Genomic DNA, 144,179 nt, shown 5'->3' on the forward strand with positions numbered 1-144,179 from the left:
TTCACAAAGCCATCTTCAGTTCAGTTCAGTTCAGTTCAAGTTCAGTTCAAGTTCAGTTCAGTTCAGTTCAGTTCAGTTCAGTTCAGTTCAGTTCAGTTCAGTTCAGTTCACCATACCTCCCCCAGAAGTCTCATTTATTTATATTTCTAAAGACTGCTAAAACGTAAATAAAAAGGGGAAGATTCCTGGTGACTTCATGGATGCATGTAGAGGGGTTGACAATAATATGGAAATGGCTTGCCACTACCTCCTTTCTGGGCTTCATTTGACTTCCTGGTCTAGTCTGTTTCTCAGGAATTTCTTCTGGTGGCCCCTGTTCAAATATTATCCAGGTCCAATCCATCTTAGCTTTTTGTGATCATCCAATGTCAGCCAGGAAGACAATGTTAACTAGACAAAGGACTTTGTAACATCCATTTGAATGCTAGCATTAGAACTTAAAACGAAATTTCATTCAAGTTGAGCTTATCTTTTAGTGATTTAAAGACACACCCACACCATTACCTTGGCAACAATATGGAAGTAGTTTGATGTTCCTTTCTTCTGGGAAATTAACTTCCCAGTCTAGGTTACAGCTCTGAGATTTCCTGGATATTTCCTAACTATGTTCTAGCAACACTCCTTTGCTTTTTAAAGATCAGCCAAGGTAGTTTATGTGCTTTAGATATATCCTCCCTCTTTCTCCCCCTCTCCCCCATGTTTTCATTGCTTCCATACTTCTGGAAACTTTACAACTCTTGCCCATCTCTAATTGCAACAGTGTGCTCTGAATCCCCTGCTCTTTTTCTCACCTGATACTGGCAAGGAAAGAAGATGTCTGTTGCAACTCTATGAGAAGTTTTGTTGAGTTTTAATGAAGGAAAAAAGAGAGATGCAAACATTCAGCAAGAGAGAAAGTTCACATCTTGGGAATAAAGCATTGCGATCTGCTGGAAATGGTGCCATCCCTGTTCATATGGAGAGCAACCTTATTTTATTATAAAAAGTACTGTTCATACTTATAACATTTGCTCATGTTCTTGATATCAGTAAACCCAATTATTTATGCAGGATTTCACTAATGCTTCTGCTACCAATTAACACCATTTGCAGTCATAATTGCTATTTCCTTATAAGTTGCTGTACTGAATTGCAAACCAGCAAGCAGGTTGAGTTAATTACACCCACCTGATGATCTTACTATTGTATTAGGGGCTTTAGAGTTTCTTAATATGAAATATGAATTGATTTTCTCTGCTCTGGACTGCTTTCTCAACCCAGAGCAAGGAAGCAGCATTGAGCTCAAGAACCTGGATAGGACCAAAACCAGATTTAAACAAGATAGCAAGCGGGTAATAAAACAGTACCTGAGCAATATTCTGCATGGTAAAGTATGTAAATATTTCTAACCTATTTGTACAAGTTTCTTCTTCTCTGGAGTATTAAGTATGTCAAGTCAAGCTCAACTCTTGGTAACTTACGGTCAATATCTGTATAATTTTCTTAGAAACAGTATGTAAATACTTTACAATTGCCATCTTCTGAGATGTTTTTTCAGCTTCCTAGTCCAGCCTATAACCCTGGAATTTTCCACTAATTTCCCATCCAAATGCTAACCAAGAATGATCCTACTTAGCTTTTCAAGATCAATCAAGGTTGGCTAAGTGCTGAGATACAGCTAGTGTTGAGAAGGCACTTCTCACCATATATGTACCTACTTAGCTTCAAACCATATATGTACCTACTTAAGCTTCAAACCATATATGTACCTACTTAGCAGTAAACTTAAGAGCATTGTATCCTTTATTATGATCACAATATAAATTGTCACAGTATGATTTTCATTGACTTAAGTCTGGATCTCAGCTATTGGAATTGGCTTTTGAAAAGACATGATTATGATTGTGTTCTCCATGAAGATATGCATGTCATGGTTTTACCTACATATCTTTCTCCTCCAACCTGCAATCTATTCTCTCTTCCATGGACAACTGTGGCTGGGGGGAGAGGGGACAAATAATATAATGTAACTCAAATGTTGACCCTTTTGTTCTTCCATTGCAGAATCATACACTTGTCTGTAAGGGACAGATGATGTCACATCACAATTATTTTTGTGACATCCTCTGTCCCTTACATGGTGGTGGTTGCCTGTGTTCCCTTCTGCTAAAAAAAAAAAATCTTGTTTTTTACTTAGGTGAGAAAGATGCCTGATGAACTTGGGTGGTCTGCTAGATAGGAAAACCCATAGTGGCCTTGCTTCTCATTCAAGGGAAATTTAAAAAGCAAAAGGGGAGACCTAGGTTGCAAACTAGAGTTCTACTTTTCCTAAAAGTTGGTGCAAGATGAACTAAACCCATTTTGATCAGGATTTTAAGTAAAGGAATGGATATCATGATGTTTACCGGGACAAATTCAGGACTGAAGGTACCTTACACTGGTCTCCTAAAAACTTGCAGCCTGGAAGACTGAGCACGGAAATAACAACAACACATGTCTGGCTTAGTAATTGCTAGCAGCCTCCCCTGCCCCCAAATGGTCTTTCAAGGACTTCTCTTATACACCACATAGTCCTGTCCTGTTCCATTTCCATGATTGCCTCAACTGTGACTAGAAGCTATTCCCTGTTTTAGCTGTGGAAACCGAAGGCGTTTCAAGGTTGCATTTTCAAGACACAACAGATAGATGCAAGTCGATGATGGCATTGCCTGGCTTCTATGCAGCTCCATGAAATGCACACCTCTTCCCTCAAGTCACGTGACACAATATAGCCTATCCCCTTCTGTTCTTTTCCTCACCTCCTGTCTGTATTAGGGCTGTGCAGGCTTCAGAGTCAAAGGGGAAAAGATGCTTTGGACACAGCGCCTGTCAGCTACTCCTTGAACCAAATGCATCTTTTCCCAGAATTTGCCAAGAGCAGCTGCCGTTCCAGGAAAATGTGGAGCAGACTGCCCCACCATGCTCCTATGCACCTTTTCCATTTGAATGCAAAGTACTCAAAGTCTTAGCATTTATGCAAAAGGCAGACTCTGAATTTAAGGCGCCTCCCTCCCTCCAGAAAGGGAAGAAAGGACAGAACTAAAGAAAAACATAGATAAAAATCTTGTTGAATGCCAAACTATAGTAAACAAAGTACAAACTACTAATTAACCTTAATTGCCTATACAAAAAAAGACTACTTTTTATCAACTTGATACCTATTTGCTTATGCCAACCATTCTCTCCCACACAAAGAAATATGCAAATAGACAGGTACCTGCTTGTCCTCTTTTTCCAGCATGAAGGAAGCTGGAGTAAAAGGAAGGGGAAAATACACTGGGAAAGGATGGATGCAGAAAGCAGGAGTTAAAATTCAAAAAACTCACAGTGGCATCTGCTCATAAAAAAGAGCGGGTTTCAATAGCGGGGATTCAGGCACCATCTTGTCTGTTTTGACAGCCAGCCCCCTCCCCCGTGGACATCCTTTCAAGTGGATCTTCCAAAGAAGGACTAATCTAAAGGATTTAGATTAATTTAGACTAAGGACTAAAGTCTCTCCTAAGCTTTTCTATAGTGCGGCCCTAACAACTACATGTGGTTCGTTACACTGGAAAGTGAGTTGAACTTGAAGGAGTTTTTACTCTTTTTTATTACAATTGCAAAATAGGGATGATTCATTTCTGTTTTAATAGATATTAACACGCAATGTAGTTTCCATGCAACGTGGACTTCCAGTTGCAGGCAAGCAGACATGTCTTTATGACTCTTCATTCCCCTTCCTGATCCTTGTAATGCCATCTCTCCTAAGCGTTTTCTTTTTCCTTTCCCTTAGAAACCTGCAAGGAGAACAGCTGAGCCAGAGACAGAAAGGTTTCCACAGTCTGAAAAAGTTTGAAAATCCATGTACTATAGCTCTCAATTTTAAACTCAAGACAGCTGCCTCACCCTCCTCCATGCATTACCTTGAAATGATCTAGTGTCTCTTACATAAATAGCTTATTATGTAATTGTTATGTAAATTGATCATATAAAAAGGAGAACTTGACAAGGCTGTTTTCTTGAAATGCTCTAGTGTATTTTTTTTCTTTCTATTTTTCTTTTACTTTTTTCACCCCCTTTCTTGCACTTTTAGCCTTCACTTTGATTTTTTTTCTTCCTTACTTTATTATTAGTTTGCATTAGTTTTTATCTTCCTTTTAAAAACTTTCAATAAAATAATAACAAAGAAATGTTCTAGTGTCTCATATAAATAACAATATTATATAAATATTATATAAATTTATTATATAAATGATTAAAGGAAAGAATGTAAAAAGTCTGATTTTTGTTTTTGTTTTGAAAAATGTTACATTTGTTATTATGCAACACTACAAAAAAGCTTCTGTTCTGTTCTGTTACTTCTGTTTTAGGAATGACCAAAGAATGCATAGACTTGGATCTTGGTGATTAGTCCAGTCTAGTGGCTGTAGGTATTAACCATGGCTGAGCTTCTTAGAAAACATTTGTACAGCAGACCCTTGTTACTCATCTCAATTGTAAAGACTGTAGGAATTGCTTGTAATGGATCATTGCACAAATCTCATTCTGGACTTTGCTGCTCACTAAAGCCACTGGAAACTGAGCAGCTGGATAGACATTGTAGGAGAGGCTCTGGTGTCAGCTCTAGGACCATCAGAACATAACTGTAAAGGTCAAGTAGCTATTTGTTTTTTCTTCTCAGAATTCTCTGGGAAAATACCACTTTTTTTTCCTAAATAAATAAATTACTTGCATTGTAAAAAATCAGTGCAACTGCTATGCAAATAAATACTAGCAGAATTAGAAGAAGAATTAGCAGTTGCTCCTCTTCCAGAGATACTTTGGCACAGAGCAGTAAGCTGACATGATTAAGTATGAAAGTCATCTGTAGAAGCAGGAAAAATAATTCAAATATGCACAGACAGTATTGCAAAGATTGTTGGCAGGCAACACAAGCAACACCTTGGGGACGATAGATTAATTTGAACCAAGGCCCAAAAGTCATGCAAAAACATTCAAAATGATCTACCAGCAGTTGTGCTTATTTTTTCCTTAACACTTGATCCAGCTCTTGTCCAAGGGACTGAAGTGAGCTATAACATGCTTAAAATCAAATGACAGTGAACAAAATAAACAAGGAAACCCCACATACAAGATCCCAGAAAGTCTCCCTCCCTATTCCCTTTCCCACAGGCTGCATCAGTTAACTTGGATTGCAAGGCCACCATTTTATGGCTGTTCCACCACTAAATCTCAGATGCCTTAGCCAATTTGTTTTATTAACTCCCCTTTCCCCACATAAGTCAACGTTCAGTAACACACAGATCCAGAAATGTTAGAACGAAGGGCAGTTCTTGCTTCCATAGCACAGGAAGCTATTTCTACCCAAATGTCCAAAGTCATCATTGTGATGGCTGTCAAATTCCAGCTCATGATACAGAGGTTTTCCCCCAAGTGCAGGGATAGATTGTCCTAAAGGGAATGAATTCTGTGTACGGCTGAATTAAAGTCAGCCATTGGCACACTACGTTTGATGTAAGTGCTGTGGGGAATTGTTGTCTCTATCATGAGAGCAACTTTGGCGTCAGAGGGTGGAAAAGTTCATCTTGAGGAATAAGGACTGGGAAGGGGATGCTAAATATAACAGGGTAGGAGATAAGCAAGCAAAAATTTAGATGGAAATATCAAGTCAATCCTATATTATAGAAGCAAAATGATCCTAGCCAATTGTGCAGAAGATAAAAGATCTGGATAGAAAAGGAAGAAATGTATGCAAATGGTCCAGGAGAAGCTGCAGTGCCACAGACCAGAACAGAGCAGCTGGTTGCTAACAGCATTTTTGTTCAGCCTTGGTACCTTTAGCACAAGCAAAGGAGTAATTTCGTTTTGCAGAATTACAATACATACATCTATGTTCAGTAAGCAAATTGGTCGAGAAAACAAGCAAACCTGAAAGTTTTGCAAAGTCTTAGAACCTTCAAAAATAAATACACCACAAAAAGGATGTTGGTTTACTCACTTTTCATTAGACAATCTCAAACAGCAAGATTGTAATGATGCAATGATGATGAAGAGACAATCTTGAGTTTATCCTATCAGAAATATCCTTTCAACTTTCTTTTGAACAGTGTTAGAATTGCTTTCTCTCTAGCAAATGAAAGCAAAATTGTTCAGTATTTATACCATGTAAGAAGATTTTAGGGAGAGGGAAGTGATTTAATATACATGTGATCTAGGAATTGCAAATACAAAGTCCAATGTACAGTGGGGCAAAAAAGTATTTAGTCAGCCACCAATTGTGCAAGTTCTCCCACTTAAAAAGATGAGAGAGGCCTGTAATTTTCATCATAGGTATACCTCAACTATGAGAGACAAAATGGGGGAAAAAATCCAGAAAATTGTCTGATTTTTAAAGAATTTATTTGCAAATCATGGTAGAAAATAAGTATTTGGTCAATATCAAAAGTTCATCTCAATACTTTGTTATATATCCTTTGTTGGCAATGACAGAGGTCAAACATTTTCTGTAAGTCTTCACAAGGTTTTCACACACTGTTGCTGGTATTTTGGCCCATTCCTCCATGCAGATCTCCTCTAGAGCAGTGATGTTTTGGGGCTGTCGCTAGGCAACACGGACTTTCAACTCCCTCCAAAGGTTTTCCATGGGGTTGAGATCTGGAGACTGGCTAGGCCACTCCAGGACCTTGAAATGCTTCTTACGAAGCCACTCCTTTGTTGCCCGGGCGGTGTGTTTGGGATCATTGTCATGCTGAAAGACCCAGCCACGTTTCATCTTCAGTGCCCTTGCTGATGGAAGGAGGTGTTCACTCAAAATCTCACGATACATGGCCCCATTCATTCTTTCCTTTACACGGATCAGTTGTCCTGGTCCCTTTGCAGAAAAACAGCCCCAAAGCATGATGTTTCCACCCCCATGCTTCACAGTAGGTATGGTGTTCTTTGGATGCAACTCAGCATTCTCTCTCCTCCAAACATGACGAGTTGAGTTTAGACCAAAACTTTCTACTTTGGTTTCATCTGACCATATGACATTCTCCCAATCCTCTTCTGGATCATCTAAATGCTCTCTAGCATACTTCAGACAGGCCCAGACATGTACTGGCTTAAGCAGGGGGACACATCTGGCACTGCAGGATTTGAGTCCCTGGCAGCATAGTGTGTTACTGATGTACTTTGTTACTTTGGTCCCAGCTCTCTGCAGGTCATTCACTAGGTCCCCCCGTGTGGTTCTGGGATTTTTGCTCACCATTCTTGTGATCATTTTGACCCCACGGGGTGAGATCTTGCATGGAGCCCCAGATCGAGGGAGATTATCAGTGGTCTTGTATGTCTTCCATTTTCTAATTATTGCTCCCACAGTTGATTTCTTCACACCAAGCTGCTTGCCTATTGCAGATTCAGTCTTCCCAGCCTGGTGCAGGTCTACAATTTTGTTTCTGATGTCCTTCAACAGCTCTTTGGTCTTGGCCATAGTGGAGTTTGAAGTGTGACTGTTTGAAGTTGTGGACAGGTGTGTTTTATACTGCTAACAAGGTCAAACAGGTGCCATTACTACAGGTAGCGAGTGGAGGACAGAGGAGCCTCTTAAAGAAGTAGTTACAGGTCTGTGAGAGCCAGACATCTTGCGTGTTTGTAGGTGACCAAATACTTATTTTTCACCATGATTTGCAAATAAATTCTTTAAAAATCAGACAATGTGATTTTCTGGATTTTCCCCCCCATTTTGTCTCTCATAGTTGAGGTATACCTATGATGAAAATTACAGGCCTCTCTCATCTTTTTAAGTGGGAGAACTTGCACAATTGGTTGCTGACTAAATACTTTTTTGCCCCACTGTTTGTGTGTCATGCCTGAGATTACTATGGACAATCCCATAGTAACTTTTTCTTTTGGTCCCTTTGAGTCAGTGTTGACAATTGGCAACTGCCTGGATGAGTCCCTGAAATTTTCCTAGCAAGATTTCAGAAGTGATTCCCACTGTCTCCTTCCTAGGGCTGAGAAACAGAGACTGGCCCAAGGTCACCCAGCTGGCCTTGTGCCTAAGGTGGGACTAGAACTCACGGTCTCCTGGTTTCTAGCCTGATGCCTTAACCACTACACCAAACTGGCTCTCATGGTCACCATGGAGGCCATGAAATCCCAAGCCTTCCTGGATTCCATCCTCTAGACATGCAGGGCTGAAGTCATCCAACACCAGAAGGAGTGGAAAATCCCAATATCAACCCTGAGATCAGCTCATGTAAGGATATCACTATGCAGAGGACAGCCAGTACACAAGTAGAACCCCCAGCTTGTTTTTGTGGACCACTATAACACAAAGCACTCATATCCTAGCAGCTCCGTAGCAGCATCCTAGTCACAAGCCTGATGTCTCTGCAGATTAATGCCATTTCCCCCACCTGCCTTGATGTTGACATTGCCATCCTCACAAAGATAGCTTTCCCTGTTCATCACACTACCAACCTATGGGTAAACAAGGTGGATCTGGGGTTTACTATCAGCAATTTGAGACCAAGATCATTACCCAAGGTCATCTTTAGAACTAAGAATGCATCTTAATCCCCATTCTGATCCCACCCGTATAAAATCATAATGATAGGTGGATGCAGTCCGATACATTTAATATATATATATATTTACTTGCCTAAACAAATGGATAGGGAAACTGACATGGTAGAGAGCTTCTGTAAAGCAAAAGAGGACAGTTGAAAGCCATTTCACTAGTTTGCCTCTGTAAATATAGCCATTTTATGAGAATGCCATAATGTCCAACAAGTTGAAGGGCCCTAATGTAAAATAAGAAAGCTGGCACCATGGCAATCAGTCGGAGCCCTCTCGGCCTAGGACTGTGTTTTTTGAAAACTTGCACAGCCTTAGTCTTTCTCCTTATCTCCATTACTATAATTATATGGCTTACCTCAAAGGATTAATTGAAGGATTACCAAGATAAGATTCCAGAGGACTGCATTTAGATTATTCTACTCTTTAAAAAAAGCCAAGATTTTGTGATATTTTCAAAACAATTTACTGGGTCCCTGCCACCTCTAAAGGTTGCTCACCTCTGCCATATATTTATTTTGAGGTCTTTCTACTATAACACATGATTTAATCCATAACTCTGCTTTTACAGGAAGCTAAAGCATTGCTGTAAGAGTAACTTTAGACCTCTTAAAGTAGATTAAAAGTCATTGTTAGACTTTTATGTGAATTAGCTACATATTTGGAGTTATTATAGCTACACAGGGGGCGAGTGATGAAATATACGCCTCTGATGTACCTCTAAAAGCACAGTGAGAAAAAAAAAGTCACAAGTATAATTTTGACCCAGTTCCCAGGAAAAGCTTACAATACGGGAGAATTACAGTTTTAAAATACTTAATAAATAATACACCTCTTTTAATTTTACTATTTTGGAAAAACTCCATTCTGAAGAAACAATTTTTAAAACTGGCAATTTTTTTTTAAAGTTTGATTCACCTTAAATTAGTTTGACCTTAAATCAAACTATTGTTACTTAATTTATTTGGATCAGATACTGTTGAAGGCCTTGTATGGATGAACTTTACCAGTAACCCTTCTTATAACTAGTTTGTTCTCTCTCTCTCTCTCTCTCTCTCTCCCCCTCCCTCCCTCCCCCTCTCCCTTTCCCTCTCCCTCTCTCCCTCTTTCTCTGAAAAGATGTGTAAGCCACAACTCTGGGTAGCTATAACAATCCAATAAAAACAACACATACATAAAACAATCAATATAAAAATACAAAAATCAATATTAAAAGATAAATATGATAAAAAACAAATATATAAACCCTAGGCAAGAGAGAGTAAGGATAGCTAACTCAGCAATGGAGCCATCTAAGCATGTCTCTGGTTCCCTGGAAGCCCCAAGCCTGGTGACCTAGCCAGGCCTTGAGGGACCTCCGGAAGGTCAAAAGGGATGGAACTAATTTAATATCAGGAGGAAGAATGTTCCACAAGGTGGGCACCATAGTAGAGAAGGCCCGACACCTGGGACCCACCAAATATACATCCCTAGTTGATGGTACCCTCAACAAGCCTTCTCTGCTAGATCTGATGGGGTGGGCTGATGTAGTTGGGAAAATGTCAGGGAGAACTAGCTGAAGGAAACTGACAGAACTATTTCATCTTGAAAAAAATGTCTCTTTATTCACATCTACAGCATTAGAAACCTAGGTTTCATGCTCCATAAACCTTTTTACATTTTTGGAGGGAAAAAAATAAATATCTCTACTTCTGGACTGAGGACCGTGCAGGTTGTCTTCTTACTTTGACTCTTAAATATACATTTGCTTATAACACATTTACAGCATAACCCATCTCTCTAACAAATGTAAGTCTAACTTTCTGTTCCAGTGGCTGATCAGATGCATGTACCTCACATCTATCCAGCCACCTAACCCTGTTTGAGAAGCACACACCTAATTACATTTCAGTTAAAAAATATACCATCAAGTTATTCTTTGGTGCTGTCCAGCTGCTATGTTGGAAGAGAGATATGGAAATCAGGGTTATCAAAAATTAAGGGTCGTCTTGGTGGCATTGCTTCCTTATCAGCTTTATGCAGCAGCTTGAAAAGTCCTGTTCCAATGTTCATTGGAATACCCATAATAATGCATTCAGAAACACCTGTAGAAGATCAAGAAAAGAACAACAGTAACAATGTTTCACACCTCCCACCTTTTCTCATTCTCCACCTGCATTAAACATGGAGAAAACCCAGCTATTTAAGAAACTGTGTGCATCATAGTTCAATGTAGTGATTTATCTGCAGGTCAACTCCACAATCAAGAAATCACAGGGAAGAGCTAGGGGGATGTCACAATTACATATTAGAGCCCTGGAAGAGATTCATCTAGCTTAATTCAGCAAATGTTCTGAACGTGCAGTCAAGAATTTAATGTTCACACACAGGAACATATGAAGCTTTTCAGCCTACTGTTTCCTGATTGGTGCTGACTGCACAAGAATAAAACATCAATAAAAAAAATCCATATATGGATTGTTTTTCTTTTTTAAAAACCCACTACCTTGTTGTACCATGTTTGAAAAATCAAGAGAAAGAACATAATATATCTGGGGGGCTGAGTAGAAAAGGCCCTCATTCAAATATATATATATATATATTCACTGTACAGTAGGACTTCAATTGATTTTACATAAATAATATACCTGATTTATAGAAATGTATTTAATGGCAAGTAGTCATCTTGAGTGGGCTATAAATTAACCTAAACTACTTACCACACACTGAATCTTTCTGCCCAAAGTATGCAGCATCAAACAGATGATCTGCAGTCTTTTCAAATGAAGCAAGCATCAATACACTCTCCTTCATTTTTGCCAGGCCAAATCTAGTAATTCCCAGAACTTCACCCTAGTCCCAAAAGGAAAAATAGTGGGAAAGCAAAAGCTGTTAACATTAGTGGAGAGCTGCCAAATGGGTAGACAGAAAAAATGGCAAGACATGCAATGCTCCATTCCAAACTTCATATTACAGTGGCCATCTTTTTCATTTTGGGATGAAAACCAGATAAATAGAATCAACAGGAGATTACTTCATTTCTCATCAGTCGAAAGAAGGATTACCAATACAATCTCCCTCTCTGAAAAGAGCACCCTCCCAGTTGCAGGACTTGACTCACTGTGAAATTAGCTACCAAAGCTCTTTGACAAAGCAAAATTGAAACAGGCCCATTTTACCAAAAGCAATGAAGAATAAAGGATGGGAAAAGGAACGTATAGGAGAGATTCTCCTAAGATATCCTAAATCAGATATAGTGAATCTACAGTCCTTCAGATGTTAATGAACCTTAGCCAAATGGCTAATAGTGAAGTTGCAGATCAGCAACGTCTGAAGGGCTTATGAAAGCTAAAGAAAGGAACTGTATAACTGGAAACACATCCTTGACACATGGCCAGTCTTCATCAGCAGGAGGAAAACAACCAAGGGATCTTCAGCAGGAATAACAGCTTCCTGGGGCTGGGAAGGAAAGGGCATGAATATCTACAAGACAAATTCCAAAGCTTATTACTAGCATCTCCTTTGGGTAGGATGTGAATGTATCAATTCCACGACAAATATTTCAGAAAGGCTGGAATGGTTATGCTATAAATCAGCTCAGCTGGGGGGAAAACAATCCTTGGTCTTGTAAAAAGGTAAAGGTGCCCCCAAATTCAAACCTGACTCTTGTTAAGTCAATTGGTAGCAGTTTGCTTACAAAAGTGATTTTCTAGGATGTTTTTTCAACTTCTGAATCTAGCCTACAGCCTGGATTTCCACCTAAGTACAAAATGGGGCTGTCCCTGCTTTAGTTTCAGCTAGATTCTGCTAGCAGTTATAGCAGGTTATTAGTTTATCGCAGTCTTTGGCAAACTTGGATCTGGATAGCTTATCCATCACATGAGTTGTAAAAGAGGTTGTCTGAATATCTGCTCTAAAGAGCAGTGCAAAGACATGACAAAATTGAATATATAAGAGTTTCTGCCATAGCTTCTCCAGACAGGCCTGGGGTGAGAGATGTGGCTGAGTAAGAATAATTCCCTGATCTCTAGAAGATAGAGTTAACTTTGGGAATGATTATTTGGTAGATACTTAGAACTACCTGGTGGCTGGGGGCCACTATGGGGAGGGCCATCAAACTAGTGGACACAGGGCAAAGACTTATAAATTCTCTACCAATGATACTAATCCCCAAACAAAAATAACAGAAATCTTTCATGCCATTTCATCTAAATCATATTTAGAAATCCGTTAAATTGTTCCTAGGTGGCCTAGAAAACTTCTTCATCCCTTTGGGCAATCTCACCATATAAGATTACCTACTGTGGAAGCAACTCAACTACCAAATCCACTTGGAATGCAACTCCACCAGGTGTGCAAAGGAACAACTGCTCTACTCTCAAACATGGATAAAAAGAAAACAATTGTGTGATCTTTGTAGATTGGTTACTGTAAGAAGGAGGACAGGAGCTGGGTACAGAACCTTCCTGAGTGCCCTAACTAGAAATGGTAGGCATAAGAAGAATGGAGGAAAAAAAGAAGAGAAAAGAACAGCAGGGAAGAGACCGATGTACAACAAAAGGCATATTGATGGCTGGTGGAAAGGGACTGAGATCCTTCCTCTTTGGGGAGAATGTTTTCCCCCCTCTGTGTTATATTGAAAGAGAATTTAACTGCTGGTAGTTACTCTTCTGTCCTTCTGCACAAAGCCATGTTGCCTTCCCTGCAGAAGGGACCACGAAGTGATTTCAAAAGCTGAGCAGGAAACTTATAAGAATGTGAGATTATCCTCATTCATTTCAAATATACAGACAAGCTTTGGATATAGTCAGTGGGCTGTTTGAATAAGAGTTCATTACTAGCACATGAACCAAAGAGGAATTCTATTTTTGCTTGCTATGACTTTTCTTTTTCTTTTTGTCTTAATTTAGGTGTGAGAGTGCAGTAACCAGCTTTCCTTTTGGGACACTGATTCTTCAAGGTAAAGTCTCCTTCAATACAAGCTCACTTTTGGTGACTACAGTGGGGCAAAAAAGTATTTAGTCAGCCACCAATTGTGCAGGTTCTCCCACTTAAAAAGATTAGAGAGGCCTGTAATTTTCATCATAGGTATACCTCAACTATGAGAGACAAAATGAGAAAAAAAATCCAGAAAATCACATTGTCTGATTTTTAAAGAATTTATTTGCAAATCATGGTGGAAAATAAGTATTTGGTCAATATCAAAAGTTCATCTCAATACTTTGTTATATATCCTTTGTTGGCAATGACAGAGGTCAAACGTTTTCTGTAAGTCTTCACAAGGTTTTCACACACTGTTGCTGGTATTTTGGCCCATTCCTCCGTGCAGATCTCCTCTAGAGCAGTGATGTTTTGGGGCTGTCACTGGGCAACACGGACTTTCAACTCCCTCCAAAGGTTTTCCATGGGGTTGAGATCTGGAGACTGGCTAGGCCATCCCAGGACCTTGAAATGCTTCTTACAAAGCCACTCCTTCATTGCCCGGGCAGTGTGTTTGGGATCATTGTCATGCTGAAAGACCCAGCCACATTTCATCTTCAATGCCCTTGCTGATGGAAGGAGGTGTTCACTCAAAATCTCACGATACATGGCCCCATTCATTCTTTCCTTTACACAGATCAGTCGTCCTGGTCCCTTTGCAGAAAAACAGCCCCAAAGCATGATGTTTCCAGCCCCATGCTTCACAGTAGGTATGGTGTTCTTTGGATGCAACTCAGCATTCTCTCTCCTCCAAACATGACGAGTTGAGTTTAGACCAAAACATTCTACTTTGGTTTCATCTGACCATATGACATTCTCCCAATCCTCTTCTGGATCATCCAAATGCTCTCTAGCAAACTTCAGATGGGCCCAGACATGTACTGGCTTAAGCAGGGGGACACGTCTGGCACTGCAGGATTTGAGTCCCTGGCAGCATAATGTGTTACTGATGGCAGCCTTTGTTACTTTGGTCCCAGCTCTCTGCAGGTCATTCACTAGGTCCCCCGTGTGGTTCTGGGATTTTTGCTCACCATTCTTGTGATCATTTTGACCCCACAGGGTGAGATCTTGCACGGAGCCCCAGATCGAGGGAGATTATCAGTGGTCTTGTATGTCTTCCATTTTCTAATTCTTGCTCCCACAGTTGATTTCTTCACACCAAGCTGCTTGCCTATTGCAGATTCAGTCTTCCCAGCCTGGTACAGGTCTACAATTTTGTTTCTGGTGTCCTTCGACAGCTCTTTGGTCTTGGCCATAGTGGAGTTTGGAGTGTGACTGTTTGAGGTTGTGGACAGGTGTGTTTTATACTGCTAACAAGGTCAAACAGGTGCCATTACTACAGGTAACGAGTGGAGGACAGAGGAGCCTCTTAAAGAAGTAGTTACAGGTCTGTGAGAGCCAGACATCTTGCTTGTTTGTAGGTGACCAAATACTTATTTTCCACCATGATTTGCAAATAAATTCTTTAAAAATCAGACAATGTGATTTTCTGGATTTTTTTTCTCATTTTGTCTCTCATAGCTGAGGTATATCTATGATGGAAATTACAGGCCTCTCTCATCTTTTTAAGTGGGAGAACTTGCACAATTGGTGGCTGACTAAATACTTTTTTGCCCCACTGTATCTGGACTCATCCATGTGGTTTTCTTGACAGCAGTACAGAAGTAATTTGCCATTGCCTTCTTCTGGGGCCTTCTTTTTCAAGTTCCCCATCTAGTCTACAATCCTAGGAATACTAGTTGTAGTATTCCCTCTGATTTCTCACCTAAGTACTAACCAGAACTGGCCTTCTTAATTTCTGAATGGACACTAATACAAATATAAAGGAGACCAGCCCCTGCCCAAATCCATGCTCATGCTGATATTATTGTTAAACTTTTCTTAGTATTTTTTTCATCCATATTTTTTGGGGGGAGAGAGAGATGAAAGAATGAGTAATTCTATACAATAATGGGGGGAAAAAAACAAACAAACCTTGTATGTCATCAGGTCTGACAACAACATGACATGTCTCCGATCAATACTCATTCCATGGTTTACCATAGTATACTGAATTTCACTGATAATGGTAGTTCGTGCAGCCTCAATGCCCAAAGTTTTCTCAACCTGGAAGATTAAGTTATGCTGCCTTAATGAAATGGCAAAATGCTTATTCTATTTACTTTATTCTCCAACCCCATTCTACCTACTTCCTTACACATTTCCATGGCTTACATCTGAACTGGTTATGCCTTCATACAAAAAACTGAAGTCTTGCTTACCTCCAGCATTATGTTCAGAGTCTTTCACTGTACTATCTTACTATAATCCTTGCAAAGACCCTACAAAATATGTATTAGCCCTATATTGCAGACAAGACACCAAGCTTGAATGAAGGCCTTACTTTGGTACTTCATGGCAGAGTTAAGATCTGAACCAAGGAATAATGTCACATGCCTAGAAACCCTCTCTTAATTGCTACGGTGCACCAATTTATCGTCTCTGGATGGTTACCTCATAAGTGTTGTTTGATGTCGTTCTTGTTCCTTTAACCCCATGAGTGGCCATGACAGCTCTCAAGTTGTCACCTTCTACCAACAATTTATATCTTTCCTTCCCACTCTGTTCATCAATATGAATGACAGCACGAGATACTTCTGGGATACCTTGTACTACTACCTAGAGATGTGAAAGGGAAACAGAAGCAGAAACATTTGATTTTTCTCAGGAAAAATAAGGCAAAAGTATAAAAATATAACTAAAAGCCTCCTTTGCTTTTTTAAACTGTTAGCAAGAATTCATTTGAATGATCTCCTTGAAGAAAAATGGGCAGAATATGAATGAATAAGAGTCTCAGAAAGTTAGGAATCTCATTTCTTTGGTGATTAAGCAGCTGGGGGAAAATCACACCGTTACCATTTATTATTGTTTATGATTATTTAAATATGATATTGTTGGAGTGAGACGCTTTATAAATTTTGCAAATAAATACATTCTGCATTATCAAAATTTGCTTTTTAATCAGGGCAGAGTGTATGATGTTCCAATGGAGCTATAATGATCCATGATTTGGTAAACCCTGGCCTGAATGACTATAAAGTTGGGGCTGTCTTTGAGAAGGACCAAGAACACCTCCAGGTTGCAACCACTGTTTTAAGAAAGTTCAGCTTGTACCAACTTTACAATCTTTTTCACACCAGGCTAATAAAATTTTATTGTCCAGGCATTTTAGAACAGTTTTTCTTGCCTTTATTCTGTTCTAATTTATGACATTTTATGATAGTTATACTGTTTTCAGTCTTTATTAGACCATTCTTTCATCATTTGCTATTGGCCTGGAATCTTTGGGATGGGGTAAGAAATTAAATTTATACTTCATGTTAGTCCTCACTGATTTCACTTATTTGTTGGGAAGGAACTTCATTTGGCTTTCACAGAAAATGGGCTATGAAATGACAGGGCACTTTCAATAAAGTTCCTGGAGGGATAAGCAACCTCCCTCCATGCTCCTCCTTCCGGTTTATGGTTTCTTCTCTCAGCTTCTCCATTCCAATGCCCCCACCTCTTTTCTTGACTTGCTTTTCCTCTGCCTATCTTCCCCAGTATCCTGTATTTCCTTCTCCCTTTCATGCTATCTACCCATCCTATGAAATCCCTGTTTGTTAGTCAGCTGCTTTCCCCTTCTCCCCAGAAAATTCAGTTCTGAGAGTCTTCCTGTTGCTCAGTTTGAGACATCATCACTACCCAGCTAACCAGTGTCAAAAGCTTCCCTTTCCAAGGAAGGAGCCAGACCTAGTTGGCCTTTGGGTAGACCCACTGAAATCAGTGAAAGTTCAATTGGCTTTAAACATTAAATCTCACTGAACTGAATGATTCTATCTGGATTATAAGAAAGTGTTGTCACACTTAGCAACAAGAAGAAAAGTTGAAGAAACTTGGAAACGCCTGCCTCAGAAAAAAAGGAGAAAGTTTAACACATTCAAGCTGAATAGATCAACATGATCGACATAAAAACCCTGCAAGTGTAAGAACAAGAAGATCTATCTTTGTAAGTATAGTAAGGAAATGTCTTGAACTGCAAGATCTTCTGGGGAAAAATGTATACCAAAACAAGGCAAGCAAACAGGAAGAAATAATAATAGTAACAATAACAATAATAATAATAGCGGCAGCGGCAGCAATAGACTCTTAAGAATTCTTTTCCTGTTCAGAAGACTTTGAAGACTATCCTTTTCAGAAAGAACTTGAACAGTTCGATGACAACAAAGTCCAGAATCCTCACCTTTGGTAGTTCTTCTTTCAGGGATTGCAACACATAATACATTGAGCTCTTGCTATTCTCTCGGGGAGTAACACAGACAATCGCTTCACCATGGACAACCACGTCCCCAGGCTTCACTCTGAGCTTTGAGATGCAAATAGAATATCTCACAGTCTCTGCATTAACCTGTGTGGGGAAATGTCATTTTATTATCCGCATCATTTTTTGGCATCAGGTTCAGTTCTACAAGCATATAATTGCTATTAGACAAGATGCTCTAAATACTAGTTTGGCCAAATGCTTATGATGGGATGACTTGACACCAACACAAAGCATCATTCTATTCAGCTATGGAATATATGCTTTGAACCTAGAATCTTAGAAATACTCAGTTACGTGCCAGGTGAGGTGTACAGCTACTAAGACTTTGTATCAACAAGGACTGAAAGAAATGTCAGGCATGAGAACCTGACAGCTTCTTACATTTCCAGTTTAACATCTAAAGCACCAATTATCAAAATCCCATTTGATCCTTCAAGTCAAGCATATGGGAAGATACCATCCAATTTAATGTTTTAGGATTCTATTACATATGTGGATTCTGCCTGATTTATAATATTATAATTTATAATTTGCTAACACTGTAAGTGCTTACAGTGTTAGCAAATTATAAATTATAATATTATAAATCAGGTAGTTATCAGCAGATAACTGATTTACAACCCCCAAGTTTAAATTCACTCAGTGCCGTGACATTCCAAGATCATCCTTGGCCAATCATTTTGGGGAAGATAAAAGGGATGAAGGCAGTAGGCTGATTTGAGATTCTTTGGGGGAGAAAGGGTGAAACATTGATTCATGCATATTTGTATCCTGAAGTAGAATTCAGAAATCCTACCTTCTTTTTCTGCAATAATATACAGGATGGTTCTTGGCATGAATCATGAATCCGCTACTGAAAATTTACAGGTATTTGTAGCTGCATGTTTCTTACTGAGCAAAAACATGCAACTGGAACAATGGAAAAGGACACAAAAGGCATATTCATCTTCCTGAAATACAATAATCTTCAGAACCTCATCTTATACTAAGTTACAGGCTACTCCTTCAAGCAAATACTCACTTCCAGCCTCAGCAGCCTAATTCGCTCTAAAGAAAGCTTGACAAGAATAAAACAATCATCAGGAAGGAAAACTTCCTCAATGTACTCTGAAATCTGCAAGTCAAAAAAAAAAAGTCCCAGTTTATTTTTGAATATTCATTACCCAACAGCATAGTACATAAATTGAAATATTATCCGTTAAGGAACACATTGTACCTCTCCCAAAAGTGTCTTCTCTATTCTTCCTTTGACCAAACGGGCAAAATCGGGATCATCATCTATGTCAAGATGTGCTGTGATAATTGGGGTGCTACATATAAGCAAGAAAAGCATAACTGAAAAACTGACTTAGTTTTTTTTTTCTAATATAGTTATAAGCAGATGTTTTATAATTCACACAGCACAAATACAAAACAATATATGCCCTTCACATATTCAAATATTAATGTTATATAAAAATTATATGTAACTTTAATTAGATGCTCCACTATCACCTAGCACAGTACTAAAAATGACAACTTTTGGCAAGTATCCTCTAAGACCAACCCATCACTGAGTTTTTAAAATTAGTGATTCTTTTCAGCCTCATTTGAAATTGGCATGAACTAGCATAAAAGACGGGCAGAAAATACTGCAACAGCTTGAAGGTTGCTCCATTTTAGTATTATGTCATAGCCTGTGGAGTCAGACAAGGCAGCCATCAACAGACACATAGAGATAAACAGCATCTACACACTATTCAAAAGAGACAATAGAAAGGAAACAGAAGACCAGAACATCTCCTCATCAGCAATCATCACCCAGATAAGCAGAGATTAACACCAAGATTACCACCAGACATACAATCAAGCAGTAAACAATACCCTAATCAAGGAACTACCAGAGGAAAAAAATAAAACAAAACAAAACCCCCACCCCCACCCCCACCAGCACTGGCAGGGCATGCCACAGTATATAAACAGACAGCAAGCCCCATTCCATTCTAGCACTGAAGACGTTACCTAGCCGGGTAACAAAATGTTTGCAAGAAAACAACCAAACTCAGAGAACCTCAAGTTCAACCCTGAGCTACACATATTCTCTTCTACTGATGTCATAGCCTTCCAAACTAGGTCAAATGTGAGAAGTGAGCAAACAGAAAGATAAATTATATAGCACTATAAGGAATGTACCTACATGCTTTATAGTGTACTATAATCATATACATGCAATCCCACTAAATTCAAAAATTTGTCTAGGATTACTACCTTTATTAATAGATAGGAGCTTATCATCTTTAATACAAGGATTGTTCAGAAAAGAGTAATGAAATAGAAGTTTGTTCTTGCAAACCAATTTTTTTTATCTTTTTGGGACAACCACTAGTGAAGCTTGGAACTAATCATTATAATTCAATCAAGTATTTCCTTTCATCTTCCAGAGTTAGGCTGGAGGGGTAAACAGTACACTGGGACTTTTTGCATTTCTATCAAAACCTGGTTTGTTATCATCTCTACAAGTAATTCAAGAGGAGACTAAATCACCTTTAACTGACAGCCAAGGTATTAGCAGGCTAACTGAGAAAGGCACTACTGACCATGCATATGAAACATATGAAGTTTATCCTTCATAGATGTGAGTAATAATCAAATCTAGTTGATGGTTAATAACATTTATTTTGTTTCTTACTAAATTACCTGAAGCTTGGTGCAAAAGACATTTGTTAAAATATTTGGAGCCTAGGCATTTTTTGAAGCACCCAATTGAATTCATGTTTCTTCCACATTTTTATTCAGTCATTTAAATAAATGGTATATTTGTATACCACTTCCCACTAAAAATCTCAAAGTGGTCTCCATAAAATTCGACTCTAATTACTGTAAATTTTATTCTTTTTTTTAAAGGCAAAAATTGGAAGTGAGACACCCATTGCCAATCATCCAGAACTAACTTCTGACCACTTCTGAGTTAATGTACCTGATTGTTTTAGAAGCATTGATAATTTCTTTGATCCTTGGCACTCCTAAGGTAATGTTCATTGAGGCTACACCAGCAAAATGGAAAGTCTTCAGAGTCATCTGTGTGCCAGGCTCACCAATGCTTTGAGCACAAAGGGCTCCCACTGCAGACCCAGGCTCCATCTGTGCCCTAAGTTGTAAGATCAAAGTAACATTCGTTTTCAGTCATTTCTCAGCTATCAGTCCCCTTGATAGTTCATGGCTGCATTGAAAACACACCCGAGTTCTCTAAGGACCCAGATTCACATTCTCTGTATTAAATGAAAATTCTCAGTGTGGCATTCAAGACACATTATTTGCCTGAGGTTCAATTAAATGTAGACAAGGTTATGAATCTTTGGGGAAAGAAATCAAAACTAGGCACCCAAAGCAGCTTAATTCAGCAGCCTATGTAATTTTACAAGATACATTTGTAGTTTCCCATTCCTCATGGTGTAACCCATAACCTGTTCTCTTAAATCATTTTTATGCTTCCTATAATGTGGAATAATCAGCTGCATGGAATCTAGAAGTTCTGCCTCACAACCATGGTGTATACTTCTCCAGATTATTTTTATTTAGAGAATTCACAGACTTTGACAATACACTTTTATATGGACATACACAGGACAGAATCACCCCCCCCCAAATAAAAGCTGAGATTGTCAAGAAAAGGAATTCCCACATATTTAATGTGTGTCCTTCATGTGCTCACTTGATTTCACAAACAACACCATTGCACAGAGGACTCCGATATGGCTCAGAGTCAAGTTTCCCATCTCTGTGCTGTATTGGTATCACTGAATTAAAGTCATTACTTTTATATTTTAACTTTTTTGTTCAAATAAGTCAACACTACACACCCTTGCTTATGTGCATAAAAAGGGGACAAGACTCAGTGCTCCTATCAAGGAGTCTGGGTCAGGCTTAATGCAAATTTCTCATATGTATACAATACTCATCAGCAATCGCTGTTTATTATGCAAAGGCTAAATGATCTCAGTCAATGAAGTCAGTCTCAAACACCATTTCTTAACTAACCTATGTAACAGAGGGAAGCTAGTGACCCAGAATATCAACAGTATCTTTAGCAAGAGACCTTATGCAATCAGGAAAACAGAAGATCAGATGATAGCTGTCACCTTCCATTAAATCCCAATGAAACTACTCTAAAGAAAGATGGACCTTCTCTGAACCAAACCAAACCAAACCAAACCAAACCAAACCAAACCAAACCAAACCAAACCAAACCAAATCACAGAGCAGTAATAGCCCCAGGACTAGTACGATCCTCTTTAGGACAAACTTAGCATCTCACACATCAGGAAAAGAATCAGGAAACAATAATTTTTCATACCTCATATACTTCTCCCTACAGATCTCCAGAAACTTTTCCAGCTGGGTTGGAGTGATTCGGTCCAATTGGTATAAAACATATGGCTAAAGTGATGAATACCCAGAATGATTAGAAGTATATTCAATAGAGTAGTCAACAATTGGTTTTGTGTTTCTAACATATGGCTCAAAGGGGCACCAAACATTTATCTCCTTGCTTTGCTTCTACTCTTCATAAATATGATGGTGTCAAACTATGACCTGGAAAAACCATAGTTTCCTGCTATGGGAATGAACTACACTGAATCTTAAGGCCCCAGCTTCAGACATACTGTCTTTCCCAGTTATTTTGTAGCTGCAGAAACAGCTTTAAAACATTAAGACAGTTAGGTTATGATTGTAAAGTAAATGCAGGTTTCTGTGGCACCTGAACTTGGATCTCCTGAAGATCCAGAAGAGCCTTCCTGAATCCAGCTGTAACCCTAACCCTAAATTCCACATATGTAGAGGTCAGAAAATTGGGGAAGTCAGCTCTGAAAATATCCTAAGCAAATTCTCTGCCTTTACTAAATTTCCCTCTATTTTTCAGACACAGTCCCTATTTTATGGTACTTGCTGTTCTTGGAAGATCAATGGTTCAACCTATTTTCCTTTGCAAAATTACAGTTTTTTACCTTCTGGAAAAATGTTAAGAATTGCCTCTTTAAAATATTTGCATTCATATACAAGCACTAGAGGTTTTTCATTTCCTCCAGCTCTCTTCATGTTGAACCCCTGAAGGGCACATACGTACATTGTGTACATACAGAGAATTTAAGATGAAGAGAGAAATTCAGGAGCAAAAGTATATGAATTTATTCAAGTTGCAACTGTTTCATGGTAAGTACAACTGGAAGGCTAAATATGAGATTCTATACAACGTTCTTAACATTTTCAAACATATTCCGTTTTAAAATTGATCTGTTTCAGGAGGCCACTGCAGAGCAGATTGCTGCAGGTACAGAAAATCCATCAACAGTGTGAAAAGGACAGAGTCAGGGACTCTTAATATATTTTGTTGGAAGTCTATCCTGCCTTGCATTCAAAAGCTCAAGGCAGTGTACATAGCGTTTCCTCCTCCTCTCATGTTATCCCCACAAGAAGAATCTTGCAAAGTAGCTGTGCTGAGACAGGACTGGCCCAAGGTCACCCAGTGAGCTTCCATGGCAGCAGGTGGACTTGGACCTGGGTCTCCCTGCTGCTAGTCCAACACCTTAACCTCTACACCACAATGGCTTCCTCAATATATATGGAAGAAAGAGTCATGCAGAGGCAGTCCCCCTTTCCATTCCCCCAAACTATATGCCATTAGAAATCACCTATTATTCAGATTACCTCTGTTGTGCCATTGTCATTAATGCCATACTTGTCTCTGGTTTTCTTGATCTTTTCAGACATGCTTTGGATGAATTTTTTAATTTCCTGCAATAAAGAATTCATATGTTTCGCATTGTCTTTCATTTCTGCAAGTTAATGATGAAAAGTCACCAGCAGCTTCCACATTTAGCAGCACTTTATACTAAGGGAAAAAAAGTAGTTAGGAGGAAAAAAGACCAAAACAAAATGTAAGGTGTCCTTTAAGTCAAACTCAACCCCTTTTGACTTTCTAGGCACATGTAGTTTTCTTGCCAACAATGTGAAAGTGGTTTGCCATTGCCTTCTGACTTTGTATAGGGGTTTTTCCTACTTCCCAATTATGCCTACAGTCTTGAGAGATGGTAGTCTCCCATCCAAGTACTACCAGGGTTGACCCTGCTTAGCTTCTTAGCCCTGAGTCAAGACAGTGAAGTGCTGCCATGTACCGAGTCATACATAAAAAAAAAAAATTAAATTCTCTCAAAGACCACATTTTGTGCCACAACAGCCAATTTTTACATTGGTTTTGGAAAGCATCCGAGATGCAGGATTCAAAAACTACTTGGCAAGCAGAAATAAAAGTATTATAGTTGTCTTCTTCAGTTGTTTTGGATTTTCTATCTTTTTCCTACATTTTTCAAGTTGTGAGAGACTGAGAAAGGGGTTCTGGAATATTTCCCATATGCTAACACCTCTCCAACATTTTTGAGATTTGAGAATTTATATTAAGGAGGAAAGGAGTTTGTGCACAAAATTCAGTGGAACTACCAAAAAAAAAAAATTAAAAAAAAATTGAAGATATGGGGACACCCCCCTCCCCCTAAAACTATATTGATAGAATTGGGAAGCAGCCAATGAAATGGATGGAACAAAACCTTCCTAGTTTAATTTTGGACAAACAAAATTAAACTTCTAACCATGATTTGCTTGTTTACTTATTTATTTAATCAGTGTGTTTGCCCATTCAATCACAAAGGCATCTCTAGATAAATGGTAACAGTATTCCTTCAAATAGCATTTACTGGGGAACTCAAGGAAAGAGTGTCGTTTCCAATTATGCTTGTCAGAGGCATTTGGTAAATCACAGGGGAAGACAGACAACTTTTCCCAACCAGTTGCACTCCTGCTGTAAGGACTTCAGCGACCATACTGCCAGGCAACGTGGTCCAAACAGGAGATTAGGGCAGGTGAGGTCCAATCCATCTGGTGGATACCAGTTTGCTGCATCTTTCATACAATGCTCTCATGCTTTTATAGCCAAATTCAGCAGACCAATTCTACTTCCACTATTATTACGAACAATGCTCATTTCCATTTTTACTTTAAGTCTACAAAATGGGCATTAAAAAGGAAGGCCACTTGACTTTTATGTAATGCTTTCGTTTAAGTGCACAAAGAATTTCATGTGTTTTCTCCCAACATGTCATTCCAGGTAAATTAGGCTATTTGTCCTATGCCAAATTGCAGACAGTAAATAGTTTAGGCTTAAAGACAGGGCAAAAAGGTGGTCAAAAGTCAGTGAAAATTATTATGAATTATATGGATTTGCCCTTATTTTGTTCTGAACTAATATGCGATACAAATATTAATCACACCACTATGTGGGTAAAAATACTGAATTACTGGTGAGTTCATAACCCTGAAGGTTGCAGAGAAGTCTGCTATGAAAACGTAATGCTCGAGGAACATGTGAATATTTTCTGACATCTAGCAGAAGACCATCAACTTGCGTAAAGAAGCAAATCAAACTTTTTTTAATTCATTTTGCCTGTGACTTGAAAATAAGATGAGACAAAATACTGATCTTTGACACAAATCACTGTATTTTTATGGAAAAGGAAAAATGTAGAACTTCTGGTTATTCTTAAAGTGACTTTCCAAACTGCCCCAACGTCACTATGGGATAACTCAGTGAAGGTATTTAAATCTTTCAGTTTCATCCTAGTACATACAGTATTTTTTTTTCCAGAACCAGGATACATCTTTAATATGAATTTGAAACACATGGCCAACTAAATATTCTTTTACCACATTTAAGAGTTTTTTTCCCTCTTATCCTCCCTTCCATAGCCATCTTCCCATCAAAACAAGAGAATGAATTATACCAGTAGTGTTTGACCTGCCTTGGATCACCCAAATCATTAGCATTAACCCATTTCCAATATTAGCAATAGAATTCTTTGGAAAAGCCAACTAATGCCAAAATACAGGAATTCAAACTAAATTAATTCAAAATCTACACTTAATCAAAGCAAGGGTGTTATAACTTTTCTGCTTACTTAACTCTGTTTACCAAAAGGTGAAGAGCATTATATGACTCCAACAATCAGAGGGCCTGGATTAAATTAATTCATAACAAGCTACAGAAAAGTACAAAAACATGGAACAACTTGGACAGTATCTTTGGATTACATTCAAATATTCTATTAAAGGATGGGCCAGGCGCTGATAATGCCCAAACAACTGCTGAAGAATTTTAAATAAAATCTAATTCATATGCACTAATGCCATAAATGATTAAAAAAAAAAATCAGGTAAGAGTCTATGCAAGTAACCAGCTTAATAAGAATTGCCTCTAATCAACACAACAGGGATGCTGTCTAAAAATATTTGCAATATTTTCAACCAATTTAATCATATAGGGCAATGTTTCTCAACTTTGGCAACTTTAAAAGTGTGGACTTCAACTCCCAGAATTCCCCAACCAGCTTGCTAGGGAATATATATAGATTGGGCTAATAACTTCTATGGAGTTATTTGAAAGTCTACATTTGCAGCTGACAATTTTCAAATTCAAGAACTGCCAGGCACAAACATGGCTACAAGGAAGATGATTTTCTTCAGACAGTAACTTAGCTACAGCATCACAACTATCAAAACTAATCCTGCAGTGAGCCTTCAGTTTGACCTCTTCTTCCTTCATTCTTCCAGGGGTTTTGAACAGACCACAGTTCACTTATTATATCAGGAGGAGTCTGGTAGCACCTTTTCTGACTAACAAATGTTATTAAAAGTCTTAAGTTTTCATCTACATATGTACCTACATCAGTACAGCCACTCTATGCATCTGATGAAGTTTCTGCCTTTTAATAACATTTATTAGTTGGAAAAGATGTTACCAGATTCCTCTGGATGTTTTGCCACCATAAACTAACATGGCTCTTCTCCTACAATATCTATATCTGAATAACAGCAATTTCTGCATCTAGGGTTAATTCAATTATGAGGGTATCTGAACTGCGGCATGGAAAAAAGCTAGTATTACTTATTTGGATGCAAAAGGAAACTGTGGCTTGTTCAAAAAGCAATCAGCAGTTTTAATTTTCCTCCATTCACAATGGATAGCAGTACAAGAGCCTGAAGCTCATGCCTGCTTGTTACCGCAACATTAAACAGGGGTGATGTTACCTCCTTCTCTCTGTTCCAATCTCCCAGCTCAAAAGTAGACTGAGAAGATATCCCATATGGACACTTTGATTCCATTTACTTTCCTGGATTTTATACGGGCTCTGTTTGAGGAACAACACTGTACCTTTATACCCTTGTTAACACATTTGTTATTTTAGTTTGTTGAGAACGGGATGTACGCACTCTTCAGACAAGTTCCTGCTTTGACACGGGACACTTAGTGAACCAAACAATCAAATACTATTTAGAACAGAAAAAAAAAAAGATTTTATAAAGACAATACAGGAAAGGTTTTTAGGAAGGAGAGAATGATCTTTCTCTCTGCTAATGTAACATGAAGATTGCAGCCTGAAACAAACTGAATACAGTGCAAGTCTCACTAAATGTAACAGGACTTCCTTCTGAACAAACATGCATAGGATTGAAGTGTAGGATTCTGTAAACAGCAAAACAATCAGACACATTTTAAAGATTAAAAAAAATCCACATTCCAAGCAGTTAGACTTGACATTTCAGTTGAAAAAACAATGGTTATATATCTCAGCTTAGACTTCACACAAAAAACTGTTGCTATTGGAAAAACAGTTTTGTTGCTGAAAGGGGACACAGAGTGGAAAAGTATAAGAAGAGTCACAGAACTAAGCTGGCAGGTTATTGGTGCTCAATTTCTTTTTTCAGGAACATCATCAGCATGTACATAGCATTTAAGGTGTGATCCCATCAAAAAATTTTAAGGAAGGCATTACAATTAGAAGTTTCGGGGTTTCTTACTGATGTCCTAAATGTCCCCTGGATGAAATTTTTTTTCAAAGCAGTTGCACTAGCAGTTTATACCATAATTCCAAATCTTTTTTGATCCCTTCAGCTTATATATGAACTTAGAATTCCTTGTCTCCAATGAGACTCACATTACCTTTGATTACAGTGAACTTCAGGTGGTATTTAATATTCTTCTTAGAACTTTTTGGTGCTTTTCACTTGCTCTGTTTTGAGCTCCCCAAAAGGATTTGATATGGTGATCAAATCTGTCCAGCTCCCTGATCACTTCTAATTCCAGATGGACATAATCCATCTATAGAGGATTCCTTTTTTCCATGACTGTCAAATTTATGGTTCAAATTCAGAATTTTGGGGGATTCCTTCTTGAGTGGCATATTCTACAAATTACAGGAACAAGAACTAGAGGGGAGAATAGTGCCTGTAGGCATTTATGACTTTGGCTGCTCAAGGAATGCTTCTGATTCACAGCATCCCACCAACCCACTGATTATTTCTATAGACAGTAGTGTTTGAAACCTTTTGATAATTAACTAGCAGGCCTATTCCAAACTCAAACCTTGTTTGATGCACTTAATGGCTCAGAGAAGGTCTAGCTGGTAAAATTTCCCTTCTAAGAACAGGGTAAGGTTACATAAGCCTGAGGAACATCTAGCTGAGGTACTCCCTTGTAGTGATTATGTCTTTTGCCAAAATAAATCCAATAAATCTGTAATCCCTTTTGTGAATATGTTACATCATGATATATTACTTCAGACTTCTTTTGTATAGGAAGAAAGTGAACTCATGTCTGTTACTTTTCCTTCCTTTTAATAGAAGTGATTGGTGGAATATCTATGTGGTCTTGATTGTTTCAGTCTCTGAGCCAAGAACTGATGGAGGAATTAACAGTGCTTGATAGCACTTTGGAGTGCACTTCCAGCTGCACACAGTGGTGGATGAATACAATAATGCTTTTAGCACTTATATTCAGAGGGCAACTGCAATCTCAGTGTTGCATTCTGGTATCTTTGCATCTCAACTCTCCTCAAGGCCAAGCCGGAAGAGGAAGAAAAAAAGAAACCTAGGTAGTTGCCTGAAAGAATCAATGTACCAGGCAAACATGGATAGCAGAAATAGCAGAAAAACCAGCTGCTATTATTGCCACCCTTTTTTATTCTTGTATAAATGAAACCATCAAAGATAATCTCTGACTAAGGAAATAATGTCCCAAAAGGAAAGAAGAGAACTAATTAAAAGAAAATATAAAAACAAGAGTAGAAATTGCCGGTGTAGAGTCTGGTCTTAGTCTTCCTTCCACAAAAGTCTAAAGCTGGACCCAAGAACAGAAAATACTGAAGATTTTGAGACTGCCCATGGTACACTGGGAAAGAACAACATATTGTTGGGGGAACCCAGTTTATACAAAATATCATCTGTGTGGTAGAGAGGATGCACTTAAATCTCCACTATGCAAACAAAGCGACAGTACAACTCAACTGGGTAGGTTCCAGTATGATACTGATTTACTAGGTTTATATGCTGCTCCAATAGTCAACTGACTAATGCATTATGAGCCTCTGCATAATCTGTGCACACACCCAGCCACATACACACACAGACACACATGCTACAATTACCTTATTATAGGTCACATAGCCACTTTCAGTTAATACCTTCAAGAATGAACAGGAAAAACAAAGCAGTATTTTGCTGTTCTTGAAGTAACACCCCCAACTTTTACAAAAACAAACATGTTTTTACACCTTAGCTTATTTTTTGAAGCAAACCTCTGGTATTGGATATCAACACCATATCTGACAAAGAACACCAAAACAATCAAGTGCTAACTTGTCTTAAAATAATATGTGGCCTTAAAAGTGAAGATTTAGGAATCTTATCAGTTCCAAGCTTGACAATATAAGCAATCTCTGAGAAGCTAGGGCTTGGGGAGAGGAAGATCCCAAATACATTAACCCCAAGTCTATCTATTAAATGATCAAGATGGGACTAATCAGACAGAATACAGGAAATTTGTTTTGAGTTCTAAAGATGGCAGCTCCTTTTATAAAGAATAATCTTTGTGTGGAAAAGGAATCTAAATAAAACAATACCTGCAGGAAGCTGTCCTGGCAACAAAGGAATTCATTTTTCTTCATGATGGATTCAGCTGTTAGCACCAATTCATTTTTACTAAGAGCAGGCTCGCTTCGGCTTGGATACACGGCCTAAAGCAACAAACAGTATATAGATCAATTACAGCACCGTTTTATGCTTGGGTTCATCAGAAAATTCAACATGCATTCCCAATGAAGGTTGCTCAGGTTTCTTGTACAAATATAGCCATATGAAACAAAAATTCTTATCCAGGTCCTTCAAAGTTCTCTACTGCAGCTGTAGATGTGTCTTTCAAAGTAGTTTCACCAAATAATCCCAGATATAATCTTTCAAGATTAAGAATCCTGCAGGACATTTCATCTGCAGAAATTGGAAACTACGACCAGCAATTAAAGTCCAAGGCCTTCAAACTTGCTAGAGCAACCTGAAGATTACTTATTTTAAAAAGATACCCTGTACTAATACTTACTCTGACATTGTCCAGAACACGCTTGAACTCCAAAGGTTCATCCTTCCCTTCCATGGCTGCAGGATCTAAACCATCCCCACCGTAAATGAACTGTATAATGTCCCCTGTAGAACTCCTGACGGTCAAGTCATACTGTGAACATAGATCTTCAAGGGATTTCACCAATCGTCTCTGGGAGAAAGTGGAGAAATACCCTCTTTAAGGGAGATACACAGTCCCAGACACAAAATATTATTCAGGACAGGGGAGGTAACCAATTCCCACTAATACCATACCAATTGAGGTCTACTTCTTACTTTTGGATATCCAGGAGAAGGCTTATTCAGTTATCTAGCTGCATGGCAAAAGTAAGTATATACCTGGAAATACAGCTTGCATTTATGGTTTACAACAAGAAATGACAATCTTTTCACTCTACTACCCTGAAATGTAACTATAAAGATAGCCTTCTATTCAGGTCCCTTAAGGGACCAAAGTCATTAAAGAACAACCCAGGGTGCTGTTAATTAGCTTGGCTACATTCACAGTTAGTTATTTTTTTTATCAAAGTCTCAAGAAAAGTTTAATTAGCACACCATACCCTACATATAGCACGTACTGAGTCATTTATAGGTGCTTCAAGGAAAAATTGAGCATCCCCATCAAATAAAAAAACCCCCAAAGCTTAACTAGGTACATTTTCCTTGCAAATGACACAATAATCCCTAAACATGCTGTGGTGGCTGCTTCTTAGCTGAAAACTTGGAGGGAGGGGACAATAGACACAAGAGGTACTACTGTGTCTTTATAGGTCAGTCATGTTGCCTCAATCCTTCCAATGACAATATCTAGGAAGGATGAAAGAGGAACAGAAACAACTCTAAAGTATAATGATTGGAAGATAGAAAAAAATAATGATCTAGAGCAATTAGTATTTTGGATTTCTTTCCCAAGTGGGAGTTCTTTCCATATGAAACAATGATTAATGCATTTGGCCACTAAGCAAAAAAATAATCAATCAATCAATCAATCAATCAATCAATCAATCTGTTCTGAAAGAACTAGACAAAATGTTTTTTAAAACTTTAAAACAGAGTTCATTCTCTTCCTTGCTGTCTATCTATCTATACGTGTGTGTGTGTGTGTGTGTGTGTGTGTGTGTGTGTTTATGAGTGTATGTGCATCTCTCTGTTATTTATCATAGCAGAGATCTGCAGGCATAATGGTTCATTCTTTTGATACTTCTTTTCTTTCTTTATCCTCAGAACTGAAACCAAAAAGGAGACAGACTAGAAGTTGGCAGGGAAATAACTCTTGACCTAAAGGAGAATAAATACTTATAGTTGGCTACACTGATGGTCCTCCTATAGAAAAGTGCCTCCAATTACCTGCATATATCCTGTTTCAGCTGTTTTTACAGCTGTATCAACAAGACCTTCCCGACCAGCCATCGTGTGGAAGAAAAATTCAGTGGGTGTCAACCCAGAATAGAAGCTGTTGGCAACAAAACCTTTAGCGGCTGGAAGCTGGAAAAGAAAAATATTTCTGAAATATATTGCTCTAGAATTTACTTCTACAGTCAGAGTGGTTAATATATTGGAATAGTACTGGAAAGCCATAGATTCAAATCGCCAATGAAGCACACTGATCTAATTTGCTCCACATGACTGCCATGAGGGTCAAATCGGAAGCCATCTGATCACATATTCCTTGGAAGAAGGTAAAATATAATTAAAAGAGCACATGCTTGTTATCAGAACCAGTAAGCTATCCAATATCCTTGTGCAGCCTTATGAATTTTTCAAAAGCGTCACATGAACATGTGAACAATCTATAGAAAGCAACATGGGAGAAGACGTACCTTAGTAGAAGCAGTAAGGATAAGAAGCAGCAAACTAAGGGCCATTTTTGCACACCATAATATACTCCCTAGAAAAATACTCAAGATTATCCAATATTTCTCCTGGGCAACAATAGCAATTTAGTGTGACTTTAATTCTTTTTCAGAACCATAACCAGTTTGGGGCCATCTCCCAGTGCAAAAAGCCTTATACCAAGTTCTTCCAGCTTTATTCCATTTCAGCAGCATCTTCTACTTCCTGGTGGGCTCTGAGGGACTCCACCTCCTTGGCAGAACCAGAAGGCACAGTCCTCTCCATTTCCCATATGATGAGAACTGGGTAGGTTGCCCAACAGAAATGCCCTGTACTTAAAGAGTAGATTCACATTCTGTCCTATGTCTAAAATGAAGTGTTCTGGTTCTTTATTCAAGCAGCACGAATTAGCAGTCTGATAATGTTTTTGACTGTTCAGAATCCGTTTAACTCTAGGTGCCGACTGTTCAGAATGGTTACGTATTATAGTCCTTACAGCAACTTCATAGCATAGGTCAACAATGCTAAAATAATCTGAAAACTTTCATCCACAGAAAGACCGGAAAGACTTGAATTACTCTTAGCTGTCATTCTATGATAGCGGGTTTGGTATAGTGGTTAAAGATGCTGGATTAGGATTAAGTAATCCAAATTCTAACATTCCCTTAGGCATGCAAGGCAGCTGAATGACTTTGGGCCAGCACTGTTTCTCAGCCCTAGACTGGGAAGATCAAAAAAAAAAAAAATCCTCAAAGAAGATAGTGGCAAACCACTTCTGAAAATGTTGCCAAGAAAACTGCAGGGACTTGTAGTCTCCAGGAATCAAGACTGATTTCAAGGATCATAACAACAACAATAACGATCACCCTGGATTAAAAGGAACCTCCATTTTATTTTATATTCTCACTCACATTGCCTCGTTTCACAATATTGCCAAAGCCTTATCTCAATAACCGGCAACTTACCTTGGAATGCTTCTCAAAATGAGGCAAGGATCGATTTTCAAAGCCATCAGGCACTCGAGACCCACTGATAGCTTGTTGCCCTACACAAGCAATCATCTGGGATATATTAATAAAAGATCCTATTAGAAAAAAAAATAAACAACAACAAAAAAGGTCAGCAGCATCTCTCTCTCATGACTGAAAGCGACATGTTATCACAGTGTTTTTTTCCTATTCTACTTTCCTAGGATAAGTAACCTCTCAAAAGTCACTATAGAAAGTTTGTTCCACTACCCCACAATGTTGCACTTATTATGAATAAATGCTTCTTGTTATGAAGCTCTTTAGAACTTATTGTCTGCCTGATTGTGAAGCAAAACCCCCGCTGAGCTTGAAAAAACAAAATAAAGCAAGGTATCCCAGGGCTTTAGGGTGAACCGGGGACTGAAAATCATCCAGGAAGAGGGCAATGGCTAACCATTTCTGTATCCCTGCTGAAAAAGCTCACATGGCTGTATCCATGAAGCCCCCAGATTGATCCAAAACAGATTTTACCTTTCAACTAAAGTGAAAAAATCCTTCAAAGCAATTCTTAGTAAGATTGCACATGGAGAATATCTGGTTTAAGTGATCCATGATAAGGATGTACCAAACAGATCTGAAAAAAACAGTCTGCAAATTTGTATGCAGTCAAGCTGCCTACTTCATATATGCATAAATAGCATGAATTACATCCTGTGGACTTAGACTTAGATGGAGAGCAAACTGAACAGAGCTCAAATTAAAGTAAAACTAAGGTAGGGTTGTCTATTCTCTGAACAATGGTACTATATCTAAGGCACAGGAATAGCATTCATAATAATGTGCTCTGATATAAATGTATTGCTGATTATGCTGCTCTAGACCCAAAAACGTCTTTTTTTGTGGGGGGGGGGAGGCAGTAGAAGTCTATATAATATAATAAAACTTTGCTGTAGAAAACCTATATGATGTCCAGACTCCTAATAAAAAGGGAAGGATACTCAGTTATGTAGTCAGGGCAATTCAAGCCATGGGATATGGCCCACTGATCACCTTCCACCTTGTTAGATGTATCTCCCAGCTGAATTTCCATCTCTCCAGCAAAATGGTCCACACAACTCCTCCAGTGGGGATAAAGCAAAATGGTCCACATTACAGACCGTGGCTATGCCTAAGGCTTCAGATGACTTTGGAATGGAGCTGCAACTTCGACTGTATAACTAGGAAGAATTTCAATCAATAAAACACCCTCAGAGCTATCCAAGGTCCTACTTCCAGCCTAGACTAGACTGAGATACAGAGAACTATATAGAGAACAATATATAGAACTTTGCCTCTATATTGGACACCACTGACTCCTACTGCCGGGAATATACAATAATTGTACCTTAGCAGAACGCTGCTGCAAAGATCTATTTATTGGTCACAGAGATAGGTACCAATTTGAATGGTCAGTCCTACCTTTTGAACCACAAAGAGCCATGGTGAGGGGGCTGTTGCTCTTGTCCAATTCTCTAAGACAGGCGCTGCCAGCATGGTCTCGGATAACAGACAGCTCTTTCAGAATCAGTGCCTAGGAGAAGACTCAATTAACAAGCAATCCTTACAAGAATTTCCCTGTTTCCATTTCATCATAACCGATTCTAATCAGAAGCTGACGTTATTCCTAAGGAAGCAATCCAATACATATGGTTTGGAATAGAATAAAATGGCCCACAATAATGGACACAAGACTAATCGCTCTGAATTTCCCCAGTTGAAAAGACATTGTGATTACTAATTGCAAGAATTTGTCCTGCAGTGGTCCCTTCAGAACAGAAGAGGACATAGCTTCGGCAAGAGAACTCAAGTGAAGCTGTCTCATTCTTCAATTTCAGCTCATAATAAATCAGGAATTTGGATTTTAAATGGCTAAACAGTACCCACTGCAGACTTGTAATGCTGTTAAAGGTAAAGAGGTCAGAAGTGCTGGGTCAAATTTCTGAACTCGGCATGCACGTTACTCATTTGCAAATGGGATATAACTAACCTCCAGTGTCTCCTCTGCTGTGCAGCCAGGCTGCTGCTGTAGCTTACCAGTCTTCAGTGCTTCAATATATTCATCACATTTCTTGTAGCCAGCATTCAGAAGCTCATATTTTGCCTTCAGCAATCCTTGCCCAGGGGTGACATCACCAATTCCAATGGAAAACCCACGATTAGCTATGTAGTTGCAAAGAAAGATCAAGTGTATATCCATCAGCACACTCGAGCAAGAGAGAACATTTTACATGAGATGATCTTTTTGTTGGCTTTGGCTGCCAAGACTTTCAAATACTTTTCAGTATGGTGTTGGACTACCCCATTCTGACAAATAAATGGTTCAAGCTCTTAAAGAATATTGCCTATGTTTCTTATGCTCTTACTACGAGGGTAATTTAACGAAGTATTTTTTGTTCATGTTCACTGGACACCAAAAAGAAGGTGTCAAAAGGGTTGGCTCTCAACTACTCTATGCTGGAAGTGTACAATAGAGGAGACACTCACACACAGGGTAGTGGGGTTGTCCTACCACCACCACATTTTGGTTTAATATTTGTAAGTTTGTGCATACGATGTTGGGAAGAGTAAAATGGTTTAAAGAGCGAATGTGGTTCTGAACTACATACCAACAATTTGGAATGTATTGATATATGAAGAGCTATGGATTCTCCCATAGGGCACAGCAAAAACATCACTAAAAGATCACTGCATTATGCTTTCCTCACTCTCAGCATAAGATCCTTATTTTGCTGCTGAGCAAAGTCACAACAGCAGCTACTTTATTAGTACTAGGATACCATAACAGTTTGTGCCTATGTTCTTTAAAACTCAGTGGAGAGTATTGGGTCAATCAATCTCTCTCAAACTAACCTCTTTTACTGCATCACTGTGAAGGTAAAATAAGCAGTAGAAATAACAAAAGAAAATTAAAATGTAACATACATAAAGAATAAAGCATGGCTCAAGATACTTACAGAGGTAGACAGGAGCAAGCCTGGCTAGTCGTGACATAGCATCAGCTGCCTCAACTTGACCCCAGTCTCTCAGTAAAATGTAGAATATATTATTCTTAGATCCTGACCCCAAAGTTCCCTTGTCCATGCTGCCAGACATCAACTCACTGTTGTGGATTGTAACATCTGAAACACAAGTTGGCCATTCAGTTGGCCAATTAAACATTTGAGAGAAGGCAGCATTTATCCTTCTTTCCTTGGCTGTGCAGAGTTCTCAATGCAATTCCAAAAAGGCGCTTTGGAGCACATAAGAGCACAAGGAGAGCACCTGTCTGCAACTCTTTAAAGCAGCTGCATCTTTTTATGGTATTGTGCAGCAGCTGCATGATGCTGGGAGAAGAAATGGTTGTCTTAAAATGTTACCTACGTACAGGTAACCTACATGTAACTATGTCTGTAGTTTCTGATCTTGTGTCCTCCAAAGCACCTTTTGTTACAGACTCTGTAGCACATTTTTGGAATCAAATAAAAAAAGACTGTACAGCCTTTTCCCTTCATTTGCTTGTTTTATGCAAAGATTACTTAAGCATGTTAACTTACCTGGACCTCCCTACCTATCATATAAGGTCCTACAAAATGAGAAGTTCTCCATATAAACTGAAAACATCACCTTGGAAAACAGCTCAGCATAGAATGTAAACATGCTAATTTTTTATTCAAATGATTTTTTGAATGGAGGAACTTCTTACCTTGTGAACCACTTATAGCCTGATATGGTACATCATGGATACAGTTCTACAACCACATTAAAAACTAGGTCCAAATAACTACAAGGATATAGTTTAAGCATTTTTTTTTTAAATATTTTTTTATTTTTACAACAAACACAGAACATACATGAACAAACAAAAACATAAAAAGGCATAAAAAAAACATCTTCCATTTTATACCGTGTGTCAACCAGTTACCAACTCGTTGGTGCCCCTTTCATAATCTTAAATTCTCATATCATCTATTCAAAAATATACTTGTATACTTATCAATTAACAATTATTAATCATTAATAGCTAATCTATAGAATCATTTATTACAAGAAATTTTAACTTTCAATAGGATTAGTAATACATTTTCATCTATCGATTATATGTGTATATATATAATAATTAATATCAAATTTCTATTATAAAATTTCCTAATCCATTACATTACTATATTTTCTCAGTGTCATATAAAATTACTTATCTTCTTACTCTAATTTCAAATCTCAATTTAACTCATCTCTGCACATTCCATAATTTTCAATAACTTCCTCCTGCATAAGTACTTTTTAATTTTTCCAATTCTTAAAAGTTACAGTTCTAACCAGTATCAGTTACAATATCAGTTACAGTTCTAACCGGATTACAGTTCTAACCAGATTCTTCACTACATGTTTCAACAAAAATGTCTCTAGTTTAAAATCTATATGTTACTATATTCAACCATGTATAAATTTTAGTCTAATCTCTTGAAACATTTACAATCAAATACAATTTTTAACTATATATCTCAGATTTATACTTTATTCCAGCGCTTGCATAATTTTGAGTTCACCCTTTTCATTCAATATCCCAAAATATCTGTTTATTCCTTTTTCTATATTATTGGATAAAAGAAAGCAATAATAAATGTCCTTTCAAACATTCTGCTTTTTGAAGCTTCTGTCAGTTCCATCATTGTTGTATTCCCCTCGTTTTTTCTTTAAACATCTGAAGTAGTTTCTTTCAATATTGTTTTACTTCTTCTTTTTGTACATTCTCTTAGTACGATTTTCCATTATAATCTTGTATAATCTTTTTCTCACCCTCAGTGCCAAGAACAAGTCTGTCCCTCTTCATTTATCAGTTGATTAACCCTTTTAATTCTCAGTTTATAGGCCTCACAATAATTCTGTTTAATGTTTCTGATTTCTTGTACTATTTCTTCCTTTTCCATTGATCCCGTTTTATGTTTAATTAAGTCCATTTTAGCTTTAATATCTTTTTTTCTCTTTTTTTTTGCGGGAATTTCTGCAGCTCTTCTTCCAGTTTTTTATAGTCATCCTCAATAGTTTAAAGATCTTTTTCTGCATTGTGTTTCTCGTATAATTTATTATCTTGATAAACCTTTATTGAGTCAAAGGATTCTTTATCTTTGTTCTTGCCAAAAATAAGAAAAAAAAAAAAAAGCAAGAGGAGAAAAAAAAAAAAGAAGAGGAGGGAAAAGACTAAGTCTCTTTAAAAAAAATCCAACTGAGGGGGGAATGGAGAGCAAAGCAGAGCTTCTAGCAGAAAGAAGAGCTACTGCCACTAATCAGGGCTCTTGTGACTAGCTCAAACTTTCCATCTTGATATTTTCAAAATCGCTTTCAACTCCACTTTCTTGTTTATAGTTACGGATGGCACCTGTATAAACATGCACATCCCGCTATCTTTTTAGAAAGCACAGGGTCTTTGAGCATGCGTCACAATAGAAGAGAAAAAGCACTATGTCGAGCCTCTAGATGGCAGTGCAACTTTCTTTCATTTACTTTCTCTTAACTCCACTTTCCCCATTTCAAAATCAAAAAGTATAAATTTCTTACAACAATAAAGAAATCTTAGTCAAAAAAAAGGCTTAAGATAAAGAGTTATTGAGTATTAAAAAGAAAAAGCCAATCCAGTTAAAAATATATTTTTTTTTAAGAGAAAAACATCTTGCCAATTCCACTAAAAAGGGAAAGTTGAAAAGAAAAAAAATTTTCGCCCCTTTTTTTATAAGGCTCAATCTCGCCGCTTAATCCACTTTTCTTCACTTTTAAAAATCTCTTTAAGTTACTTAAGGTATTCTCTAAGAATAGTTGAATAGTAAAAGTCCATCTCACCCAGTTGACACCCTTCTCTTCCTTCTTCCTTTGGAGCTGTCCCGGCTTTCGCAGCCATTTTGGCTGCCTCTCCTCCGCCGGCTTCAAGAGCTTCTCCCGGGATCAATCTGGGACTTGCGGCGTCCCTGAGATCCGCGGGACGCGCCCTTTGCGATTGCCATCTCTACGGGACGGCTTAGGTCCATCGGGACCGTCCGGGGGAGGAGATATCGGCTGCGATCCTGGGAGCCCAGGATCGCCCGCCGTATCGCCGTGACGCCAGCTCCGCCCTCCCCAAGGATATAGTTTAAGCATTTTGAAAATAATATTAAATAAAAGATAACCACCTAGGAAAATGTTTTAATGCTGCAGTCTTTATAGAAATGATAAGTCATCTCTGGCCCAAATTTATAATACAATATCTACTTTAACTTTATTTTTCTTTCTTATTTTTCACAGCTTATAAAAAAAATAGCAAAGCTAATAGTAAAGTCCTGGCTCATTCATTCAAAATACTCTCAGAGAGCAATTACATCATGGTACAGTTACACACAGTTACACAGTGTACAGCTTATAAGTACAGCTTATAAAAAAAATAGCAAAACTAATAGTAAAGTCCTGGCTCATTCATTCAAAATACTCTCAGAGAGCAATTTACCTGATAGACAAAGAAATTATTAGAAGGGCAGGAGGAATCAAACAATTTATTTTTTGTGACAATTTAAACCAAATAGGACATATTCAAAGAAGTATGTTCATTAAAGTCCAAGAAAATTAAAAGCTAATTAAAAGTGCATCAAAAAATAAGCCAAGGATAGATAGAAACATAGCAGCACCTAGAGTGCCAGGCTTTGCAAGTTTTAAAGCTACAGTTCTCATGGAAGAAGAAAGTCATTTTCTTATTCAAACAAGTTAAGAACTGCAAAACCAAATTGGGCTTTGCTAATTTTTTGGAAACAGAAAGTGAACTGCTTCTCTGCTTGCAGCACAGCTATAATAATGATCCAAAAAATTAGGTAGGATTGGCATTGGTTAATACATGGGTAGGGATTTGGGAAGTCTGTGGATGCTGGCTAGACCAAACATTTTGGCAGAAGGCAATGGGAAATCACTTTTGTATCATGCCAAGAAAATTGCACGAATGTGTCCATGTATCACCTGACTTGAGTTTAATTGGAAGGTGATTTCATAAGACCCTTTAACATCCTTCCTTCCCTGAAGTTTCTGCTCCAGCAACTGCTTTGTATTGCAGGTGTGCGCACACCTTCCTTAGGAACATCCCCTTGGAATCATAATTTAGAATAATTTAGGGGCAGTTTAACATCCTGATTTGGACTGAATCTTCTGATTTGGACTGATAATGCTTCTGATTCATCTGCTACCATATCCAAAACTAAACTACTAAGCTCAGGATTGACTGAGCTTTCCCTGATGCCCAACATAATAAAGAAGTCAGAAATATTAGCGCGGTTACAAATCTCATTAGAACCAGTGGGTTTTAAGGAATGTATTTTCTGAATCAGGAAACTGTTAGAAACAATTGTTAGAGAACACAGGTCTGTGCAATTCAAAGTTCACTATGTGTGAGAGTCTACCAAGACTCAACATTCTCCTGCATTTGCTCTCTGTTTGCACTGCAAAACATGATGGCATTGTGTCAATGAAACCTTCTGCTTAACACTTTCCTTAACCTTCAGTAGAAGCAAAGGCTGAAGTATATTGTTACTGCCTACCTTGATTAGTCCTACCATGATTAAGCCTACTATGTTTGAACTATCAGGATTAAAGCCACTGACCGTACTAACCCGCAGGCCCTTTTTCTAAAAGCCTGCTAGACATCTGGAAAAGAGCCTTCACCACATCTTGCAAAAATGAATTCTACTAGAGGGTTATGCATGAGGAAGAGTGAAGTAGCTTCTTTTATCTGTCTTGAACCAACACATCTTCTGAAGAAAACATTATATCATAAAACATTTTACGAAAGCGTGTTAGCTCAGAAGTGTCTTTTCAATAAATCCTAGCAGCCAATGAGCGTGATAAAAAATCAGGGTGGCCACACTACTCACAGGAGTCGTTACTGCACAAGTCTTCTCCTCTGCCACAGTACTGTTTGCCTTTGGTTCTGAGGTTGGCCTTGACCGGACAACTGTCCCCAGGCTTCAGAATTATACTAAACACCTGTTTTCCTGTCCACAGGGTGACCGGCTAAAAAAAAAGGGAAAGAAGAAAGGGTTATGAATAAGGGTGTGAAGGATGAACTGCCCTGAAACAGAGAAATGTTACATGTGATTATCAAGGTTACAGTTTTTACTCTGCAGTGGTCTGAATGTCAGCTGCCCAACTTAGGTACGTAGGACCTTGCAGAGAAAGAGTGGGGGAAGATTTAAACTCCTTAGAAGCACCTGCAAGCTGGCATGTAGGGTTTTGTAAAAAAAGAGAAGCATAAAAGAAGCTAGAGCAGGTGGACAGGAGGCGGTTTTCTTCTAGGTTTGGAAGGAGATGCTGCCGGAGTGAGAGGCGACTAGACAAGGCGTGGAGCAGAGGGGGCAAGGGCTGGGAGAGCCAAGCACCAGAGGACCCAGGGCCAGGGAGAAGATCCAGGAAGGTGCCTGCAGAAGCTGAAACCAAAGAAGAGTGGGCAGAAAAGAGCCAGCAGAAAAAAGACACAGCCCTGGACACCAGATAGTAGCAGAGTGAACTCCAGGTGCTCCTGGATAACTGGCAAGAGAGAATTCAGGGGAGAAACCATTAGTGTTCCTAACCCTGAAGATAAGGTAGTATGGGAGGAGGAAGAAACTAGCAGCGAAGCAGTGTGTCCTTTAAACAAAGTATTAGAAATTTAAGTCATTTAGTTAAGTTCTAAGTATTAAGTAGGTATTAGAATATATATTTATGCTAGATATGCATATAAACAGACACTGATACCCATAAAGTCTCAAAATGTTTGTATAATATTAAACAGCACTGTCTTCACTCATTAGCTGTGGGGGGGGGGCTGGCTCCTTTCCTCTCCATTCCCACCCTCTGACAAGGGGTGTGCAAAACGCTGAAACTCGAAACCTGCCAATATGATTGTTTCAACCATATTGGAATGGTTCTAATGCTGTTTCAATCATCCCAATAGCATTCGAAACTCAAAGATTTCTGATTGGAGTAACAACAGGCATCTCCTCCCCCAACTAGTTGTTAAAATGAAGTTTCTCCCGTATTTCACTCTGCTTTATTTATTGCAATCTGATTTATTATAAAGAAGGAGCCTCAAACCGAAGAGCATCTTCCCCTTCAAAAATTCATTTTGATTCACGGCACAGCAGCCTCAATGAATCCTGCTGATCTATGCCTGTAAAAAAGCAATGAGCCCATTCCAGAAAACACTAGTGATCAGTTCCGGAACTCAAGCCTTCTCTCTCTCTGACAGCGATACCTTAAGAATTGCTGGAGGTGGGAGGCGAACTTTAATTTTTTCATCCTTGCCAACCAGAATAGAGGCAATCAGCTGACATGCTTTTGCTCGGTCAAAGAAAGTGTCCTTCAGTGTGAGGAGATAAGCACCTAAAATATAAAGTAAAAAATGAACGTTGTGCAATGGAAGAGAAAAAAAAGCATTAAGCGATGTGCATTTTACAGCTATCAAGTTTTCATACAACGACATTTTGCAGAATAGGCACAGATGCAAAAAAATAAAATAAAATAAAGAGTATATAGATTTATTTAACAAAGATAATGTATATGATAAGATAAAAAGGCAAAACAATTATTAAAAAGAAGAAAAATATTTTATTCCTTGGCACTTTCCTTCTTTATATATACAAATTTTCTTTCATCTTAATAAAGCTGTTAAGGCTGTGTCAAAAGCAGTCATTTTTAGGGAAAGATTTGCAGAAAAAGTTGATCAGTCCTGCAGTTTGTATATAACTATTTCAGACATACCTCAGTACCAGTCAATAGGAAAAAAAAAGTGACATTGTATTAATTTCTTAGTTTAGGAGGAAAAGTTATTTTAATCATGAGCAAAAAAAAAAAAAAAAAAAAAAAAAGCATTGATCTAACAGTAAGTCCCTAGAAGGCTCAGGTAGGGGAAAAAAAATTAAGAAAAAAGGAAAATTTGTTTCTATTTTTCCCCTCAAGCCATTTTTTTGCATTGTTTTCCAAAACACTGGAAAAAATGAGAACATTTGGAAAGACTAAAATAGCCTCTAATGAAGTATTTCCTTTTGGAATAATGACTGCAATAAGGGGGTCCTACATCGCTATCTTCATTCCCCAAAATGTTCTCTGTTAACTTGTAACTGAAAGGCTACAAGTATTGCAGCATCAGAGTTCCTGCACATAACAATCAGTTCAGTACAGATCTCTAATGCAGCAAGATGCATTCCCCTGTTCCTGCTACATCCCACATTTCTACAAAGACACATCCAAGACTCTTCTGAAGTTAATAAAATGCATTTACAATTGATAATACGACTTCAAATACACACCTGTTAGAAAATCCTGAATTGCAGCAATAAGGGGCTCTCCATTCCTCGGTGTTACCAAGTTTGCTTTGGTCTGAGAAAAGAAAATATTTTATTTCTATATTGGTCTTCCTCCCAGAAAAGAAATTAGATCACTTAATAGCATGTTGCATATCTTCACATTTGTAATTAATTATTTAACTTTCATGGTTCAAGTACATGCTGTAAGATAAAGTTGTTGTAATGTGTTTAAATACATGGTCATACATTTAAGCCATGACACTTTTTACATATCCTTCTTTTCGGTGCACATAAGAGCATCAAATCCTATTACACTGCTTTCCAGTACTGAAGATAAATAATTCAGATCAGTATTTCTCAACCTCTGCAGTTTTAAGACACATAGACTTTAATTCCCAGAATTTCCTAGCCAGCACGGGAGTTGAGGTTCACACTTCTTAAAGCTGCCAAGGCTGAGAAACACTGGTTTAGATTGTTGACAGCAAAACAGTATGTGAGTTTACTCAAAATTAATCCCAATGGGTATTTCTCTCTAATAAGTTTTATATTTCAAGCTTCTCCAAAATGAAAAAAATCAGTAATAAGGAAGTTGAAAGGGGGAGTTTGGAGTACATAGCCTTTACAGAAATCTCAGGCTTTCTTGAACCAACTGAAATCTTCCCCAAACAAGAGCAAAGAACCATAAACTTAGTTAAACAAAAATCAGCAAGTTGGACTGTTAGACAACAGGAGCATCAAATATATGCTAAAGAAGATTCAGGAAGGGGCAGGTGAGCTTAATGACGTGTTTGCCTCTATCGTCACTGCAGAGAATTTGGGGCAGGTATCAGTGTCTGAACTAGCTCTTTGACAAGGCAAATGTAAAGAAATGGATCCTGGAAAGGTTGAGAGAGGGGGCACTTAATGTTGGTTTTGAGTAGATGGTGGAAAGTATTACTGTAACAAATTAACACCAAGTGTACCCAAGAACAAGCCTTGCTAAAGAATGACCAATTAAGTCTTGCTTCACTAATTATTTAGATATGGAGAGCACTAAAAATATATAGATGGTAGTGAACTGCTAGAAACTGCATATTCAGGCTTCAAAAATAAAATAAAGCAAAAAGGGGAAAAAATAGTGACAAAATCCTTCACCTGAAGGAACAGCAGCCATGGGATAACAGGAAGGGCGCCTTCTTGGTTCAGAATCTGATTAATAGCAAGCACAGGCACCAACAAAGTGGACGGTTTTTCCAATGAACTAGCCAAATGAGCAAAATGCTTCTTGTGGTGAAATTCCCAGGCTAGAAAGCAGGAGACAGTGAGTCCTAGTCCCGCCTTAGGCATGAAAAACAGCTGGGTGACTTTGGGCCAGTCCCTCTCTCTCAGCCCAACCCACCTCACAGGGTTGTTGTTGTGGGGAAATTAGGAGGAGGAAGGAGTATTAGGTATGTTCGCCGTCTTGAGTTACTTATAAAAATAAGAAAGGTGGGATAGTATATCCATCAAGGACCTGCATTGGAACTGGTGGACTTAACTAGCTTAAAATTTAATTGGGGTTGGAGTGATCAGCAAGGTAGTTTCAGAGTGCATAATAAAAAGAATATTACAGAGCTCCAAAAAGATACTGCAAACAGTATCTCTAAGCAGGAAAAAAAAAAAAGCAATTAAAAACATGGCATAAAATTAAATAACAAAGTAAAACAATAACGTGTTCAAGATAGAATCATGGCCCTAACGCCCTCTAAAAGAGCTCAGCTTGAAAGTCAGTCAAGGTAGGAATCCACTGGATGTCCACCGGGAGACTGTTCCACAGAACCAGCATGGCCACTGAAAAGCAGTGCCCCCGAGCCTCTGTCCCCCTCACCTCCCTAATGCAGGGAATCACTACTAGTTTCTCCTGGGTAGATCAAAGTGGCTGGCCTGATTCCAGTGGGAGGATGCAATCCTGCAGATAACTTTGCACCACTGAAAAAAACTTCTGCTTATGAAGGCTGTAACTAACAAGGGGAATTCAACAGCAGCCTCTCAGTCAATCTCACCACACCCACCAGTGGGAATAGAGGTCTGCTTACCCCCATCAGGACAAGTGCTTCGGCTTTGGCTTCTTCGGTCTGAGGAAGATGGAGATTCATCTCATCGCCATCAAAATCAGCATTGTATGGTGTGCAAACACACTCATTGAACCTGAAAGTCCGGTGCGGCTTTACTCTAGCCTGAAACACATCATCAAACCAAAGTATGAAAGAGAACAAATACCCAAGGATTTCAAAATATGCCAGTGGTGATAATGGGAAATGTATGCCTGTTTTTGAATAGGTTTCTTTTAACAAAAAGAGATTGACATATTTGCTCTGGAACACAACTTTGCAGACAATGCTGTGGGCTTAAAACTAGCCATGTGTAAAGCCTACTATTCTGGAACAGAACGATCTGTTTCTCCTCTAGACTGCATCAATCCAGCCATTCCAGGGATGCTCTGATGGTTTTCTTAAACCAGAAGTGGAGTCCTTGGAGTTCTCTGAGCTTGGTTGTTAAGCTCAGAGAACCCCAAGGACTCCACAGTTCAACCCTGAGCTACACGTATTTGCTTCTATTGCTAAACCAGAAGTGCTTCATGATGTTCTGGATGTTCCCCATTTCACCCAGAAATCCAGAACACCACAAACCACTTCAGGTTCAGAACAGTAACACCTGGAAAACTACTGAAGCATGCATGGAACCGCCAGATCAACATGAACAGGAACAGAAGTGGAATGTTTCAGAGAAGGTTTTGCACATGCCTACTTAAAATGAAAACATAGTGTAGCTATTTAAAGTTCTTTAACTCTATAAGCCACAGCTTCACCCAAAAGCTCAACAGGATAGAGTATTATGTTAGAAGGCTACCTAGACTCATACACAATAAACTACCTTGGGGGGAAATTATAGAAAAACCTAGTTATTCCAAATACAGACTGGATTTATAGATAGCAGCAAAATGAGGAGCTGGAACATAAATGAGAAACCTACAGCCTATAGATGTTGCTGCTGAATCCCGTAGCAACTGTTGGCCTCCTGGAAGTGCTTTCTATCCCATCTGAACATTTTAGAATGTGAATAATCAATGGCATATTTGAAAGCTCCCCCTCATAAAAGAATCCCTGCAAGTTAAAACTGGGCTAGAAACCAATTTTGGACTTAAAAAAAACAAAACAGGCGGAATATTGTAAAATTAATTTCCTCTTCTGCAGTTTAAAGTTAAGTACACTGGCCTTTTGGTTTGTACCTGCAGCCGGACTCAAATGCTTGTTAGAATTTCAGCTTTTTCCTTGCCAGTTTAGGTTTGGCTCTTTTTTCTACAAAAACTATGGAATAGTTACCTATTTAGTACATTACTGGTATTAAAATATTTGTGTGCTACTTGGTTCCCAGAAGAGTCACAAAGCCAAATGCCCAGATTGTATTTGAAGTTTGACAGACAACGCTCATTCTCCCCCAGCCTTCTCATTCTCTTACTAAAACCTATTGTATCTTGCAGAGAAGTCCGAAGACCATGAAACAATGAGGAACCTAAGATATTTTTGTTCTTACTATATGTGCCATGATGCTGAGCTTGTGCAAAGAGGGCTGTCGGTTAAACAAGACTATGTCTCCATCTATAAGGTGTCTCTCTACAATGTCACCGTACTTCAGCTCCTGAGCCATCTTCTCACGGTTTCCGTATTTCAAAAACCTAAGTAGGGGCAGGGACAGAGAAAGAAAACACAGAAGTTGATTCACACTTGCACTTAAATATTTTGAAGGACAAAAATGCCTATCTGCTTTGGTTTTAGAAGCTGCCGGGTGTTACACGGAACCTCTCAGGAAAGATATTCCCTCCTGCGTAAGAACAGCATTTTGTAATAGCAGGAAAATTGCAATATAAGTAGAGCATTTTATTGAAATGAATACCTCTTCTAACCACCACCACCCAAAAAAACCTGGCCCTTATACCTTGGATTCCCCTAAAACTTGCTATTCATCTAACCAATTAAAGGTTGCAGTACAGGCATTACACTCCTCAATTGTTCAAGGAAAGAAAGAGTAATACACTTTGCTGATCAGCAATATTATCATTTTCAATTGTAAAATTAATTAAATTAAATTAAATTAGAATTGTACAAGCTTCTAGCAGCTGAAATGGAATCCACATTTCTAAAGTTTTTACACTTTCCATGACAAGTATGTTTAAAGGAGTTAATTTTGCCTACATTCAAAACAGAAGGACTTTAGCAAAAGTAAGTGAAATAAAACTGACAGGAAGAAACCATCCAGATCTTTCTGAGTTATGTTTGAGACTCTAGAGATATGTATGCTTGAAGCAAGAACTGAAATTGCAGGATCAAGGGAAGTAAAGTAGAAAAATGCCATTTATGATCAAAGACCGTACCGTTTCATTTGTGTATGCCTCTGCTGAATGAAGTTGGCACCAGGATGAACCTCTGGACCATTCCGAACAAGTTTCCTCATAAAGCCAATGTTGGCTTTGTTTACCTGTAGCAGGAAGAGCAGACTGAAAGGAAACACTCCTCCAAACGTCCAGAGTGTGGGGACTAGTCCAGAGTATAGAGACTACTGGAAAAGCAAACCTTTACAATGACTTAAATAACAGGATGTATGGAAAATGTACTGAGAGTTGGTAAAATATGATAAATATGTCAATATTACATCAAATTTAATACATATGTCAAGCTTAATATATCCTCCTCCTCCTCCTCATCGCCACACTCCTGGAACAGGAACTACCATAATGCTCCCCACCATTCCAAATATTACCATTCTGGCTTTTTTTTTTTTTTTTAGTCCTGTTGGGTTGCAGTTGAGTGAGCACTGTGAAGAATTTCCAGTCCATACAAAAAGTTACACAAGTGCCATGAAATACTGAAGAGCAATGAGAGCTCCTCTTGAGTTTTCTAGATGGAATGAGAGGCTTGACAGTAATGAGCCATTCCCCTGTAAGACTGTTCTCACCCCAAATCTCCATGTCTCCATCTCTCTTAGCTCCATGTGGATTTTACCCAACCAGATGATTTGAACTAAGTTTGAAATCTCTTGTTGAGGGCATCTTGGAGAGACAACCTGAGGGCTTCTATACGAAAGGGCCACACCACATAGGGAAAAAGAGAAGAACTCATCCTCGCTACCTTCTCAGGAAAGGTAAGAATCTTTGCCACATGAACAGGTACAGCCACTTCGTCAATTCGCAGGTTTGGGTCAGGAGAGATAACGGTTCTGCCTGAGAAATCGACTCGCTTTCCAGACAAGTTTCCCCTAAATCGACCTTAAAAAAAGGGGGGGGGGAGAGGGAGAGTAAGTTGAACTTGGTGAAATAAAACTGACTGATGTTTCATTTAAAAAACGAGAGAATGCTTGAAATTCTGTATTAGTGTACATATACCTTCCAGGGTTGCAAGCAAGATGCATCCTTGCCCCAAGATTACATGCTAAACATTCAAGTTAGCACAAGATTATGCAGCATGATCCACAGATGCTTACACTAAGGCTGCCATTAAAATGAAGCCTTCAAATTAGCTGTGTGATCCTTCCAATGGACACGGCTGCTTTTACGCTGGCAGGAAGGGATGCTTTGTTTGACCTAAGACACTTTGCAAAGCCTTCACCTTTATAAATTAAATAACTTAAGCTGACACAGGAAAAAGCAACAGCTGGGTAGAAGCCAGGATAAGAGAGGATGACTAAGTATTTATCCTTATTGTATAGATGAAAATATGATTAAAAAACGGGGGGTTTTGGCATACAGATGGGAGGTATCTGAAAGAAGAAAAAGTCCTGCACCCCCAGCTGGATGAAACATACTAATGGTACTACCAATTTTCTCATGGAAATAGACTTCTGATACAAATCCAGGCACTGAGGAAAGAGGGTAGTTTCCAATTTGCAAATCTTTGACTGGGCCTCTGAGGACAACTGCTGTTGGTTAAGAGAAGTCAGGGTACTGCTGAAACACAGTCCTTATTGTTTTCAATCCGGAAGGCCAATAATATGCACGGGCATCAGGGTAACCAGAGGGATGACAATGAGACTCCGTGTTTAGACAAAGTTTGCCTAATTTGCTTAAGGCAGCTGAATCCCTTACAGTGGGGCCACAATGATGGAGACAAATGAAACACAAACCTTGCTTTCCCTTGAGTCTTTGAACAAAGCCTCTTGTCCACTTCTTGGGGGCCATGTTGAGGGGAATGCCGGAAAGTTCACTGTTAATATATAGGGCACACTGTAGCTGCAGAAAATCCCAGTCTTCCATTATCATCTGAGTTTTGGCTCCTGATATTCTATGCTGAACAAACAAAAACCAACCGAAACAAAATAAAACGAAACAAACAAAAACCAGTTGGTTTGCAACACAAAGAACTTCACATTTTTAAAGAACGGGGCTCATGGAGTGCTTAAGAGAACGTATTTTATTGCTAAAGGTCATGGCCAAGCAATGATAAATTGTGGCTTGTTAAACAAATGCCTGCTCATTTCAAACACAGTACTTTCAAATATATCTGAAACGTTACAGCGTTGGATCCAAATTAAGACACAATGAAATCAATGGAAGAAGTTATCAGTGGAACTTCAGGAAATCATGGCTTTCAGTAGGAAGGAAATTCAACTTTCTTAGCCCCTATAGGGCCAAATAAGAGGCCCTTCTCCATTAATTGTAACCAGACCACTCACGTACAAGGAAACCAAAGTAATAAATTAGTATACATGCCAGGATATCCTAGGATGGTGTGGAATATCAGTCTGACCCCGATATAGTAAAATGAAGAATGAGTAGAAATTTAGCAATGGCTAAATTTAGCAAAGTAAGGTTAAAAAAAAAAGAAGCCAAGAATATCATCAGATACACAAAACAACACGGGACAGGTAGAATCAACAGATGGAAACACAATTAGTATTAGAATTGGGCAAAAACTGTGTATTTACACAAACACACACACACACACACAGAGTTAATAATACAGGAAAATAGCTTAAATCAATAAGGTATGTTTTGACTGAATATATTATGAGCAAAGAACAGTCTTGACAAGTTGTGAAAAAAGACAACATTTTTCAATTAATAGAACTCCAGATTCTTGCAATCCCAACAAGTCTTTAACAACAAACTGAGAAAACTTTCTTTCAGGAAACACTTACACAAAGACAAAGAATCTCACAAGGCCTTCAGGAGGAAACAAATATAATTTCAAAGATAGATAGATAGATAGATAGATAGATAGATAGATAGATAGATAGATAGATAGAGAGATATAATAGCAGAGACAGCTGGGGGGAGTTGACCAACCCAAGAAAAGACTCTAGGAGCAAACATGGGACAACTTCTGCACGTATTCTACCCCCTTTCATGCTTATTTGGGGATAAGTGTCCAAACTACATTAAATATGAACGTAAGATTATGAATGTAAAGAATTTAAGATTATAAGGAATTCTGCTTGTATTTCATATTTGTTGCCATCTGGTTCATTTCTTCATCCAGCTCTTTCTATTCTTTAACTACAGAAAGTGCTAAAAAAGTAAACAATAATATACTGTGGTCTTTTGCTTGGATTGCTCATTTCGCCCTATGTAGATTTAATTTCACTTGAAACAGTAAAATAGGTAAAGTTAAATTGCATATAACAAAATTTGCACTCTACAGTTAGCACATTCTGCACAATAACTGGAATGACCTGATACTTAAACAGCCTTAAATAAAAGCTTTCCTATTACAGTTTTTACAAATCATATTTTTAAGGGGGAAGGGTAAAATGTGTGTTGTAATATATGACCAACTTTCTTTATCATTTAGATATCATTTAGCAAGGAAACAAAATGGAGTGGGTTTTTTTTTCAAATTTTCAGGAAAAAAGAGAGATAAAAGCCAAAAAATTGAAAGGAAAAAAACACCTTTCCCCCATTTTCCTCCCCCTTCATCCCTCTGTAGCTAAAAGAAGCAAACAGCGAAGCTACCTTTTTGATCACATCATTAAGGAAAATGATTTCTGTCAGCTTCATCGTTAAATCGTCCTCGTTGGTGCCAGATTTCAAGTCGCTGACCACAGATGGCCGAATGCACAGTGGGGGAACTAAGAGGCGAGTCAGGATCAAGTCAGAAGGCTTCCCTGATTCGGGGTTCATCAGAAGGAGGGGAATGTCTTCTGCAGGAATTCTCTTTAAGATGTTTAAAACCACTAAGGGATTCAAGTTCTCCTGTAGGTTTCAAAACAGTAGGGTCACATGTTTTTACTGAATCACCCTATATGTTAGTAGCTACTGATCTGTCCCATAGCTTTAAAGCTACAAGGAAGAACGTATTGGATATAGTCTTAATAATATAACCTCCTTACTCCCCTGTTTCATTTGCACTCCAAGGTAACCATTCACAAGAGTTGTCTGTGTTAGCAACTGCCATTAGGGCACTACCCAGACTTTGAAGAACCCCAAGTGCTGATTATAGGCATATGAAGGCTTTACTTGATGGCCAGTTGCAAGAGTTTTCAGCACATGAAGCAGGCAGGCCGTGCAATCAACAGGGAGACATAAATTGGAGGCTTATGATGCTTTTCTTCAGTGAAACAACAGCTTTAAAGCAATTGCTCTTGTCTAATTTTTCAAAGAGCACCTACAGGGAAAATAAATGTTCAGCTCCTCAAGCTATGGTCCAGTTATATCAGGACATCTTATAACTGTTTCTAGAGATATATTATTGTTTCTTTTTTTCCCAAGAACACCATTAATATGTCACTTTCCCTCTCAAAAATAAGCATTGCCAGCTTTTTGTCAACACCCTGCTTATCATTATATAAACATGACAAAGATTTATGTGCAACAGAAATGCCCCAACAATTTAGACAAATTACTTTAGAAACAACTAACCACAAATTCTGAATCTAAAATCTCTGAAACTAAGCTCTTCTTATCCAAGTTTTCTAAAATGGAACAGCTTGTAACTTCGGGGTGAGTTTTCCACAGAGTCTCCTCATAATGTCATTATGTGGCTCTCAAGGAACACTGATCTGTTGAAATTTGATGCTGCATCTTGCCACTGAAATTCACAATACAGTTTTAAAGTTTGTAGTGTTATTCTTTAAAGTCTGTAATTCCCTTTTCTGAAGTTTCCATCCATTTTTTCTTGACTGCATTCCCTGACTTGTCACCCAAAAGGGAAACGGAGACGTTCTCCAGACGTAATTGCCCAACTTTAATCTAATACCACGCACACAATCCAAACATTCAATGAGAGTGAAACAGTCATTTTAAGTTGTGTAAGGATAAGATGCTACTCTGCCTAATCCTACCAAAAAAAAAAAAAAAAAGATTCGGATAATTTACTCTCAGTAATGCACAGACACATAAACATCCATGATAGTCTCACTCCAACAGAAACCTTGATTATTATAAAAGAAGACCACACTGAGCTAACATGTGGTTCAATATGTTTTTGACTCACCTGGGCTTTTCCCAGTAAGGACTCAATCTCTTTGTTATGTTCTATCGCAGTGTCAAAAGACTGAATGAAGTTAGACACAATGGGATCCACTATCTTTTTGGTGGTCTTATACTTCTCATGGATTATCTTTAGCAAGCCACACTTCTTTACAGTACCTACAAGATAACACAGTTGCAAACAAAGCTTATATTAATCGGCTCTTTAACAGCACTTGCTGCTTAGCACAAATAGTAACAAAAGGGTCTTCTGCCATAAGGAGTTCTGGAGAGATACCACCAAAAATATGTAAGTGATGATGCAGATACAGTGGTACCTTGGGTCACGAACTTAATTGACCTGAATTGGTCACGACCCAAATCAAATTTTCCCATAAGGTTCAATGTAAATACGGTTAATCCGTTCTGACCCCTCCAAATTTGGTCGCCAACCGATTTTGGTCATGTCCCGAATCAAATTTTCCCATAAGGTTCAATGTAAATACGGTTAATCCGTTCTGACCCCTCCAAATTTGGTCGCCAACCGATTTTGGTCATGTCCCGAATCAAATTTTCCCATAAGGTTCAATGTAATTATGGTTAATCCGTTCTGAACCATATGTATTTTTTTTTTAAAAAACCACAAAAATATGAAACAAAATACAGTGCAGTGCAGTGCAGTACGAAGAGAGAGAACGCTAACCTTGCTCGAGGCGACTTCTGGTGTGGAGGACAGGAAGGCGGGTGGGGAGGTGGTTATTGCTTGGAGGGAGAGTCCCCTCCCTACAGGAAGCCACGACCACGTGTCACGGCAGGGAAAATGGCCGCGGATCCTGTTCATCACCTGATGCGGAGTTCGCGGACGGAAGCAAAATTTTGCGAACGGTGCTGTTCGTGACCCGAATTGGTCGTGAACAGAAGCGTTCGTGACCCGAGGTACCATTGTACTCTGATTTCCAATATGAAAAGAATGAGCATGTTCAGTTCAAGTTTAGTTTTGCCGAGAATAAAAATATTAGACTTTTATTAGAATTGAACAGTCACAGTGGGAATGCTAATATTCAAGAGGACCATTACTCTGCAAGACAGCCAGTGTGGTGAGATGGTTAAGGACACTGCGGAAGCCAGCTGGGTGGCTTTGGGCCAGTCCCTCTCTCTCAGCCTTAGGAAGAAGGAGGCAAGGGCAAACCACTTCTGAACAATGTTGCCAAGAAAACTGCAGGGACTTATCAGGACTGACTCAAAGGTACCAAACAAACAACCTCGCAAATCCCCATACTGTTAAAAATGACCTCTTGCCTGAAGATGCAGAAGCATTTGAAGGGTAAGAAATAATAATATATGGACTTTAAAACAATTTCATGTACACCCACTTCCATTATAGCTTGCTTAAAATATATAAGCTTCCATCTGTGAACCATATATTCAACTATTACATTATGATCTCTTAATACATTGGACATACACCAGAACCACAAAGATTATCCTAGGTCAATCACAATCTCTCACCCGCCAAGGTCACCCAACTGCTAGAATGATAAAAGGAAAAGAGAGAAATAAAATTTACGGAATTGAGTTGCTTGAAAGGTTGATGTTAGCCAAAGGTAATGCAACTGTAAGCTTTCCCAGCTTTTCTTCCAAGGATGCTTTTGAAAGGTTCCCAGCCTGAATCTGACAAGCTTCCCTAGCTTTATCTTATTATATTTATTTATTTATATTTTCCCTAGGTTTATCTGCTGACCTCCACTGAGCAACACAAACTAAAAGACACACGTAAATTCCAATTGACTGGTCAAGGTGTCGAAGGGGTTTAGAACCAAACCTAGTTTGTTGCATTTACCATTGAAAGCACCACAATGTGGGCAGGTGTTCTTCTTCCTACACTTTTCAGAGACCTTTTTTTTCAAGCCTCTTTTCTGGAGATAGGTCAACCCGGGTCTCTTCAGATAATCCAAAAATTGTTTCTGTTCTTCAGAGGTTAGCAAGATACGGCAACAAGTCTTGCAAATCATCTAAAAAAGAAGTAGAAAATCTTAAAACTTCGCTTTCCAATAGCAAAAGATACAATTAACCTTTTGCCTTTGATAAACACATACAGATAACTTTGGGCAAAGCAAAAGGCTGAATTGAGTTCCTTGCCATTCATTTCTCAGGAAATGGCAAAAGCTCTAAACAAAACTTATTTCTAAATACCTACAAATATTTGGAGAAAACTCCAGACCTACTAAAGATTTCATTAATCTTAGTGAATATTAATAATTTACAAAATATTTTTATTTAATATAAAATTTTATTGATATGATACAGAACAGTAGTCTTGATATAGCATATCACTAAGAGATCTGAGCATGTGCATGTTTTATCCGATGTAATTTCCCCTAAGTTTCATAGGAATTTTTTCAAGCAAGTGTATGCAGGTCAGCAATCTGAAAGTATTCAAAGCAGTTCACAACCTTCCTTGCAACAAATATGAAATTTAATCTCAGTATTTCTCTTTCACATATTGAAGATGGATACAGAAAGAAACATTAGGGCTAAGAGAGAGAACCAGTTTGCTGCTCAAATGAAAAATGCTTCTGCTACAGTTTCTGACCTGACCTTACCTGGAGAATGCCTATCACAGCTTTGAAGTACCCCACATGAAAACAAGGTAGCTCCAGGTCAATGTAGCCATAATGCCCCAAACATTCTGCCAAATTTTTTCCACAGGTTTCACATGGACGATCCTTTTCACTTGTACCCTTGGGTGTAGAAATGGATAAAAGAATAAAAAGAGTGGATGAAGATGAATACTTTAATCTCAACAGCCACATGAGACAAATTTTACCCTTTCTCTCTATTTTGATTTCCCAGTTCCAATCAGCAGAGTAAGTTGTAGGTTTTAGTTTACCATGAACTGATTTATTCTGAAACTCTTCGGATATTTACTCCCTGGATGTAGCTTTTCATATGCTTAAATCAGACTGAGCACCTAAAAGGCTTACCATGCGGTGATCCAATACACCATACAGAAGAGGAGAGTGGTTGTTATCCTGGCTGTACAAATTTTTACTAACCACCTGGATGTGAGCCTGCTGCCGCATTTCTTCAGGAGACTTCATCCCAAAGCAGATGTGGCTTCTAGAACAGAAAGACACCACAGAATATCCTAAAATAGAGATACCTTGGTGACTATTTTCAAATCGCAGGTCATGCAGAATGGAGTGCTTCTACCAACAGGTAAAAAAATTCCAAAAACTCGGTGCAAACCTTTTATGTTATACCTGATAGCCTTCTAGGTATAATTTACAATCCTGCCCTTAATGTGTAAAGCTATGAATGCAACTAAAAGAAGATACTTAATTCTTCCATATGGTCTATTCCAATCTGTAATATCCACCAAAACTTTTCTGTTAAGCATATCCTGAAATCTTATTTGGCTGTTTTTAGTGAATAAGACTAAAAGCTCAAAAGTTGATTAAAAACAAGGTGAAACAAGTTTTTATTTTCCATTTTGAATCTCAAAATAAGTTATCTTTTATACACGCAATAAAATTCTTGAGTTAAAGCTTGCTCTTGGTGTCTTAATTTGTCAGATTTTGGGATGAGCAAGAATCATGCATAGATTAAGGGTGGGGGGAGTCTACTCATACATAACCTATGAAAAAAAGAGTTTTCTAAGGAGTGTACTTTGATTCCAGAAGCTCCTTCATTAGTGATCAATGGATACCATTTGCCATGCTATTAATAATCTATTATTAATACGGCACCTTTTATCAGTATGATAGAAAGCAGAGTACCACTGAATAGCTCTGACATCTACCACTGATTTTCTAGTACTATAATTCAGTTCACCCTTTCTAGAATTCAATTCACCTGGTGATACAATTGTTTTAATATACTGTATACATCCTTAAAGTTCCATTGCTTTCCGTGCAGGAACTTCCTAACAAACTTTTTTTTTTTGAGCATCTTCTGCCTTTAATATAGAGAACTCTCCAACTGAACTTCCAGACTGCTTGATCAGGCCTTGCATCCCTCCTTTGACTATTTGTTAGATGTAGAACCCATGTGTTTTCCAGGAGCAATATACATAGCACACCTGCCTCCAATTTTATTTCTACAGCAATAATCTTGTAAAGTAAGTGGGGATGAGAGAGAGTAGCCAGCCAAAGGGGAACTCAGTGAGTTTTCATGGCTGGTAGACTTGAATCTGGTCTCTTTATTTTCCTAAATCAGTGCAACTACCACCCCAAATTTCCTCTTCAGTCTTTCTCCATCAATTTGTTGTTCTACAGCAGGAGTCCCAGAACTCTTTAGCTCATTGACCCCTTCATGAAATTTCAGATTGTTCATCGACCCCCAAACACTTATTAGATGAAAATAATTTAATAAATACTACTTTAATAGTACTATGAATAATAACACTGACCCCTTGGGTAGTCCCATCAACCCTCGGGGGTTTAATATTGAGCACTCTGGAGAAATTTGTTCTATAGTAACACACATGAAATAAAACTAGCCTTAAAGCAAGTATAACCTTAACTAAAAGTCCCAGCTGTTAATTCAGTTGAAAACTTGCTAACCTGTTATTGAAAACATGCCACCCTTTTATAACCCAAAATGAATATCAACATTAATTTGTTGCGTCTTATGATATTCAAAAGGAAGAATTAAAAGCAGCCACAGAAATTTTACATGTCAGCAGTATTAAGGAAAAGTTCTCAAAAAGCAACATTTCTTTGTCAGACTGATAGCTTATGTGATTCTCGGCATCATGTGCTGAGCAGCCTCGATTAGCCTGGCACTGGCTCAGCAGGCAATTCAAAAAGACAAGACACTCAGACCCAAAACAGTATTCAAATGTTACAGGTGCACATTCTACAATGAGAGGTGTGAGGGAAATTAAACTCAGAAATCCACACAAATGTCAACATGTGTCTGAAGATTCACTAGACTGCTGAATCTGCTCCATGCCTCTTGGACCTGGCATGAAGCACCATTTTTTCCCACCTCTCTAAATTTGGTGATGCCTCTTTTAAAGAAATGCCTAGAAATGTTCTACATGCGCACAGTCTGCAGCAGGAGGTCACTGTCTGAAAGAAAATAAATTTAGAAATCATGTACACCCGGGCATACTTATGTTATACTTTGACTATGTGCCATCAAGTTGTTTTGACTCCGAGCGACCACATCGATAGGCTATACTGATTTATTTCTGACAGATTTACTGAGGCTGATGTGCCACGGCAATCCAGCACGAGATACGCCCGCCTGAACCTGTGGATTTCTGAATTTGCATCGCCCCTGCAGAACTCCCCCACGAAGCATAATTTCGCATATCTGGCGACGCCTTTTGGGGTGTTTTGGGGGGGGGGTGTCCAAAAAGGGAAGCATGCTTATAAACGCAAGGAGAAATGCTCTTCCAGAGAAGACAAAATCGAGGAGACTCTTGGCCTCAGCCATCGGACCTCTGGCTCACAGCTTCCCCAGCCTGGAAGGGCAAGTCTTCCCCCACGTGCGCACACAAACACCGCCGCCCCGCCCCAGACCGGCCTCCCCGGCCCTCACATCTTCTTCGCCACGTCCGTCTCGCGGAACTGCTGCTTCACCATGGCGCCGGCCAGCCCTCAGCGAGGAAGGCGAGCGGACGCGGCTGCGAATCGAGCCCAGCCGAGAAGAGGCGTCCGCGCCGGCTGGCGGCGCACCGGGGTGACGTCACCAAGCAGAGCTACCGCCGTCGCTTCCCCGGCAACGTCATGCGCAGGACGACGGGCAGCCCCGGGAAAGCCGGAAGTGCTGAGGGTGAGGGCGGGAGGAGTCTCTTGATAGACAGGCAGATCGATCGAAGGTGGCTAGATGGATAGATAGATGGATGACAGTTAAAAACTGATAGACTCTTGATAGATAAAGGAGTCTCTTGACTGATTGATTGACAGATAAAGAGAGAGAGAGAGATAGAAACTCTTGATAGATGGAAGCACAGATAGTCAATAGATAGAAGGTGGATAGAGGATGGATAGATAAATGATAATTAAAAAGTAATAGATAGATAGACTCTTAATAGATAAAGGAGTCTCTTGACTGATGGAGATATAGAGAAACAGAAAGTCTCTTGACAGAATGATGGATAGATAGAGAAGTCTATCCGATAGATAAATAGATAATATATATAATATATTATAATATATTATATATATATATAATATATATAATATATAATATAACATATAACTACACAACAATACAAAGGTAGGGAAGCTGTATAGAATTGGGTAAATAAACTGTATGTAGGGATGGAAGTCTATGCACAAAATAGCAAGGAAGATTGTGGGCGACCAGGCAAATGGTGACTGTCAGCAAGTGGCAGATCCTCGTCACCTCGAGAAATCAAGTAGGGGGTTGGACCTGGTTAGCATTTGGATAGGAAGCCACCGGGAGATGCCAGGGTAGAATGAACGAATGGATCTTTATTACAGCCAAAGGTCAGAAGTAAAAGGGGCAACTGAAAACAATGAAAAGTAGAGTGACCCGGTCAGTTGTGATCACTGGTATGAAGGGTAGGTCATGATGGTGGAAGACCTTTCAGTCATTGATGCTTGGTTTTCTGCACAATATTTGCATAGTTGTGGGCCAGACCAGGAAGAGTTTTGGCAAACCGTGTGCTTGGCAAGAAAAATGCCTGGATCTAGTCTGCGTTTCCAGCAGGAGCTTGGCTTCGCCTGAAGGAGATTTTACCTTCTGGGTACAATATGCAGGCATAGTAGTTGGGCTACACGGAGCTATCCGGCACATATGGAAATATACAGACTGTATAGAAGGTAACGCCTCAAGCGGAGCTCATCTCCTGGACCTGGCCGTGCAGCTCTTCTTAGCAAGAGCACGAAAGTGGAACGCTGTATACCGATGAGTGTTTTGAATTCCAGCTATGAAGTCGTGATTTACCAAAAAGCGCAGCACTTCATCCACCGTCCGGACCACAACCCATCCCTATCCAGTTGACGTGACTCCGCTGATGTCCGGAAATGCGGAGCTTCATTCGGCCGCTGCCGCAGATACTTCATTCATTACAGGCGGGTATGGGCCGCCAAAGCGATGGGTGGATTATGCCTTAAATTGCACTTCCCAGCATGGTCGTCTCCCAGTCGGAAGGCATATGCACCCCACAAGATCTCCCATAGGAATTCCTACTTCCATCTTTCTCCACGTAGGTTACGAAGGAGAGCTCCGTGATCCTTACGCAGTAGCCTACCTCCTGGAGGACTAATGCGTATGTCTCTCTTGCCGTCCTCTCGTTGGTTTCCCGGAAGGCGCCTTCGACGGCCAGCTCTCTTGACACCGAAATCCCTCCCCTTCCGTTAGGGCGCTTCCTTTTCCTTTGCTTACCGGCGTATGATTGGCTACCAAGCGTTCCTTCCTTCTTTTCTCCCTTTTCGGCAGCAGGAGAAGCCGCCAAGATGGTGAGTGGCGGCGCTGCGGATTTTCGGGGCCGAGGGGCTCCTTCAATCCGTCCGGCCCTGGCGCCATCCTCTGTCCTACGACCTCTGGGGCGCCTGTCTTCCCTTCCGCCCGCACTCCTGAGTATTTTAGGGGGATTATGGGCTGGAACTAAGGGGGCGAAGAAGCTGACCCCGGGGCTCCCCCGTGGGTCCCCCGTTCTCCCCATTTCTTTGCCACGGGCCAGCCTGCCCCCCGCCCAGCTATTGATCTGAGCTGCCTTCCAGCCTGAGGGGCACCGGGTTGGGGAAAAGCAGGTCCATGCCCTAAAATGGCTTTCTAAATTGCCCCTCTTTTTCAACTGCAGCAGTTCCACAGATTGATAGCTGTGGACGCCACCTGTTTTGGGGCCAGTTTGGAAAGGAGGAATTGTTGGGATTAGTCCTGGGGCAAATTAGATGAGTTCCTGAATAATAATAATAATAATAATAATAATAATAATATATTTTGCATTGTAGAATGATACAGTAACCATCAGAACGAGGAAGTTCATGACAAACCGGCTGCTTCAGCGTAAGCAGATGGTAAGATGCTGTTTTGATCCTTATTTTGTGGGCTAACTTCGATTCCAAGCTGAAGCTTCGTCGGTTTGCTTTCTTAGATGCAATTATTTATTATATTTGTATACCACCTGATCAGTACAGACTCGGGCATTTCACAGCACCATCGACAAAAACCGTTAAAATGTCGACTGTAAATATAGCTAGTTCTTAGAATGCTATCGTGTTGATCTTTTTTGTTGTGTGAGTGATAAGCAAGGCTGGCTAAAGAGGACGAGAAGAGGATTACAGTGATTTAAATGTAACACATTATACTGATAGATTCCTCCCCCCGTTAATGTGGCTTAATGATGGGACAATTGGGAGGCCATTCTATATGCTGTATTCCAGCAAAAGTTGCTGTATAGATGTACAAAAGAGGATGACTTCTCAATTGTAAATTCATTGATTTCACAGCATCACTGTCTGTCATAAGCTCATGACCTTCTAAATGTGATGCTTGTCACAAACCTATTTAATGGAAGATTGTAGTGGGTAGAGCTGCTGCTGCTGCTGTCTTTCTTCCAAAGACACCCCCCCCCCTCAAAAAGCCCACCCGCCCTTAATCTGAAAATACCCTTTGCATAAAGATTTAGTCATGGCATGTTTCTGGCCTATGTTTCAAGCATGATGCTGAGATTTTTTTAAAGAGTGTATGAGCCATCTCTGCTACTAAAATATTTTTTTCACAATACATAAAGAACCTTTCATTTTTTAATTTATTTATTTAATGTTTTGTCAACCCTGTATTTGTAGGTAATTGATGTTCTTCATCCTGGAAAAGCCACTGTACCCAAAACAGAAATCCGTGAAAAGTTGGCGAAAATGTATAAGACAACACCCGATGTCATTTTTGTCTTTGGCTTCAGGACCCACTTTGGTGGTGGGAAGACCACAGGCTTTGGCATGATCTATGACTCTCTAGACTATGCAAAGAAAAATGAACCAAAGCATAGGCTGGCCAGGGTAGGCTGTTTTATCTCTTTTCTTGGAATATGGACCGTGTTGTGCTAAAAGGAATGTTTGTTCTGGTTGCATAGCAGTTTATGAAGTTTGGAATTAAGATGCACTCTTTCTCTTGTAGTTCCATTTTCAGTGGTTGATTAAATATCGATTAAAATGTTGATTTCCTAGCATGTTTAAAGAGGCTTAATATTTCTACCACTGTGAGGCTGTGATCAACAATGTGCCTATGAACACTAACTTTCACATTTCTTTAACAAAAAACAACCTCTTTTCTGAGCTCCTAAATTAAGGTTGGATTTTCTTGTTTTGTTCCCCTTTCCTTGGATTTTTGATCTTTGCTTTTATGGCTCTGAAGCTGTTGGGATCTCGGTGCTACCAGTGATTTGTGAGAAATGGTTTATAACAGGAGAGTAAGTGGTATGCTGGAAAGCACTAGCTTGTATTATCTTTAATGTATCTCTTGAAAATACAAATGGTAGCTAGCTAGCTGCAGTCTAGTTCTTTGTTTAGAAGAATGTCACTTGCCCTCAAAAAGTAAGTTTTCTTGCATGAGTTGGCTGTTTGAATAGCGGCTCATTGTGGATTAGGAATTGGGGAGCCGGTTCGCATAAAAGTAATCTCTTTAAGGGATTGGCTCATCATTTCTGTAAATTGTAAAAATCCTGCATAAACCTTTAAATCTTGAAAAAGGAAGAATGGAATGTAGATGTGCAAGTTAAATGTACTATTAATTGGCAGCGCAAATGTATATATGGCATTGGCTAAATATGTCAGAGCAACACTGCCTGTTCTCAAAGAGGAATCCTTGGTGCTCAGGGATGAACTGTGGTAACCGTTCTCAAGATCGTAGAAATGTTGGTACGGTTCAGTTCATTTATTCTTGTTATCTTTACCAGCACGGCTTGTATGAAAAGAAAAAGACATCAAGGAAGCAGCGCAAAGAGCGTAAGAATAGGATGAAGAAGGTCAGAGGTACCGCAAAAGCAAATGTGGGGGCTGGCAAGAAGGTAAGGACAACCCATGAAAATGCTGATCAGATACAATAGTAGCTGCTTTATATATTTCATTGACAATATATTTATATATTTTTCCAATTTCCATCTCTCACCATTGGCTCGTAGAAGGTAATTCCGAATTCGTTCACTTTGTTTTGGTTTAGTAGCTAACAAAGTGAAATTGTAAAAGGGTATGATCTCTAGAATTTCCATAGAAACGTAGAATTTTTAGAGCATGTCTCCTCTTTCCTTCTCTTTTCCTTGCATTGCACCTGGTTCTCCATTAGCTTACTTTATTCTATCCTGCTTTATTTTCAGATTTTTTATTTGAGAAATAATTCCTTCTCTGCACCGGTTGACAGGTCAAAAGCAAAATGCTCATTAACTGGCATTTAATGAGATTGAAAATTTATGCTGAATATAATTTTGCTTAAATAGAGAAAGCGTTACACACAGGCAATAGCTTTTAACAGAATCTGGCTAAAATTGGCATTTAAGGAGGGATGTACAAATCTACCATTATGTATTATTATGCACCAATGACATAATGTTCAGATCCTGGAATAGCCTCTTTAGGATTAGAACATCCTGGGCCAGTATGTTTTGCACTCCCCTAATTTAAATGTGTTGAATTCCTTTCAAAGGCTGTGGTTTTCAAGCTTTTCATTCAGCTAGACTGGGGTGCTTTAAATAATAAATTCTTCCTTCTGGTTAGTAACTGTTTGCTTTCACTTCTCTTTCCTACTTTCTTGGATTTCTTCTTGATCAGAAATGAGGTGTTTGGTAGGTACAGAGAATCAGCATGGCTGTGATTGCATGAGCTGAATATCTCTCGCTTGTCTTTCTGATGCGGTCTTGCTCTGTTCGTGGGTTTTCGCTTTGAAGCAGAGTTCCTGTGTCTTGTGCACATTTAGTTCCAGGTACAAGTGCTACAGACTCAATATGGAGAACATAAGGCTTGTTCCTGTGTTCGTATTTATTTCATATTTAGGCTGAACTGTAATACCTGTGTTCGTATTTATTTCATATTTAGGCTGAACAGAGGTTCTGTAAAAATTACTTTGAGGATCCCTTTGAATTAGTTCATTATAATTAAAAGGGTTGGTAATTGATTCTCTAGATTTCTCTCCTTTTCATAGAATGAGAAAGATTTTTTTTTCCTTCTTTTTCCTTGTGAATTACTGGTAAAGACTTGAAATGCAATTTTTTGGGGAGCAGATTGTATCATTAAAAGATGAGAAGTGAGTGACGTCTGGTAAGCCTCTCACCCACTTCTGTTTCCTCAGTATTTTGTTCTAGGAACAACAGCCTTTCTTGCTCTATACATCAGAAGACAAGTAGGAGAGCATCCAATGTATTGTGGTATGCAGGCATTGTGTCCCTGCCTTATTTTGACTTACTTGCCTGAAATCGAAAGAAAAGAATGTGTTTGTTTATTATTTGATTTGTTATAGCCACCCAGAATCTTTTGGAGTGGGGTATATAAAAAATCAATCAATCAATGCAATACTATAGAACTAGCCATTAATCTGAGCCCAGGGCTAGGTTATAACAGCTCAGGCCCTCAAGCATACATCAAATTCTTGCTGCCTGTATTAGTCATTAGCCATTTGTGGCACTCTGCTTCAAATTGGCCATCACATATTCTAAATCTAATTTCTGATCCTTAACATACCACAAAACCCTTGATTTACGGGGCTTACGTTTAGCTGACTTTGACTGCAGTGGACAGAACCCATTCATAGCTTTATGCATGTGTAATGCCATTCTGCATGTATAAAATTCAATTTGTATTTAGCAAGTATCCCCTAGCAGTTGATTAAAATCAAAGTTTTACTCCACTTGAATGCTAAAACAAGCTTAGCAGAGCACCCTGACATCCCATCTTTTACAGTTGACTTGTACATTAAAAACCACCATATCTCCTTTTTTTTTCTGAGTTGTAAAAACAGCTTGGCCATGGGAATTTGTTTTTCAAACACTTCACTCAACCATTGCCAACTTCTAAGTTAGTTATGACTGCTTTTTGTTACCTTCAAAATTCTGCTGCCTTTTTTTTCCCATATAATTCTGTTCTACCACTTTTCTGTTGTCTGCTGTGCCACAAATGATGATCATCACTACAAATCGAACAAGGTTTAGGGGCTGGTTCTCTAATCCTCCAAAACAGCTAAAGTAAATTCTACAGCTTTGTAAACTGTTTCCTTTGGAAATGGGTAGTGACCAGTGGAAAGACAGCCATAAGATTGTGTGACCTGAAGCCGTGTTTTATGCCTTAAAAGTTAATATTGTCTGTTTAAAGATGTTTTGACCAAGGTTTTGTTTTTTCCTTCCTTTTCTTACAGTGAGCCAGTCAGGGAACAAAACAGGTACAGTAGTCTTGGACTATATTGCTCAGCAACCTTCTTACCACAGTCTGTTTTCTAGCTGCTTACCTTAATGGGGATTCCTTTTACAGTCTAATACATGGATCATTGCATTCTTTTAATTTGATTTTCTGCTTTCCCAAGCGTTTTGGATCTAGTAAATGTTATGGTTAGGATTGGTTTAGACCATTTGTTTAATGTGGAATTTAGCTAGTCCAGACCTTGGACCAAGGAGCTGTGTATCTCCCCCTCCTTTGTCTGGAGCAGACAAAGTTAGAAGGTTCCCCAGAGTCTCTCTACACACAGAGCACTTGGTTAGATCCGAAGTACAAACAACTCGGGGTTCCTTAGCAATCACATTTTGGGTGAGAGTATTCAGTTTGCAAAAGTCTTGCTGTGGTCAGGCAGGAAATGGGCAGGATTATTTTCATGCCATTCCTTAAGACGGGACTGAAATTACTGTGCCTCTGGGGCTGGTATTATTTTGAGCCATTGCAAGAAGAGGCGGCTTGGGAATCTTACAGATAATAATTAAATAAATACTTTCAGGGTGCATCCCAGTCCTCAGTTTGTTGTCATTAGTGGGAGGAGCTACATACATATTACTCAGATTTATAATGTTAAAACCTGACTTTATTTTCCTTTTTATTTACAGGGGAACTAAAATAACACAGCATATCTATGAAGGTTATACTGCTGAGTGCTATGAATAAATTTCTATAAAACTAAAATCCTGCTTTCTGAGTGTTCTCGTCCTCCCATTAGTTGGACTGTTCAGAATTGTGCACAGTATCAAAAAAAGAAAAACAAACTTGATTAAATCAGGTAATTGTTACTGGGGAGTGAGGAGATTATGTTTAAAATAGTGGTACTTTTTATTAAGTTTGTTTGTAAATGCTGGAAGCAAAGAGCAAGCATCATGACTCAAATCAGAATGTGAAATTCAAGCCTTAGATCAGGAAACAGGACCCTGTGGTACTTCTGGTGTTGCTGCACAACAATTCCAGGAGCGGCAACCAGCATGGGCAGGCATGGGTATTGTAGTTGAGCAATATTGTGAGTGCCTAAATTTCTCCCTACCTGGTTTATGCATGTTTCATTTCGGTCTTCATAGACCATCAGATGGAGAGATAGCAAAGCCGCAGCTAGAACTGCTGGAGTAAGGATTTTGTAGCTCTGTCTCCCCAGTGTTCCTGGGCTGCCAAAGATAGTTTGCTCCAATCCTCCATTTTGTTTTCATCTGTTCCATCATCACAGTGTGTACTGTAGTATATGCACTAATATCACATCCTTCATGTTGCCTTGTCTTGATAACCTTTCTAGCCTTTCCACCCTTATCTGCCAGGGGTAATGCTGTCCAGGTAGTTTAGACTCTCAAAAGTCTGAAGCAGCATTTGCAGTGGTGTCGTGTTATCAAAACCAACTGGAAGGCACCTCTGCTTTGAACCAAGTTCCCAGATAAATGCTGTAAGAATTAACTGTTCTTTCAGTTTCTTCTCAATTTGTCTCCAGGTTTCCAAGAATTCCCTGTGATGGTGGCTTCAAGCTACTTGAAAAACACTGAGGAGGTCAATGTAGGTAGAGAAACCTCATTGAAGAATACTTCTGCCACTTCTGAACTTCCTTCCCCATGAGAGAGACCAGTGTCTTGGGTTATTTAAGGTAGCAGGGACCATCTGGTGCTGACAGGAATTATGGAAAATAGTGTCACACCCTCTCCCCCCCAATTCTGCAACTTGGTTTCTTTGGTTGACTTAGGGGTTCTTGACAGGTCATTTATTGCAGATTTCAGATCCTTAAAAACCAGAAATGCTAAAACTAGGAACATGCAAGAATTCTGTATTCTTTAAATAAAAATGACAACGGCAATTTGAAACTTTCTTGGTGTTTTCAAAGCAGTCTTCAGTAGCTGCATAAGTCCTCACTTCTAGCATCTTTGGAAATTGCTTTTCAGTTGATAGTTCTGATCTGGTAATGATGCCTCTGGGGCCTAATTAACAGGGAAATGGCTTTGCAATGTGTTATCGCTGAAGTTCTCTCAATCACTTGTGTTAACAAATTAACTTTTGCATTGGGGTAGCTTTCTTGCGGAGAGAATGAAGGGAGAAAAGAGCTAAATTGCTACTTTTCTAAGAAACAATTTCTGTTTGACCTATTGGTCTCAGTGCTTATATATTAAATTTTGTTAAAGCTGACAAACCATTTTTGGAGGCAGACTGACAGAAATTGAGGCATTTAGTTCCTGATAACGATGAAATAGATCAAGCTGAGGTTTTTAATTTTCTCTTGTGTCCTTGTTTCATTATTCTGCGATGACCTATTTACTTCCCCCCCATTTTCTAGAGTGGTTTTGATCCATCAGACTTTGTAACAAACACGGTGAAGCTTTTGGCTACTTGCAGTATTTAGTGTGTAAAGGATTTCCCGTTCTCTTTGAGCAGAGAATCCAGTATCACAGGATTTCTACAATTAGATGCACTGTATCATAAGGCAATATCTTGAGATTCCAACAGAAAATGCACCTTTATACTCTGGTAACAAATTCATCGCAGGTCAGAATAACTAGGGAACAATTCAGTTTTATTGACTCCTGGCATGGAGAGGTAGCTCTTCCAAGGACATTTCAGTAATTTCTTTCACCCTACCTGTCCACCTCATCCATTGTCTGCTACCGGTTCTCTCAACCTAGTGAAGCACAGTTATGTAGGTCTGCAAATAAATGCCTATGTCAGAACACTGAATTATGAGTTCTGTAAAATTAAGCCCTTACTCAAAACTCACATGAAGGGCGATAGCTGAGAAGGTGCTCCAGTGATTGTGGTGGTCATTCCTCATGATTTACAAAGACAAAATGAAACAAAATATAATCAGATTTATTCAATTTGCATATATCATACTGGTAGGAAAACCTGGTTCTTACAGAAAATTTGGACTGTGTGGCTGCAGAATGTTACCAGAGAAAGGTGAATATAATCAGGGTGTTTCTGCTCCATGGAAGACCTGGAAAATTCCACAAATCCACTTCCTAGGAAACTAGGCATTTACCAAATATAATATTATGGTTCTGCAAATACCTTTGAAATTAGACTATGTTTGGAAAGGAATATGGCATGGTACATGGCTTAGAAGAGGCCTGGGATCATATTTGGAATTTTGAAACAATATTATTGGTCACTTACAAGTGTGCCAATACCAAAAGGCAAATCCATGAAAAGGTTGCCCTGGTCACCTTTTCTAACTTCCCTTGAATGTTCTCTGCCATCTCTGCAAAGGGCATAGTTGAGGTTGGTTCTTTGATTTGCAGCACATTCGCTTCCTGTGTATTTTTAATAGAGTTTTTTTTTTAAAAAAATCAGATGAACCAGGACACCATGATAACTTTCAGCATTGTCAACAGGCAAGCTATCAACTATGAATGCCATATTGGGACCTAGAGTCTAGCATACTAGTTGGTTGAGAACACCTAGAATATCTGCATAACATTTACAGTTCAGCTAGAACCAGGTATTGCACTCAGCCATGATTTCTTGAATAGGCCACAAAAGCTTGGTCCACAAATCACACTAACCCCAAACTATATTATGACTTAGCATGATGTACAAAACCAGTCATTTTCAAGTGTTCCAATTTACTTACATTATCTTGAGATCCTTACAAAGCATCATAAATGAGTCAGCATATTATCCTTATTAGTAAATGATGAAGAAGACGCATGAGGTATGGTAATTCTGAAACCCATGTAGGGAATTATTCATGGAATTTGCCTTTTTAGCAAATAGGTCACCCCAGTTGTGGATGGCACCTTGTCCTCCATGGAGATCAGCAGCTCTGTAAATAAGTCACAAGAGGAAAACTTGCATGATGAATTATGCAAAAAAAAAAAAAGGATGATGGAAGGTGTTTTTCATCATGGTCAGGATGCCAGCATGAGGAAAACCATTGTGTTATGGTGTCCTGTCACAAAATGCTAATTTTGTTCATGTCTTAATTCCTTGACTTCCATGATGTTATCAGAAAGAGCTATGGTACTCATATGGTTGCCAGTCAAAGTTCCCATTCTTTTCCAAAGTCATTTATATTTAAAAGGAGGAAGAATTATGATTTATTCCAATATAGCAAGAAAAAGGGTAGATGGGCCTCACAAGTTCATAAGGAATCTGGCTATCAAGGCCAAATTATCCACTGATAAATGTTTTTGCCACCTTACCCTTTTAGAGGTCATAAAGCACAGAGTGAAGGATCCAGAATTGCTTCTGTTCTAGCCAGCCCGTTGCAAAAGTTGAAAATAAAGTCTCTTCCATGCCCCGGTTGGCAGAAGTAGGCAGACGTGGAATTAATGGGCATAAATGAACAGAGACTAAATGAATGTTGGAATCAAATTAATAGTGTTGCAGGAAACTGGTTGTTCTAAGGGAATATACCATAATTTAGGCTCAGTGACACTTAAAAAGTAAAATAAATCCAACCCACGTGAACATGGCAACCTAATTGTCCTCATGCAGGATGTTAAGTATTTTTAAAACATAATTGTTTTTTTCTTTGTGCACCTTGTAGTCAGTCTTGACTCTGGGCAATTACATGGCCAGGTCCACAGTTTTCTTGGCAAGGCTTTCCAGAAGTGGTTTGCCCTTGCCTCCTTCCTGGGGCTAAGAGAGGGACTGGCCCAAGTTCACCCAGCTGGCTTTGTGCCTAAGGTGGGACTCATGGTCTCCCAGCCTGGTGCCCTCAACCACTACAACAAACTAACTCTATTGCAAAGTGATAGTCATCTTGAATGAAGCATTCCTGCTGCAACTGTTTGTCTAAAGTATGTTATTAATTAATTAATTAATTAATTACATTTTTCAACTGCCCATCTCCCCCCAGTGGGGGAATTCTGGGCGATTCACAACAAACATTAAAAACATAAAATATATAAATACATAAAACCTTAATTAAAAACATTACTAAAAAGGAGAAGGAGAGTCCAAGAGGATGAAAAATCTGGGGCTGAAGACAGGAGGCCTCTATGGGGCTAGCCATCCCCATGCTTGAGGTATTCCCTCCCCACCCCAGGCCAGGTGGCAGAACCAGGTCTTCAAAACCTTACGGAAGGCCAGGAGTGGGGGGGCCAATTGCACCTCCGGGGGCAGAATGTTCCAAAAAGCAGAGGCCACCGCAGAGAAGGCCTGCCTTCTGGGCCCCGCCAGTCGAAGTTCTTTCACCAAGGGGGTCCATAGCATGCCCTCTGTGTGATCGGGTGAGACGGGTTGAAATCATAGGGGAGAGGCGGTAATACTTTACAGGTGGTTCTCGTTTAATGACCATTTGTTCAACAACCATTCAAACTTATAATGGTGCTGAATGAGTGGTAGTTACAACCAATCCTCGTACTTAGTGGCCAGCACAGCATCCCACGGTCATGAGATCACAATTTGTGATCTTCCCTCCCAGCTTCCGACAAGCATTCAATGGGGAAGCCAGCAGGAAGTTGGAAGTTTGTGGTCATGTGAGGTCCTCGCTTAACGACAGCAACTGGGACTGCCAGAACTGCCTTCACTAAGCAGTGCAGTCCTGTGGCTTTTTGACTTATGACTGTATTGCTTAACGATGGAGTTTCCGGTCCCAAGTGTACTAACTTAACCACTAGACCAAATTGGCTCTCGGAATGCTTAATGAAACATTATATGGTTTAACCTCTTTTTTGGTAAATACAGCTTTCTGTAGATTCTAAATGTGAAGTTTTGTATCAATATAATAGAAAAGAAGGCAGCCAAGTTTTAAAAATGCACCATAAAATACAGACTCCACCTTTGTTACATCAAATCTCTATTAATGTACCTATCTGCAGCTATAGAGAGCATTGTCAAAATAGCAATTGTAGAAGTCGAAAGATGCCCGTTGCAGGCATGTTTGCACTACTAAAATAAATCTGGAAAAGACACATTCAGTTTGGTAATATAGTCTCACTTAACATTTTAAATAAAGGCTAGCTGTCTTTTGTTTAAAACTGAATGTTTCAGTATTTCACAGATACAAAGGAGCAACATTTTGAAAGCAGGAAAATACAGTATGCTAAAAAACTTAGAAAATTGTGTCTCTGCAGTCAGAAATGTGTGCCTGATGCCTGTCAAGGTAGATAACTATTTTAGTTACAACTATTTTAACAGCATATGAATGAGTGTAGCAGTATTGTCCTCTAATTAGCTTGGATTTAGCAGTGTGACTTCAGTGTGGAGATCAGAAGAAATGAAGAAGAAAAACAAGACAGGACCCAGGAAAAGAGAGAAATTCAGAGCAAATGTTATAGTAATGCCAGCAGGATCTTTCTGTTGTTATCAGTGTTCTTTTATTACTCTGCCCAAAGTGGGGGGGGGGGGGAGAGAGATTCAGTGATAGCCACTGAAATACCTGTTAGTAATTACGGGATGACGCTTCTGCCGAGAGGATAAATTCTGCTGATGTAGCTTTAGCTTCACTTCAGTGCTGTAAAGAAGGACCACCTCTCTCCTGTAGAAGGATTCATCTGTAGTTTTTCCTGGTTCCTCTAGTTAACAGGTGAGTTTGGCCTATGGTCAGATTTGAAAAAGAAGCTTTCTTCAATCTACCACAACACACATTCAAGACATTCATGATTCTTTCCATAAAATCGTAGAGTGGGAAGGCAACATTTAAGTCATTGCGTACGATGGCCGGCTCAGTTCAGGAATCCAAATTAAGGCGTCTGTAAAAGGTGGCTGACTAGCCTCTGTTGGAACAAATAGGGGAGTCTCACTGAATAATGGGTTTCCCCGTCAATCTGATCTTCCTGATAAAATTTTGTATTCTAACTTTCAGTCAGAATCTGTCTTGTAAAAGAACCTATAATTCTGTATCCTGCACCCTGGAAGAAAGGTGCATCAGGAGTTAATAAAATGATCTATATCAAGAGTTAATAAAATGATCTCACCATGGCAGGTTTACAGTTGAGCTTTTCCCCGTTTATAGAACCGGGAAAGAGGAGGCAGAATGAATGACAACTGGAAGTGGCAACTAAAAATGACTAGAGGCCATTGCTACGCCTGAAAAAGGGAATGCTGAATTCTAATCCTTAAGAAGGGAGCTTCATCTAATGCAAATTCTTCAACAGTAATTAAGCCTCTTGCAAAATCATTATCCTTGCATTATGTTTGTTTCTTTTCCAGTATGAAGATTCTTTGCAATCGGCCAAGATTCTTGTCTTATAGATCTTCCCACAATGACTCCAATGTATCTTGGGGCCTTTCTAGGAGAATATAGGAGTGTTAATTCAGGAGGCAAGCTATGAATCACTGAGATATTATTTGCCTTACTACAGCATGGCTAATTTTTTCCTCTATGTTCACATGTAATCAAATTCAATTTAATTTATTACATTTGGTATAGCCGACTCTATTAGACTCTGGGCGGCTTACAAAACCCAAAAGCAATAAAAAATTAACACACTACACAGAACTAAAACAACCAAAATGATGAATCATACAGATATGACAGGGACTCCACAGATAACCTCAGTAAATCCATTAATCCCAGATGTGGGAGCAAAGCCAGGTCTTAAGGGCCTTCCTGAACCCCAGTGGGTACAATCCGTACATCGGAGGGGGGGTGCTGTTCCAAACGGTGGGGACCACAACAGAGAACGCATGCTTCCTAGGTCCAACAAGATGGCAGTATCTAATTGGGGGGCCTGGCATATACCCATTCTGTGGGAACGGGCGGGCAGAGACAATTGAAGATAGGCGCTCCCTTGGATAGTCAGGCCCTGTGCCATGAAGGCCTTTAAAGGTGATGAGCAGCACCTTGTACTGCACCCACAAGCCTCCTGGCAACGAAGTCAGCTCATGTTGCAGTGGTGACCCATGAGCATACCGTGAAGTGCCCATTACTGCTTGCGCTGCTAAATTTTATACCAGCTGGTTGGTCTTCAAGGGCAGTCCCATGTAGAGCACCTTGCAATAGTCCAGGCATGAGGTGACCAGAGTGTGAGTGACCATCTGAAGGGCATCCTGGTCCAGGAAAGGGCACAACTGGTGCAAAGGCCCTCCTGGCCACATCTGCCACCTGCTCTTTGAGCAGGAGTTGCAAGTCCAGGAGGACCTCCAAGTTGTCTTCATTCTGAAGATAATCTAAGGACAGTGGATGAAAGGAAAGGGTGTATGGCTAGCATTGGCCAAGGACCAAGATCTGGTTATATCTGTACTTTGGAAATAATTTTGTAGCTGTAGATAGAGAATTGATATTGTACAATGGACAATGACATAAATTGTGGCCAAGATTAATTATTCCCATTGGCTTATCTTAGGCTGCGGTCGTCTAAGTATTTTGAACTTTTTAGAAAATATAGCTGGCTACAGCGGTAACTGCTCGGCATTACTTCCTCATCTTTTCAATCATCTGTGTTCTTTAGAAATACTGAGGCAACAGGCTATTTCTGTTTCTTAAGAAAGCTCACCTAAGCATCAGCCTTTTATAACCTGATTTTTTAAAAAAAATCATGCTGTGTTTTGCAAGCTTCGTGCTGTGAGGATACTGTGGGGAACCCCTTTTCCTGTGAGAGGTGAAGCAATTATATTGAAGGTATTGATGAATTGAAGGCTTTTAATATGATGCCTACAGCGTCCTGAAGATACTTCCACGTCTCCTGCTGACCTTGTTCCATCCATCATCAAGACAGGTTGCAATAGTAATTATGCTTCTGCTTTTCTTCCAAGGCCGGGGCTCTGTATTACCATATATGGTTGTTTTTCATGTTTAACTATTTTTATTTGACTGTCTTTGTTTAAACTATTACCTTTGGAGGAGGCTCCATCCAAAACAAGGAGGCTGTCAATATTCTTCTGACGGACTTACACCAATAGAATGCCGCTTCCTGGCTGGTTTCATATTTTCACACTTGGTTTTTTTGTTTTTTTCCCCCCTCTCCCATAAATTACATAGATTTTTCAAACCAGCATGTTGTATAAATGTCTGCTAAGGCAGACATTTCAAGGAGAAAAAAGATATCTCCAACCTGTGTTTCAGGTTAACTATTTTTGATAAACCTGAAACAACAACAGCAACAAATCTATCGAGCTCACTGTGATGCCAAAGCGCTAACAAAAGAAGAAGCTGTATATCTGTGCAAAGCCCAAACTGCTTTTCTGTTTTGCTTTGCTCCCGCCTTCTTAAAAGCAGTACAGTCACTGGCTCAGCGGTATTTCTGACACAGATAATATAAAAGAATATCTGCCTCAGCTCTATTTCTCTCTTTGCTCGAAGGGTGGCATGGGGAGAAAACGCAGCCTCCTTTGCTGTAGACAGTTGGCAGACTGGCCACCGGTGGGGCCACGGGAAGCCTTTTCCCTGGGCTAGGCTTCAAAGATGCAATTATATGAACCAGGGCAAAGAGATTTAGGAGAGCCAGTCTGGTGTAGTGGTTAAGGCGCCAGGCTAAAAACCGGGAGACAGTGAGTTCTAGTCCTGCCTTAGGCACAAAGCCAGCTGGGTGACCTTGGGCCAGTCCCTCTCTCTCAGCCCTAGGAAGCAGGCAAGGGCAAACCACTTCTGAAAAAATCTTCCAAGAAAACTGCAGGGACTGGTCCAGCCAGTTTCCAAGAGTCAAGACAGACTAGATAGATAGAGAGAGAGAGAGACAGAGACAGAGACAGAGACAGAGACAGAGACAGAGACAGAGAGAGACAGAGGGATTGTATTTCCCAACCTAATACCTAAATATACATCTGAATACCAGATCCATGGGGTAAACAGAGCAGGGATACAAAAGCCAAACTATAGGCTTGGCTTCTTGCTATGTATATTTGATGCCAGGGTGAAGCTGCTTCTGGATGTTAAGGAATGACTATGGGGCACTTGTCGTTAAGTTTACATCCAGATTAGAGCAAGCAGACATAATACTCAGGTCATCTTACCAAAAAATATCGCTTGGTGTTTATCCATGAAACATCTGCAGACAGCGTTCACTAACAAACATGAGATAAAAGGCAGGAAAAAGCAGGGAGGGACACGAGCAACAGGCAAGAACTTACAGTATCTATATATCTATCCATATCAAAAGAACTGATGGAACTTTTCAGAGCCTCTGGAAACAATAATGGGGGAATTAACATGGACAGTCAGCAAACAGAGGAAGTGGCTTTTGGTTATTTTTATGTATATTTTATATACCCAATAGAAGAGCAGAGATGAAAAGTGGAATACCACGTAACTTCTCCTATTCTGCATCATTAAAGTGCAGTTGAGAAACACTGGCCTATGGTGTCCCTCTTAGAGTTTAATAGAGTAAACCAATATAGAGGTCTCATCAATAGATGGATATATGTGGGTCTTGGTCTTGCTCTTTTTTTTGTTATGTGGCTTAGGGCATATATGTGTGTGTGTGTGTGTGTGTATGTGTATCACACACACACACACAAGTGAATCATACAAATGCAGCCGCGCAGGCAACCTTGGGTGCCCCAAAGTTTGTACATGTTACACCTTTGCTCCGTGAGCTGCGCTGGGTCCCAGTTTGCTTCCAGGTCCAATCAAGGTGTTGGTTATCACCTTTAAAGCCCTACATGGCATGGGGCTGGGTTACCTGAGGGACCGTCTCATCCCCATTACATCGGCCCATCCCACCTGGTCTGGCAGAGAAGGTATGCTACGGATACTGTTGTTGAAGGAATGTTGACTGGCGGGACCCAGAAGGAGAGCCTTCTGTGCCGTTGTCCCCTCCCTATGGAATATCCTCCCCCCAGAGGTGAGGGCCCCCCCCCACTCTCCTGGCCTTTCGGAAGGGGGTGAAGACCTGTCTCTGCCAACTCATGTGGTGCAAGAAGAGGGACAACCACCCTTGAAGATGCTCCTGTAGGTTAATAACCTTGTCTATCATCAGTACCTTGGAGGATATTATTTATGTATGAATATGGTTTTTATTGTATTTTCATTGTATTTTAATTAATATTTATTTCTGTTTTTACTGCAAACCACACAGAGTCACTCCTTAGTGACCAAATCTGAAATATAAATAAATATAAATAAATATGCATATCTTTAATAAGGGTGAGTCTTGAGGATTAGTGATCAGCTGCAAGCGTTGTTCAGGATTTTTGTCCATTTTTATTATTATTATCTTTTTCTTAAAGTGTATCCTTTAAGAGGGGATGCTCTTAAATTCTAGCCTGTCTTGGGGAATATCCTGTGTCCTTATAATTTTAATCAGCATCTCAGTTTTGATTTCCAAGAATGCAAAGCAAGCTTTTATCCAGTAGGGGGCTCTCTAATCCCACAACTGAACCGCTGAAACGCCCAATGGGAAGATGAATGTTTGTTTGGAGTGTTTAGCTGGAAGGATATACAAAAGGGTAACAGAATCCACTAATCCAGGATGAAATATTGCCAGTCTTCCTTTCCTTTCTTTCTTTTTCTAATTTTCTGATATGTTCATGAACACACGCTGAAGATTGTTGGGAATTTGGTTTACATTTTGTCAAGAGTACTTTATGTATGAAGTGCATGGAAGCTGTTTGGGGACGTGGTGGTGCTGTTGAAAAGGATGGTGCAATCCCTCAAGGAAAACAACCTTCATTTGCAATTAATATTACGTCTTCAGAAACTAATGGTAAAACTTCCTATTCAGTTTAGGCAGAACAAAACAGGCCATATGTTCCTGCTTTCAGAGTTCAAGACTTAAATGTGGTGAATGAATATTCAACTCCATTTGCCTTAAACTTGACGTTCATAAGACTCTTTCTTCTCTGTTCTCCCATCACCATGAGGTGTATCCTGTTTTGATGTCCTTCCTTGACCTGGAGTCCTCTAGACATGTTGATGAAGACATCTAGAAGACATAGATTCACTATGGCTGATAAAGAAGATTAAGCTATTAGAATCTGGACTTAATTTTTTTAATGAAAGATCAGTTTTCTCATTAAAACTTGAATTATTAAAATTCTAGAGCAGTTGAGAAAGTAAATACAATTAATGAGAGGTTTGTATGAGCTCTCTGTTTAGTTTTAGTTGGTTTTGATTTGAAATGAAGATTGAGAAGGTTTTTTGACATGGGAAATTCCATGTAAGGAAGATAAATGTTACTGGCATAGTCCCATTTACTATATCATGGATTTTAAATTTGCTAATCTAGTTTTTACTCTGGTTTTGTGTTTGTTAAAGTGGCAATTTCTGCTTTTGACCGCTGATAAAGAAACCTACATAGAAAAGGTCAGTCAGTCCTTAAAAGAAGTCAGGGAAGAAGGGAAGGAAGAATTCAGAATAATAAAATGTAGAATCAAATGACAGTATGTATCAAAATGCACCCCATATTATTACTTTTAATGGCTTAAAATGGCACTTTTTGTTTATTCACTGTCTGTATTGTTTTCCCTCTGCCTTGTAGTTTTTCCTCACCCTGATAAAGATAACCACAACCTCTGTTTCTGTTAGGAATTATTCTGCCAAATAATACAAGCTTAATTCAAGCCAGACTCCTTCCTTCTTCCAACAAGGAGAAGATTGTTGCTAGGGATCTGCAGCAGATCCTAAAAAGGCTCATATTTTTGCTTAACTGCCCTGCTGATACTATGCTATAATCTTCTCAGAGTGTACATGTATCCTGAATTCCATGTGCCACGTTACCTGTTCTCGTTGGGCTGTTTGCGTTGCATACCGGCACACAATTTACAAGCGAAGTTGGGACTAGAAGAGGACTTTGTCCCTTGACTTCAGTGCACATTCCTAGAGCGAGCTTCCTCCACACAGCCCAAGATCTCCAAGCCCTAGAATATACAGTTGCCACGTGAAGAGCTTCTGTTCAATGGTTATGCAAAGCAGACTTTTATTTTACATCTTTCCTTCTCCAATAATAATCAACAAGTAGACTAATGGCAGCAGAGCATCTTGGTCCTCATAGGCTGATTTTGGGTTTATCTGTTGTTTTTAGCAAAAAAGAAAAAGAAAAATCAGAGTACAGTCGGGTGAAAAAGAAAGCACACCCTCTTTGAGTTCAATGGTTTTACGTATCAGGACATAATAAAAATCATCTGGTCCTTAGCAGTTCTCAAAAGTAGGTAAATACAACCTCAGATGAACAACAACACATGATATATTACACCATGTCATCATTTATTTTACAAAAAGAAAGCCAAAATGGAGAAGCCATGTGTGAAAAACTAAGTACACCTTATGATTCAGTAGCTTGTAGAACCACTTTTAGCAACAATAACTTGAAGGAATCATTTTCTGTATGACTTTCTCAGTCTCTCATATCACTGTGCAGGAATTTTGGCCCATTCTTCTTTACAACATTGCTTCAGTTCATTGAGGTTTGTGGGCATTTGTTTATGCACAGCTCTCTTGAGGTCCCGCCACAGCATTTAAATCAGACTGGGCTGACTGGGCCATTGCAACACCTTGATTCTTTTCTTTTTCAGCCATTCTTTTGTAGATTTGCTGGTGTGCTTGAGATCGTTGTCCTGTTGCATGACCCAATGTCAGCCAAGCTTTAGCTGTCGGACAGATGGCCTCACATTTAACTCTAGAATACTTTGGTATACAGAGGAGTTCATGGTCGACTCAATGACTGCAAGGTGCCCAGGTCCTGTGGCTGCAAAACAAGCCCAAATCATCACCCCTCCACCACCGTGCTTGACGGTTGGTATGAGATGTTTGCACTGATGTGCTGTGTTTGGTTTTCGCCAAATGTGGCGCTGTGGATTATGGCCAAACATCTCCACTTTGGTCTCATCTGTCCAAAGGACGGTGTTCCAGAAGTCTTGTGATTTGTTCAGATGCAACTTTGCAAACCCAAGCCGTGCTGCCATGTTCTTTTTAGAGAGAAGAGGTTTTCTCCTGGCAACCCTTCCAAACAAACCATACTTGTTCAGTCTTTTTCTGATTGTACTGTCATGAACTTTAACATTTAACATGCTAACTGAGGCCTGTAGAGTCTGAGATGTAACTCTTGGATTTTTTGCAATTCCTCTGAGCATTGCACGGTCTGACCTTGGGGTGAATTTGCTGGGACATTCACTCCTGGGAAGATTGGCAACTGTCTTGAATGTTTTCCACTGGTGAATAATCTTCCTCACTGTAGAATGATGGACTTTAAATTGTTTGGAAATGGCCTTATAACCCTTCCCAGACTGATGGGCAGCAACAATTGCTTCTCTAAGATCATTGCTGATGTCTTTACTCTTTGGCATTGTGCTAACCCACACCTCAATGCTCAAGACCAGCCAACTCCTAAAACTTCGGCTTTTATCGAGGTAGTCATACTTGCTGATGATCAATTGATCAAGGGCATTTGATTAGCAGCACCTGGCTACTACTTAGCCTCTTCATACCTAAGGAAGCAGTAAAAAGAAAGGGTGTACTTTCTTTTTCACACGACTGTATATAACACCAAAGCTATGCAACATATCTCTTTCTCCTATCTAACTTCCTCCAACAAATTAAGTTAAGTGATGCAATTAAAGATAACTTCTCTGATGCTCAAATAGTTTGTAAGTGTCAGATAAAGGGGTGTACTTCAAGTTCAGCCGAATTTTGTACAACAAAGGAAAAATGTGAAGTGCACCAAACACACATGTGTTGTCTTCTCTGCATGATGTTTGAGGGTGTCAGGTCATGGACACAGATGGGAATCAGAGACTTGAAGTGTCTACTTAAAAAGCTAAGAAGCTTGTGCAATTTAAGTGTCATATGGAAAGCTGCCAATATTTGATGTTAGGCAGAGTAAGTGGATGAAGTCTACTTTGTGACTACAGGAAAGCATCATCAAGAATTCAAGAACAGGTATATTCTTTTGAAAGACATCAATTGTATATGATACAGTGGAGTCTTTGAATTGGCACTTTATGATTACAATGCTGGGGGATTCAACAAAATCAAAAGGCTTTAGAGGCCTCTTAATCTTGTGACCTGTTTCCATGGAATTTCACCAATATTCCAATCTTCAGAGTTTACAAAACAGTTTGGAAATGTTTGTTTAGTTTCTCTTCCTTAGTTTCTCTCTGCCTGGCCATTGAAACAACCCTACAAAGATACTGATACTTTGCCAACCGTACTTATATTTTCATACATTTGATTAAGAACATTCTCAGCTAGAAGGCTTCTAAGGCTTTATAGAACTGGAAGTTCTTGGATACAGATCATTTTCATAGCCTTCCTCCAGCGACATAGATGCTCCCAGAAGAGACCAACAAACAGAAAATGAATCTCTTCTTCATTCCATCTTGCATTAATTATGTTTACAATCATACACAGCCATGAGAGCTTCTAGAGATTGTTTTGAAAATGCCTTTAAAAAGCCAGTGTGGTATAATAGTGAATGTGGTGGACTAGAAATTGAGAGAGACAGGTAGACTACCTTCAGTCATGGGAGCTCACGGAGTGACTTGAGACAGACCTTCTGTTTCAGCCCATCGTCCCTCTCAGAGTGGTTGCTGTTGTTGTAGGGGGGAAAAAAAGTGGGAGGTGTGGTATGCATGCATGCCACATTGCACTCCTGGAGGAAAGGGATGTAAATATAAATAAATGGAATTAAAAGACCTGATCAGCATGAAATCTAATGGGTATCTCCACAATAATTAGGATTAGGAACTTTAATAATGTTGGGGAATAGAAGGTCTGCAGACACCTGGACAAAGACAACAGCTTTGATTTTAAATTCTGAACTAGCCGCACTTGAATTTCAATTCTCAGCAAGCTGTGTGTTGAGGGAGGTAATTGTCACATTTTTCAACTAGGTGGAGATGCAAATTTCCAGTATCCCCGAACAGAGATTACAAAGCTTAAACTTCACAGGGAGGTGGACTTTGAAAGGGGATTTGTTTGCCTTCTTTGCTTCCCTTAAAGGAATAAGGATGCTTTTTCCCCCCACCTTTCTTGGCCTCAGTGACACCAAACACATACAAGCTCAGGGAAGAAACAAATGCTTGATATGATAATCAAGCCCTTTGGAGACTTGGTGACATGAGTTGGAAGACAGATTGTTTTATGGCACGTTTAAAGAACCTACCATTCATGTCACACTTTCAGTGCTTCTGTTTTTTCTTCTCTCCAGATTTTTTTTTAAATTTTATTTTGTATCAATGCTAAAATGACTGTGATATCTTGCAGCACTTTTTTTACCCTGTGTAGGCATCATGAAAGAGGCTGGAGTAGCTGTGCAGGAGCCTTCAGAATAAAGATGTTGCTGGCAATAACCTGAAGGGGCCCTATTGACACCTGGATTAAAAAAGGAGGGAGCCAATGAGAAAAAGAGAAGAAAAGAAACACTTCCTGCTGCTTAGGAAACAGATATGGGTCCCCCCCCCCCCCGCCCAGCTTTGAGACAGACCATGATTCCACCTCCCATCCCACTAGAGATTTTCATGGAAATGGCATCCTGGTCCCTTGCTACTGTCAACAGCAATATTTCAAAGATGTTCTCCCCCTGTTGAAAACAATTGCTTGTTATTATGACTGTATGACTTTGTTGATGTTATTTCTGGATTGTTTCATCAAAATCATTGTGGCAAAGCTGGCTTCATTTCTTAGGGCTGGGAAGACAAGTTTAGCCTACAGAGAAGTGAATTCCAGGCAGGGATGAGAAAATGCAGTGGGTATGGTTGTAACAGTGCATTCACCTCCTTCCATTCTGGTGATCATGACAGCTAAAATATTGAAGAAGGACAGACAAGGAAACCAGATGAATTTTATACACTTGGTTGGAAAGGCCTGAGTGGTTAAGGGCATCCAAATGCCTTTACAGGGCTGCTGTTTGGAAGGGAGATTGATGGATGCTCTTTTTTCTGGCAGAGGAGAAGTTGGGGACTAAGTGTCTCATCCTGGGTGAAGCCACCAGCTTTGCCAACTTGAATTAATTGTCCATCGTGAGAAGGTTGATCCCTATAATACTGGAAGCAGATTTATGGTTGTGATGAGCCAGTGGCTTTACTGGGCCACTTGAGAAGCCAACTCCCAAGCTGTTCTAGTGTGAACTGCAGTCTTACAAAGGCAGTAAAAGTACAGGGAGAATGAAGGAGCAAGACACTGAGTAGCTTGATAACTTCCCGTCCATAGACAACCCCCAGTAGAAGCTATGATGGCATCTTGATTCAGGTGACGTCAATTGCCCATCATCCTGAGTGTGCCCATTTATAAAACTTGCAATTATTTTATTACCAGTTAATACAATTTAAAATCTGTTACAATTTTCTATTTTAATAGAATCAGATCCATTCCTGTATTGATCTTAAAATTATTATTATTTTTTTAGATTTTTATCCCGCCTTTTTTTATATATACAACTGAAGGCAGCAAACATATCTAATGCGCCTTCCTCCTCCTATTTTCCCTTCATATCTTATCAACCCTGTGGGGTGGGGTGGGCTGAGAAAGAGGGAACCCAGCTGGCTTTCATGCCTGAGGTGGGACTAGACCTCACCGTCTCCTGGTTTCTAGGCCAACACCTTAACCACTACACCAATTGAACAATCAAAGAAAAGACCAAGGAGAGAAGCAGAGAAGCCTTAGTTTTCTTCTACTTTAACCGTATCTTGTTCATACTTTTATAAAAAGCATTGCAACTTTAGGATAGCCATGTTTTATTGCCTCCAGAAAAAGGAAAGCCTTGATGATATACATCAGTCTCCATACAGCTATATGAAATGTGTGGTTATCTTTACTTTTATGGATTAATTGCCTTACTAGATATTGTAAAATACAGGATCCAAATTCCTCATTGTCTGTGGGAAGCTGGCCTTATAAAGGTAAACTCTTTAAGTGATTAACCTGGAGAAATTCTGCTTTAAATTCTGCTCCCCATCCTACCCCCTTGATCTGGTAAAGGTATGTTGAAAGAGGCACAGGAGTTTTGACTTTTCAAAATTGATTTTCAGGTCTGCTATGGAATGGCATTCATCTAATGTCTCTTTCAAACCTGGAAGGGCTTCTGCTGGCTTTGTTGCAGACAAGAAAATACCATCAGCAGAAAGGCTGATGGCATGAATTACATTATTGATTTTCATATCTAATATCAGTAGGTGAGCAAAAATAGTCAAGTCAAAGAAGGAAAAAGCAGCAATCAGGAAGAAATCTAATTTACTAGTGTGACTAATAGTTATAAATAATTGTTTTATCCAGGAAGTAAAATGATTATCATTTCATAATATCTCTACAATCCTATATTATAGATTGTTGTGCCTAATATTTCATATACTGTACATTCTCAACGACCAAAAGATTTTGTCTTAAAAAATCTTGTTTAGTTCAAAAGGGAAAACATTTCACTTTCCTAAAACTGCATTGTTTCCTTTATTGTAATAAATGAAGAACAACGTCTTCAAGATGGGAATAATGGAGAAACTATATGTGTTTTGTTTTATCGCTCCTTTATTTCCCACCATCACCACAAATTGGGGTCATGAAAAAGAATGCAAAGATACCTTATGGGCTTCTCTATCTGTCTATCTATCTTCATCCTTTGCCTCTTTTAAAAATATTTTTAAAAGTTGTAAGATGGACTGCAGGGAGTGATTTGAATCACTAAATCGGGCTGATTAGGAAAGTTAATTCAATTCAAAAGAAAAAAGCCAAATTTTCAAATTGCTTTAGAGACATCTGATTCCGTAGCTGCAGAAGATTTCCTGATGGTCATGAATCTGGATTTATGATATTAGCGATATATTATTATTTTATAGTAGTATTATATTTACTACTATCCCATTTTATTATTATAATATTTTATTGTATCATGGATTTTGTGTATTAGTTATTTGTTTCACCTTTGCTGATGTTTTTTATTCTTGCTGATATGGTTGTAAGACTAATCAATGAAGTTGAAAAGTTGAAAAGACTGCAGGGAGTGAAGAGAAGTGCTTATGTGGTAGCCCACTGGAACGGTTCTTACTTAGCTCATTTTTGTTGGCGATGCGGAGAACTGGCATTCTCGGGCCTCAGCTAGAAAGGCAATGGGAGACTCATACTGTTGTACATCTTGTTTTTAAGCTGTCGTTTTCCAAAAGTCGCATTTGCCTTCCCCCGAAAGCGAATAGCGTTCCTGAGACAAAGAGGCAACTTGACGCTTTTCCGCAATCGTGTTCCAAGCATCTTGTGCCTCACTGCCTGGTGGGAGAGGAAGCGCAAAGGAAGCCATCGCTGGTGGAGCACAAGCAATTGGCAGTCTTTCCTGATTTATTACTTCATTCATTAATCCATATATAAAATGCAATTTAGGATAAGACTCAGAAATCCTTGCTGTGACACGTTCTCGCATATTTGATAAATGATTCCTCTGGCAGGGGTTTGAAGGGCATCTGCAGTAAATTCTGCTGAGATCTATTTTTCAAAACATGTTTGCACTTTCCTATCAGATTAGAGTATCCCTTAGATGAGAGGAAGTGATGAGATTTCTGTTGCTCAGCTCAGGGTCTCTAAAGTCACTGAAAGCAAGCAACCTTCCCAATAAAAATCTTTGCTTTCTTTTCCTATAAGGACAGACTGGAAGAATGTCAGCCAGTCAAGCAAGGAGCAGAAAAGGCATAGAACAACTTCTCAACTGTCCCTGAAGACACACAGGCACACGCATATAATCGAATGCTACCGTTTTGTGGTCCCCACTTGCACAAGTGATTAAAGATCCAGTGGAAACTTCATACAGTTTTGTTGTGAGGTACGAGTGCTTGGAGATTGATGGTAGCTTTTGTAATAAAGTATTAAGAGTACTGCTTGAGCAAAGGGGAAAACAACATCTGTTCAGGAAAATGGAAACCCTTATTGTTTTCTCTATGCTTCCTTCCAGCCAGCTGTTAATACTCTTCTCACCTTTTAGAAGCTAAGTAGGATGAACTATGGTTAGGACTTGGATGGGAGACCATCTGCAGAAATGTAGGGCTGTAGGGAATTGCCCAATTTCCTAAATTGGGAATTAAAAATAAAACATGCTGAAAAAAGCCGGTGACTTTCATATCATGCCAAGAACTGCATGGCTGTGCCTATGTAAGTCATTTCACTGTAGGTTACATTGCTATCTTTTTGACAGCAAGTGTGGTGTATGTAGTGGTTAAGGTGTTGGATTAGGACTGTGGAGATCCTCAGAGTTACTAGGTGATATTCAGCCAATCATTCTGTCTTAGCTCAACATACTTCATAAGGTTGTTCCGTGAACAAAATGAAGGGAGATCTCTTCAAAGGTTGCCTACAATTCCTGGATGAAAGATGGGATATACATCTAACAAACAACCTTATCTGCTGTGGCACTAATCTGCTACTGAAATGCACACAGCATTCCTCCAATGTTGGATGAGTGGCTGGAAAGAAGGCTTGTTTGAACCAGCTAATACTCTATAGAGACAGCGAATAAGAGATCTCCATAACCAGGAAGTACCTGGCATTGCATCTTCAACTTATGCATTTCTTTCATGTCTAGGGCCATGAGGGGAAACAAGCTAGGAGTCCCACCAAAGAGAAGCTGTCCCATCCTGCAGCTTCAGAGAAGGCACTGCAAAACTGTCATTGCAGCATTTCCACTAGATTGAAAGCTGAGGCAATTAATTTCTCTACTTTACCAGCTCAGCTTTCACTGAATGTCAAAGCCTCTGTTGTTGTGGGGTAATCTCTGATAGGTAGCCTCTTTGCCCATAGAAGAGTCCAAGATCTCTCTCAAGCCCAACCTGCAATGTTCTTCCCTTCCCTTCCCTTCCCTTCCCTTCCCTTCCCTTCCCTTCCCTTCCCTTCCCTTCCCTTCCCTTCCCTTCCCTTCCCTTCCCTTCCCTTCCCTTCCCTAGCAAATAGGGTGTGTTACAACTTTTTGAAGCACCTTGTAAGACCATTCATTGCAACTCAATTGCTTATCCTCAGATGCCAGGCTATAGAGGAATGATATCCTTCTGCCATGTTGGCAAGACACAACATTACCTCTGCAGTTTAGTTAAGTATAAATGATCTTGGACTGTGAATTAAGAGCAATGCAGCTCAGCAGTTAGAATGTTAACTCATATGTTTTGGGCTTGTCCTACTGTTGCCATATTTGGAGCTAAAATTCAGAAGATTGTCAACAGGATTTTAGAACAGTAGCTGTTTGTCAGGGTACAGATTATTTTCTTAGGACATATCTGCATGTCCTGCTTAATCTGCTGCCAACATGGGCTACCCACTTCTTCTGGAGTACAGAAATGGGCCACATTATGCTCCTCCCACTCCTACTCCATTGCAAAACAGCTACAATTCAAAGTAATGTTTTTCTGCCCAAGTCACAGAACAGATCCTTCCAAGCACTCTGTTTTGATTTAGTTAACAGCCTCAGCAGTTGATACAAGGATACAAGTTGATAAATAGAGCAGTTGATGCAAGGATGGCTTGATGGTCTGCGATTTCCATAGCTCTGTAAAAGCTCCTGCTGCTTTCCATTCTTGTTATTCCCAGTTAACATCCTTTCCATTTCTCCCCAGACTATGTGAAGCTGGCTTCCCTTCCCCTCCCACCCCCTGCCAACTTAGTTCTGTGACTCATAAAGAAAATCTCTAGATAAGAGCATGACATCAGGTTGTTACACAAAGAGCCACTAGTTGTAAGGGGGTTGAAAAGAAGGAACACTCTGGCAAATATATTATATTATGGAATGATGGATCGGTGCGTAGCCACAGTTTGTCAGGCAGCATTGGTACAATGTTAATATATAAAATGAGAAATAAGGGGATTGTACAAACTTAAAGTGGCAGAAGGCAGGCAGGTGGGGGGGGAGATGTCCCTGAGAGAAAGCCAATACAGGGGGCTAAGGGGCACGACCAATCCCCCAAAAGAAAAGGCAGAGATAGGGAGACCTACATACACCATAACCATTCAATACTGTTGACTTCCTTGCACAAATGGGAAGGACAAAAAGCAGGGGTGCAACCAATCCTGTCCTACCTTGGCCCTAGTCTGAACCGAACACCATCCTGATCCCATTGCCAAATTACTACAATCTGGACTAATATTTCTGAAGTCGGTTTGAAAAAAGCTGGAAGCAGTGCAGGAGACGATCAGTTCAGGCTGCCGTGCAGAAATACCTTTAGTGATTGCTCCAGCATTTGGAATTTATTAAGGCATAAAGAATTGTGGATCTTTTGTCCATGGGCGATGGCTGAAATAATTATTATACATTTGCAACTGCTGATATATTGTTTATCAACTTTTGAATAAGGGTGTTGTGTTGTTTGTTTTTTGACTGAAGGGCAAGAAGGATGACTTTCAATTAATCCATTTACATTTTCGCCAGTTGCTTCTTTCTGATAAAAAATTTCAGACTTTCTACTCCATTTTTTAAATGATAAATTTACATCACATTGTTCTCATTACTATTATATATAATTTTATTGTTGTTTAATAACACATACACACAGAGAAAAACATAAATATTTAAAAAGTATTTCCCTTTAAAGTGATAGGAGTCATTCTGCACACCAAAACTTACAACAATATTCTCTCTTTGTGAGACCTTCCCCTCTGAAAAAAAGTTTGTGGTTTAAAATGTAGTAGAAAAGCCCCAATCTTGTTTCAGGGACTTAATTGTAGAGGGCCTTGCATGGTTACAATTGAATTAAAATGTCCTGAGCATGGCTGGTTTCAGGAAATATTAATTATATCTCAGTAAAAGGAAATGAAAACCCCATCAATTTAGAGTTCATCTCTTTAGTCTCAGACAAATAATATTAAGGTAACGTTAAGAGTTCAGACTGTATCATTTAAACAGTGTCATGTGATGGGACCCAGGAAGAACGTCTTCTCTGTCACGGTGACTGCCTCTGGAGTGACATCTCCCAAAAGATTTGTAAAACCTGGTTCTTCCCCCAGGCCTGGGGCAAGAGTGGCTGATGGACCCCTGTGGGGTATTTGATTTGTGAGATTCTGTTGTTACTTTTCCTGGACTTTTCCTTTTGTAGTTTTTGGACTGTGTTGTTTTGAATTTTTATTTTACTATACTGCCCAGAATCACGATGGAATTGGGCAGCCTATACATTTTATCACACAGTAAGTTAATAAATATGTCTAACTGACGTGTAAAAAAATTGTTGCTAAAATCGTTCTTGCTTTAGACACAATGTGTGAGCTGCATGGATGTACCAGTGGGGCTAAAGGGGGAGGTATCTGTCTTCTGCCATTTGGCCCCTAAAAATGCCATTTTCCTGAAAGCAACTTTTCTTTCAGAATGAAAACATCTCAGGTCTTTTACACACATTCGCCCATAATGTACTTCCCAAATCTAATAAAATAAAACCTGGGTCTTCTTTGAGTTGAGTGCAGCTCCGAGTTACTTTGTGGTCATGATGAAGCAAACTTTTTTTGTCTTTGTTTTATTTTTCCTTCCTCTGCAATGGCTTTCTACAGCCCTGCAGGGTCTCCAGTCCAAGGTACTAACAGAACTGACCCTATTTGCTTTTTGAGGTCAGCAAAGTTTGGCTAAGTACTGTTACCTTGCTAAGCTTGATTCCCAGTGACTTCCTTGACATTTATGTAGTCCTCTTGGCATGAAGTCTTTTGTGATGTGCTTCTAAACTTCCTAGCCTCACCTACCCCCTGGGATTCCCTATTGTTCAGCCATCCTCCTACTAACCAAACCTAGCTCTTTGAGATCAACCAAAGCCATCTCTCTTAAAATTAAAGAGTCCATCCTTTTGGATAGCAACACAAAGGTCCAGTGTATTGCTGAATATTAGAGGAGAGTTTCAAAAGTTCCTAGTTGAATCCCTGGTGAAAGATTCATCTGAAAATGGAAAGATTTCTACCTGAAATTCTGCAGAAATGTTGTCAGTGTACTTAATATCAACCAAAATTCATTAAGGGTTTGAGTTTGAATAAGATGTTCTCGGGAAGAGCAAGGAACAGCATTTCTTGGATGCATATTCCAACCGTCTATGTGAACTTCAGTTAGTAGCCCAAAGATCTTGGCTAAAGGCCAACTAAAAGAAGAGTGACACAGAAGTTGGAATATTCATTCCTGTTCCTTCAGGCTGCCATTTTTTAAGGTTTGGTTCAAGAAGGCATGCTGGTTAATCTGGATCTGTTGCAAGTCCTGACAGATGGCATTGGAAGACCTTTTTTAGAGTGGATGAGAAGAATAAGACACAGAAAGAAGGTGGCCATGGAACCATAGAAACACTTTCTGCAATTAATGGAAAGGTCTTCTGCAGAAGATCGCCCGTCTACATCACAGCCAATGAATCATTCTAATCTAGCTAATTAAAACCTTCAACTTTTAGAGTTAGAAATGAAACCAAAAAAAAACAAAAACCAAAAAAACCCAAAAACTATTTTCTTCATAGCTCCAGCTAACATTTTTGTTCCCCTTTCTTTCTGTTAAGGGGCATTGCACAAATCCAACAGTTTCCCTCTCTCTCCTTCTCTGCTTGCCTGACTTCTTTCCTTAAAATCATCCTAATTTAGCAGCTGCTTCAAAATTCCTCCCTAGAAAATGAAGAGTAATGACCAAAATCATTTTATTGTTAATGCCAAGCATGATCTTGGCACAGAGATGGCATATCTATTGCCAGTGCATAAAGAATAGTGTAATTCACACCTTTTAATAGGTTTACACAATTGTGAACCAGTAAATGAAACCTAGTAAGTTTAACACTGATATTCAGCAGCCGAAGAAGGAGGAGGAGGAGGAGGAGGAGGATTCCTGTTTACTTGGAAATACAAGGTTGTTGAATACTTAACATCTGCATGCCTTTGTTTTAGTGGCTGCAGGTAGCATGGAAGTAGAATGAAAATGAATTACTTTCATAAACTAAGGGGAAAGAAACACATGACTAATATTTCCAACTTTTTTTTTAACTTTACGGTCTAACAACTTGATATTGTCAAAACAATGGGATGCCCTGAGTACTAAAAACCATTGCAAATATCAAATTCTATGGTTGCCTAAGGATTAGACAGACAGTGCTTCTTAAAAATTAGCTGTACATGGATGGAAACATTTTGGGAGACTTCATCCTCCATGTTTATGTGCTCTATTAACCAAGATATTTCTTGTTACTCCAAGAAGTTTTAATGCTTTGACTATGCAAGGTTGTCTTTAATGTTGGGCAATGTATTAACTGCTTGATATAAAGTGCATAGCAGATAGGTAGTGTTCAACTCTGATATCTAATGTTCTGTGTCTGGGCTCCAACCATTATACTACAATATTTTCATTACTAGTTTTCAGTTATTTGAAGACAATGGTCCCATTAGCTGAGACTGAAGATGGATTTTTTTTTCTTCTGTTTTTCCTATAGTCACCGTGAGTTCATTGAGATGCAACTCCCCCAAGGCAATGAATTTCTGCATCTGTTTTCAGGGTAGATACTCTGCCTGAAAATGCAGATTCCTGAGTTTCAGCAACTGTAATGAAGGGTTAAGTTTTCAGTTTTGTGCTCAAGCCAGGGAAAAGAGTGAGATAAACCAAACCTAAATTGCAAACTCAGCCAGACCAGAGTTTCAGTATAGCCAATCCTGCAATGCAGATTCGCACAAAACATAGTTACACAAGCAAGGCAATGATGGTTAAAACCAGGGAAACTGGAGATTGGCAAAGCATAAATAAACAATAAAACAATAGCATCATGTTTTCATCCTGATATAAGGTTGTATTCTGCACTTGTCTTCTTTGCTTTTCCACAATTCTCCATCAATGCTCCTGAGGAGTTGGAGAGAGGAGCGTTCTGAGTCAGGCAAAGATAAGTTTAAAAGTTGGGTTTTGGTTGCAGAAACTCAGAAAGCCTTATCTGCAGTCTGGCCAGAAGTGGAAGCTTCTTACCCATTATTTTTAGCAGTCTAAGACAGCAACATTTCCAGAGAGGCCTCTTTTCAGCATCTGATAGATCTGTGATCTACGTGATGCATGCGGATAAATCCCAAATCATTTGTTTTGTATAAATTATTCCAGATTAGTAAACTGGAATAGAAGATTTATATGTGTTCCAGAGCTTTATTTCCGAGCAGGTGCATAAAATTCTAAAACTTAATCAAGTTTTAGGTAACTCCAGAGTGGATTAATAGTTACATTACATGCAGGATTATTGCCTCAGCCACTGAATGGAGAATGGCACTATCATATTGTCTGAAATTCCTTGTGCATTTCAGGAGCAGGAACTTTTCAAATCAAAGAATCACAGAATCATGAGATTTGGAAGGAACCATTCAGGCAATGGAATCCTATCCCCTGCTGAGTGCAAAAAGCTGAAGTAAAGCATCTCATGCAGATGGATTTCATGTGAACACATATGATGAATGGGTAGCCAGTCACCTCTCTGGGAAATTGGTTGCAATAATGAGCTGTTCTTATTGTGTTTTCCAACATTCCATATCTAACATTCAATTCGCTTTTCTTATCCGTTATTCCATGTCCCACATTGTGGAATGAAAAGTCCTAGGTCTTCACCTTCTGTGTCACATCCTTTCAGATATTTGAAGAGTGAGTGCTATCAAATTCACACTCAGCTGTCTTTTCTCAAGGCTCATCATACACTTCAAATTAAGCATTTCCAATTTTGATTATCTGTACAGAGTCTATTGCTGCTTCTGAAGTTTATCTATTTATCACGTCAGAAATTTATGGGGCCGCTCAACTGGCACACAAGCAACTTTGGGTGACGTATGTACATCAAGGTGAAACAAATATTCAAGTACAATTAACTGCAATAACAATAATTAATATACAATTAGGACTCTTTGACACGGCCTCCACTTCACCATCTCTTATCATCTCTTTTCATCCTGACCCCAACACCTGGGGGAAGAACCAAGTTTTTAATGCCTTTCTAAAAGTCATCAGGGTTGAGTCCAGCCATATATTGGGGAAGGGGGGGGGGGGATTATTCCAGAGGTCAGGCCCTGCAATGCAAAGGAAGGGACTTGAAGTATGCCTATCCTATTAGTGTATATGGGATGGGCAGGAATCATAGAGAGAGGTGGTCCCGCAGGTAATCTGATCCTGTGCTGTAGGGCTTTATAGGTGATAACCAATAGCTTGAATTGCACTCGAAGCCTATTGGGAGCAACTTCTATTCATACAAAATAAAATTACATTTGCCTTTTTGTAGCCACATTGCACTACCAGAAGAGGGTGCCTATGTGTGTGTGTGTGTGTGTCAAAAAGTCCATATGGTGGGTGTGACTGCTCCATTGAATCCCCACCTCTTTTTAGTATTTATGTGATGTGCATCATGCACGTTAAAAAGGGGTGGGGCTTTAACTGCATGGTTATGCCCACCATTTGGACTTTTTTAACACACACACACAACACGAATGTCCTTGGCTGGCCGATATTCAGCTTGCAGTCAAGTACTGTGGGGGACACTGGCCATATTCTCAGCAGAAACTGATGTATTTGCTAGCATCATAAGAGAAGGGCTGCACTTCTCTGGAATGTCAGAGTTTATACAGATGATTAGAAAATGGCAAGAAAGTGTGAAATCTTCTTGAGAAATTTTACTAATATAACTAATACCTTGAAACATGAAATCCCTTTCAAGTTTCACTCAAGCAGAAGACTTTCAACTTGTTTCAGTGTGTATGACATTCATGGCCAGTTTTAGAAGTACTCTAGGTGAATGGGCTCTTTTCTAAGTTCTGTTTTGGGAACTGCATTCTGTCCATCTTTCTATGCGTGATTCATAGCCTCAGAACATTGAAAAGGACTTAAAGGGCTCTCAAATCTAACTTTTTGCTCATGCAGGAAATCCACTAGCCATCCAGCCTCTGCTTCATAATCTCTAATGATGGAGAGACATTCTGAAGCAATCTTTGCACCAACAGTTGGTACCATCTGGAAGTTCTTCCAAATACGTATCAAATCGATTTCTAGATTACTTAGTTGGTAGAGACATCTGTCTATATGAACTGAAGCAGTGTACAATCTTTCAGAATATTGTACCTATCTCATAAAGGGCTTGATCTTAGTGACAAGGCAGAATGCCCTTCAAATCAGTATTGCACTGCACTGAGACCTCAGGTGGATACACTTGATAGAGATCAATTACTCCCAGATGTTCCATATACGACTTCTGAACCTAGAAGTTCCATTTAGACTTTTCCATTTTGAAATCCTCCAGATTTTGTTCTACAATTGCGTGCATTAATGGGACTGGGGGAGGGTGCATTTAGGTTTTGTGATTAATATTTTGGTTAAATCTATCCTCTGTTGTTTTGTTTAATTAAAGATGGCCATCTACATATCACATGCTTGATCAGTGATCCAGACATATGCATAAAGAGAAACTGAACCAGTGCATATAACAGTATTTTTGTGCTATTTTTCTTTCTCTTAATCTGGGATTCATGTAATATGTAAATACTTTAATTCCTATATGTTTTGAATCCCCACCTCAGCATAACTTGGCATCTTATCCTGGAGGTTCAGATGCTGATAGAATAATTTCTGATCTCTACCACTCCATCAGTACATATCCACATAAATTCAGTGGTAGTTTAGAGCCAATTAAAATTTATAAGCCACAAGGAGTGAGTGAAATTCTGAGGATTAATTTACTCACTGGAGTATTAATCTGTGTAATGTACTAGGTTATCCTCGAGTAATCTTGGCTATACAGAGATTGGAAGATACATTTCCTTGCATGTTTTACTGTAAATGCAGTAATTAGTCCCACTGGGCCAGCTACACACACACAGCTACAGTGGGTGTTACCAGCACAGCCTCAGTGTGAACTCTGGGGAAGAAGAAGGAGAAGAAGAAGGAGAAGAAGGAAAAGAAGAGAAGGCAGCAGCAGAAAAAATAAGTGAAATCAGCATCTTGAAACAGATCCTTATTTCGGTAGATGATGCCATTCAGTCTCGATTCCCTGCTGTGAGTGTAAGATTAGGTGAGAGGAAAAGCTCAGAAATGCTCTGATGATTAGAAGCGATGGGTTCCCTTCTGCTGTTTTTGCCCCCCTGTTATTCCTCACTTCCTTTAGGCAAAGAGGAGTGTCAAAACAATGCTACTGCACAGTTCTAACAATTGGAATTTGTTACTGCTCAGGACTTCCTAATCAATGTGCTCTAAGAATGGAATATCAAACCAATCAACAACAAAGCTTGAGCCCAATACTTAGACATCAGGCCCAGCAAGGAGAGGAGAGGCCAAGTCAAGGCATTACTTCTCTACTGTATTCTTGGAAGGACTTTTCTTCTGGATGATTCTGCTTGTTCTACCTTGCTGGATCTCTTGTGCTTGGAACCTCCTCAGCAGATATGCATCACTAGAAGAACACATTCTCATTGGACTTTGGCTTCATTCAGAGTCTTGCTCCTGCATTCTTTTGATTCATCTCCATTGGGCTGCTAAGCCAATTTTCTTCCAGCTCAGCTGAATCACAGTGCAAATTGAAAATCTTATTTAGTTTTTGAGTTGCTAGAACATGGGCTAAGCAGTTCCTGATAGTAGAAACACTTCTCATCCTGCCTCCCAGATCCTTGTCTTTCCTCCCTCTCAGCTGCTTTTTGCAGATCAAAGAGGAGCTCACCCTGATATCTTATCACCAACTCATTGTGGGAAGTGTGAGGGTTTCTTAGAAGCCCCCAATTAGTTACTTTGTTGTATATTGAGGACAGTGCATTGATTCAACTGTTCTCAGTGCTCCAAGGCTGGCAGTCATAAGAAGATTCCACTTTAAAGCATTTCACAGGAATTGGGTCCTAGAAATGGCCTCAGTGTTCAGGTGTCCTCCCTACATCTCTCTCCCAAGCTTTTCTATGAAATCTTTTGGTTTGTGACACAATGTTGAGAATCATAGAATTGAAGGGACTTTGAAGGCTGTGTAGTCCAATCTTCAGTGCACAGTAGACACTTTTAGAGCTAAAGCATTGGCTGATTGCTAGCTAACTGGTTCCAGCGCTGAACTGCTTATATATATTTTGAAAGGTTAGTTGAAACCTATCTTCAATAACCTGAATGTGTTAAATTTAGGCTATTTTCTCACTAGTGATTTATAACATACTATAACATCACCCAGCCATCATTGCGGTGACATCAAGCCTTCTTCAATACTGATTTGTCTCTACTTTGCTTAAGTGATGCTATAAACCATTCATGAATAAATGGTCACAGTCCTGCCCTCCGAGACAAGTGTTTCTCTAACTGTGAGTAGTTTATTTGCTTAATATAATCCTTTTTGCACTTCTTCAATTTCTATTGCCAAATACTAGATTTTAAGCTTCTTGGGGGCAGGGTCCTAAAATAGGCTACACAGATATTGTAAAATATAATTTGATGGTTTCATGTAGAATTCCTTACCAAGCATTCTAACAGTGACCAGCCCTAATCACTGGTGTCCTTTCCTTATACTATGGCAAACAGATGTTGGCTCCTTGAGCCTTGTACACCAGTGATCAGTAATGAAGTTACTGATAGTGCTGTAGTAATGCCATCCATAAAATCATGATAAAAAGGCCCAGAAATCAGCTCTGCAGCATTCAATAGCCTCCTTTAGCTGGATTATTTATTTATCTATACCTCATATTTTCTCTAAGTTCTCCAGGGTTCTCTCCTATTTTATTCCCACCCCCTACTGAGATCAGTGGGCTGAGAGACAGTCTGTCCCAAAGCCATTTGGTGAGCTCCACGGTTTCCCTGGTCTAAATCCAGTATCTAATCATTAGGTTAGCTAGACTCCAATTGATGGACAAGTAAACATTGATGAGCATTCTTTGATATGGATGAGCTCATGCCAGGAGGCATTTTGTCAGATGCTCTGCTAAGAACAGGGTATTCCCCTAAGCTACTAAGAAAATTAAAAGAAAAGAAGGGAGAGAAATAATGGTAGCAAGATTTTTTCTTAACAAACCCAAAGTGACTTCTAATGATCACATTATTGTGTTCAAGGCCATTATAGATCAATCTATTCTGGAATCCTGTCACATAGCAATATCAGAGTGACTTATCTGGGGTTCCTTAGGTGTTTCCTTCCCTTCTTGTTTTGAAAATGGAGATATTTTCTGTTCTTCAGTTCCATTCCTTGAGATTTCTCCAAATGAATGGATGAAAGTTCAACTGGATCATAGACAAGTGCCTTCAGTACCCATTCAAGATATATAGATTTGGACAAGATAGATAGATAGATAGATAGATAGATAGATAGATAGATAGATAGATAGATAGATAGATAGATAGATAGATAGATAGATAATTTGTTGACAGTATGCCTCCTGAGCTCCTGCCTCTTCAACTGACCAGAAGATCACTTCTGTTTTGTCTCTGTCTTGTCCAGCAACTATCTTCTCCCAACACATTTAACTAGACCCTTTACAAACATAGCAGATGCATTTCAACTTGGTTAATACTAACTTTGGTTGGTCTTGTGGTGGCTTACCATGCTGTAGGAAACCAACTTGTTTGTATAGGATTCAATTTATTGTGTGAACCCAGAAAATGGGATCTGTAACTAGTGTAAGAATGCAGCTAGTTTGTATAGAGATTGCTTTGCTGGAGATGAATGAGAAAAATAAGTGCTAAATAGTTCTGACTTTACCTGGCACCCATTACTGTTTTGCCATTTTAATGAGCTGCTGGAATTTTGTAGTTTTCTTCTGTAAGTTTTTCCTATATATAGATGCCTCCATTTTTTTTTTTCTCCTTGTGGTAGAAAATAAGCTTTTCAGAGTTGAAAGGGGAGGGGGAATTAGAGGAGCAAGGATGAATGACCTTTACATCCACTGTTCTTTTTTCGGTTGATTGTAAGCAGAAAATAAAAACCAGTGAGAGAGTATTTGATGAATTTTCTATATCATCCCAAGTTTGGCCCTGGGATAATACCTCAGAGACACCTGGCTGATAGAGTTTAGCAGTAGAAGGTTGCTACAGAATTTATTTTTGCCGTCTTTAATTTCAGCAACATGCCATTCATGTTTATATGCTCAAGGTGGCTCAAGAGAATACAAAGCATCTTGGGAATATGCTTTAGTTAAAGGAAAGCTTGATAATGGGATTTACAATCAAAGGAACTATTTTAGTGGTTCAAAAAACAAAACAAAACTGAAACAGGAAATGAAATAGGCATTTGGGGGAAGGGCTTGTTTTGGTTCTTTTCGCTCCCCCTTTTTGGGTGAGGGATATTTTAGGCTGATATTTCCAAGAAGTTTTAAAGTCATGGGTTCTTTATTTAGGTAACCATCCCCAAAACTCCAAAATCAAACATTCTCTGGCTCTGTTGGTAAAACATTTTGGTGCCCAGATAACCCTCCCTTTCTTGAGCAAACACTTGAAAATATCTTCTTGTGCTGCTTAGACCTTCATTTACTTCTTTCTGTTTTCCTGCCCTCCACTTAGTATATCCTCTAAAGTACGTGGCTTCATCGTGCTGCAAAACAGAGCTGGCAAAAATCATTTGAATATATTGATGCTTTTGACATGTGGAGCGAGTTTGGGGACCCTCGAGAGAAAAGTCAATGCAGGTCAAGGAACCAACCAGGATGAATAATAAAGCAACCTCCACAGCACACTGCTACAGAAACTCACTGCCCTCCATTTTACCATTAAAATAATATTATGTCATTCATGTGAGAGAGAATGTTAATCCAACTTTTGCCTCTTCCTTGTTAAAAACCATTGGTGGCCAAAGGTGGCAAAGGGGTTCCTGGGTTATTTTCTTGCTTTATTGCTGTTATCTATCATGTTCCCTGTGAGGGCGATGCGGTATATAGAGGGCAAAACCTGCAAAGTTGTTTTCATTATCTCGATGACATAAGCATTAGCCCTGTGGTCACCTTTCCTTATAGAGTTACAGTTGATACAGTGATACAGTTTCCCCTCTGTGGGTCTCATGCCATGGAACCATGCAGTGGCCTAGCGTATAACTGCAAATAATGAAAACATAGAAAAGCCCCCATCCTTAATATTAAGCAGGGGATTGCAGAGGAACGTTCAAGATGATACACCTTTGCAAATGTATGACCATCCTTGAACACCACAGGGGAGCCCCATCCAAGAGAAAAGTGGAATTTCTAAGGCTGGACTGCACCGTTTTGCACAAGAAATGGGAAGTACTGCACTGGAAGTTCATTGTTATAGTAACTATGACACCGCTCATGGTTTTCTATCTGTGGGTGCTGTTTTATGGGGGTTAGCACATTCCTTCATACTACTGTATACATGTACCATCTTCAGCCTAATGTCTGTAGGCTTTTAGTGGAGAGGCAAGTTGTAGCGATTTTTCCCAATCTCAAATCCTCCCTAGTTCTACTATTAAGAAAAACATTATTCCAAAGGTCAACTACAATTTTCCCTGAATCCAAATTAACACGCGTGCTTTGCCCACTGACATAGAACATACTGCATGCCCAACTATTTTTGCTCTTCTCATGAAACATCCTGCAATGTCATGTCATACCAGGGTCTCGACGAGAGAGAGAGAGAGAGAGAGAGAGAGAGAGAGAGAGAGGTCCATAATGTCTAAACCTGCATTTCAGGAGATGTAGCCACCCTGCCCACAATCAATAGAAATCACTAAACATGCAGTGCTACAAAATGGATTCATGGGTTAATAAAAGATGTCCGTTGCACATGTAATTATGGGAAGCATGGTGTCTTGGGAAGCAAGTGACCTCATGTACGCCATGACATGAGGTGCATCAATCATACATAGCATATCATTGGTGTGGTGGAAATGATGCAATTTACATGATTCTTGCCTTTGTGCAGCTAATATAATGTATGTGGCATCTTCATGGCTTTTAGTTCTGGTGGCTGGATAGTGTTATCTACAATTATTCCCTGATGATGTCACCCTTGCCTAGATGCCCGTGGGCACAGTAAGCGCATCTGAAGCAAGGGGACTTTTGGGACTACTGTTGTATGCACTCAGAATTCCTGTAATGACAGAGGACATACCATCTGGTATGAGACAGTATTAGTGAATCAAAAACAAATAACTTCCCAGGAAATAACTTTTGGTCTTAGAGGCTCAATGAAGTTCAGGAAAGGTTTTTGGCAAGAGGATGAAGGGAAACTTCAAACAAAAACCATCCTTCCAATCTTTCTTTGCTTGGTTACCTGATGGTGCCATGTCAGTGAATCCCCAAACTAGGAAGGACTATAAAGTGTAGGAAGTTTAAATTATGAATTCATGATACGTCTCTTAAATAGCAGACCTCTAGAAATGGATAGAGAGTAAAAATGAATGAATGAATGAATGAATGAATGAATGAATGAATGAATGAATGATTTGTCTAGAAAAAGTATACAAAAGACAGCTCATGTAAAAGCCAGTTATTTAAAAAGGATAGCTCATTTTCTCTCATATTTCTGCGAGGTTCAACTATGAGCACTTAGATAGGAATTCATTAATTAACAGGAGCCTACATGGATTTATGTCAAACAAGTCATGTCAGATTAACTTGATCTCCTTTTATAATAGAGTAACTAGCTGGGTTGATTGGGGAAATGCCATGGATATTGTATAATCTGGCTTCAGCAAAGTCTCTCATAGCATTCTTATTAACAAAATGGTCAAATATGGGTTTCATAACTCAACTGTGGATCCCCAGTTGGCTCAAGGATCATACTCGAAGGATAGTTATAAATGATGACAAATCTACCTGAAGAGACATTTTGAGTGGGGTGCCCTAGGCCTGGTGCTGTTCAATGTTTTTGTAAACAAGATGTATGAGGAAGTTGAGGGAATGTCTACCAAATTTGTAGATGATACAAAGCTAGGAGGGGTGGCTAATACTTGGAAGGAGAAGGAAAAAGTCCAAAAAGACTTAGGCTGGAACAGTGGGAAGAAACAAGTATAATGAAATTTAACAGGGAGAAATGTAAAGTCATGCATCTGTGAAAGGAAAATGAAAGAAATCAGTGCAAGATGGGGAAAATCTGGCTGAAGAACACCATATATTAGAAGGACTTGTGTATACTAGTGGATCACAAGCTCAACGTGTCCCAGCAGTGTAATGCGGCTGAAAAGGCCAGTGACATCTTGGAGAACATGAAGAAGAGCATAGAGTCCAGATCGCAGGAAATAATTATGCCACTCTACTGTGCCTTGGTCAGGAGTCACTTCAGTTCTGCACACCCCAGTTTAAAAAAGACATGGATAAAATGGAACAAGTCCAGAGAAAGGCTGCCAAGATGGTGAAAGGACTGGAAACCAAGTTCTATGGGAATGATTAAAAGACCTGGGTATGTTTAGTCTGCAGAAGAGAAGATTGAAAGGGGACATGATAGCTGTCTTCAAACATCTGAACGGCTGTCACAGTATAGAAGGTTTGGACTTATTCTCACTTGCTCCAGAGGGTAAGACTAGAACTAATGGGAGGAAACTTCAAGGAGGTAGATGCAGATTAGACATTAGGAGGAACTTCTTGACAGGAAAAGCTGTTAATTAGTGGAATAAGTTACCGCATGAAGCCGTTTCTTCCCCTTCACTGGAGATTTTCAAAGAGAGGCTGGATAATCATCTATCAGGGATGGTGTAGTGTATCCGGCGTATGCAGGGTTGATGACTTATTAGGTCCCTTTCAATTCTATCAAGACTAGTGTGAGAAGGCAGTCTTCCTCTCACCGTATTGTCTTCTTCCTCTCATTCACTTCTCCCGCTGTAGCCCTGGCAGAAGGTTAAAAATTACAATTAGAACGGGCTCAACACAAAGATTAAAATGCAGCAGGAAGTATCAACCTATTTGGTGAATATTGCCTTCAGGCTGATCTTAACCGGAGGTTCCCCCGGTTAAAAGAGAAAGGATCCTTTCCCGGAGGAGATTACCATTCCAGTCTGCAAGGCTAAACAGGCGGAAACCACCACTTAGCAAAGGGCCTGACTCCAGAGCGCCCCCTCTTGGAACACTGGCTAAGTGCATTTTCTCAGAATTCCTGAAGGGGGCGCTTGTGCGCTCTTTCGAAGAACAGTAACAAGGTTTCTCTATATAAAGGGCTTAGAGCAGTGTTTCTCAACCTTGGCAACTTTAAGACATGTGGATTTCAACTCCCAGAATTCCCCAGCCAGCATGCTGGCTGGGGAATTCTGGGAGTTGAAGTCCACATGTCTTAAAGTTGCCAAGGTTGAGAAACACTAGCTTAGAGAAAAAGGTTCACTGTGGCCACCCTGACAGCTGACTTGTACATTAGGCTCTTGGAGATAAACTTCATCTCTGTTTCAAGCAACTACCTGCTCATTTTTATTCCTGGCTCAGAAATGAACTTGGTAAGATTTCTTTCCAACACTAGTTTCCGTAGGTAGCTGTTTCTATAAAGCTAGATATAGAACCGTGTAATTCATACTTTTTAAGCCCTTGATACTATTTTAGCCTGTTTTAACCTTAAAAGCTTTGTAGCTTAGTAAAAAGGGAAAAAAAGTTCCTCTACTTTAGACAGTGATTTAAAGATAAATACTGTTCATCTAAGATCTCCAGGGGAAGATTGACAGTGTGCCTCAAGAACTCTAAATATTTCTGGTAACTAAAGGCTTATTGAAACACAATCGCAGTAGGAGATATTTTGAAATATTGGAAAGAGCTTGCAGTAAGCCTGTGCAAATCACTGAATCAATTTAATAAACTGGATCAGTTTAATTCAGATCACTGAAACTATTTGAAAGTCCAAATTGATTGAGTTATTGATCTGAATGTATCACTGTGTTGATTTCATTTGGAATTCTGATTTGATTCAGATTGGATCCCTATGTTGCATTTTAGGTCTCCTTTCAAAATAGCAGTGGCGATTGTGCTGATATTCAAGCTTGAAATGTAGAATTTGGGTCTATATACAGTACAGTGCGTTCGGAAAGTATTCAGACCTCCGACTGGGCCGAAGGTTCACCTTCCAACATGACAACGATCCTAAGCACACAGCCAAGAGAACACAGGAATGGCTTAGGGACAACTCTGTGAGTGTCCTAGAGTGGCCCAGCCAGAACCCTGACTTGAACCCTATTGAACATCTCTGGAGAGACCTGGAAATGGCTGTCCACCGACAGTCCCCATCCAACCCGATTGAGCTTGAGAGGATTTGCAAAGAAGAATGGCTGAAAATCCCCAAATCCAGGTGTACAAAGCTTGTCGCGTCATACCGAAAAAGACTCGAGGCTGTAATTGCTGCCAAAGGTGCTTCAACAAAGTAAAGGGTCTGAATACTTAAGTACATGTGATATTTCAGTTTTTTCTTTTTAATAAATTTACAGACATTTCTAAAATTCTGTTTTCACTTTGTCATTATGGGGTACTAAGTGTAGATTAATGAGGGAAAAAAATGATTTTGAATGATTGTAGTATCAGGCTGCAACATAACAAAATTGAAAAAAGTGAAGGGAGTCTGAATACTTTCCGAATGCACTGTTATTTCCATTTTTAATCCTACCTATCAGTATACAAGAGAGACCTCACGTTAACAGGCAGCAAAACTGGTGAAAATTGATCTAATATACTGTAGGCCACATGTGAGGCAATCCTGCTTCGGTCCATTTTTAATACTAAAGTGGGTCAGACATTTTATAAAGTTATCTACGAGATTCCAAACTTTGCCAGGAGAAGGACTGTGGCAGAACAAACAGCTATCAGTGGGTGTCACCAAAGACATTCAGACATCAAGGCAGGAAAGCAAACTGTTTACAAGTCAGGAAAATTAAGGGTGATCAGATAGCTGACAAACTTCTTTAGCTCTAACTTGCCCAGCTCATTGTTGTTCAATTCCCAGTAGTACTTTAAAACCAAGATGATCAGATAATAAGAGGTTGAGTGGGATGCATAACATCAAACTGATTAAATTTGTTTACTTGTAATTCTTTCAAGGTTCCCGGAATATTGTGTAATTTTCAGGGTTTATTTCCAACTGATTTTGTGTAATTTATTATTGACAACCTCCTTGTGGACCGTTGCGACAATGTCATTCAGGATAATTATTTCACAACAGATTTTTCAGAGCTCCCAATTCCTGTTGGGACTTGCTTTTGCATAAATTATGGTGCAGAATATTTAATCAGAGCCCTGTTAGGACCCCCGGAATGGTTGCTTTTTAGGAGAGAAAGGGGACAAAAGAATGGCTTTGAGCAATTTTACCCCAAATCTATTTCACTCTTTTGCTCTGTTTTCTAAAATAGAGGAGACAAAATGCTACCCTCTAGCATCTTTGCTTAACAAAATTAAAAAAGAAAGAAACACAGACATTAATCTTCAAGTGATGTTATATTAAATATTCATGTAAACGGATCACAAATTGCAAAGGGTTTTATAAGGCATTTTAAACCATGTTTTTAAAAAAACTGGTTCTACAAACATTAGCCTTCTTTCGCTAAGGAAAAGAGAATGTTGAAACTGGTAATTAAAAACTGTTTTTTTAAAAAAACTGGTCTGGAGAAATTCCGAGAAGTGTAATAATTGGAGTCCATGGTTGTTAGGTCTCAGATTGTGTTGATCTAATATATACAGGCTATATATTTGCCACATTTGGTGTATTTGAAGGGCCACCTCTTTGATCTTTCCCACATAAGCAGATTGTTCATCACCTTTCCCAGTAATCCATTCCTCAAAATTCTGCTCTGTTTACAAGGGATGATTAAACATGCAGATCAACAGCACTCTGGGTTGGATAGTACTAATGCATCAGTGATGAACCAATGTGGATTAGTTGTCTGAATTGAGGGAGGCTTGTTTGGTTCTTGAGTGAAAAACTGTAGTTGCAGAGGGCAATGGAATTGATGCATTGGACTTTGAATGTCTTTGAAGAAACAAGATTGAAATATATATTCAAAGAGCTCTGTTCACACCTGAGAGAGGTTTTGGAGTAGTAGTTGGATCTGCTCCTCCCAGTCATTTTGGGAGCTCTTGTGAAGGGATCCCATCTGTGTGCCAGTGTATGTGTTTCAAACAAAGTTAAGGGTGGGGGGGTGGGGGATCCTGGCCCCCCTCATTCACATGAGGGCCTATTGATCTAGGTTGCACACTCTTTCCCTCTCCTCTTTCTTGAAACCCACCTGTTGAAGTTAAATAAGGCACCAGTCTTCAGCAGGTGACATCACCTAGCCAATTTTGGTTGATCTCAGAAAAGCTAAGCAAGGATAGACCTGATTAATATTTGGGTGGAAGACCACCACAAGTCACTTATAATATAAACCTAACAGATCAAGGTTGGACTGAAAAAGGGGATAAAAGGAAAAAAAAATTAAAAATCCCAGCAAATTTCTTTGACTGTTTGCCAAGAAAACAGCATTGAATTTATCAGGAGTAGAACACAGCTCAGGGAAGACTTTTTAATAAGCACTTCAACCAGTCTTGAAAACTAAGAGAAAGTAGACGAAATTCTATTAGTTCTGAATTTTAATGATTTAATGATGAATATTATATATAGGAAAAATCATATAATCCTCAATTTAACTGGGAGAAGCATGGGATGTAAAAATATAAGGTGGCAGCTGGATGCTAATGTTGGTCAGCTGATGTGAGAACTGGTTCTCAGTTTGTTAAGAAGTCTAGTAGTTGTTTCCAAACTAGACAACAGGTGCAGACTTTTCCTTCTCAAAAGAGACAAGTGTCTTCCCCTCTTTCCAAAAGAGTATAACAAACAACAAAAACCTTTGCCATTCTGATTTGCCTATATGTATGCTTCCTACTGGAACTACAGTACTTGCTGGAATTCTTGTATTGAAACTATAACCTGGTGACCAGAACTACACACAATATTCCAGATGCAGTCACACCACTTATTTATATAAGGGCATTAGGATATAGGTACCTCTGTTTTCAATACCATTAATTATTCTCTTTAAAATGCTGTTGGTCTTTTTCACAGTAGATGCACACTCTGTTGACAGCTTCATTGAACTGCTTACCGTTCTTCCAAATCTCTTTCCTCATCAGTCACTGTTAGCTCTGATCCCATTAGTTTGTATGAGTAGTTAGGATTTTCGACACCAATACTGTATGCATCACTTTACACCTGCTCACGCTGAATAACACCTTCCATTTGGAAGACCGCTTCCCTAATGTGTAGAGTTTTGCCACTTTGAACTATTTAGCATCATCAGCCAACTTGGTTGTTCCACTAACCATGCCTGATTCCACAATATGTTAAAAAGCATCTGTCCTAGGACAGAACTCTGAGGGACCCTATTAGGTTTGTCCTTGGTTAGATTTCTTGTGGCTTTGCTAACCTAGACTGTTTGGTCATTTATGATTCTCTGTGTTGTACAGATCCTGTGAAGGGACTAATTCAGTAATTGGGTTTCATATGTTGTGTGAACAGAGTCTTTGTGTACTGGATTGAAAATATAGAATGTGGGTGTTCAAGGGTCCCACTGATGTGCAGCACATTCACCCACCCCCTGGCCTTGCAGGCTAATATGGAGGAAATTCCTGTCAATAATCAGCTTTTGAGAATTGCAACCAGATTCCCCACTCTGATTCTTGGTGAAGTTCATCGCAATGCATTTCTAATCCCCTGTTTGAGGTGCTTCACATCATCTGGCTGTGCTTTTATTCCACATCACCATGGTTCCAATCAAGCTTCAACATCCTTCTATTTTACTTCATTATTTTGTACCCTAAAGCAGCAACAGAAATGGCAATGCTGGGCTCACAAGGGTAGAACTGATTGACATGGCTGGTGACAAGGGATAACAAACTGAAATTACAATCAGGGAGTCATGGCTGATTTAAATACATAGGAGAGCATCAAAGCCAGCCCAACCTCTGTAAGAACTAAATCATTTGGTCAGCTGGTAAGTAATTGTATTGTGATGTCACTGCTGTGTTTGAACTACAGACCCAGGCACAGATACTTGGATAGAATGTCTTTTAGCCTCATTCCATACTGAATGACAACCATAGATACTTTCTTTGGCTGGGTAAAAGCCATCTTTGCCTTTCCCCCAGTCAATACTGTATCTGCCTTTCCCAGCATAAAGTCTGATCAGAAACTGCTATTTCCTTAGGAAACAGAAAGGAAATGATTCATTGTCCCTCTCTCTACTACATCCTGTGAATGTTCTCTTTCTGCTAGTGAAAAAAATTAAATATTGAGAATATACTCCAAATAGACAAGTTCCTTTATTTATTCATCAATTGGTGCTAAGCATACTGAAGCATAATTGCTGGTAGCCAGAGAATTTAGCAAGTGTGGTAGAACACTGATCTTCCCTCCTCTTAAAAATCATAAACTGCTTTTCAAAATCCACAGTTTCAAAAGTAGTTTTACATATGTATGTAAGTTTAAACTGGGAAATTGAGTTCCTGTAGAGGAGTATAGAAATGGCCTTGAAGAAAATATGTGTCAACCATTGATAAAATATGAGCTTAGCCTGGAAAAACAGGAAAGTGTGAGAAAGAAACTCAAGATTGTCCACCTTGACTCTCTTTGATATATAAGAGCAAGGGAAGGGAAAACATTGTTAGGTTTTCAAGATTCTGTTTGTTGTTCAGTTGTTAAGTCGTGTCTGACTGTTCATGACCCTATGAACCATATCATGCCAGGTCTTCTTGTCCTTCACTGCCTCCTGGAGTTGCTCAAATTCATGTTCATTGCTTCAGTGATGCTATCTAACATCTCAGCCTCTGCCGTCCCCTTCTCTTTTTGCCTTCCATCTTTCCCAGCATCAGGTTCTTTTCCAAAGAGTCCTCTGTTCGCATTAGATGGCCAAAATATCTGAGCTTGAGCTTCAGTATCAATCCTTCCAATAAGCAGTCAGGATTGATTTCCTTTAGGATTGACTGGTTTGACCTTCTAGCAGTCCAAGGGACTCCTAAGAGTCTTCTCCAGCACCACAATTCAAAGGCATCAAATCTTCTGTGCTCAACCTTCCTTATGGTCCAGCTCGCAGAACCATACATTGCTACTGGAAAAACCATAGTTTTGATTATGCGGATCTTTGTCGGCAAGGTGATGTCTGCTTTTTAATATGCTGTCTAGGTTTGCCATAGCTTTCCTCCCAAGGAGAAAGCGTCTTTTAATTTCATGGCTGCAGTCTCCATCTGCGGTGATCTTGGAGCCCAAATAAATGAAGTCTGTTACTGCTTCCATTTCTACCCCTTCTATTTGCCAGGAATTGATGGGTCCAGATGCCATGATCTTAGTTTTTTAATGTTGAGTTTCAAGCCAGCTTTTGCACTCTCCTCTTTCACCCTCACCAAGAAGCTTAGTTCTTCTTCACTTTCTGCCATGAGGGTGGTATTATCTGCATATCTGAGGTTGTTGATGTTTCTCCCTGCAATTTTAATTCCAGCTTGTGATTCTTCCAGCTCTGAATTTCTCATGATGTACTCTGCATATAGGTTAAATAAGCAGGGTGACAGTATACAGCCTTGTCATACTCCTTTCCCTATTTTGAACCAATTGGTTGTTCCATGATTGGTTCTAACTGTTGCTTCTTGGCCCGCATACAGATTTCTCAGGAGACAGGTAAGGTGGTCTGGTACCCCCATCTCTTTAAGAATTTGCCACAGTTTGTTGTGATCCACACAGTCAAAGGCTTTTGCATAGTCAATGAAGCAGAAGTAGATGTTTTTCTGGAACTCTCGTGCTTTCTCCATGATCCAGCGAATGTTGGCGATTTGATCTCTAGTTCCTCTGCCTCTTCGAAACCCAGCTTGTACATCCGGTAGTTCTCGGTTCACATACTGCTAAGCCTAGCTTATCTACTACTGTGGGCAAGAAACCCTTAGAAGAAATGGAGTTGCACTCATAGTCAATAAGAGAGTGGGAAAGGCAGTAATGGGGTACAACCTCAAAAACGACAGAATGATCTCAGTGCGTATCCAAGGCAAACCATTCAACATCACAGTCATCCAAGTCTATGCCCCAACCACTGATGCTGAAGAAGCTGAAGTTGACCGCTTCTATGAAGACCTACAACACCTTCTAGAACTAGCACCAAAAAAAGATGTCCTTTTCATCATAGGGGATTGGAATGCTAAAGTAGGAAGTCAAGGAGTAATCGGAATAACAGGCAAGTTTGGCCTTGGAGTACAAAATGAAGCAGGGCAAAGGCTAATAGAGTTCTGTCAAGAGAACAAGCTAGTCATAGCAAACACTCTTTTCCAACAACACAAGAGACGACTCTACACATGGACATCACCAGATGGTCAATACCGAAACCAGATTGATTATATACTTTGCAGCCAAAGATGGAGAAGCTCTATACAGACAGCAAAAACAAGACCAGGAGCTGACTGTGGCTCAGATCATGAGCTTCTTATTGCAAAATTTAGGCTTAAATTGAAGAATGTAGGGAAAACCACTAGACCACTCAGGTATGACTTAGATCATATTCCTTGTGAGTACACAGTGAAGGTGATGAATAGATTTAGAGGATTAGATTTGGTAGACAGAGTGCCTGAAGAACTATGGACGGAGGTCCGTAACATTGTACAGGAGGCAGCAACTAAAACCATCCCAAAGAAAAAGAAATGCAAGAAAGCAAAATGGCTGTCTGATGAGGCTTTACAAATAGCTGTGGAAAGAAGGAATGTGAAAAGCAAGGGTGAAAGGGAAAGATATAAGCAACTGAATGCAGATTTCCAGAGAATAGCAAGGAGAGATAAGAAGGCCTTCTTAAATGAACAATGCAAAGAAATCGAGGAAAACAATAGAATGGGGAAGACTAGAGATCTCTTCAAGAAAATTGGAGATATCAAAGGAACGTTTAGTGCAAAGATGGGCATGATAAAGGACAAAAAAGGCAGGGACCTAACAGAAGCAGAAGAGATTAAGAAGAGGTGGCAAGAATACACAGAAGAACTATACAAGAAAGATCTTAATGTCCCTGATGTCCACCCTGGTGTGATCACTGACCTTGAGCCAGACATCCTAGAGAGTGAAGTCAAGTGGGCCTTAGGAAGCATTGCTAACAACAAAGCTAGTGGAGATGACAGTATTCCAGCTGAGTTATTTAAAATACTAAAAGATGATGGTGTTAAAGTGCTGCACTCAATATGCCAGCAAGTTTGGAAAACGCAACAGTGGCCACGGGATTGGAAAAGGTCAGTTTATGTTCCAATTCCAAAGAAGGGCAATGCCAAAGAATGCTCAAACTATCGCACAATTGCACTCATTTCACATGCTAGCAAGGTTATGCTCAAAATCCTACAAGCTAGGCTTCAGCAATACATGAACCGAGAGCTACCGGATGTACAAGCTGGGTTTCGAAGAGGCAGAGGAACTAGAGATCAAATCGCCAACATTCGCTGGATCATGGAGAAAGCACGAGAGTTCCAGAAAAATATCTACTTCTGCTTCATTGACTATGCAAAAGCCTTTGATTGTGTGGATCACAACAAACTGTGGCAAGTGCTTAAAGAGATGGGAGTACCAGACCACCTTACCTGTCTCCTGAGAAATCTGTATGTGGGCCAAGAAGCAACAGTTAGAACCAGTCATGGAACAACCGATTGGTTCAAAATAGGGAAAGGTGTACGACAAGGCTGTATACTGTCACCCTGCTTATTTAACCTATATGCAGAGTACATCATGAGAAATGCCAGGTTGGAAGAATCACAAGCTGGAATTAAGATTGCAGGGAGAATCATCAACAACCTCAGATATGCAGACGATACCACCCTCATGGCAGAAAGTGAAGAAGAACTAAAGAGCCTCTTGATGAGGGTGAAAGAGGAGAGTGCAAAAGCTGGCTTGAAACTCAACATTAAAAAAACTAAGATCATGGCATCTGGACCCATCAATTCCTGGCAAATAGAAGGGGTAGAAATGGAAGCAGTAACAGACTTCATTTATTTGGGCTCCAAGATCACCGCAGACGGAGACTGCAGCCATGAAATTAAAAGACGCTTGCTCCTTGGGAGGAAAGCTATGGCAAGCCTAGATAGCATATTAAAAAGCAGAGACGTCACCTTGCCGACAAAGATCCGCATAGTCAAAGCTATGGTTTTTCCAGTAGTAATGTATGGCTGTGAGAGCTGGACCATAAAGAAGGCTGAGCGCCGAAGAATTGATGCCTTTGAACTGTGGTGCTGGAGAAGACTCTTAAGAGTCCCCTGGACTGCTAGGAGGTCAAACCAGTCAATCTTAAAGGAAATCAACCCTGACTGCTTATTGGAAGGATTGATAATGAAGCTCAAGCTCAGATACTTTGGTCACCTAATGCGAAGAGAGGAATCTTTGGAAAAGACCCTGATGCTGGGAAAGATTGAAGGCGAAAGGAGAAGAGGACGGCAGAGGATGAGATGGTTAGATAGCATCACTGAAGCAATGAGCATGAAACTGAGCAAACTCAGGGAGGCAGTGAAGGATAGGAAGGCCTGGCGCAATATGGTTCATGGGGTCACGAAGAGTCGGACACGACTTAACGACTAAACAACAACAACAACAAGCCTAGCTTGTAGGATTTTGAGCATAACGTTGCTAGCATGTGAAATGAGCGCAATTGTGTGGTCGTTTGAGCATTCTTTGGCATTGCCCTTCTTTGGAATTGGAACGTAAACTGACCTTTTCCAATTCCATGGCCACTGTTGAGTTTTCCAAATTTGTTGACATATTGAGTGCAGCACTTTAACAGCATCATCTTTTAGTATTTTAAATAGCTGTCATCTCCACTAGCTTTGTTGTTAGTAATGCTTCCTAAGGCCCACTTGACTTCGCTCTCTAGGATGTCCGGCTCAAGGTCAGTGACCACACCAGCATGGACATCAGGGACATTAAGATCTTTCTTGTATAGTTCTTCTGTGTATTCTTGCCACCTCTTCTTAATCTCTTCTGCTTCTGTTAGGTCCCTGCCCTTTTTGTCTTTTATCATGCCCATCTTTGTACAAAACATTCCCTTGATATTTCCAATTTTCCCTTGATATCTCTAGTCTTCCCCATTCTATTGTTTTACTCGATTTCTTTGCATTGTTCATTTAAGGAGGCCTTCTTATCTCTCCTTGCTATTCTCTGAAAATCTGCATTCAGTTGTTTATATCTTCCCCTTTCACCCTTGCTTTTCGCATTCCTTCTTTCCACAGCTATTTGTAAAGACTCATCAGACAGCCATTTTGCTTTCTTGCATTTCTTTTTCTTTGGGATGGTTTTAGTTGCTGCCTCCTGTACAATGTTATGAACCTCCATCCATAGTTCTTCAGGCACTCTGTCTACCATATCTAATCCTCTAAATCTATTCATCACCTTCACTGTGTACTCACAAGGAATATGATTTAAGTCATACCTGAGTGGTCTAGTGGTTTTCCCTACATTCTTCAATTTAAGCCTAAATTTTGCAATAAGAAGCTCATGATCTGAGCCACAGTCAGCTCCTGGTCTTGTTTTTGCTGTCTGTATAGAGCTTCTCCATCTTTGGCTGCAAAGTACATAATCAATCTGGTTTCGGTATTGACCATCTGGTGATGTCCATGTGTAGAGTCGTCTCTTGTGTTGTTGGAAAAGAGTGTTTGCTATAACCAGCTTGTTCTCTTGACAAAACTCTATTAGCCTTTGCCCTGCTTCATTTTGTACTCCAAGGCCAAACTTGCCTGTTATTCCGATTACTTCTTGACTTCCTACTTTAGCATTCCAATCCCCTATGATGAAAAGTACATCTTTTTTTGGTGTTAGTTCTAGAAGGTGTTGTCGGTCTTCCTAGAACCAGTCAACCTCAGCTTCTTTGGTATCAGTGGTTGGGGCATAGACTGATTACTGTGATGTTGAATGGTTTGCATTGGATTCTCACTGAGATCATTCTGTAGTTTTTGAGGTTGTACCCCATTACTGCCTTTCTCATGCTGTTATTGACTATGAGGGCTATTCCATTTCTTCTAAGGGTTTCTTGCCCACGGTAGTAGATGTAATGGTCACCTGAATTAAATTCACCCATTCCCGTCCATTTTAATTGGCTGATTCCCAAGATGTCGATGTTCAATCTTGTCATCTCATGTTTGACCACATCCAGCTTGCCTTGATTCAGAGATCTTACATTCCAGGTTCCTATGCAATATTGTTCTTTACAGCATCGACCCTTCTTTTCACTTCCTTTTTTAAACAAGATTCTGTTAGCATAGCCTATATCAGTAAAGTAGACTTTGAATATTTCTTGTGCTGTTTCCTAACCCATTCTACCTTGAAGAGCTACATAGCTACACAGCAAATGTAAGTCCAGAGCCCTTTCGTAAGCACAGCATGATTTGGTCATCAGCCAATGTTTATTTGCATTACATGCCAAACACACATTTTCTTATACAATTTCCTCTCTTTCCAGTCAAATTCTTAACACCCTGTTATGCTCTAGTCTGACCAAGGAATGGAACCTACAATAGATTCTACAGATGAAGAGTTGGACTTTACAGATTGATGGTATATGCTTATGGTCCCAGAGTAAAGAGATATAGATGTCATATTATGTCATGACCCCACTGGGGGTGGGGGGATTTCTCTATTTTTATACAGTATACATCCTGTATGGTATTTTCAGTTACTTTAGCCACTAGGAGGCACCAGGTGACCAGTTTCAATGAAGGTCTGTGGGTTTAATTCCTTGTAGAAGGTTTGAACCCCATAGAATATCTGGCTACTTGCATTTGAAGAGTCCCAATAAGGGATGAAACTGGTCAAGCAATGCCTCTTGGTGGTCATTGTACCTAGATATAAGTGGAATCTGGTTATGCACACTTATGGGAAAAAGTAGAACTTGTGGATGACAGTTACACAATAAGATGGAGGATTATGATTCCAGCTTTCTTCAGAATCCTGAAGGACAGGAGGAAGGAAAGAGGGTAACACACAGCTTTACAGGTAGTCCTTAACTTACAACCATTGTTTAGCGACTGTTCAAAGTTATGACAGTGCTGGAAAAAAGTGACTTACGACTTGTACTCCCACTTATGACCATCACAGCATCCCCATGGTCACATGATCAAAATTTGGGTGCTTGGCAACTGGCATGTATTTACAGTGGTTGCAGTGTCCCAGAGTCACGTGATTGCCATTTGCGATCTTCCCAGCCAGCTTCTGACAAGCAAAATCAGTGAGGAACTGTGTGATTCACTTAATGACTATGTGATTTGCTTAATGACATGTGAGTCACTTAACGACTGCCACAAAAAAATCTTACAATTGGGTGTGGTCACATGATGCCTCATTTAACGACTGCACCACTTAACAACAACTTTTCTGGTCCCTATTGTGGTTGTAAATTGAGGACTACCTGTAGTTCTCCTTCCTCCCACATACACTGAAGATATAGGGGAATATTTCTATTCTCTCTTTGAACTTGCAAGCTATGTTTGGTTTATGGAAAAAGAAATGCAGTTGGGCTTGGAAAAGCAAGCCCTATTCCATTTGAAGCCCAGGCTCACTTTTGGAGAAAATATGAAAAATTAGAAAGAAATGGGATAATCTATCTGGAAGAAAGCAAAGACACTTTCTACATCTCCCATCCTTCCAGCAGGTCAAACTTGCAAACATATATTATTATAACCCTCTTGATCTTTTGAAATCTATGGAATGGATTTGCTAGAGAGCAATGGAAATTTACTGTTTTGAGTAAGATGAAGACACAAGTGTTTGCCCTTGTTGGGTGATTTAATTGAGGCCTAGATAAATAAAAACACCTCACTGTCATAAGTCATCCCTCTATGAAAGCTGAGGAAATCAAGCATAGACAGTCTAATCAACCGACAATCAGCAGTTAACTCTGAGGCCTTGAGGTGAACAACTTCTGCAGTAGAAGTCAATGGCAGCTTTGCCACCACATTCAGTTGGGGCCAGGATTGACTGCAGACATTGCTTGCTCAGCTCCCATTCTTCCATGTCATCTCTTTGACACATTTAAGCAGGTCACCTGGGCCTGTGGTCAGACAGTGCCTGATGAGAACTGACCTCCAGTAGTAGAAGTGCAATCATCCAATTGCCTGAGATCGTGCCTGTGATGTGCAAAAGTTGCAACAACCCTCATGAAGTACACATAGCCAATTTTCTCTCCATACAACCCAAACATCATAGTTATGACCGAGGAAAATGACTGCATCTCCCATGTTTTGATAAACTCATGAACTATCCAGAAGTGATCAGAGAAAAGCAAAAGCTCATTGTGCCTTGCATAGGCAGTAAATTATAATAATAAACGTAAAAAAGCTTGATAATTCATGGCATCTTAAACCAAGGCGTCTTCTTCTTTTTCTAAATAATTATGTTCTGCATGCATTGAGGCTGAACCAGAGATTGGACAGAAATATCTTTGTCATATTTCTCCTGAGTTTCTTCCCCACCAGCCTTCTATCCATGGGGCCTCTTTCTGTTCCTTGCATTAATTCTATTCTTTGTAGTTTCTTAAGAGAGAGAGAGAGAGAGAGAGAGAGAGAGAGAGAGAGAGAGAGAGAGAGAGAGAGAACGCTGATCTTGTTTTTCTTAGAAAATTAGACTCAGGCCATTTACTTTCAATATAATTACTCTAGAGTTGCATTATCTGCAAGCAGGTTAAAAGGTATAAACATTATGGGTCTATGTATAATTTTATCTGTGGCATGTTATGTGATTCCTGTCCTTAAGGATCCAGTGTAGGACCAGTCCTTCTTGTCTTACCACCCAAAATTTCGTTTTGCTATCTTTGAAGTCTTGAAATTTAAGGAAACCATTGCCACAGGTAACTAATAACCCTTCATGGGGATTTCTTTAATTTTAGTCCCATAATCCCAACAATTGCACTACAGATAGAGACCTAAGAATTGTTGCCATAGTTGTTATAATCTTCTAAGAAATATACTTTCAAGCTTGCTGAGCAACAGCAGAAACTGATAATAATCCTTTGAAGCTGAAAAAATTATGATGTGTTACTGATTCCTCATGGACAGCTGATCTGGCTATTTAAGATCACTATCATTCTCTTTTCTTATCATTTTTGATGACCTCCTGGCCTTGTCCCCATCCTGGGTAGGTCTTTAGAGGTGTTCATTCTTTGAGGTGGGAAGAAGAATTCCTCCAACAATTATTACTTAGCACTGAACTCTTCCTGCTTTTTCTTGAGCAACTTGTAGGCTTCAGCAATCTTGCCTGGATACAATAGATCTTATGAGGAAGAGAAAATTACAGTCTATCCTTAGGTGAGAAATGTTTTGTACACTCCCATCTCTATGGACTGTGTTGGAAGAGTGGCTAGTCATTACGAGTAGAAGACAAAGAATAGCACCTGATAAGAAGAGAACAGCACTGTCATTGGAGAGGAAATTTGGAGATTGCTTTTCTTTCTGGAGAAGATTTGGAAACTCTAAATTGGAAAATATATGCTTTAACCCTTGTGGAAGTATAATACATAATCTTGCACTTTCTTGCTGAAAATTAAGTTAGGGAAATGGAACTGGATTGTTAAGAGGACTCTGGGTTACCATGTGTAAAGATTCATACAGCATGCTCTTCTTGGCTGTATCCTGAATCTATCAGGATGTTATGAATTGTGGAAATTTCAAGCATGGAGACTGGCTAAAAGAATTATTATACATAGGAGAAACCTATGCCTGATTTGCAGCAATGGATTGTCGATATATGTTGTTCATCAAAATTTGTTTTAGTACTTTCTTTTAACAAAGGGAGAAGAAAAAGTATTTTAAACAATCTGGCCAACTTGTTTTGGAGTTACTTTATTTATTTCATAAAAGTTAGGCCCTTCCCCTTCTTCTCCTTTCCCCCTCTTATTTACTATTATCATGATTATTAATTTTAAGATTATATTACATTGTAATAGCATGGTAAGGATGCATTCTTTTTCTTCTGTTAATTAGTTTAATATAAAAATTAGTTTAATATAAAACATTGATCATGGTATCCTTCTGGAAGTGAGGGGTTGGAAGTAGGGACCATGATTCTTCAGTGGTTCTCCATCTTCCTCTGAGATACGTTCCAGTCAATATTGGTAGGAAGGCAAAGATCCAACCCTTGGCCTCAACTTTGTGGAGACCTACAGGACATGACTCTCTATCTACTCTTATTTAACATTAACATCTAACAATGCTGGACAAGGTCATCCATTGACCTCCTATCCCAGTACCTGGATGCTGGTTCAGGATGGGGAAGAACCAGCTTTGGCTCAACCCTGACAAGACTGAGTGGCTGTTGTTTTTAGGCCCCCGGCATTTAGTGATCTTCCATTATTAAGTATGGATGGAATAACACTTTCCCAAGCAGAGCTGGTGTGCAATTTGGAGCTGCTTCTGGACTCCAAGACCCTGCTCAAAGAACAAGTGGCAGCCATGGGCAGGAAAGCCTTCATACAGTTGCATCTTCTGCACCAGTTGCACCTTTTCCTAGACCAGGAAGTCACAGTCAGACATGTTTTAGTCACCTCCTGATTAGGACTACTGCAATGTATCCTACATGGGGCTGCCCTTGAAGAACATTTGGAAGCTTCAGCTAGTCCAGAACAGCAGCAACATTTACAGTATTGGGTACTTCCTGGTATGCCTACGTAATCTCACAACTTCATGAGGTGCATTGGCTCCCAGTAGGCTTCTGGGTGCAACTCAAGGTGCTGCCTGTCACCTTTAAAGCTCTACATGGCTTGGGGCCAAGTTCTTGTGGGACTGCCCCTCTGGAGTGGACATGCTCTGGGACCCATCAGTGAAGTAGCATCACTTGGCAGGCCCTAGGAAGCATGCCTTCTTTGTCATGGAGTCCTGTCCTGTCCATCCCCCAAGATACAGACAACCCCAACTCCGCTGGCCTTCTGGAAAGCCATGAAGACCAGACTTTTCCCCCAGGCGGTGAGGCCAGCCTGGAAGTTAATGGAGCTCTGATGGGTGTGTGATATGCTGCAATGAATTTTTTTAAGGTCCTCAACTTAGTTTTTCTTTAATTGATTTGTTTGATGTTATTATTTCTGTTTGCTACCCAGAGTTCCTTGGGTAGATGGGTGGCCATATGAATTTGTTAAATCAATGAATCAATCAAATAATACTAAATGTTATATTGTGTAGATTTTCACAACTGCTATTTATTGGTGAAATGATATGTGGGTAATGCCATGTGAGACAATGAATAGCTGCTAAGGAACCAAGGCTAGCAAAAGTCAGCACATATTCAGTGTCTCACATGATATGACCCAGAGTTCGTTTGAGTTCACCAATGATAAAAATGTCTCCCTAAAAAGTTACATGGGTATTCAATAGAGAGAAAATCATTTTTGTTGAATCAATTGCACTTTTAGATTTATAGAAATATAGCATATAGATCCCAGAAGGACCTTTCATTGATGTTTGTATATAGGAAATTCAAGTTCCTTATTCCATGCCTCTTTATATTCTTGAATATCTCATTTGGTCTATGCTCATTCAGGCCATTGTCTCATTTCAGACAGATGACAGCAATCTACTCTACATGGGGCTACCTTTGGTGACTACTTAGAAGGGGTAGTTGGTGCAAAATGTAGCAGCCAACCTGTTGGTGGGCGGCAGCCATTATTTGCAGGTGTAGTGCAGGGAATAGTCTGGAAGACATTGTATTAGTTAGTGATGAGGTATATATCATTTTGGATTAAAAGTTCATCTAAAAGTCATCCTAAATCCCATCATTGATGGGGGGAATGTCTGATTCTGGGATATTTGAAAGGAAACTGTTTACATCTCTAATAGAAAAACTAATGAGCCATCACCAAATCTGCATGAGTCAGATGAGCCGTGAAGTCCTGTAAGCAGTGAGATTTTGAGTCCTGTGCACTTTGCATCATGAACCTATAAAATCCTTTGTTAATGTTTGGGACTTTGGAATTCCACCTGAATCCATCTAGGCCCAGGAGCAGTCCTCGCTGCAAGATAATTCAGGTTCCTCCGTGCACTGATGAGAAGAAATCCTCTCTCTTCCTAATATAGGTGGCTGTAATCTTGGCATTCTCTTGAACAAGGGAGGGGTTGGGGGGAAAATCATCTTGGGCAGCAGAAATAATTTTGTCTCTTTTCTCTGTCAAGCACAGAGCAGAGAACAAGAGAACCATTTTATGCACTGAACACGTTTTCCCATTGAGTGCTATGCTGAGTGAACAATTTCCTTTCCTTCTTTTCCTTTCACTGGTATAATAAAGCATATAGAAATCTCCGCATTGGCTGGTTTTGACCTATCCAGCCTTACATTCTTGTATATTTCATCTTGAATACAATATTTTGTATATCATTGTTTCATTTTAAATTGTGAGAATTGATAGGTGTCTACTTGGTGAGCTGCCCAGAGTTCCCTATTGGGGGGATATGGGTGGACAAATGTATAAATAAATAAATCTAATGAAATAAAAATAAATAAGTATGGCTTGGCGCCAAAGTTCTTGCTGGATTATCTTCTTAATATAGAACCTACCTGTTCAGTTCTCACGTCCTATATGGGGAAGGAGAGGGTCCCCCCCCCCCATAAGGGGAGGGTCTAGCAGTCAGTGCTTCTCAGTTATGGCCCCATCCCCTGGAACAGCCCTTTCTCAGAGTCCATATGGCACCCTCCTTCTCAGTATTGAAAGGGGGTATAAAAATGGAACTGTTCAAGAGACCCTTTAATTGTTTGAAACCATTGTCAGTTGGGAGATTCCTCCTCCTCCTCCTCTTCTGTTTTATATGCTTATAAAGTAATAAAGTAGTCCTTTGGGACAGTGGTGGGATAAAAGCAAATCAGATAAATAAACAACCATTTGTAAATTGTAATTGCCAGCTTATTATTTTATAAAGAACCTATTAAATCCTTTGATTCTAGAGAGAACTGTGAAGCATTTCAGACTGTAAGTCCTTAACTAGACATCAAATGCTGTTTTAATTGAAGACATTGCCTTTCTGAGTTTTTGGCAAATAATACATATATTGCAGCTCCTCAACTAACAATAATTCATGGCCTGATCTCATCAATTGATCTGAATTATACAGTCTTCTCACCACCTATGTTCTCCAGAAAGAAAGGAAAAAAAGGCACACGATTTTCAAGTTTACATTCCCTCATAGTGTTAAGTTTAGTAGGGTCAGAAAGATCAGACTGATCTGGCATGCCAAGCCCTAGTAGTTAGTATAAAGGGGTGGGTGAGAATTCCATACTTTTCAAGTAATTGAATCCTATCTTGTAAAGAGTATCTATATAGCAACTGTTTCTAAAGTTTATGCTTATAAATACTGTATATCAGCTGGAGTACAAAGAAAAGGGAAATCAGCAAGCAAATGCTTATCTATACTATTTTAATAGGGTTTTTTTTTCTCTACTTAATTTTTCTTTCTTTTTTCTTTTCTTTTTTTAGCACTTATAAATAACAATACAGTGAGGATTTTGGCATTAAGTCCAAGTTTGTATTCTTTTTCATACCACAAAATAACTCAATGTACTTTGGTATGGTCAATCTTTTATTAATGTTATACTGAACATTTATTTAGTAATTTGCTTTGTGCACTGAGTGATATGTCTTTTGAAATTTATACATTTATATAAGAGATGGTTTCTTGTGGGCCAAACTTCATTAATCTGAGAAAGAAGATATGCATTGTAGTATAATCTTTAATCTGGGAAAATAAAAACTCCTCTCACTGACAGCTGAAGCTTCCTGAATGAAAAACCAGGGTGTGAGGGCAAATTTACCCCAATAAACCTCCAAAGCAGTGTTTAAATGATAGATTTAGGAAAATATGAAGCTATTTATTATGTTCCATATTGTATTCATGTAGAACTATCCAAATAATGATAAAGCAGAACCTTGTATGTCAAGAGTTTGCAGGTGCAGAATTGCCTGCAATTTCCTTCATAAGAAACACAGATGGAGACTGTCAAAACCTCATCCATAAATTATTCCAAAATGTTTATCTTAGGAAAAAATTGGTAATAGTACCTAAGGGACCTTGGCTGTTTTTGAAAAAACTAAGCAGGATTGAGGTTATCCCTTGGATGGGAGACCATCAGAACATTTGAACTGGGAAGACTAGCCTGAAAGTTAAAAATATACATATGGAAAAACCCACTTCCATAATATTGCCAAGAAAACTACATATGGTGTCCCCAAAGTCACAAAGAGTCAAGCTCAAATGGAAGAACAGTTTTAACCTTTGTAGTTTGAGAGAGAAGATGCATTTCTACTCAATGTGGTTGTGAGTTTTTCATCTTATGTCCCCCTGCACTCCAAATATTCCCTATATATTTCCCTAAAATGTGAGAGTCTTGTTGGCTAAAGAAGAAGCTGTTATTAAAACTAACCAATCAGTAAAAATGATAGGTTTGGCAAATTAATAAAGAGATAACAGCTAGTGGTATCTGCAATATTTTCTAGGAGCAGATTTGTATCTTACAATAGAAATATGGGATTTCCAACACTTGTCTTGGATTCATAGTACTCATAGAGACTTGGGAGAACATGTGTAGAAGAAATGGGCTGGGTTTCTCACTCACTGTCTAGGTTCCCACAACATGCTAAAGCCCATAACCTGGTTAACAAAAAACAAAACCTATGTCCCCATATAGTACTCCCCCAAATAAAATGTGGTATGGCTTAATATGATGACCTAGTTTATAGAACATATTGGCTGTGTTCCAATTAAACTTCCCTTGAGCCTTGTCTGGTATGGACTCACGTGGACTTGTCTAGTGTCTGGACAAACCCAGGTGATGAGTGGGGAAAATCCATAGGTCTTTAACCTTTGCTAACCCACCAATTGTCCCAAGGGGATCTTCATGCAAGACAGGAGAACACAGAGGAGAGAAGTAACAAATATGAAAGGGGAAGCCCTAAGCCAAATTTATCTGGGTTCAGAAACTAAAGAGAGTCAGGCTTGGTTAATACTTGGATGGGAGATCTCAGAAATGCTAGAATCATGGGCTAGACAGGGAGGTTGAAAAAATGTTGGCAAACCTCCTCTAGATTATTGCTGAGAAAACTATATAGACATGTCCATGAATTGGCAGGATTCTACCTTGTCTTGAAGAAAGCTTTTAAAAAGCCCAATTATTCCTTATAAATATTTCTACCTACTTCAGCAACTTGCTTATCAAATTAGCTTGCTAATATGTGCCTCCCAAAGTATAATGGATTCCTAGTGTTTTCCCCCATCCCAAGCAAAGAAGATCCCACTCAAATTATATTGGGGTTTGGATTTTCCTGGAAATGAAAATGGGATAAAGATATGTATATTTATCAGTGGGAATAAGGATTTAGCAGAAGCTTTCAGGCAGTGAAAGACACCTTTCTATATCAAGTTCAAAAGAAAAACACAAATGTGTTTATGGAAGTCCTCAGGAGTTGAACTGAATTTGAAGGAAATATTACCTTTTCCCCCCCTTTTTTTCAGGGTAACTTTAGATATGATGGAATTACAAGTGGCAATATCACAGCATTGTTTTATTGGCAATTAAGTTTCAAATTGGCATGGCTGTATGAAAATAAACCCTAGTTATAGGCTATGGTATTTCAGTGCCATCTGTCAACAGTTTGCTCCTTATGCCTCAACATGGATCTCTTTGGAAAGGAAAAACGATTTAGTACACAACTGAAGAGGTGAAGCACGCCAAAGCGTATTTCCGCTTTTACAGGAAAAGGTTTCTTCTATGATGTTTTGATGTGGCCCAAAAGAAATGTAATTTTTGTCATGATGCTTAGATTCACCAAGTATCCACATCTTCCAAAGAGGATAGACGGGGTTTTCATACTTCTGGTGAAGTTAGCAATCTGACGCCCTGCTCTTTGTGGGAGACATTGTGGCCAATGGATCCAGACTGCTGCTAATTCTCTCTGGACAAAACAGAGATCTTGAGATTACTCTCATGCATTCCAGACAGCTGTTTTTTGGGGGTTATTTGGTGAGTCAGCAGTAGAAACTGATGTTTTTGCAGCCACTTGCAATCAGCTGGGAGTCTCAGGTTTCACCATGCGAGCCATTAACATAGCATTTTAAGGACTTAATTTGTCTAAACCTCATCTTTTTAATCACTTGGAGTTTAATTTTTTTCTTACTGCTTCTTTAAGATTAAAAAACCTTCGGAACCACAAGTTGGGCATTTGCTGGGTGAGTGTCTCCTCAGTCTGTTTAAAAAGAAAGAAAATTGTGTGCTTCCAGCTTTGTAAAATTTTTATTTTTTGCAATACATAACAAAAGGGGGACTATAGGGTTGCTTTCTGGAAATTTTTTGAACGCTAGGGATTTGGATGAAATTGATTTAAAGAAAGACTTTGAAGTTAATTAAAAATATCCTCTTGTGTGGGAAAAAAAGATCATGTTTATATTTCACCCTGATAACAAAGCTTTGAAGGTTAATCACTAGAGAGCACCAGATGGCTAACTTTAAAGGAAACGTTTTATAAGCTGGCTCAAGAAATGCTTGGACTATTTAACCTGATATTGGAACCAAAGTTGCTATTAAAGAGAACCAAGTTCTTTGGAAGATAACTGAAATGGATTTTAAGGTGGATTTAAAAATTATAACCTACAAGAAAGAGATGGGAATATTGGATTTACAAATGGAATTGGATGATCATTTGAAAATTTTAAAAAAAGGTATACCAGGAGGAGAGACATGGATAATAGCAGATGTTAGAATTTTATCTATGGGATTCAAGGATTGATGGAAGGAAGATGAAAAAATACAAAACTGGTTTATTTGATTATGGTTAAGTAACGAGTTGTTATTTTTGGTGATGTTTAACAGTTACTTTGACTGGATAACTCTTTTTTGGGAATGTCCAGTTGGATGCAATGGATTAGTCTGTAATATCTATGTTACTATTTTTGGTATAGAAATAAGGGATTAGTATTTCTGGTAATGTTTAAAAGTTTTTATTTTTCTGTAATGTTTAATTGTTAATTGGGATTAATAATGGGTTGCTATCTCTGGTGATGATTAATGGTTAATTATTTATCTTTTTGGCATATTTAATTGTTAATTGAGATTAGATTTTGATTATTGGGGGATTAGGTTTAAATGGAAAGGGGGACTACATGCTGTTGTTATTAGTTATGATTGTAAATCTTTACATCTTTTGTTGATTAGTAAGGAGATCTGAGGATTTAGAGATGGTCTATAGAAAATGGGGTGAAGTATGGAATGAAGATGTATTTGGTAGTATTTTAAGAGACAGTGATAAGTTGTTAATGTTGTATATACTTGCTGGGGATGAAGGGGGAAGTTTCTTCTTTTTATTTTTATTTTTGGGGGGAATTTTTTTCTTTTCTCTGCACTTTATTTTTTTAATGTAATTTTATATTAGGTTTTTGTATTAGTTTTATTTGTTCTATATGCTCTTTAATAAAAATATTGAAAAAACAAAGAATAGACTGGTAGTTCCTTGATTAGGGTCCTGTTTTCTGCTTGATTGTTTAATAAAGGTTTGATAAAGTGTTAATCCCTGCTTATTTGGGCGTTGGCTACTGAAGAGGATGTGTTCTAGTCTTTTTGTTTCCTTTTTAGCTTTTTGTTGTCTCTTTTGAATAGTGTGTAAATATGTTTTATTTCTATGTGTCTATAGATGGCTGATTTGTCTGAATGCCAAGCTTCCAGGAATTCCCTAGCGCTTTTGGATTTCGCTTGGTCTAGGAAGCTCACAGTTTCCCCACTGAAACTATGGTTATGTCTATCCATGTGTTATGAGATTAAGGAGTTTTCATCATGTCTTCTGACTGCTAGTTGGTGTTCATGGATGTGCTCTGCTAGTCTTCTGCCGTCTGTCCTACACAGTGGCTGTTACGGTCCTTACACTGTGTGTTGCAGATGACTCCTGAGTTTTTGGCTACTGGATCTTTTGGTTTACGGAAGATGTTTTGGAGGGCTTTAGTTGGTTTATGTGGTACAGTGATGCTGTGGGGTTGTAATAGTCTGTTGGTTGTTTCTGAGATATTTTTGATGTATGATAGTGTTATCCTTTTCATAGCTTGTATTGGTTGTGCTGTGATGGGTTGAGTGGTCAGGCACTTTTTGATAAAGTTGTGTGGATATCCATTTTGTTGGAAGATGTTGTTTAGGCAGTCTGTTTCCTTTTTCTGGTGTTCCATGTTGCTTCAGTGTGTTTGTGCTCATCTGAATAATGTTCTTACACAGCTCCTTTTGTGGAAAATGGTGAGCATCCTAGACCAAGCCACAGGCTCCATTTTTGTGGAGCTGACAGCCACGGTGGTTCAGAGGAGCTGACAAAGTATCCGGCTCTTCGGAACCATCTCTGAAGGAGATGATTAGATTACCTACAAGTACTCCTTATGGAGGCTCCTTGTGAAGAGATTGCAAATTAGCGATCTCCAGCAGGTTGAGCACTCTGGGAATTGCAGGAAACATTGAGCCCAAGCCATGGCTAGGAGCCTTCAAAAGGACACTAGTTTTGCATACTCTTCCTCTTTTAATTAACAAAGGAAACTACTTATTAACAGTTTATTTGGAACTGAAAATCTTCTGAAAGGTAAGTTGCCACATATGGGGAGAATTTCCTTCTATCCTTGAAGAAAGAATATTTAAGTAAGTTTAAAGATTAAAAAGGAAAAATAAAACTTTAATTTTTGAAACAACAAAAGGGAGTTTAGAATGTTGCCTATAGACAGTCAAGGGGCCAGACGGATTTGAAAGAATAGCTTTTATAGACTGTTTTAAATTTTATAAAAATACAGCTGAAGATTTTGGAATTAACTGTAAGAAATCATAATGTGGGAAAGTTTTGATTCTGAAAAGAAACAAAAAATAAGACTGGGTTTGAAGGTTAACTAGAAGGAACTAGAGAGCAGTCAATGGAGAAGATACTTAATAACATAATGGAGGAACATTATCTTACTATAGAAGACTTTAAGTTGGTTCCCACTTTGAAATGTAGACTTATGCCCTGACATAATGTTTCTTGTTTGTTTGTTTGTTGTTGTTGTTGTTGTTGTTGTTATATCTAGAGAGAGGGAGAGGGAGATGGAAAGTGAGCAATTTTGCTATAAAGAATCCAAAAGGAAAATGCCAGAATTAAAAAAAAAGTAGTTTTGTTTACAAACACACTCTTAGTTTAGTCTTATTTACTTAGTCTGATGTCATATTCACATGGTGCATAGATCATAAACTAACCACATGAGCTGCATTTACAAAAATATGCTTGGTTTCCTATGGTGTGAATTTGTTGTGAATACAGCCAGTAGTGAAATCTCCCAGGCCTTTACAGGAACAGAAACGGACATCAGGCCAGTTAAGAGAGGCTATTTATCAGTAGAATTCTTAACCTAAATAATAAGTAGATCTTAACCTAAATAAACTTACTGGTTAGCAAATGTTAGGTACAGATCTTGACCTTGGCAAAAAGGGGTTGAGGGCTAATATCATGTGGCATTAGTTTCCCAGATACAAAACCACATCCTGGCTCCATCACCTTTAAGAGTTTTGTGGAAGAGGAACTTTCAAGAGGTACACCACCTTCCTTCCAGCCAGTCTGTGTCCCCCCTCCCCCTTTAATCTACACATGGCTTAGCGGCTGCGAAGAAGAGATAATAATAGGAAAGAAGGAGATAGAACCCAAAAGGAAGGAAAAGATACTCCTAGTACTTGGTGAAATGTAGATTTAAGGTTGTTCTTTTCTGCCAGTCTCTGATATAGCAAATATTACTTACCAAATACATGGATGTTCCTGCTCAATGAGGCTGAAAGTCCAAAGAACAACTATCTAAATATGTCCGAACGATCTCAAGCTGGCCCAGAGACCCTCCGCTCTCATTTATGGCCACTTCTGACATGGATTGTGGCATATCAATGTGTATATAAATTGCCTTGCAGTTTCTTGGCACTCTCTTTTCTTATCATAGTGCCTTCACACCAGGTTTAAGGTGCCTGGTCAGCCACTGAGTGTGCTTTTCTATTCTTTGCTTGCGGCAAAAGATCCGCATGGCAAGACAAAGGCAGTGGTGGAGGGTCACTAGCAGGAAACTCACTTGGGAGCATTTTCATTGGCCAGATCGAGGGGGCACTGGTTGGCTTGGTTGAAGGGTTGTAATAGTGGCAATGGGAATATACCAAAGAGAAGTATCACCCCAAGGCCATCACGGATGAGGGAGGATCAGAAGCTAGCTCTCCCTAATCTTTCAGCTGGCAGAGTTGAAGTGCTCTCTATCCATCCATGTCTGAAGATGATACCTGCATGACATTTCTTGGGAAAAGGCCCTTAACTGGGTTCTGTGACCCCCTCACCATGCATTCATTCTTTGGATCTTAGTCTTCTCTAGGCTTCCAGACCTGACTTCAGAGATTATAACCACCACTTTATGGCAGTAAAGAGTTCACCATATGCTGTGGCTGCCCTCCAAAGATCCTCTGTATTTCTGTAGCTCTGCTCTCCCCAGCCCAGTCCAGAGGCATTTCAACACCTATTAGAATGAGAGAAGTTGAAGTCAAACTCTCCTGGGGAGCCCCAAATTTGGAAAAGTTGGGTTAAAGATTAACAGCTCTTAATAGGCTTCCCTGTGGATTTTCCAACTCTTAAAAAAGCCATCTAGTCAATGCCTGGCGATTCGTTCCCAACAACCTGCAATGCCTTGTGATTTTTTGCTGATTTTTTTCCTTTTTCTTTTTTACCATACAATGCATAGCTGGAATGGTTTTGTCTGCTGCAGGTAGAAAACAAAGAGAAAGAGAGAGAGAGAGAAATCAAAGCCGATCCTGGCAGATGGTTCTAGAAAATGAACCTCCTTTGGGCCTGATGAATGCTCTCTCAGAGGTTTTTCATTCTCCCTCCATAACTTCTTTTTCATTCCCCCGTGTCCCCCCCCCCCGCAACTTGATCCTTGCCACTTCCTTTCATTTGCTGCAATTTAAAGGAGAGCATTAAAAGGCACGCTTTGTTGGCAATAGGTCAAGAGGTAGCTAATGCCTTGGTTTTCAAGCAGCCTTTTGCCACGCAGGGCGAATTAAAAGGAAGAAGGCCGGAGAAGCTGCATCCGGGTTATCTTTCCTTTTTTTAATGGCCACAGCAGTGTCGCTTGGCTGCTATCAAAGATTCGCAGAGTGAGAGGAAGAGATGTGTGCCTGCATGGGGGACAGGAGGCAAAGATAAGTTGCCATTTTGCAGACAAAAATAACAGATGGTAGTTTGTGTTTGTTTCACTTCAGGGGCCTTATAACCACATGGAAGGTCTGAGAGAATTTAAATAACACGTTTTTTTTAAAGTGCGTCCATGCGTCCATTATAGTTTAACAGACTCTCCCCATCTCTTTTAAGATGACTTTTTCAAACCTAGCTATTGAATTTAACCATGCCCATAGATTTCCTGAGATGCTTGGAGAACATGTTTGTTTTCTAAAGCAAGTTTTAATTAATTTGTCTGCCATTCATCCACCCATTTAACACTCTTCTGTTGCAAAACACGCAGCTTGCCACAGGTAATGGAATGCAGACGAGACTTTGAAACGTCATTCCCTGCTGCCAGCTTATATAAACATGTTTCTTTATGGAAAAAGCTACCTAGAATTCAACTCTCATCCTGCTTCTGCAGAACTGCCTAGTGTGAAAAACAGAATCAATTTATCTGCCAGTGTAAAAGGTTAGAAAGGTGGCTGCATTGCATAATTTTGAATAATGTGGGATACGGAGACAAGAAATGTACTATGAATGCAAAAGATCAAATCTGTATTCTGCATTTTGCAGGTATAGCCTCATGAGCAGTAAGCCTGCAGCTAAAATCACAATAGTATTATCGATAGCAAAACCAGACAGCCTGGAATAAGAGTGTAGCAGTAGTTATATTTGATGATAAAAGCGGGGACTAGAAAGTTGTTTAAATTTTACATCACAATTAGAGAAACTTTCCATTCTTCACTTTTGTGCCCTATTTATAACATCAGAGGCCCGCATAGAGAAGTTCTCTAGAGGGATGGAACTTAACTTTCTTCATCTGTGTATACATTGCATTGTAAAAGAAGAAGAAGAAAAAAAGATGTCCCCTCTTTTAGATGTGCATTTAACAGAGATCTGAATATCAGTTTGTGACCACTGAGTTCTACATAATTAAGTTCTTAAGAAGTATGGGATATGCACAAGAATTTTTGCATAGATTTGGGATAGATTTGGGCTCTTTTCAGACTCCAGTACAATGCTCCATCTCTTTGGCATTTTGATGTGCCAGAGCTAACCCAAGACCTGTGTATCTTTCACTCCATATTTTTTCTACCAAATAGAACGAAGCATTTCATAAACTTGTCTGCTGAATCAGGGCAGGAGAGAAAGTCCTATGGAGGTCATTTTGTATGCAGTCCCTGGGTGGGTTGATGGTTTTCTATGAGTTTTTATCCTTTTAATGTATCCGTTTTGGTAATACATTGATTTGATCTTGTGAACTGATGGAAGTCTTTTTTGAGTATGGTGGAAGGCAGGCAGGCAGGCAGGCAGGCAGGCAGGCAGGCAGGCAGGCAGGCAGGCAGGAAGGAAGGAAGGAAGGAAGGAAGGAAGGAAGGAAGGAAGGAAGGAAGGAAGGAAAAAGTGGGGTCCATTCAGAAAATTTGTGGTGACAGAGGACATACTTTCTCTGCATTAAATTCCCTGAAGACATCTGGGAATGAAGTATATGAACATATCTGTCTTTTTCAATGGTGCTGTAGGTTGAACTGGAAGACAAAACAGCTAAGTCAGAAGAAGCATAGAGGAGAACCATTTATTCTGCACATCTGTGGTAAAGAGAAGAGGACAAGTGCATTTCCTTTAATTTTCTTCTGCTTCTACCTAGGTCATTTATATGAGAAAGAGAGATGGGGTTTATATAAATTCAGGGGTGAGAGTGGAATAATCCCCAAACTGAAACAACAGCTCAGAACAGTAAAACACTTTGCAAGTACTTCCAAGCAATGCATTTCATAAGGCTAAAATCAAGAGTTTTGCAGATTCACAAAAAAGAGAAAAAACCCTGTGATCTTAGATTTTTCATGGAAAGAGAAGAGGAATAATGTTTAACCAGGATGCTAGCTCCTTCCCTTCCAAATTTGTTTATCTCATTTACATGGTCACTGGAGACATCTGTGGAAGATAACCAGATGTTCAAGCATCTTTGTCTTTTCAAAAACTGCATTCAAAGGACCGGCATCTTAGCAACAACAGGCAATGTTTAGAAAACTCTTTGTTAGCCTCAATAAAGGCATAACATTTATATGCAGAAACAAATTCAAAATCCTCGTACAAGTTCCTCTGGTTTATGGCAACGTGGAAGCAGAGCACACCAAGTGCTTTTTCCTTTTCAAGTCCCTGCAGTCCTTTCTTGCCAAAAAGGAGTCTTTAGTAAAGCGTTCTTTGATGACACAAGGCAGCATCTGAATTATGTAAATGAGAAATCGGTGCCAAACTTAGGAAACGGCTCCATCAAATGAGAAGGGAGTTCCAGTAAATATTTTCCCTTCTTCTCTTGGTCAAAATAACACAACCACGGGGTTGTCTCAATGGTTTTAAAAGCCTTATAACTAACTCTCTGAGGATTTTCTTCATGGAGAACAGAATCCCCAGTAGAGAAGCAAGAGTAAAAATACATTTAGGAAAAAGCCCTGATTTTGCTTAATGAAAATGACAGCATTCAGTATAAATCTTAAGCCCTTTTGCTTCTTATGGAGAATGGCTTCTTGCTAAAAGGATCGCAGTGGATGGCATGATTGAGTATGATGAATCCCGATGCATCTCAAGCGTGTGCATATACTACCACAAATCACAGCTCCCTCAAATAATGTTTTCTTGCATTAGATGATCTAGGAGTCTGCATGCTCTCAAGTGGGCATTGCCAGTATTTGTTGCTGTTGTTTCACACAAAGAGAACTAGCCTTTGGTGGCATGTTGAAATTCCTTACGAGTGTCTCTTACATCCCCAAAGATTCAAGGGTTCATTGCCAAGCGACCCTTCTTCTCTTAGGCATTATAGTTTGTTAAGAACCCTGTTGTTCAAATGTTTCCCTGGTGATGGAATCTCAGAAGTTCACCCAAACAACCTAGAAGGTGGTAAACCTGTTTCTGGATTGCACTATTTCAGATAATGCAGCTAATTAGGGGGATTTGTGTTTCCACGGGGAGGGAATATAAATAACAGAGCCCTGCAAATATTCAAAGGGTGCTTCACAAAGTCCCTGGGGATGACCAAAGCACCCCTCCTCAAAGCAGTGGGATGACCGTATCCTGCAGAAGGCTTAGTATGGCTACTTTGAAGATTCTTGCAGTTTTTTTGCATGTGAGTACAAAAAATAGACATCTACTGGGACTGTTGGTGAAACAAGATAGTGTGCTACACACACATGGCCATGGCCTGGGAAGGCTTTCTGGAAAGGTGATTTGCTTACAGCAAGCATTTTGTGAAGCATTCCTTGAAATGCTTTCCACATCCCTAAAAAAGGAATCCTGAATATATAAACTTGTGTCTCTCATTTTGCTCTATGGGCAGAAACAGGACAGATTTAGTTTGCTGGTCATGGCAAGTTATAGCATGAGATGAGTGTAACTGAACCATCTAAGCAGTTGTTGGAAATGACCCTCATAAATGACTTAGATGTCCAGAGAGGTAGAAGCATTTACCCACAATTTTTTCTGCCTAATGACCCATCACTAGAAACATTTCCTCCAAGTTTTCTAAGTTAACTGTCCATAGTTGCTAAAACACCATGTGAAGGATATAGGTCATCCACAACTCCCTGCCTAATACTTCTAGGAGTATTTTCAAACAGAGTTACAGGTCTGATTAAGACCTAAGGTAGCCTCAGGTGGATCTGTTCGAGAGCCACCCAGTTTTACTAGGACAACCAACAGAGCATTTTCCATCCTGGTGTTTCCTTACTGAACGCCGTTCAGGATGAGTTATTTCATTGGCTAAGATCCTTCTTAAGTATCAAGTGCTGTAGATTTTATAAATTGCAGTTTTAATTGTTGTTTACTTTTTTCAGGTGAGTGGAATGACTTTTCATTTTATTTTAATAACTGTGTTTCTGTTTCCACTGATGTATCTTTTCTATACAAACACCTGCCTTCTGAATATAACAATAATTTGAAACAGATCAATCAAATACTTCTGCTATTTAAGTGAAGGAGTCATGTGGATATATGAGCAGATGGGCCTTGGAGAGTCCACATGGTGCTAAAGAAAGCTGGGGTGGTGTTCAGTTGAGTTGTCCTACCATCAAATACCAGAATGTAGATCGTGGTTTCCAGAAACTGAGTAACAAGAAGAAAATGGATTTTGTTGAAACTCCTGTTCAGCTGTGTTTGACCCTGCTCTTGTTCATATGAATTTGACAATTGTGTGATATTTAATGCCATGAGCATTAGCTACACATGTCTTGGAGGGTCAAGGAGTATCAGGGGGTCTCTCTGATGTCATGCTTCATGGAGCAGCTAACAATTGCCCTGCACTTGTTTTTCGATAAAGTCCTAGCAACCATACTGTCAGTCCACTTGCTTGAAATGTCAAAGGCTTGCAGAGATTTGGGGGCAAAACAGTGCTGGAGTTTCAGATAAATTCTTCTGCAGTAATCCCAATGGAATCTTAAGGAAGAGACACACTGTAGATTTCAGCTAGAGTTTGTTACCTGCTCTCCCAATTTGGTTTTCATTTCACTGCTCCCCAAATTCAAACAGCATTATTTCCCACTCCACCCCCTTTCACATAATCTGGAAGTTGCACTGAATATGTGGAAGAAGGAATTGTATTACGTCTGTTCATCCCACCCTTTATTTCCACATACTCATTGTATCTTTGTGAACATAAGCTAGCTGTCGGAAAGCTTTACATATTTGAAAGATGCCACTTTGTGTAACAATAATGACAATAATAATTTGCTTGGATTTCTATGTTGCTAATTCTTAAAGGTTCTAAGCCGCTTACCGAATGCCAAACCTAGGGTTAACAATATTGCATCACTCTGATCTTTATGACCCTTCAGAAGCCTGTTAAACTGGGGGAGGATCAGACAACTAGTGGTAAGTTCTTCCATAGAATTTGGCAATCACCAAGAAAATTCATTCCCAGGATTCCTGTAGGTGGCATTCCCTTAAGGATGGGACCCTCAGCAAGCCTTGTCGCCTGACCTCATTGGGTGGGCAGCCTTCAGTCTGGAGAAGACCATATTGTATGTATCCAAATCCTGAGTTGAAGGACCAACCAGCACCTTGAATTGCACTCAGAAGCTAACTTGTAGCCAGAGCAGTTCCCAAAATGGTGGGGTAAGTCTCTTTACTGCCATCCCAACTAGTGATAGAAAAATTTCCACTGAAATTTCCAATTAAAAAATTAAAAAATACAGAAATTGGCTCCACAGGACTGTATTCTTTTCAACCTTGGAACACGGCTCAGTTCCTTGGAAGTTATGCTGAGCATATTTCACATCCTTATTAAATAAAAAATAAAAAAAATAGAGGCATTTGCCTGTTGGTGCCACTCTGAGCACATCATGTTTTATTTTCTATGTGAATCCCCATTCAACCACACATAGGTATCTGCTGCTGTAAGTTATTTCCTTTGCCTGCCCTTATCTTTTACATAAGTGACAGCAAACCATAGCTTGTCTAGAAAGCTAAGCTTGCTTAGTACTTGGAAAAAGGACAGCCTGAGAATTCTAGGGTTCTAGATTAGACTGAAAAGTTGAATTGTATTTGAAGAAGACAACACCATATTTCTGTAGCATGCCAAGACAACTGCATAGATATGTCCACGTAGTCTCCAGGAGATATGTTTGACTTGGAGGTGTCTTCAGTTGACCAGCTGGCAGCAACATCTAGTTGACTTCTCAAAAAGCTTATCAGACTCAGACCTAGTTCACCACTGTGGAACCACTAGAAAGTCCTAGGGGTAAAAGATCCAAGCGTAGCAGACTGTTGATAAGAAGGCAAACATAAGACAACTTTTCTGGGACCCAAGTGTCAGCTGTGGCTGAAATGAAGGCAGGCACCTGGTTTTCAAAGCATGTTTAGGTATGCTATAATTGGTTTTCTGTCTATCATGTGATCAATAGGATGTGTACAGCAACAGGGATGTATAGTAGGACAGGCGTCCTACTATTAATGGAAGTTGAATCTTATTAACAGAAACTATATATATATATATATTTGGCCTGTCATTGAAAGCTAGACAGAACTCCTGGCCTCTCCGTGAGACAGACAAATCTCTTATGTGGAAATCATTCATAATATCTGTGGGCTATTGAATCAAATCAATAGTTGCAGGCACTATCTCAACTTTTTTGACCCCACTCCCCAAAGAATACAAATTGTAGTCCCTGAGAATGCAAATATTTTGCAGATGTGAGCTTTTATATTTCTTCCAATGGTCGAGAGGTCTTTGTCATCTAGCTCAGCTTGTTTACTAAGAGCTATCTCTGTATCTTCTGGGTTCACACAACACATTTAACTAAGCTACAGTAACTCATTTTCTGAGCTGACACCCTACAATGAATCATAAGCTAACCAAATGATTGGATTTCATCCAATTGTCCCTGTCACAGAAGACAAACTAACCCCCTCCAAACTAGACAACATTATACCTAAAGAAGCCTAGCAATATCATGCAGACTTTTATCTGAACCACTTTTTATCCGTTCGTTATTCTACTATTAAAAAAGAAAGGAAACCTGTGATGATTCCAAGAATTAAGTCGAATCTGAGGTATTTTTAGCAGGTAGTGATTTGAACTTTCAATTGCTATCTTATCTTATAGGAGGGGTAATTGGTGTCACACTCAAATGCCTCTCTGACTTCAGCAAGTAGCCTCCTTAATAGAGAAACACAGTTTTCTTTGGTAATAACACAATATTATTTGAACAGCTTTGGCCTGCCCAAAATTCATAACTATCTTTTTTTAATCTATTAAATTGGAGTTAAAATCTTCTAATGAAGTCAAAAGCATCCTCCAGATTTATGAGTAATAATCTCATCAAAGTGGTATGTGACAGAGGCAAGCCATACCTAGGCTGCAAAAATCAGAAAAGCCTCTGGGTGGCGCTGACATGATACAGAAAACACCAGGTCTTTCCCGCCATCTAGTGGTCATTCAAATGGTTGCACACCAGATAAGAACACCATGTAACACTGTAGCATTCGCCTTATATGAAGACTGATAAAGCATCAAAATATTGGAAAAGGCATCAGAATTTTGGGTCATTTTAGAGGCTATCATAATTACACATGGTCGTTGACTGCATACGTTTGCAGTGTAAGAAACCTTTTCCTGTTCCCTTTAATAGAAGAAAAGCATCTTGAGCACATAAATATGGCTCATACATTGTACTGAGCTATAGTGTGGGTTTGTTGGATCGTGGTATAGTTGGTTTGATCATGGTTTAGTTTATTCAATAAAGTATAACTTGGTTTGATATGTGAGCCAGAACTGGAGATAAAGAGATTGAGTTTTCAGCCAAGTCTTTAATGTAATACAACTGAATGTGAATATAAATGAATGATGGCTATCTATAAGGATTTTCAGTACATCACAGAACAAATGAAAATGGAATGGTATCAAGCCTTAGAGTTCAAGTTTTCTTAATTTCAAAATTAATAGAACTGTATGAATAGAGCTAGCTGCTCTGGACTGCAGTTCTTTAGGTGACCCTGAGATGGCAGCAAAGAATTGGCATTGTCAGTATCGCTTTGCTGCCATCTAGTGCCATCCAGATTTTGTGCAGCTGAAATGAGACACTCTTAGTTATGAATGTAGGCAAATAAGAGTCCAATTCAGAATGGCTGTTTGCCTCTTTCTGGGCTCGCAAGATTAGCCTTATTCTAGGAAAACTGGTTTTTGGGACTGTTTTTTTTATAGCTGCTCTTTTTCTTTTCTTCTCTCAAGGTATTATGTCACTTCTTTATGTGCAGGTGGGGTCTGTTTTCCTTAAAACCAACTAAAGCCCCATGTCCATGAGTCTACTCTGAGCATGGCTAAATCTGAAGCCGGACCTGAGAATTCTCATTCAGGATTTTCATTCTGAAATAAAACAAAATGTAAATACATTGCTTTTCAGGGATATTATTTCACTCAACCATTTGTGGAGCGCTAGTTCACACACTGTTGGATTACTACAACCTCATGATTTGCATGTGAATGAGGCATCATAAATATAACAGAGCACTTCTGAGAGGAGATTAATTATCACCTGTGTAACTTCAGAGGCAAAGCTTTTCAGAGAAGCCAATTTAGAGTGGTGAGTCATTGAAGATGGAAAAATCAAGTGTTTTCTGTACATGAGTAAACCAGTGTTGTCCAAAGAGACTGATGGTCACGTTTCTCCCATAGAAAGAAAGATAAAGACTCCCTAGAGTGGGCCTTCACTTACATTGATTATCTGGACAAGTTTGCAAAGGATTCTTTCACAATGATACCAAAGTGCTCTGAACTTTTCTGACTTCCCAGTCTGATTTAAGGCCCTGGGGTTGTTGGCCACTCCTCCAAGTACTAGTGAGACCTTTCCTGCTTAGCTTTCTAAGATGAGTTGAGGGTAGCTAGGTGCTGTCACCAGCTATAATCTTTGGGAGGAAGAAATGTTTATCAATTAAATTAATAGTAATCAGGAATAAAAAATTAATAATAATTAGGAATAATACAGTGGTGCAGTAGTGCACAGACCATCCTGATGCAGGACACATCAATGTTCTGCATCAGCAAAAAAATCAGTAAATGTTTCAGTGCTGTGAGCTGCCTGTCGCTTGAGATGTTCCTAGAAATAGGGGTCATTTTTTATTGGAACCGCTCTGGTTTCACTAGCTGTAAAAGGACCAAGTACCAGACTTTAAGTGCATCTGAAACATCGGTAGTTTTTGTTACATAGCATAGTGTTTTGAGCCTCTGTGTGAAACAAGAAAGCATTTAAGTCCATGTACACACATACCTTGAGGACTTTTTTTTTCCGGTAACTGCTTTGTTTAGATGTGTCACTCATGCACACAATGACAATCCCTGGGGTTCCTTCGATCAGGATCTTCTCCATATGCCTGACTGGCTGCATGTGCCAGATCGGCAGTGGGAGACGGTGTTCATGACTGCAAGTCCAGATGGAATAAACTAAGAACGGGTGGCAGCTACAGACGTGGAAATTTCAAAGGGAGAGAGGAAGACAGAGTAGATTGGCATATCCAACTCCAAGACAACACAAAACAATAAGTGGTTAGAAAAAGTGGCTACAATTATCCTCGGGGAATGTGCAAAAGTTTTCTAGATGTTGGTGTGATAAACAGTAAGCTAACTTGAGGAACACAGTCAACCAATTTTTATTTCACCAAGCTTTCAGATTGTTTAAACTTAGCACCCTGCAGCTCTAATTGGGTTGCTGTTGCTCTGTTAACTCTCAGTTCTTTTGTATTTTTGGGGTGATATTACTGAAGTGTTATTGTATGTGATTTGCATCTTTATTCTAAGATACCACAGGCATGCTTGTCGTTAACAGGAGGTGATGTAAATCTTTGAAATCAGTGGTGGTTGTTAAATTAGATCTTGGATGATTTGCAGTAGATCAGGAAGGGGTTTTCACTGCCAGTAGCCTAACATTAGCAGCTGCCTAAAAACGTATTCCTCTGGAGGAAGGGTGGAAACTAGGAGTGCAGTTTTCTGTGATAGGAATTGTAAGCTTGATTATGGAAGAGGAAGACACTCTTGAATGAAGCTTGAGCCTTAGTGACCTTGTGGACACATCCATTCCACAGTATGGAAGTGGTTTGCACTATTTTCTTATGTCCTGTTGTTTTTCAAATTTTCAGTCTAGCCTATAGCTTTGGTGATTCCTGGTGGTTTCCCACCCAAGTGCTGATCAGACTTGACCCTGCTTAGCTTCCTAGCCCAGAGAAGGTCAACCGAGTGCTACAACCTTGATTCTGATCACTATTTCCTCCCTGAGCCTGGACTCAGAGGCACCCTGTTCATTAATGCTCGGCTAGGTTGACCTGCACCTCTCTTGGAGCTCAGGGTTGAAACTCATGGCTCTGAAGGTGTTTCCACAAGGCTAATATCTGCCAAGGTCATCAAATAAGCAAACAAGCAGAGCCCAAACTGGCCAGGGGCACAAGGATTAAATGGCAGAATTCAAACTTTGCATTATTCCACTGTAGATGACACTGGGAATGAATTTGGGGAAGCTATGCTGGAATGTTCTATGGTGATGTCTAGCTAATATTTGTCTCCCCTTAAAAGAGGGAGGGAGAGAGGGAGGGAGAGAGGGAGGGAGGGAGGGAGGGGGTCACATGGATGTTCCAGAAAGCAGACTGGGAGAGATGGTTTTGTAATGAAGAACTTAATCCTTGTGTGAAACCACACAACAAATTTAAAAGTTAAAAGAATTAAGAGAAATAAGAAAACTCTCCCCATTTTTTGGCCAACTCACACATTTCAAAAAACAAGGGCAATTCTTCTGCCTCTTAAATAATCTGGCTCATTTTTAGTTTCTTTCCTTTAAAATAAAAATATAAAACTATGTAGAGAAAACAGATGGATGTAGATCTCTTGAAGTTGCCAATTAGTTTAACATTGGAACAGCTAAGGATGACTTGAGCCTTTCTTACTCATGGGTTAGGAATGGGGTGAAAACAACATCAGGGGGACACAGCAGAAAGAAGAGGTTGATAGGATGTTTGTGCCAGGGTTGGCTGCAAGGCCCTGGGAATGCTAAGAAAGAAATAGAAAAAGACAATGCAATTAATTATACTTGGTAACAGACAATTCTTTCATGACCTTCTAGCTGATGGAAGAACTTGACAAAAGTGATTTCTGTGCAGGAGCCATTTCTTTCAAGGTGCAGTGGTCAATTGAGATAGGTCAGCCACCTTGATGCTGCACCGACATGTACCTATTCTCTTCTATAAGACAATTGGCCATGCTGAGGCAGAGCAACAAGTTCCTATGGGATGAAGCATCTCACTGAAACGAATGGACCAAGGTCCACATCCTTCCTGCCCTTCTCCCTTCTATTATCTATCTATCTATCTATCTATCTATCTATCTATCTATCTATCTATCCTTCCCTCCCTCCTTCCTTCCTTACTTGCCTGCCTGCCTGCCTACCTACCTACCCACCCACCTACCCACCCACCTACCTACCTACCTACCTACCTACCTACCTACCTACCTACCTACCTACCTACCTTAGTGGTAGGGGAGGAACATAGTAAAGAAAAATAAAGATATGGTAACCAGAGACATCTCCCATTTATTGCTGTAATAATTCACTTTTGTCCCCCATAGTATTTAAAACTTTCTAGCCCTTGTAAATTCAGCTCTTCATTTGGAAGCTGATCCATTTAACAGTACTCTCTTTAGTTCATGTGGCTGGTTTATAACCAGCTAGTTAAAGAGTTTCCATTCACTGACAGTATATGGAGTGAACCCCTCAGTTCTAAAGAAGAAAGCAGAGCCCTGGTATTGAATGACTCACTGTTTAATAATTGAAGTCCCTCCTTGGTCTTCTTTTCCCACACTACTTCCTTCCGCGGCTCTTTCTTCTGTATTATGTAGAATGATGCTTCAGCCAGTGGCTAAGGGCCCATGGAGATGCACTGGCACAGACAGAAAATGACATGTTGCAGCTGAAGCAGCCTCTGTCTTGGTCAGACAGGATCTCACATCTCCTGGCCTTCATTTCGGGTTATTTGCATCCAAACTCTGCCAAGAATCTGTTCGCTGCAGCAGCCAGCTGATCCATGTGACTTGCATTCTTAGCAGGTAGAATATGTGATCCTGCGAGGATGGAGGGCTGGATGTGACTAGCATATTAAAATGGTCTGACACAGCAAGTGCTGTATGCAAGACAGACACTCCTAAGAGGCAGACCTGTTCAATCCTGCTGGAAACTGAGTGTTCTTTAACATCACATAAAATCAACCTTGTCAAGGCTTGGTCAGCTGAAAAGGATGTCAGCCTCCTGCCAAATACTGTTAAAATGACTAGGAAAAGAATGCATCAGGTACTGAGGATGTCAAAAATAGAGAGCTGTGTGAAACCCACACATTTTGCAAGACGGAATGCTTTTGTGTGATCTATCATTGGATTTGGGGAACAAACCTGGGCAGAGGTGCAACCAGTCTGACTTGATCTCAGTGATATGTCTGGCTTCTGCAGATGTAAACCAATCCTTGTATGAGAGCAGAAATCACTTTCTTTGGCTTGAAATGTGCAGCGTAGCAATTCCATTTTAGCACCACGTTGCCATTTCGGTTTCTGGTGGTTTGTCAAAGGGGTGAACTTTGGCTAAGTTTCAATTGAAATTAAACACTCTAAATATATTTATGGCCCTGTTTCGCCGTTTTTGGTTCTGCGATTTTCAAAAGTTCATGGCTGCTTTGGCAAAACTGATCTCTGTCCAAGGAAAAGCCCTATACTTTGGATCAAATTTTATAGTGTGAAGAGCACAAAATTGCTGTTGAAAATGGCAACCATTTATGAGTTGATGGGTGATCGGTAAATTTGGGCTCAGCCATGTTTTTTCTCTTAGCCAATCAAAACAATTTTTATAAATTTGGCAGAAAATAGAAGGCTGAACTGGCCCGGCCCATTAGAAATAACCACAACTATATTCTGGTAAGAAAGGTGAGATTTTGATCTTTGAATACTTTTCTGCAATGGTGAACACATAAAGAAAGTTGTCTTTCCATTGTAGTTCAATGAACCATTCCTGTCTGCATTCAACTCATTTGGGTAGTTTGTACAAGCAACTTCATTTTACCCTGATAATCTCCAAACTGGGATCTCAATTTGACACAGGTCCATTAATGTGGTGCTGATATGAGTCATGCTGCCCACTTCTCTATAAAAGTTAGGATTCCCTCCAGTCAAGCTCAGATCTTGGTATCTGCATCTATGCAGTTTTCTGAGCAGTACGACAGAAGAGGTATTCTACTGCTTTCTTCCAGGATGTCCATTTGATTTCCCTAGTCTAGCCTACATTTTTGAGATTTCCTGTTTTAATAATGTCTAGATCCAATCCTGCTTAGCTTTGTTCAAGATGAGGCAAAGAGGCAAGATAAAATCTCTCTGTCCAGAAGTGGTTTGCCATTGCCTTCTCCCTGAATGTTTTTCCAGCTTCGCAGTCTAGCCAAAGGCCCAGCAAAGATGTCTTAAGTGCTACAAGACTTGAATCACCCAGTTCTTCTATTAACCTCTCCCTTAACAAACTTTAAAAAAATACAAGGGGGAAAAAAAAAGACAGAGCATTTCTCTACCAATTCTGGAGTTTACATCTCTGTCTTCGAGGTTCAGCTTCCATAGAATTATGCTAATATTTCACTGCTTTTTAAAACTCAGCTTGGAAAGATGCCATGACTGGTTTTTAGTTCCTCCATTCAGCTTTTTAATGAATCACTAAACAAATACATAACTCAATCTAAAAGAAAAATAAGGAGAGAGAGACAGATGGATGCTCTTTTTTGTGTTCTAATATTGGTCACAGGGAGAGAGCATTGATTGGCTCATGTGCAAGTCACCATTTTTTTTAGATCAGCCAAGGTTGGCTAGATGCTGTTACTAGCTGGGCAGGCCATCCCAAAGCATTTTTTTAAAAAGTGCTGGAAGATCTGTACAAGAATACCAATATCTGACAAGACCTCACCGATTGGCGGTGTGATTTTGGACAAGTGAGACCTCCTGAGATTTCCTTGGTGTCCCCAAGGAAGTCTCAGGACATGTACACTGTTGTTTGTTTGGTTCTTGGAGTTTTGCACAGGATTAGGTGGGATTGCTTTGGGCCAGAAAAATTGTTCTATGATATACAGTCTGTTAATAAAGCGCCAGAATTGCTAAGTTTCTGATTGTAGCCTGAAGTTTCACAATCTTTAACCTCAGGGTGTTCAAGGAAAGGAATAAAATCTTACAATAAGTGGGCAGAAACCAGGGATAGACTACTATCCTTCTCCCTTGAAGGATCTTACCACTTACTTTGGTATCATCATAGCACCATCTATGGAATAGGCAGTTTAGTTAAGATGCCCTTGAAGGACCATATGCCATTTCTTGCAGACCACTAAATTTCCCACTGTAACCCCCCCCCCCACCTCTAAGGGATCTCAGGATTCTTTGCAGTGCCATTTGAAAATCACCGATCCACACATGGTTTACCAGCAGTGCAGCCCTGATGTAATTAGTTGGTGGTGAATCGAACTTTGGATTTTGATGAGAAAGATCAATAGAAGGAAGAGAGACTGGACACAAGGAAGAATGTTCGAAAATAAGTGTCTCCAAACATGCAGTCAGGAAAAAAGAAAAGAAAAGACAGAAAGAACATTTCAAGTAGGCAAACCATGTGTGAACTAGCAGGTACATAGCTTTTCTGCTTCAAAAAAATCCACTGTCCAATGTTGTCCCTCGTGGAACAATACAACACCACGCTTAATAACTGCAACTCTAGAGAACTGAGCTTCCTGTCAGTGATTTAAATGGGAAATGTGATCTTTACCAAGTACAGGATGAGAGGGATGTTTTGAGAGAGTAATGTTGATGAAGACCACTCCAAGGGGCTCTCTGAGCCACAGATCTATCTCTCAAAAGCAGCACTTAATGCTCACCGTCCGAAAAGGGATGGGGAAAAACATGGAAAGCACAGTAATGGAAACAGTCAGAGATTTTAGGGATGCAAAGAGGGGATTGACAAAACTGTGCTCTGACATATCTATCTGTTGTGTCCATGGGTGCATATGCATGTGCATGACCAACCGGATGATCGTCTGGAAGAACCCAGTGTCTGAAGTTCTAATCAGATTCTGAAAATGGGGCAATCTGATTGTGCAATGTTATCTGTTATACAAAGGACATAAGAGAGATGGAGGAGGGAGGCAACCAAAACAGTTTCAGAGTTTCTATAAAAGGTCCAGCAGAACCCAGCAAGATTATCTAGCCAGTCTGTCCCTCACTGCAACTTCAGGACCTGAAAGAAGTTGAACTAGAGCATGGGAGGTTTCCCACACTGGTCTAAAAATGTGAACAAGAACAGGCTAAGAAGAAATTGCATTGGATGTCTAGAGAATTGCCTTCAGGAACAGCCGTGTATTTTTCCTCCCAAACCTGAAGAAACTCTTTGATTCTTGGCACATTCCCTCCCTTCGATGATGTGCTGAAGCTGCAGGTTGAAGGCAGCTCAGGGAAGTGTCATTGCTTTCTTGGTGACCAAACAGCGAAGAGTTATGTGAAGTGGACTTCAAATAAGAGTTTAAATGGAGAGGCAACACAGCCCAGTACAATGCTTATCTTTCCGTATTGTGTCTTTCCATAGAAATGATTTCAAAAGCTTTTGTACAATTTATAATATCATTGCAGCTCAGTTATAATAGTAAAAGGAGTGGGAAATTAAGAGGTCTAAGCAATGGGGATGAGCCAGATTTCCTGATGAGATCCAAAAAGAGAGAGAAAATTGGTGAGGCAGAGAAGTACAAAAGGGAGAGAACTCTTGGGATAAAATTCTGAATCCTGAGACAAAGGCCTTTATAAAAACTGAAACACCTTTGAAACTAACTAATCGGGGTCTGGTATCCAAATCTGTGGCCATTTACTATGCAAATTGTAAAGTTTGAGCTTCTACCTTTCGTATTTTTCTGCCTCATTCCTGGACCATATTGCTTATGGCCTTTACTTTGCCATTATTATTGAAATGTTCATTATGGCCACCATAATAGTATGTGGGAAAGACCTTTGGAGACTGGACCAAGAAAAGCTGCCAAGGGAATGGTCAGATAAGAGACAGCATAGCCCACAGCTGGATAGTGGGTGTGGCAAGAGGCTCAGAATTTCAGGCTCCCTAATTTCTTTGGTTGTAAAGGAGACAGGGGAAGAATTGTACTTTCAGACTTGCAAGACTGATGTCAGCCTTGTGGGGTAAACCAGATAGGAATCACAATCAGATGAGCTAATTCTACTTTATTGTAAAGCTACACTGACAGAATCTTGCAAATCTGAAGCTATAATTCTCTCCCCTGTCTCCTTTACATGGAAATAGGGAGTGTCTCTTCTGACCCTCTTGCCCCATCCATTATCCAGCTGTGAGCTATACTGTCTCTTATCTGACCATTCCCTTGGCAGCGTCTCTTCACCCCATCTCCCAAGGTCTTTCCCACATACCATTACAGCCACTTAGACTTCAGATACAAATTGAAATTTAATTTTTAAAAAATGTAAAAAGGCACTTAGACACACATCAGATGGAATTATTTAATAAACTGTTCTGAATTTTCAGCCAATTTAGGAAGAATACTGGGATTATAAGATAATACAAAATGTGCTTTTTCATCATTCTGTTCTCTTTGTGATCACAGTGTTCCTCCCTTTTATTGCTTCCTCAGCAACATTTTTATCCATTATTAGATGATTGTAGCTAATCAGACATAGCATCTTATGAAACAAGAGTTCATTTTGTTAGGAAGCTGGTGACATTTGACAGACAATGCATGTGGAATGAATGGAACCATGTAGAGCATTATATAAATGCTAAATATGATTGTTGGCATCATATAAATCATATACATTCAGTGCCAGGAAACTTTGTTGTTGTTATTAAGTGAAGAGATTTCTCTTACTGAGAGAGAGAGATAGTAGAAGAAGAAAAAAGTAGACTTTATGGAGTTCAGCTTTACTCCTGGGGTTTATATGGACAGGTCTATGTAGTTTTCTTAGGAACAATATAGAAATGGTTTGCCATTGCCTTCATGTGAGATGTACAGGACAATAAAGAATATTCTCCTCCATGCAGATCTAAAAGTTGCACAAGGACCTCTCAGGCTCCAGTAACAGCTGCTGGACTAGCAAAGATTAACATGAAGCCAAGGATTTTTCACAAACACCTTGACTGGATCAAAGCAAAGACTTTCCACCAGCATCTTTTCCATTCCTGATTGGATCAAAAGAGGCTGCTAAAAATACCAGCCAATCATTAGCAAGACTATGAAAATATCAACCAATTGCCCTACTTCACACTGAGCTTTCCCTTTCTATTTCAACTTACTTTTTCTTTGTAACAATGCACTTTCCCTGTAATTTGGAACCAGATAATTGTTTATTTAATAAATGTATTTCTTTCCTTCGCTGTGCTAAACTCCATTCTTCTTCTAGAACATGAGATTTTTTTTTTGTCTTCTATCTCCCTGTCTAGCCAAAGGGCTTCCCAGCCAAATACTAACCAGGTCCTATCCTGCTTAACTTTTTTCAAGGTTGGGTAGATGTTGCTACCTACTATATAGAAAAGACACAAGTCTCTTGAATTGAGTTCAGTGGATTAAAGCATAATAGAAAACCGGTGGCCTTCGAGATATGGCTGAACTATTTCT

At 39.4% G+C, this 144,179-nt stretch overlaps 2 protein-coding genes across 3 annotated transcripts; one reads left to right on the plus strand and one right to left on the minus strand.

Moving 5' to 3' along the window:
• Window positions 1-9,767: 9,767 nt before the first annotated feature.
• On the minus strand, window positions 9,768-58,569 carry POLR3A (RNA polymerase III subunit A). The gene is made up of 31 exons (XM_088129010.1): window positions 58,411-58,569; window positions 55,845-55,980; window positions 55,464-55,601; window positions 54,701-54,872; window positions 52,886-53,040; window positions 51,406-51,645; window positions 49,578-49,740; window positions 48,587-48,723; window positions 47,833-47,936; window positions 46,995-47,136; window positions 45,497-45,637; window positions 43,446-43,515; window positions 42,392-42,519; window positions 41,034-41,172; window positions 36,129-36,293; window positions 35,162-35,334; window positions 34,594-34,705; window positions 33,133-33,251; window positions 31,682-31,819; window positions 30,315-30,485; window positions 29,842-29,955; window positions 23,543-23,629; window positions 22,191-22,273; window positions 20,814-20,984; window positions 19,074-19,167; window positions 18,879-18,971; window positions 17,777-17,941; window positions 16,009-16,173; window positions 15,490-15,621; window positions 11,256-11,388; window positions 9,768-10,640 (listed from the first exon to the last, which is right to left on the minus strand). Exons 1-31 carry the CDS (start codon window positions 58,452-58,454, stop codon window positions 10,492-10,494), a joined length of 4,173 nt encoding a protein of 1,390 aa, XP_087985136.1. The 5' UTR covers window positions 58,455-58,569; the 3' UTR covers window positions 9,768-10,491.
• Window positions 58,570-60,155: 1,586 nt separating this feature from the next.
• Window positions 60,156-65,933, plus strand: RPS24 (ribosomal protein S24). Of its 2 annotated transcripts, XM_007441363.3 has the most exons (6): window positions 60,156-60,299; window positions 60,795-60,860; window positions 61,632-61,841; window positions 62,738-62,848; window positions 65,182-65,205; window positions 65,858-65,933. In XM_007441363.3, the coding sequence occupies exons 1-5, from the start codon at window positions 60,297-60,299 to the stop codon at window positions 65,182-65,184; spliced, it is 393 nt and encodes a 130-aa protein (XP_007441425.1). In that variant the 5' UTR covers window positions 60,156-60,296; the 3' UTR covers window positions 65,185-65,205; window positions 65,858-65,933. The 2 variants fall into 2 exon arrangements, with proteins under 2 accessions (XP_007441425.1, XP_087985145.1); XM_088129019.1 differs by lacking the exons at window positions 65,182-65,205; window positions 65,858-65,933 and adding an exon at window positions 63,606-63,626.
• Window positions 65,934-144,179: the final 78,246 nt, after the last annotated feature.

Source organism: Python bivittatus, unplaced genomic scaffold (assembly GCF_059951505.1).
Source record: "Python bivittatus isolate LINGU-HERP-01145 unplaced genomic scaffold, Pbiv_v1 ctg000050_np1212, whole genome shotgun sequence".
Taxonomy (NCBI): domain Eukaryota; kingdom Metazoa; phylum Chordata; class Lepidosauria; order Squamata; family Pythonidae; genus Python; species Python bivittatus.

What these genes read in the sequence shown, in the direction of transcription:
- POLR3A (XM_088129010.1), bottom strand. Translation starts at nt 58,454, where the DNA reads ATGGTGAAGCAGCAGTTCCGCGAGACGGACGTGGCGAAGAAGAT. An exon ending in TCAGCATCATGGCACATATA is followed by an intron (nt 45,638 to 46,994) that starts GTAAGAACAAAA and finishes GATGTGTTTCAG; the next exon opens with GCTAGAGTAAAGCCGCACCG. An exon ending in CTGAAACAGGATATATGCAG is followed by an intron (nt 30,486 to 31,681) that starts GTAATTGGAGGC and finishes ACTTTCTCCCAG; the next exon opens with AGACGATTGGTGAAATCCCT.
- RPS24 (XM_088129019.1), top strand. An exon ending in TGCTTCAGCGTAAGCAGATG is followed by an intron (nt 60,861 to 61,631) that starts GTAAGATGCTGT and finishes CTGTATTTGTAG; the next exon opens with GTAATTGATGTTCTTCATCC. An exon ending in CAAAGCATAGGCTGGCCAGG is followed by an intron (nt 61,842 to 62,737) that starts GTAGGCTGTTTT and finishes TATCTTTACCAG; the next exon opens with CACGGCTTGTATGAAAAGAA.